This window comes from Adiantum capillus-veneris, chromosome 29, assembly GCF_014529385.1.
Source record: "Adiantum capillus-veneris isolate H3 chromosome 29, ASM1452938v2, whole genome shotgun sequence".
Lineage (NCBI taxonomy): Eukaryota > Viridiplantae > Streptophyta > Polypodiopsida > Polypodiales > Pteridaceae > Adiantum > Adiantum capillus-veneris.
The window spans coordinates 49,524,021-49,668,199 of NC_140959.1; the positions used below are offsets into that span (position 1 = coordinate 49,524,021).

The 144,179-nt window shown below is 43.3% G+C and overlaps 2 protein-coding genes across 2 annotated transcripts; one reads left to right on the forward strand and one right to left on the reverse strand.

Moving 5' to 3' along the window:
• Positions 1–17,475: 17,475 nt before the first annotated feature.
• LOC147419170 (uncharacterized) lies at positions 17,476–19,300 on the forward strand. Its single transcript, XM_086505266.1, has one exon. It carries the CDS (start codon positions 17,693–17,695, stop codon positions 19,031–19,033), a length of 1,341 nt encoding a protein of 446 aa, XP_086361392.1. The 5' UTR covers positions 17,476–17,692; the 3' UTR covers positions 19,034–19,300.
• A 2,955-nt stretch (positions 19,301–22,255) lies between these two features.
• Positions 22,256–75,359, reverse strand: LOC147419171 (RNA demethylase ALKBH10B-like). The gene is made up of 7 exons (XM_086505265.1): positions 73,599–75,359; positions 30,606–30,733; positions 24,962–25,079; positions 24,127–24,207; positions 23,933–24,051; positions 23,683–23,837; positions 22,256–23,375 (listed from the first exon to the last, which is right to left on the reverse strand). The coding sequence occupies exons 1-7, from the start codon at positions 74,389–74,391 to the stop codon at positions 22,472–22,474; spliced, it is 2,298 nt and encodes a 765-aa protein (XP_086361391.1). The 5' UTR covers positions 74,392–75,359; the 3' UTR covers positions 22,256–22,471.
• Between the last annotated feature and the right edge of the window lie 68,820 nt (positions 75,360–144,179).

Below are 144,179 nucleotides of genomic sequence, written 5' to 3' on the forward strand. Positions count from 1 at the left end.
AGTAAGATACCTGTGTTACTTGAGCTGCGAGCTCCATGTTGGCAAGATCAGACAGTAACAAAAAAAACAGAAAGAAATACCTACTCCAGAGCTAAGTGAGGGGCAAGGTGCGCCCTCACCTTATTTATAGAGTTTGAGCTTCATTTCCTGAGCGTGATCGGTGAGAGAGGCAAGTCGCCCTCCTGTTAAGCGTCTTCAAGTGATGCACAGAAACTTTGCAAGGGGAGATCTCAGCCCAGGATACGCAGGCCGCCTCATGAGAGCCCAATGTTTTTACTCACATTTAACTTTAGGAGAGTTTTTTTATGCAAGGGCCTAGTCTAACCGGCCATGAGTGGCATGTTATGAGTCAGTGTCCCATGAGTGCTTCAGAAGAGGGGGGGGGGGGGGAGGGGGGGAAGGAGGGTGAAAATAAAGCATTTAGTAATACCACTGTGTGTGTGTGTGTGTGTGTGTGTGTGTGTGTGTGTGTGTGTGTGTGTGTGTGTGTGTGTGTGTGTGTGTGTGTGTGTGTGCGCGCGCGCACACACAGACAACCACACAATATCAAGCTTGTGGCTTTTACTTTCGGCGCTGAAAATTTCCTCCTACAACGAGCACACTTGCTAGATTTTAAGAGCCTTCCAATATTCAAGCTTTGCTACCTTTTAAGATCCCTGCTCGACTTGTTGCAGCAAGCTCTACAAAAGTTGTGAGCTCACGCTACATGTGCGTGCGTGTGTGTGTGTGTGTGTGTGTGTGTGTGTGTGTGTGTGTGTGTGTGTGTGTGTGTGTGTGTGTGTGTGTGTGTGTGTGTGTGTGTGTGTGTGTGTGTGTGTGTGTGTGTGTGTGTGTGTGTGTGTGCGCGCACTGCCTTGGTTTTGATTTCCTACCTATGCCCACCTTGCTTACTTGCTCAAGCTCTCCAAATCCTCTATAGACTTTTCCCTCGATTCCTCTCCAGATTCTCTCCCCAAGCTGTATCGGGAGTCCTCACCTTCTCTTTGTCGCATCCAGGCCAAGCTCGATCCTCAAGATCCTATGGCCATTGCCATAGCTGACCAGCTCATCGCGAGGTTGTCCATGGCCGAGCCTATCGTTGGAGCTCTAATACCACTTGTGACTGCACTCGTGCACGGATACATGTGTGCATAGTTCAGTGTGGTGCGTACGGGGAAGGGGAGAAGCAAGAGAATCACTGTGTGGGTGGAGTAGGCCTCAAGAATGAAAGGAGCTCCTTATTCTTTGGTATACTAAAGAATAAGGTAAGCCTAGGATATACACAGAGTGGGTGGCCAAACACTATACGCTCAGCCCCGGGCAAAAGTCATAGTGCCTTTACCCCAACACTTCCTCTCATACTTCTCCCACAACAAGTAACCCGGTGTTGACCCGGTTCAACTTGCAAACATATATCCCTTGGCAGCATGCTATTGTAACACAAAATTGTTAGGCCATACAAGTAGCACTGGAATTGGACCTCTTTGTAGCTCTTGCAAGCACAGCACTTCTTCAACAACAAATGACATTGTATGGGAGAGAAAGAGAGTAATTCTCTCTTGAGCTCGTTAGTACACAAGTAGCTCTCAATTTCAGCCATGCTCCAATTCAAAGGCAAAGTTTGTGGTCTCAATTGAGAGCAGGAGTTGATTCCTAAGCAGAAATGAGCTTAGATGCAACTTATGTACAATAGGAGAGATCTTGGAGATGATTTGTGAGCTCATGGGCTAATTTAAATAGCAAGGAGAGATCAATCTATAGCATGGGCCGATTTGAAGGCACTAGATTTGAGCTTGAGGAAGTGATAGTGAGCTGAGGAAGCTTGTGTGAGTTTGGCAGAGAATGTGTGGAGCAATGGGATCTTGAGAAGAGCTCAATGGGCTTGCATTAGCGAGATTGGAGGCGGCATATCAGCCTTCCAAATCAGCCCACACACACCGGCGGATTTTTTGAGAGAGTTTTTTTTAGAGAGAGAGAGAGAGAGAGAGAGAGAGAGAGAGAGAGAGAGAGAGAGAGAGAGAGAGAGAGAGAGAGAGAGAGAGAGAGAGAGAGAGAGAGAGAGAGAGAGAGAGAATTGGACTCTCTGCATGTCTATTGGATTTGTGAGCTCGTGGGCTAATTCAAATAGCAAGGAGAGATCAATTTATAACATGGGCCAATTTGAAGGCACTAGATTTGAGCTCGAGCAGGTGACATTGGACTGAAGAAGCTCGTGTGAGTTTGGCAAAGAACATGTGGAGCAATGGAAGCTTGAGAAGAGCTCAATGGGCTTGCATTAGCCAAATTGGAGGCGAGATATCTGCCTCCCAAATCAGCCCAACACATCGGCGGTTTGTGTGTGTGTGTGTGTGTGTGTGTGTGTGTGTGTGTGTGTGTGAGAGAGAGAGAGAGAGAGAGAGAGAGAGAGAGAGAGAGAGAGAAGATTGGACTCTCTTTGTATCTCTTGGCTTTGGCATTGAGATTCTGCACTTCATCTAGTCGTGGAAGACATCATTGACATCACATCGATCTCAATGGCATCCTCAAAATTGGCACCCATAGAGAGAGAGAGAGAGAGAGAGAGAGAGAGAGAATTGGACACATCACATTTTACAAATAACACATCTTATCTTATCAATCTACCTATTTTGTGTTATTTTGTACTTTGATTGCTTACATCACTTTTCAATTAGCACACTAGCTTAATGTCCTAATTATGAATGCAACTAATCATTATCTGCCTTAGCCAAGACTTGCAAGTGGTATTAGAGCGTTGGTGAGGCTCATTACACTTATTATTAGCATTATTACTCATTGTAAATATCTTACTTTTGAGGTGTCCATTTTAGAAATAACTTAGATGTCCTTTTGCATGCATGTTGAGTGTAAAGGCTATGCCTAACATGTAACCATGAAATTTTAATAAGACTAAAATCCACTTATTAGTCTTAACATTCTTTTTTGTTTTTTTTCTTATTCAACGCATCTTTTTGCAAGCTCATGGCCAACTCGTGCTCCTCCTTTGTACACTATCTTCAAACACTCGGTGCCTTGCTCACCTCCCCTTCGGCGCACAAAGTTGTGCCTCTTCATGTCAACATCTAATTATCTGGCACTGTCACAGCCCATTTACTCCATTCTGGTAGTATCTTATTGCCCCACTAAGCTACGATCTTCTCAACGGTCTAAGCAACACAAATCACTTGCTCACCGCCCTCGAGCCTTGTCTCATCAACAGCAAGGCCTGCATAAACTGGCACTACCCCAACATTGCACCATCAACCTTCTCTTTGAGGTTTGAATCTCACACTATCTCTATAGCATGGGTCATGTCACACTCTCAAAAATATCTCCTTGCAAGTGGTAGCTGGAGGTTGCAAGAGAATAGACCCATAAAACGGCAAGATTCAATAGTAGCAGCTGATGCAAAGCAGATTGGCTACACAAGGCACTTGTAGTTTGGTCTCACCAATTGCAAGGTGGCAGAAAGGGTATGGCAAGGTGAAGCAAAAGATGTAAAGTGGTGACAAGTTTTTTTATGCGTTTAAGAAAACACCTAAAGATTTTATGGATGCTTGCCAACTTGTTGTGGCATCATGATTTTCTACAATTCCTTGTACATGATGTAATTATGCTTTTGAGACTCAATAAAACAAGTGTAAGTATAGAGAATGCTCTCTCATGCACAAAAATGTTATCTCTGTAGTCGCACGTGCACCTCCTCTATATCCTTGTAGCGAGGTCGCTATTGCCCCCCCCTAGGGTTTTTCATTTTTTATTTCTTCTTTATCTTTTTACCCCTTTGGGGGGGCTATCTTGCACTGCTCCTTTAACTTTCCCTTGGACTATCTTCGTCCAGCTCCCATCAGTCCTCCTACCCTCTCTTTGGTCCTACCATGCCCGGCCTTGGAAAGGCTTGCTTGATTTTGCACCTGGCTAGCTTGCACTTGCCTTTGCTTTGTCGGTCTTTGCTTGCCTGGCCTTGAAATGGGCCCGCCCTTTGTACTTGCCCCAGCTTGGGCGCCTTTTGACCACACCCTCTCTTATTCTTCTCGGACCCCGTGGGGCTCTTTCTCCTTGCATTTGGCCCGTGGCTCGGGCATCCGGCCACACTTTCCCTCCCTTGCTTGAATCCCATGGAACGCTCGTCTATCTCACGCCAGGTAGGCATTAGCGATGTCACAAATGCCCTCCCCCTTTGCCTTCAATAAATGCCGACCGCCCGTGTGAGCTCGGCCTCTAGTCGGTGGCTTGCCATGTCATCAACGCCGCTTCCGCCCCTAAGTCGTCTCCCATCCGCTGTTCATCGTCGGCATTGCGCCTTGTGCGCCATCTAGCACCTCCAACGCGGAGCCAGAGCAGCGCCCCATAGGGACGCCATCGCCATGCACTTGGAGAGCTTACTCTCTCGTATGCTTTCCCATTAGGTCCCACCCCATGGAGATGGCGCCCCACAGGGCCGCCATCACCATGCACTTGGAGAGCTTACTCTCTCGTATGCTTTCCCATTAGGCCCCACCCCAGGTCATATACCCTACGATCTTGATCCCTTATTGTGCATACAAGACTAACCCGTGCCATGTGGTGCATTGTGACGGTTTTCCCTTGGAGACCCCCTTTATTCTCACAAAACTTGCTCAAAAGTCTTTTAGAAGGCCCAAATTTTGTCCTCTTTAGAGTTCCACCATGCGCTCCTTGAGAATCCAATGCCCGTAGTAAAAAAATTTCATGATCATCCTGGCTCTTGGTTTTAACTTTCCTCGTGCTCGCCGCATTTTAATCTTTTTGCCCCCCCCTTTCCGAGGTGACCAAAACTCTAAAAAATCATCTGCCCCCGCTCACTCCCAACTACTTCAAGCTTCCCCAGGCCATAGCTTGGTGCTCGGGGCTCCGATTCATGAGCCGTCAATCCCTGTTGGCTCTACATGAGCCGCTCTATCTGGTTGAACCCTATTGAAGCCTCAAAGATGCCAGATGGCACATCCTCCAATGCGGGCAAGTGGGCACAGACCGAGCCCCTCGAAAATCTTCTGATGACCATAATTTAATATCCAAAGCTCCAATTGGCAAACCGAGAAGACAGACGTGCTCCATAATTTGATCTCTACGTACCTATCCACTGACATTTTCCTGGGCCACCTGTCCCCAGCTGCTCTACTGTCGGGGATCTAGTAAACCTTCTAACTTTGCACTGTAATATCTTGCACACCGGGGATTCGTTTGACAAGCCGTTTGCACCGGCTTCTAGAACACATCGAACGCTACATTTCAGAGACTAACTCGGTACTTTGGACACCTTCACCCCATCTGGACCATCCCTTAGCTCTTTTGGCCTAAAAAACCGCTTTAGACATACATTTTTGCTACCCTTTAGCTGCCAAAGACCTTGGTATCTGCCCTAGCCTTCTGCACTGCACCTGCCTGCAGTCTTTTCCTGGCATAGACCCCTTTCTAGCTCGGACCAAATTTAGCTGCACCAACGTCATCTGCGAGAGAGTGAGATTGAGCGGGTGTATGTGTGTGTAAGGGTGGAGACAGACCGTGGCAGTAGGTGTGCATAGTGTGGTGGATTTGTGGAGAGTGTAAGCAAGGGAAATTGAGCACGCGGTAGTCTGCTAGGGTGTAGTGTTTCTTTGAAGGTGTTTTTCGAGAGTATATGGGTGTTGTGGATACCCTGAGCTATGGAGACGCCCTTGTGTTTGTGTTGGGTATGTTCACCCATTCCCCCTCTCCATCTTCTGGTGCCCCCACGGAGGAGCACACTGATTGCTCCGAGTTGATCGAAAAGAAGCAGTTTTTCATGTTGGAAGTCATGGCAGCAAGAAGCTATGGACCGATTTTCACAGGCGAGGAGAGCCCTAACGAGTGGATGTCGGATTTCAAGCTGTATATGCTATCGTTGCGAATGCCAAACAAGGATAGAAAAATACAGACCTTTCCTTTGGTGATGCATGGCAAAGCTAAAGTATGGTATGAAGCTTTGGAAGGTGAGCCAAGGCAAGCGTGGCCAGCTCTACGGGTGAGGTTTCTTCACGACTTTTGCAATGAGGCGTCCCGGTCGAGATGGATGCGAAGCTGAAGGCGCTTAAGCAAGATGTAAGTGAAGAGTTCAATCTGTTTTTAGGTCATTTTGAAGAGTGTTGGACAAAATTAGCGACAACCACACAATTGGCTAATGGAAACTACTTTAGGCCGGACAAATTCATGGCGTGTCTGCGCCCCAAGGTGTGAGAGAAAGTCGATTTTGAAAGCCCGAAAATTTACAATGGTGTGGTAGCAATTGTACGGTTGAAGAGCAGAAAGATAAAGAAGAAGATAAAGCAGGGTGTGTTTGGCTACAAAGACAATGGCCCCTGTTCAACCGCAGAGGGAGGCTATGCATGAAGAAAATCACGGAACCAAGGTGTAGCTATTGTGCCGCAAAATTGGGTACGCATGGTGCAAGATTTGTCCAAGAAAATGTTGCGGCTAAGTGTTATGGATAGAGGACAGCCAAGAGGAGGAAGGACAGGGCAAGGCCGCTGTCAGGTAGGTACTACAATTGTGGAGAAGAGGGGCACTCTTCACTTGATGGTCCTCAACCAGAGAGAGAGAGAGAGAGAGAGAGAGAGAGAGAGAGAGAGGAGGCATTTACCCGCTATTTGGTAGAGGGCAAGGCCAAGGGCAATTCAATGGTCCAAGAGAGCAAGGAGTGGAAAATCCTGTGCAGCCAGCTCCACCAAATGGAGGTGAGGTCCCAAGAATGAATATTATCGAGGTGGATAAGCAGGATATCGAGATCTTGGCTAATAAGAGAGCAAGAGTTGAGAGAGAGACGGAAACAGAGCGCGAGACCAATACTCGCAAGGGTAAAGACAAGGTGTATGAAGGTAGAGAGCAACCTGAGCCTAGCAAAAGAAGAAGACGTCGCAAAATCAAGCTAGCAGATTTTCAATTAGGGTGTGGCCATCCCGAATACAACCTGGTAGTTGATGTTCAAAATCCAAAAGCAAACATTACTTTTGGTCAATTTTTAGCTTTAAATCCAAAATTGAGGAGGCAATGGTCCACAAGTGTTAGCACCAGCTGCCAAGAGCTAAGGGGAATGTGAAAGCGGTGCAAAACATGGCTTTGAGGGTAGGTAACCCCACTGATGTTCTTCCGTTGGTGGATGTTGTTATAGAAAAGAGAATGCAGGTACATGCCTACATAGACGGTGGAACGCAGGTTTGTGTCATGACAGAAGCATCCATGAAAGAGACGGGGGTCAAGGCAGTAGTCAAGTCGAATGTGTGCATGAGGATGGCCAACAATACTAAAGCCAGGTGTTTGGGTGTGGCTCACGATGTGAAGGTCAAGGTGATGGGCATAGAGTGCATGATAGACTTTTTTGTGGTGAAGGCAGGAGATAATGCTTATCCAATCATTTTGGGTAGGCCATGGCTTTTGGTGATAGGTGCTAAGCAAGATTGGGAGAGCAAAGTGTTCACCTTGCCTGACAAGGAGAAAGGAAGACAGATTGTGCTTGATTTGAAGACCAAGAAGAGCAATTCTTGTCCTATGGCAGTTAAAGATGAGGGCGACACGACGAGCTATGAGTACGAGACAGAGACAGGCTATAATGAAGGCTACACTAGCACAGAGGAAGAGAAAAGCAAGGAGGATTTTCTAAACATTAATACAGATCTGTTTGGAGTCACTATAGAGGATTTTGGTGCAGATGAGCAAAGCAATGCTGACCTTGATAAAGACGAAGTGTGGAGTGAATTTTTGTCTTGCTTGCTCAATGATGTGACGGTAGAGCAGGTGTTAGAAGGGAAAATGGAGTTAGATTGTGAAAGTGAGGTGGCAATTCCAAAGCTAGGAGATGATCAGCTTGGCCCAGTCTATGGTGAACAGGTTGAAGACTTGGCAGAGTAGGTTCTTGAAGCTAAAGAGCAGGGTATGGAGCCAGTGAGAGAGTCTTCAACTACCAGTTTACATAAAGAGTTATGCTTAGCCATGCGGTTGGTGGATGCAGATGACCAGGTGCAGGAGCTTGATGTTGTACTGTTGGTAAGTATGTTGTTAAAGGTTGCTTTGGAGATATCTTTACATCGACCGCAAGGCCTACTTGACGTGGGTTATGCTACAAAGTCTTTTCTGCCAGGCGGTTCAAATATGGTTAATGAAGAATCATGCTATGGAGGGCTTCATGAGAGGCTCATTCCATGGTCTACGGATGAGGTCAAAATGTGTATGCATGTTTTGCAGTTAGGTGGAAAGTAGCAGAGGATCATGATATAAAGCAACAGGAGGAGCAAATGGGGAAGACCAAACCAAGTTTTCCGGGTAGGGAGATGCAAAAAGGGAGTTGGTTGATGAAGTATGAGTATTTCAAATCTAGAAAGAAGTGGATGGGCCCGTACAAAGTACAAAAAGCCTTTTCAAACGGGACCTATCAGCTAGTAAGAGCAAATGGAAAGCTTCTTAGGAACAGGGTGAACGGTGTGTGGCTCAAGTTGTATTTTGAGAGGAATCTAGTGCCCAAGGTGCATCAAATTGTAGTCAAGGGGGGTGGGAAACCCACCTAAAGCATGCAATGTGTGAAAGAAAAAAAAGAGATTTTGTACATAGCCTGTACATAGGGTTCCGGTTTTTGCAAGTGCTTTCAGTTGTCAGTTTGGTGTGCCAGTTTTAAAGTTTTGTACATATGCTTTTGGTCGAACATAAATGTTCGATGAGGCGGTTGGGCAATGATGGTGCATCCAAAGTTGGTCCGAGGTAGAAAGGGTTCTATGCCAGGCAAAGGCTGCAGGCAGGTGCAGTGCAGAGGGCTAGGACAGATACCAAGGTCCTGGGCAGCCAAAGGGTAGCAGGAATGTATGTCTAAAGCAGTTTTTTAGGCCGAAAGAGCTAAGCGATGGTCCAGATGGGATAGCAGGCGAAGGGGTTCAAAGTGCCGAGACAATGCTCTGAAATGTAGCGTTCGATGTTTTCTAGAAGTCGATCTAAACGGCTTGTCAAAAGGAGCCCCGGTGTGCAAGATATTGCAGTGCAAAGTTAGAAGGTTTAGTAGATCCCCGACGGGCAAAGCAGCTCGGGACAGGTGGCCCAGGTTAATGTCAACAGATAGATATGTCGAGCTCGAATTATGTAGCACGCCTGTCTTCTCGGATTGCCAATCAAAGCTCTGGATAGTAAGTTATGGTCATCAAAAGATTTTCCAGGGGCCGGGAGCTTGCCCACTTGCCCGCATTGGAGGATGTGCACTCTGGCATCTTTAGGGCTTCGATAGGGTACATGCAGATAGAGTGGCTCATGTGGAGCCAACAGGGATTGACGGCTCATGAATTTGAGCCCCGAGCACCAAGCTACGGCCTGGGGAAGCCTAAAGCAGTTGGGAGTGAAGCGGGGGCGGATGATTTTTTAGAGTTTTGGTCGCCTCAGAAAGGGGGCCCGAGAAGATTAAAATGCGGCAAGCACGAGGAAAGTCAAAACCAAGAGCCAGGATGATCAGGAAATTTTTTTACTCCGGGCATTGGATTCTCAAGCAGCATAGGTGGAACTCTAAAGAGGACAAAATTTGGGCCTTCTAAAAGACTTTTGAGCAAGTTTTGTGAGAATAAAGGGAGTCTCCAAGGGAAAACCGTCGCAATGCACCACGTGGCATGGGTTAGTCCCGTATGCGCAAGACGGGCTCAAGATCGCGTGGTATATGACCTGGGGCGGGACCTAACGGGAAAACATGTGAGAGAGTAAGCTCTCCAAGTGCATGGCGATGGCGGCCCTGTGGGGCACTGCTTCGGCTCCGCGTTGGAGGTGCTAGATGGTGCACAGGGTGGCGGTTGGCGACTTTTGGCCAATACCGACGGCGAACGACGGATGGAAGACGGCTCAGGGGCGGAAGCGGTGTTGATGATGTGGCAAGGCACCGATTGGAGGCCGAGCTCACACGGGCGGCCGCACTGAGAGGCATTTTGAAGGCAAAGGGGGAGGGCATTAGCGACATCGCTAATGCCTCCCTGGCGTGAGATAGAGACGCGGCCCATTTCAAGGCCAAGCAAGCAAACACCGACAAAGCAAAGGCAAGGGCAAGCAAGCCTAAAGGGGCACCAGGTGCAAAATCAAGCAAGCCTTTCCAAGGCCGAGCATGGTAGGACCAAAGAGAGGGTAGGAGGACTGGTGGGAGCCGGACAAAGATAGTCCAAGGGAAAGCTAAAGAAGCAGTGCAAGATAGCCCCCCCAAAGGGGTAAAAAAATAAAGAAGAGATACAAAGGGGTAAAAAAATAAAGAAGAAATAAAAAATAAAAAACCCTAGGGGGCAATAGCGACCTCGCTAATGCCCCCCCCCCCCCCCCCCCCCCCCCCCCCCCCCCCCAAGTGCAAAGAGAGCAAGAGAAAGCAGAGGGAAGCAAGGCGGCTACTTCCTCCCAGAGATGCCAAATGTGAATGCCAGATGGGCCAATAAGCGGGTAGTTTTAAAAGCCCCCACCTATAAAAGTTAAATTTTAATCAAATTAGGGGCTTTTTTGTGCCATTTGAAGCCTGCAAAGTGGATTTCTCTGACAAAACTATCCCTTTGTACTTTTTTCTTGAAAATGGCTATGGTGATGGTAGTGCAAGCCTTTGTACATGCCTTTTGAAGTGCAATCAAGCCATTGTTGCCCCGTCTTGCTGTCGTTTGCCCTTCCCCCCTTCTCTTTCTCCTGCTCTCATGTTTCCATTCGGTACCGGCATTGTGGATGTGTGTGCCGCCCCCCCCCCCCCGGGACCAATGCTGTTTTGTGCGAGAGAGTGAAATTGAGTGGCTGTATGTGCGTGTAAGGGTGGAGACAGACCGTGGCAGTAGGTGTGCATAGTGTGGTGGATTTGTGGACCGTGTAAGCAGAGGAAATTGAGCAGGCGGTGGTCTGCTAGGGTGTAGTGTTTCTTTGAAGGTGTTTTTTTAGAGGATAGGGGTGTTGTGGATACCCTGAGCTATAGAGAGGCCCCTTGTGTTTGTGCCAGGCGTGTTCCCCCATTCCCCCTCTCCAACGTGCATCGTGTATAGAAAGTAATGGATTCTGAAATGGAGTGCTTTGAGATGATTTGAGGAATCACTGTGACAAATTTTGTGATTTTTGGTAACCTTTTGTCCCAATCCCCATCGAATATGGATTTGTATAAGCAAAAATGGGTTAAAAATGACTCAAAATTGTTAAAAAAGTGGTCAAATTTGGTCCAAATTGGTCAATTTTTGACACATCAGCTCACATGCCGTGGAAAAAAAAGGGGGGGGTGCTTGCTGAAGTGAAAAAATAGAGATTTCAATTCTTTGAGAGAGGGAGCCAAGAGGATTCATGGTGGTGTGTGTGTGCAGTCCCACACCCGTTTGTCGCATGGTTTCTCTTCTTCCCTACCTTTGAAGAGTGAGATACACCTTTCTCTTAAAGAACTCATGTTACATACTGGTGGGTTCTTGTTTTATAAGCAGAATCTTAGCCGATACCTTAATCCTATTGCGCGCTCTAAAATCCCATCTGCACATTCCAAAATCAGTGATCGAACACAGGCAGGCAGAACGAAGACGCCGAGTGCAGCTTCCCTAGCCACCACACTTTCCTGCAACGTTGATACCAAGGCCGTATTTAAAAAAACAAAACACAAACACCACAGTCCCTCCTCGCATGTCGCCATCCCGTGCTCACTCTTGTTGCGACTTACTCTCCAAACCTTGCTGCGTCTGACTCCAACCCCTGTTGCTCCTGCCGCCATCGCCATTCCTTGCTCTTGTCGCACTTGGCCTCATTCTTCCTCTTTCGCAACCTGCAGTCTCAAAGGATCTCCTAAGATTCGTATCAATAGGCATTTTTTTTAAATCGTTAGCACATACTCTTGTCAATTTTATGTTTATGGATCATCTTGGGTGCTCTATGATTGAGCTTTTTTCCATGGTCATGGTGTTTTGGTGAAGAAGATAGAGGCGTTTTCTACATAGTCTGTGGGTGTGAGTGTGCCATTGGGGTTGACTGTGTAAGGCAGAGTAGGAGAGATTTGGGAATTGAGTTGAGTGTGAGAGGATATGAGTATGTATCTTTGTTGGCTAAACTTTTGATTACCTTGGGAGGACCTTCACACGGCTTGGTTGGCGTCTGTTGTGGTCCCAAGCCTGATCGTCACCGACTCTCTACACGCATCATATTGGGTTGGCGGGAGCTTGAAATCCCCAGAAGTTGCCTCTTGATTTGAGTGAAGAAGGAATTATTTGGGTGAGTTTCCTCTACCATTTGGGTGTGTGAGTATCCATTCCAAGCTGCAAGTAGGCTATGCTATAGAGGTGATATGCTTTCGGCCCTCCTTGTCACTTTTTGGTGTCCCCACCCAGAGGAGGGCAAGAACTCTATGCATACTTTTGAATTGTAGTTATTGGAGTTGATTATGTATATGGTTGGTGGGTCCTTTGGGACAACTGCCTATGTATGTGCAAATTGTGGACAGTAATTGAGGTGGTAATTGAATTGGATTGCAGCCTTTGTTGAGGGTTGTGAGGTTTTGTGAAGCTAAGCACTGGGGGCCGGGTTACCTAGTGTGAGGTGAATTTGGTATTGAACCAATTTATCGACATCCCTTACCCTATCGACGTCACATGTAAGTGATTTTGTGGTGGACAAAGATGGCGCAAAGCTTTCCTGAATTTCATGGATTGCCACGTGAAGATGCTAATGCATTTGTGGAAAATATTGAAGTGGAATCTTTACTACATGGCATACAAGATTCTATTGTTATGCTGTGTCTTTTTTGTTACACCTTGCAAGGTGATGCAAGGGGGTGGTGCAAGATTTTGAGGCCCAAGCTCAAGCACAAAATCCACCAATTGTGCTTGATTACAAGCTAGTTAAGCAAGCTTTTTTGAGTCACTTTAGAGAAGGAGAGGAGTCAGATACTATCTGGCATGAGATTCTAAATCATATGAAAAAGGAGAATCAAATGTGATGATTACTTGAATCAGGTTACACGTGTTTGGGATCGTTGGTGTGTATCTCTTGGAGATGAGACTCCACCAACCATATTAAAGAAGAACTGTTTTATTGCCAACCTCAAAGGGAGTTTAAAGCTCAAAGTGGAGTTAAGGAGACCAGTCACTTTTGAAGAATCGATAACCATAGCCAGACAAAAGGAGTGGAAGACACAACGATTAAGTGAATATGGAATAATTATGGATCATGCAGTGGAAAGAAGGGGAGATGAGAGAGAAGTTCAAGCGAATGGAGGCCAGGGTGAACAAGGAGCCCATAGGAAAATGGTTACGGAACAAATGCAATGAAATATGGAAAACATAATAAATAAGATGCAATAATTGCGCCTAAATGTTGTTGGAGGTGGATGTGGTAGAGGTGGTTATGCTAGAGGTGCTCCACCACAAGGGGGAAGAGGGGGACCTCAAAAATATAAAGCTCAACCACCTATTGGAAATCTTGGATGTGGACGTGGACGTGGTGTATCTTGGTAGAACATTTATTGCAACATGCTACAATTGTGAAGAGCTTGGACATATTAGCACTCATTGTGGGCTTCCCCAGAACTTACCAAATAGAGCCATTGATTTTTCTTTGGACATAAGGCTAGTGGTTAAGCAAGTTCTGGAGTGTGGAGAAACAAAATTTCAAAATTGAAGGGCCTTTGTTTGCAAGTGAAGCAATTGCTTTGGAGCATCATGCATGTTAATCGGTCCCAAATCCAAGACAAGCATCTTGAGGAACTACCCCTTAAATTCCAATTTGCAAAATCATACTACATACCTTTATCTTCTACACAGCACACATACTTATTAGACTGCAATCGTTTTTTGCAAGTATTTACTTGGTGAAATGAAGGCCCTTTTTTTCAAATTAGGTAGCACATTCGTCCACGTAAAGCAATTGTTCAACGTTGGATTACTGTCATGATCATACGGCTTGATTGCCGCCATGATCATAGCTTTTCAATCTACGATGTTCATAGTTTACTTGGCACATCGCATCCTTGAAATGCATTGATTGCAGGATATGCCCAACAATGGCATGCAAGGCCATCAAGCTTTTCAATCTGTGCAACTCTCAATTTACTGGTGCATCCCAATTTTTCAATCTGCGTTGCTCTCAATTTACGGGTACATTGCATCCTTGGAACACACTGATTGCAAGATATGGCCAACAGGGGATGACAGGACGGCTTGGAAGCTTTGAGGTGTTTTCAACGTGTGAGAAGAGAGACCATCTCTCAAGATGCAATCACCTATGCTTTCGTGCTTGATACTACCTTGGTTGATTGTTTGACATGTATGCCAAACGTGGTATCACAAAGCTTGCTTCAAGAGCTTCTTGTCCGGAATGTTGTCTCTTAGAGTGCATTTTTTGTGCAATTTTCCCAAACGTGACAGGGCCAGGAAGCTCTGGGCTATTTTCAAAAGATTCAAAGAGACGGGATGGCATCTCTCCATATGCAATCACCTACGTACACTTGCATCTTAAAGGTATGTGGTCCAAACCATAAGCAATCATTGTGGCAACGGGTTCATTGATGATACTCAACACATTCAAGTCGGTAATGACACCAGCATCCTTGGTGACATGCCTCTGGGAATCATTGAAATATGTAGACATCATAATCATGGCATTCTTAATTGTGGCACCCAAAAATAGCTCAACAATTTCTTTTATCTTGATCAACACCATAGAAGATATTTTCTCTATAGAAAACTACTTTTCTTCACTTTGTAGTGCACTTTAATCAATGGCTTGTCACCAGGCATAGCAATTATCTTGAAAGGCCACAACTTCGCATCACTCTGCACACAAGGATCTATCGTCATCCAATGAGACACTTGGCATCTATGAAAGAAACCAATAGAAAGAGCAAGTCAGCTACATTTTTCCCCAGCAAAGAGTGTCGATACAGAGCTAGCACAAGAGTTACAAGACGTACAATAGCCTCCGACAAGTAACTACTTGCCACACATACATACATAGACACAACAAAACACACAAGTGTCCATGGTCCATGCAGAGCACCAGCCTTACATCGCTGCCCCAAGTAAAAGAAAGCACCACCATCAGCCTTGATGTCGTTGAAAAAAGAAAATAATCTGATCTTTCCCCTTTGGCAGGGTCTCGTCTCGTCTTCACAGGAGTTGTCATGGTGGCTGACGAACTTCCATGGTGGATCAAAGACTCAACTGAGAAGCTCTTGCGATTACGGGCTACGAGGAGGCTAAGTCAACCTCAGTCTAGTGCACAACAGCTAGTGGTGTGCACTAGATTTTGTGTTTCTGAGTTGCAAACTGGAGTAGGCAGTGCTTGTCTCTCTCTCAAGGGAGGAGGTTGCAAGTGATTTGGAAGAGACTTACCAGCAGTGCCAAGCAAATCCAGGCTATTGTTTCACCCCCCTGTATCCACGCCATGGCCATCTGATAGCTCTCCACACGATTTGGCTGCCAACAAGCGGAAATTGGTGCAATATATTAAAGCCATGTGCCACATATCCTTTGTCGGACGTACAAGAAGCGCACTCTACTGAATGGTACCACTGACATCTGAGAGATCCCCTTACCAGAGCTGCCTCGATTCTATTGAATGATGGCACCAACATCTGTGGCATCCCCTTACCACGTGCTGCTGGGGTCTATAGGACCCACCTCTAGTACATTGTGTTTTCAAATACACACGACATTGCACAAGTAGATGACATTGCTTTAAACCTTGGTCCATAGCTGGTTGAAAGGAGACGATGAGCATGGTGGAGGTGCTACCACAACGCTCAAAACCACTGCACTCGCCTACCTAATTTGGACAGGCCTGACACCCGTCACCTCTTCGGTAGAAGCTACCTTTTCAACCGAAGACAGTTGCTGATGATCGAGATATCTAAACTGCAATTTATAAGATGGCTCATGGCAACCACGTGCTTCACTAGGTTCCAGTGGGGCTTTTAAACTAAGAACTCATCATTACAATAAACCCGACACCGTCTATGCCGTACAATATAAAGTTCCCTTCGCTTCTATTTAAGCTTAATGAATAACCTGCATCTTTTGTATTTGTCTTGACTCTTGTTTTGTGTCTGACAGAGAGGACATATATTCAGAAAAGTGGGCATTTCGATTGCACAAGCACAACTCGACAACATTGCAAGGTATGTTATCTGTATCCAATTTCCTATGCCTATACGTTTGCTTGAGGCAACACATAAATGCTACGGGGCAGGGTACGAGTTCCATTTCTTATAATTTTGAAAGAGACCAGAGTGCCAACTCTCCACCATACTTTTGTATGGCACTTCTGCATGACGTGCATTGTATATTTAGCATTTTCACTTTGTGTCTAATTGCAAAAGGAAATGTTTAATTATTCACATTTCTTTTACATAGCTTAACTTTAAAATGTCCTCTGCCTTGCACAATTGGACGAGACCCGTACACGATTACCAGGTCGGTAGTGCATTTCAATTTTTAGTCTATCGATGCTTTCTGTATTTTTTGAGTGTGTCAATGTTTCCTTGAGTTTAGTTTAGCCACATGTTTCCCTCACTAGTGCATGCTCAATCTCGATCATTGAATCTATGTATCAAGTAGACACGCACTTATTTTCTCACAGTTTGGCAATTCAAGTTATGTATTACAGTACTCAATGCACTCTGCTCATATTTACTTTATTCCGAGGTGGTTGATGTGAATCTATGTACATCCTTGTTTAGCAATGTATTTTATATATTGCAGCCCAACATTCTCCTTTGCATAACCGTTTTGTAGTATGAGGAGAACCCTTTATCCTAGCATTTTCCTCCTCAAATATGTTTTGCACTAGATTGTGTGATCGATAGCCAAGACTCCTCGCAACTGCGACATCTCTTAGGCTCTATGAGAACCAAGTAAATAAGAGAAAATTGACTACGCTTGATTTGGAGAATAAATACACATGCATTTCATTTATAAAAGTTCATCAATGTCATGAAATTGGATCATTTTAAAGACAACTAGAGAGCTGATTGGTCATCATATACGCAATTCTTTTTAAATAATTCATCAATGCGCTTTGTAATTCGTTTACGTCATTGTTAGATGCTTGGTGTCAATCTCTGTATGTTTTGTTTTTTTGTTTTGTTTTTGGAATCGGATAGGACACGCCCGGCCGCTCCCCCTCATACACCAAAAAAGGTATACAAGAAGAATGACCAGGACTATGCACCCAGAAATAGAAGGCAGACGCTTTTGTCACTAGTTTCCTTTGGACTACGAGAGTTCAAAATTATCTACACTCTTAGGGCCATGACTAATCCCTTGAGAGACCCACTCGCCACTTGGATTTGAGCGTGACAACGATCAAGTACCTCCGTTCAGAGGCCCAGGTACTGTATGTATGTTCTCTTAGGTTCTATAGCAACACGCACCAAGCAAGACTAGTTGGATGGGTATGGATGGTAAAATTGCAATTTTGCAATTAATGTAAAGGAACCACGCAAAAAAGACACGGGCCAAGGTACGTTTTAAAGGTGGCTGTACATTCGTCATGCCTTTCAAAACTACATTGTCTGAAAGGAGAGGCAGACCCAGAGTACTTTGTGACTTCTTTGCTGTTACATTATACAGCAATGTAGCTTGCATGTGAGAGACAGAGAGAGAGAGAGAGAGAGAGAGGGGGGGGCGACAGCTGATCATCTAGAGGACTCTGATAAAATGAAGGCTAGAGGGTAGCTCTGTGAGTGTGCACGAGAGAGAGAGAGAGAGGGAGAGTGTGTGTGTGGAGCAGGCACCCAGATATGTGGAAAATTAGCTCATGGCTCCTGCTCCTGCTCCTGCTTGTGGCCGCAACGAGCCCTCGGTACATTGAGGCCGCCGGCAGCAGCCTCCGCAAATCCTCAAACTCCCACCCGCCGAAGCCGCGATGCCCAGACCCAGACTCAGCGACTTCAGCGACGTGGAAGTCGCGCTGGGAGTCTGTCTCCAAGATCCCAAAGCTCAAAGGCCTGGAATTCACAGAGGCAACAGGCTATCTTCTTCAGATGTGCTCAAATGCTTATGAATATGATTATTATCAAGCAACACCAGGTCATGCCCTCCCTGCCATCCCAGGATGGCACCTCTCAGAAAAAGTCCCACCCCTCGCTCCTTCCCGTGCCGGCGCCGCCGGGCTCCGTGCCCTCCTGTACGAAGAGGATGCCAAGCCCCTCAACCAACCCCGTGTCATCCTTGTCTTCCGTGGCTGGAAAACCACCTCCACTTCCCGTGATGAGCTCGCCGATCTCTGCGCCGGTAAGTCCCTATTCCCCAAATATGTCGACTTCCTCTCCCCCCCTTCCTTTCTCTGCTCCAGCTTCTTTGATGACTGCAACCTCGACTACCTCACTCAAGCCATCGCGTATACGCGCCTTGTTCTAACCAGCTACGACGCCTCCTCCCTCCTCCTCACTGGCCATAGCTTCGGCAGTGGGCTCGCCATCCTCGTCTCTGCCGCCTTGCAACTGGATTTCTATGCCTGCTCTACTCATGGAAATGTGAGTGTCTTAACATCCACCATGCAAAATGCCTCAACCTCAACTGACCAGGAGATCACAAAGAAGCATAAATGTCGTGTTGCCTTGCCCGTCGTCTCCTTCTCGGGCCCCGGCGTCCATCGTTATCTGAATAAGAATGATTTGAAACTGTACAACATGCGCTACATCATCACCATCTCTCATAAGTGGGATTTTTTCTCTGTGCGTGCAAAATGGAAAGATTATCGCGGGTGGATCTGCAAGTATTGTGCGAGTGAGCCGGATCCATGCAGTGCTTGTTTCTCTGATGATCTCCGTGCTACTTCTGAGCTAGCAATGCTCAAGGTAAGAAAACCAGCCTTGCACAAAATTGTGGAAGGCAAGGTGGACGAGAAAGTAGTTCGTGACGACGACGACGACGACGACGATGATGATGATGATGATGATGATGACGATGACGATGACGATGACGATGACGACGACGACGACGATGACGATGATGATGAGTGCCCATGTGTACATGAGGATGAACCATGTTGGGATTGCTTGGCACAGACACATTCTCCGGAATCGTTAACAAGTGCATCTGTTGAGTCGCCAACGCCCTCATGTAAGTTCCATGATTGACCATGCATGAAAGCTTCTTGCGTATGTAGATCATGCATCAAACTTGGCATTCCACATAAGATCATATGCATTCTAGATGGCCCATCGACAACCATTGTCTTCTTGTCGTTGGAAATGAGAAGCTCAAACCTTGGACTTGTTTGTAGTGTCTATAAGAAATCTTAGCTTCATATTTTGTAAGTGGCTCACTCTATTAGAGCCCATATTATAGAGTTTGTATGAACAATTCTATTTAACTTTACATAAGATGATCCGGTCTTGGGAAGATATTTTAATTCATCTATATTGAAGTATTTTACGTATAGAAAGGGTTTTGCAGTTAGAAATTAGAAATTAACAAGAAAAAGGGATCATTTTATTGCCTCACAATATGTGAGTACAGGGTTGTTTTTAATACCATTTGAACGCATGTCATATGGATGGTTTCTTATAAGTGCATCCATTTTTAATACCATTTGAACGCATGTCATATAGATGGTTTCTTATAAGTGCATCCCTCGATCTTTCACCTTTCAATGCTTGGTACTTCATGTTTGTCTTTGCAAGAGCTAAATTAAAAGTTTGTTTTCTTAAAATCTCTTGCCTTGCATTCTTTCTAGAGTTTGTATGAACAATTCTATTTAACTTTACATAAGATGATCCGGTCTTGGGAAGATATTTTAATTCATCTATATTGAAGTATTTTACGTATAGAAAGGGTTTTGCAGTTAGAAATTAGAAATTAACAAGAAAAAGGGATCATTTTATTGCCTCACAATATGTGAGTACAGGGTTGTTTTTAATACCATTTGAACGCATGTCATATGGATGGTTTCTTATAAGTGCATCCATTTTTAATACCATTTGAACGCATGTCATATAGATGGTTTCTTATAAGTGCATCCCTCGATCTTTCACCTTTCAATGCTTGGTACTTCATGTTTGTCTTTGCAAGAGCTAAATTAAAAGTTTGTTTTCTTAAAATCTCTTGCCTTGCATTCTTTCTGATTCTACAAAGAAAGTAAAAGCATTAGCTTGCAAAATTATAAGGATTTGTTTGTTCATAACTCTTTCTAGGTTCTTGCCTCTTTACCATTCTTCTCTAGTAAATTTTATTTGTTAGGAGTTTGGTTTATGTTTATTGCATGATAAGAGGCACACCAACTCTCTCTATCTGTTACTTCACTAACCTAGATCGTGCGAGCTAATTTATGACACGTTTTAAATCATGTTCACATGTCTGATAAAACATGCTCTAGGAAAAGTCTATTAGATTATATGCAAGCATGTGTTTAGCACTATTCTCCTTGGTTTATTACCATTTGCAATAGCTTACTGCATTTGATGTTGTATAATACTTACTAGCATGTATATTTTAAAATGAGGTCATGTTTTTTATTAAACATTCACATTGGTTAGTCACTTATAGATCTTTTGCACTTTTATTGCATGTGTAACAAGTGATTAGGATCACAAGACTTGCTTAGTGGAAGAAGTTAATGCTATCTCAAGTCGCATCTCTTACTTTCAAGAATACGAAGAAAGCATCTTTAATTGTGAAAAGACCTTCGTATTCATCTTGAATCTTCACAAAAGGGATAAGTCATAAAAATCATCTCTCGCTAAAAGAAATAACTAGAAGGATTATATAGGCTCATTAGTGACATTTTCATTTCTCCACCAATAGTAACTTTTTTGAAATAGCATTGAAATTTTACTTTTCTGGTGCATGAGGAGAGCGGCCGGGAGTGCCCTACCTGACTACTAAAACAAAACAGTGAAATTTTAGATTTTTACTTAAGCCATTAAGGCTAAGCAATGTCGTGGCATTGCCCTTTAACCAAGCAAAACAGCACGTAGTAGTTCATTGAAATGCTTCTTTTTTGTGCATACCCACGGTTAAGTAGCACATTGCCTTCAACAACTTGTTCAGAAAAAAGCACATACTAGTTCAACGACTTTTTTGTATAACTAAGAAAAAAAGTTATGACACATCACAATCACTTATTGCAAATTATGGAGACAAGGCTTGTAGTTGTGATCCTTGGACCTATGAGTTATCAATACAAGCGACAACCCAACTGATACTACATGTGACTTTGAAAGTGGGCAAGGCTTGTAGTTGTCATTCTTCCACCTACGATTTATTAATCCAAGGAACAACCCAACTGATCTGACATGCGACTTTGAAAGTGCACCTTCAATTTCCAAGCCAACTTGTCAGGCAATGTTTGATCTCCGGATGCTAAGACGGGCATGACACTAGCTAAAACAAGTTGAAGTCTCACTTGGGCATTTTAAAGCAAAAAGTTAAAAAGAGAGTCATGACGCTTTTGAATGAAGGACCTATTTGAAAGGTAAGAAAAACATTTTATAGCAAGAAGGGCTCAAGGCCCTTATGAGGGGGACCAATTTTTAACTAAAAAAAGGCATTCAAAAATGTGTACGCTCCTCTATGCCTCTATGTCGTGTTTCGACATGCCAACCATTAAAAAACCTTTGTATCAGAAGTATGGTAAATCTGGCTCTAATCATTCCAAAGAATTTTGGAATGGGAATGGCCTTTGGGAAGCAAACACCACCACGACTTGCTTCACAATTACAAAGATGAATACCTAGAGTCCTATCACTCACAATGTATTTCACTAGTCATTGTATGAAATCATACGTATGTAGGCAAAGCAAATACAGAAGTGCTAGTTTGAATGTGCAAATTGCACTTGCTAAGTATTTGGATTCAAACCAAAGCCTTATGTGAGATTGAAATAAGTCCATTAAGTATTGCACATAACATCACGGCATCGCGCTCTCAATAGACAAGCGGACAATTTCTGTAGGCTTCAAGCTTAGGTCCCAAAAGGACCATAAGATGTGTATTCTGGCATCGGGACAAAAAAAGTAGCGTCTACGACTTCATATGAAATCACCCAAAAATAAAAGTCAGTACTTGAGAAAGAAGCTGAATTATTATTATTTTTAAATATAAAACTTAAATTTACTGTGAAAAAGATTAATGCTTGAAAGGGAAAAAATGTACTAAATTAGCTTGCTTTCACCCATTCACAGATACCATGATGGAGATTTTTGCCCGTTTTCTATAGGTGAAAACGTGAGCTACCCTTCAAAACATACACTAAAATGTCTATAAAAATCATAAAATCTTGGAAATTTAAAGGGCAAGGGTGCCCGTCAAAAATCAACCCTGATTGGAAATAGACATAAAACTTCAAATTGAAGGCAGCATGATCAATCTATCCATTTCTGTTTAGGCTAATTAAAGCTCAAACAATGAATTAATCTTAATCTGAGTGTAGAAAAATTTGGAAAAGAATGAAAGCTTACAAAGGCAACAGAAAACTGCAAGCCTGGTGGGAAGACAAATTTTGTCTTCTACTCAACTCATTTAACCCTCACCAAACAATGCCTTTCAGCTGAAGGGAAGAAAAAAATAAAACGAATTTAATTTTTGCTTCCACCTGCTTTGTTGGGGCGGTGGTGGAAACCTCTCTGTTGCTGCTCCTCTTTGACAATGGAGTTACCATTGACCCCTGGCTTGAGGCCAGGATGCGCAGACTCTTTCCTTGTGGCTTTCCTTGGAAGAATAGGCTCACCACCAGACCCTGCGGATGGATGCCATGAACCTAGAGAGTCCCCTCTTTCTACCAGGTGATCACCTTGTTCAATTGCTCCTGCTGGCCGTTGGGTCCTATTGGACTGAAGTTCTGACACAGGTATTGGTGCGAATGGTACCAAAGGTTCGGACTTCTGTAAGAGAGGTGACATCATGACCACTCCTGGCTGCATTTGAAGAGGTCTTCCTACATTACCACTTCCACCCGAGCCGCTTGAGGGAAAGAAGACGCCAGTGCCCAAGTTTGGAGGTCGTGGAGGAGCTCGGGGAGGGACTGCCGGCCACCCAGCAGGGCTCAAGACACCCATCGGTGGAAATGTCCGGGCGGGGCCGCCTGGGACAACAACCGGCACGTTTCCAGGTGCTGTCACTAAATGTTGAGGGATTGGGTGAGGACCGTGTGCGAACGGCCTGAGCGGTGGAGGTATGGGAAGCACCCCTGAAGCATTGGCCATACCAATATGCTTCATCATGGCCGGCACCAACCCATGGACCCCAGGTGACCCCCCTCCTGGCAAACCAACTGGTGGCCACGCTGCTGCCGCCGATGATGGGAGAACAGAATTTGGCGGTGCTGGGTGTGTGGATGGTATTTTTCCACCTGATGAGAGCATGTCCATGACCTTGCCACTAAGGAGCTTTGCAAAAGTGACCATAATTCGCTTCCCTGGCGATGGAATTACCGCTCGACTTGCAGCCTCAGCACTGTTTCCTTGTATGACTAGGGCAGATCTGTTCATAAACCACAACTTAAATTGTGAAGTAACAGAAGCTTAGTTAAATCAATGAAAACAATCAACTAGCTAAATCCAAGCAAAGCCCAAAATCATCGATGCAAGTCGTAAACATCCACCAAACAAAGTAAAGCATTCATAGTCACCATCTATATCATCCGCAATATTGACTAACTACTAGAGCATCCCTACTATGTCATTAGTGCCCCCTGCACACACACCCCCCCTATAGTGCTTTCCACTATAGCATGCTCTCACCCAATTGCCAAACTGTCCTAGAAGAAAAAGTTTACAGTAGAACGTACCCAGAAGGAAGTAAAAGTTTAAATCGACTTTTATGATCCCCACCATCCAAGGGTAATTTATGTCCAAAAACAATGGTACTCTCTGCCATCAGAAACAAGCAGCAAAAGTACTGATCCACATGTTGGTAGCTTAGAAAAGGAGGACAATCTTCACCCTGTTGTTACATAAAAGACTTGTCAAAACTTGTTTAAGTGGTAAAACACAAAGCATAAAAGCTCACAAAAAAGTGGCTTGTAGAATACACAATACCTCTTCCAAGACCTCAATGCTGCAATAATCAGGCCTCTTGCTTGCAGGTAGAATGTGCCACAAGATCAGACGATCGATAAGAGAATTGAAAACCAGCGGCATAGGATCTAACAATTCTCCTGCACCAATCAAATTTTTTTGGACTTTTAAGTCAGTTACCTTGTACAACTAGAGTGAAGCACCTAATCAAATACCTGAGCCTTTGTTGTTATCTCCAAACTGAATTACTTCCTTGGAACTCCCGTTCATTCTTTTCTCAACTACGAATGTCTTTCCTGAAAGAACCACAAAATTCTTTTGAAATTTTTTCAAGAGCAGTAGTAACAGGTAAGCAAAATGCTGACTCCTTTGTCCAATCTCTAATACCAGACAAAGAGGTAGAAGCTAAAGCTATAGGCATCTGTAACAGTTTTTACACAAGCCCACCCAAACAAGTAACTAGAAAAGGAAAAAACATGGTCAATACACAAGCTGTTGTATCCCACAATTGCGACCATATAGCAAGAAAGGGACACCGTGGCACTGCAGACAACCTGACGGATCAATGATGATTTTATCTATGCTCAAAAGTACAAGGTGCCAAATGATGGAAGTCTTTTATTGTGTATAAAACAAACTGACATTATATACCTCGATGAATCCAGGATAAGCCTAGATTCAAGTGCAAGGTATAGACCCATGGTAGTCACCCACAAGACAATATAACCATCAGCTCCATCATGCATAGTATTGACTAAATACGACGACTATTTAAGCCAGTTCTTCATGCTGAGCCTCAAAGTAAGCTGAGCTCTTTCCTAGATAAAATCACTAGACCCCATCATGCTAGAATGATGCAGATCTGCTCCACAATATCTTTCATTCCCATTTTATCTCATCAAGAATCTTAGCCTAAGAACTGTTTATGGTACAGCCTATGACAAAAGAGCTATTGGATTCTTAGAAATGCATGAAAAGTTTGCAGTCCAATATGAAGTTAAGTGCTCTTGTGCATGTTAAATTGCATGACGGGAATTTATCTCTGTATACCACCAAATTCTCCTCGCCTTCCTGAAGACTGCAATTCCGTTATAAGAGAAGCAACTTGTGAAGCCTCATATGTGTTCAGCACATTTTCGTAAAGTTCCAACCCTTCAGCCACATTTACCTGCAAAATTCTCTCTCTCTCTCTCTCTCTCTCTCTCTCTCTCTCTCTCTCAAACAAAAGAGGCTGATTTCTATTACTTGCCCTCAAAGAATGTAATAAAAATAAATATTCACATAGTTGTATATTGTTTACATGGGTTTGGTTTAATTGATGGTGCATTGCTATAATCGCATGGCCTGGTGGTGATTAGCACATTAGTGAGTAGGTAGGTGCAGGATACATTGGCAATGGCTTCGATTTAACAATTGTGCCGCCGTATTTTAAACGCGGTTGGCGAGCACGCCTCTCACATATTTTATGGCATTAGATGATGTAGCATTTCTGACAAATGAGTTATTATTTACCTGCGATATGACCTCTCTCTCTCTCTCTCTCTCTCTCTCTCTCTCTCTCTCTCTCTCTCTCTCTCAAACAAAAGAGGCTGATTTCTATTACTTGCCCTCAAAGAATGTAATAAAAATAAATATTCACATAGTTGTATATTGTTTACATGGGTTTGGTTTTATTAATGGTGCATTGAGGATTGATATAATTACTATAATCGCATGACCTGGTGGTGTTGATTAGCACATTAAGGAGTAGCTAGGTGCAGGACACATTGGCAATGGCTTCTATTTAACAATTGTGTCGTCACATTTTAAATGCGGTTGGCGAGCATGCCTCTCACATATTTTATGGCATTAGAGGATGTAGCATTTCTGAAAAACGAGTTATTTTTTACCTGCGATATGACACCTCTCTCTCTCTCTCTCTCTCTCTCTCTCTCTCTCTCTCTCTCTCTCTCTCTCTCTCAGATATGACCGAGCACTGGAGCTACGGAGATCCAGACGGCCACGATTGAGGAGAGGGTCTACATAGCATCGACGGAGACTATAGCAAAGGATTCGAGCCATACTCTCTCAACATCTAGAGTGCAGATGAGGATGGATTCTAGTAGTAGTATCTTTGTTCTAATTCTTTTGTACCCAGACATGGTATTAGATTCACCATTTTGTAACAGATTGGTCTCATAGGTCATTTTGGCCTTTTGAAAACGTTAATATTTCATTTCATCTCTCTCTCTCTCTCTCTCTCTCTCTCTCTCTCTCTCTCTCTCTCTCTCTCTCTCTCTCTCTCTCTCTCTGGTATATTGTTTATTTGGATTCGGTTTTATTGATGGTGCACTTAGGATTGATACGATTATCATGGTCACATGGTATGGTGGTGTTGTTGGCAATGGCTTCTATTTTACAATCGTGCCGCCACATTTTGGATGCAGCTCGCAAGCACGTCTCTCATATATTTTACGCCATGAGAGATGTTGCTAAATTGACTATTTTTCTTATTTTTAGAGTAAATTCTATTTAATGAAATTAGGATATTTCAAAATGTGCACTTGAACTGTTAAGTTAGGAACTCTAGATCTACAAGAACTGATAAAATCCATCAGGAACGGACATCTCTGATGTGTCATATGATGGGTGACTAAGCTTCACGAAGGAGTTGTTCCGTAAGTTCGGTGTGAGTGACCGAGTAACAAATATTCTTGATGCGTTACAGGATGGGTGACGGATGGGTGATGGGAGCATCATAAAGGGCATATTTGTGAGTGCACAAATGTGGTGCGTATACGGAAGGAGATGAGAGAGAGTACACCGTGTGTGAACCTCTGGAACTAGTGAGTGAGGTGCTCCTTATTCATATGTATATAATGAATAAGGGCATGTACACACATGGGTGGGCCGTCGGACATCCGAGCAAAAGGCGTAGCGCCTTTACCCCAACAAACTCCCACTTAAAGGCGATGCGCCAATAAGTGAGACCTACTAGTTAAACTACTAGTATGTACAAGAAACTAGGTGAGAGACTCTCTCACCCTATGCCCACTGGCTCACTCAGTCGATAACATGCAGTCGTATCGGCTGTGGTGGTAAGCGAGCATGCATACCCACGCTAGAGCCTGCATGTAAATCCCGCAGACTACTCTGTATGGTCTGCAAAACTCCACTATGCATCATGCTAGTGTCAGCCATCGCACGACTGACAATCCGTATTGCAAATGCTCCCACTGCAGATGCTAGGTCGGGCCTCGGCACTAGTAGGTCGTACATGAGACGCCCGAACGCTGACGAAATCTGCGCAAACATGGATGTACTCGCCTCCCCTACTCTATTTGCATGTATTGTATCATCAGGACTATTGATCGCGCATGGATGTGTCAACACCAACACTACGTCCCTCTCACCCATAGGCAAAATTGTGCGTCCTAGCACCAACTCATCAACCTCTAACATGAGCATATCAAAGAACTCCATGTCTCTCTAGGTCTCTAGAGAGCAGACCTGCTCTACCTCTGCCTGCACAAACTCTAACAGCACCTGCTGTGTCTCACTACAGCACTGCCGCTCTATCTCTATAGAGTCCACTAGCAGGTCCTGCACAGCTAAATGCTCTATCTCGTGAGCATGGCGGAGCTCACCCGCGAAGGAGACACGTCTCATTTCTCGCTCAAAGCATGCTAGCAACAAAACCGAGACTATGCCGTCTCGAACCTTAGATACATGCATACGGTAAAGCGCACAAACTCTGACAACACCTGTTGTCTCACTAGAGCACTCCCACTCTATCTCTGTCTCTATAGAGTCCACTAGCACGTCCTGCACAGCTAAATGCTCTGTCTCGTGAGCATGGGGGGCTCACCCACGAAGGAGACACGTCTTGTTTCTCGCTCAACGCATGCTAGCAACAAAACCGAGACTATGTCGTCTCGAACCTCAGATACATGCATATGGTAAAGCAAGCCACTACAGGCTCCCCTAGCAATCACTAGTGATCCGCAATGCATCTGGAAAGACTGCTCTCTAAGCAGTATCTGACAACCAAAATCTGCTAACTGTCTCACTGAGATCAAGCCCTGTCTCAGCTGAGGAACGTAGCACACAGGTCGTAGCGTGTATGATGCACCACTGGCCGATGACAAACAAACGTCTTCTGCACCCTCTATGTCACATGCTGAACCATCAGCAAGTCGCACGCAACCAAGTCTCCCACTAGAAAGCAAGTGTCACGCAAACAAGTCTCCCACTAGAAAATATGTTGAACCACTCACGACATGGTGTGACGTAGAAAGCAGCATCACTATCTAGTAACCACTGTGGAGAAAGTGTATTATCCATAGATATATCTGCAAGAGGTACACTCGAGGCAAGCATGACATCGGGACGTAACACTTCCCCCCTTATTTTTAATCGTTGTCCTCAGCAATATCCTCCGTTATAAAACCGTGAAAATGATTCCTTAATGATCTAACTGACTCTCAAGTGGCTTGGGATTCAGGACGATGTTTCCACTTGATCAAATATTAGGAGTACAAAGACTTGCGAGACGGAGCCTTTGATCGAGAACCGATTCGGGTTCAAGTGGAATGTAATTGGTGGTGTCTTGCAAGGTTGGGACTTCCTCGGGAGGAATCACTGGGTCATCCTGCTCCAGCAGTTCCTTCATGTGGAACACGAGATGAACAGCAATGTCTAGAGGCAAGTCCAGCTTGTAAGAACTCGCACTTATCTTTTTTGTGATATGAAACGGACCACAACAATGAGAAAATAATTTAAAACATGGACCAGGTCGTATCGTTTCGGACTATTTCGGTACCCTAAGGTACACCCACATGCCCTCCATCGCCGGATCCATCTTGCACACATGACATGACACAAGCCAAACTCACATCTAGACACACGTAGTGAGCGGACATCAGCTCACCTCCCAGCCATAGAGCCAATACGGGCTCACCCCGAGCCTGCAACCAAGGGGCAAGCCAGTACCACAAGGGCCTAGGGCCGGTGTCCCATACCACCAAGCCCACACCAATAAGGGTGCTCTCTCTCTCTCTCTCTCTCTCTCTCTCTCTCTCTCTCTCTCTCTCTCTCTCTCTCTCTCTCTCTCTCTCTCTCTCTCTCTCCAATTGTGTTTGAAGTGCTAAAGTCTGTCCTAGTTTTGTTCTTTTTGTGCCCGTTGGATACAGTGATATAAGAGCATCAGCTGTTTAATTTTTTGACAACCTACAACTGGAAGCTATAGTCTTGGAAAAGTGATGATGTGGCTGCTGGTCTGCAAAGTGCGTCGCAAATCACGGGCACTAACATGGTAATTGACCCGCTAATCACAGAACCTATTTTTGGCACAAGCTTTTTGTATCTCGTGCTTTTAGGCCTAGGGCCTTTATATAAGAGCCTTGGGGTTTTGGGAGTCTTGCAGTTGCAGAGTTGTAAAGCCTTTTCCCCAGGCAGTTGTACCTCGTACAGATCAATATAAAAGAAATATTGAAAGGGGCACCATAGTTTTGGGGCCAGTGCATCCAGGAGTGGAACTCCGCCACTCCGTGTCTGTTGTGTGGAATCTTCCTCTTTCAATTCTGTTGAAGTGCTAAAGTCTGTTCCAAGTCTGTTCTTTTCGTGCCCGTGGTTACAGCGGTGGTATCAGAGCTGACACGATCTTGGGAGTACAATGGTCATAACTACAAAGAGAGTCGTGACGGTAAACTCCTAAAGCTAAGTCTCCTTATTTCTTCAATATTCATAAGATGACACATTGCTGAAAACTGCTGAAATCACACTCTGGCCCCAGGAATGCCTAGGAACAGTGGTCCCGCCTCATGCCGGCCTACCAGGTGGGCACATGCGTGGCTTGTACCATCGGAGAAGGTACGTTGACCTCAAAATACAGCCTTGCACAGCCACAAAACAGCCCTCGGTCCCTAATCTGCTCCTCAGAGATACTGGAGCCAATGGCAGACAGAAGATGAAACCCTAACCAGCACACACCCTATATAGGGGGCCAGGAAATCTGCCCAACGCACATCCATAAAACCCAGGACTGATAATCTGGGAAAAAATAGAAAACAAGGCAAGTGGCTAGCTGGACAAAAACTGCAAAATTCCCCCCATCTGCCTAGAGCCTTATAAAAAACTCCCAAGGTCGGGCACAGCCACAAAGAAGCCCTCACTCACAAGATTTAGACGCAAAAACCCAAGAGATGCCTCCAACCCGCCCTCCCCCCCCCCCCCCCCCCCCCCCCGGGACAGTCCAAGAAAAGACTAGCAAATATAGCACACCCACCCCAACACACACAAACACACATGCATGCCCACATACAAGTTGGGATGCGCCATTGATTACCAACAAGGTAGTAACGGGAAAATACTACAAGCCACGGTAAATCTCCTCTGAACATATGCAAAATTCTATAAATCTGCCTCTCTGCTTAATCACATATAACCAAAGCATGCACTGATGATCAAGTTGCGCTCCCTATTTTTCTATTTTCAAACTGGTCTGCCTATAACTGCTAGAATCAAGTCCATCTGTTGTTAATTACACATCAGTTTGCATAAAAAGCAACTCTATATACAAGAATATGTGTGTATGTGCCCGCACATCTCAGACTGTACATCTTGTGCAAGATGTAATATGTTTATCATAGTATCTGGGCATTGATTATAGTAATACCCATGTAGTTTGTCCAAAAACAAAGACATTTGAGCTTACCAAACTTCCATCGACATGCTCCCAGCACTGAAAATGTTTTGAGACTTTAATCATGGGAAGGCGTGCATCTTGTTCTTCCTTAGAAAGAGCAGTAAAATCTGTACTGAATAGCTTTCCCCCAAAAGATCCTGCAGCCGATATCAAATATTAGAAAAATGGTGGACTTCAAACACAGCATGTGACTCAAAGGCAAATAAAACCTTGTGATGTAAATGCAGAAAAGGATTACAGTATTGCTAGCAAAGATTATACATACTAGGAAAAAAACGGAAATAGCACGTACAGCACTTGTCCGCTCTCATAATAAGTGAGATAACAGGTTACCAGCCCAAGGACAATTATAAGCCACTGAGATCCATGCAAGCTAAAGAAAAAGGAGTTCATTTCAATAATTTAAAATGTTATGTATTGAATGTAGGGATTAGGAAGGATTAGTGAGTATAGCGTTCATTTGGGTGATCAAAGAGAGTAGAGATACACAATGTAGACTCTAAAATAGATCTTGATTATGCATTAGAAAAGAGAGATTATACTCTTATATAAGCATCATAAAGGGTGACATCATGGGTACATCATGGGGTTAAACCTCACCATATACATCATCCTCATCCTAAGTGGAAAGTAACCACATGCTATCACATGTTGAATCACATGACTCATGCCACATTGGCATCCTAGTAGACAAGAGAAGGTATACAAGAGGTACAAAGCACAAGACAAAGCCCACAAACCTCAACAATCCTCCGCTTGGGGTTTGGACTATGACTAGTGACAAATTGACATAGTATGACACACTCCAATCTTGGAGTTCCAAGTAGATAAATCTGACATCCAGAAACCACAATACCATCCCAATCCAGGAGACAAACTGCTACACAATTCCAATGCAGGAGAAATAACATCTCTAGTCCAAGAGACAAATCTGTACATCTCTAATCCAAGAGACACACTGAAAACACCTCCCTCAAACAAATGTATAAAGACCAAGACCTCGCTAATCCAAGCAATCTCCAACAAGAAACACTGAGAGGTAAACACAAAAATAAATCTATAGAAATCACTTCCATAGTCACATAGTGGTTGTTGTTAACTTCTCTTTTTTGTCTACTCTATACAGAACTTTTCTATGACAATGCACATCGCTAGCTGCTTCGATTCCTCCCCTCGACGATAATCCTTTAAGGATTTTGGCTCGAGGGTGATGCCCTAGCTTGTGAGTGTGTGAATACTCTCTTGATTCACAAATGTGTGTGAAAAGACTTCTTGATGGGAGCTCAATGTGAACAAGTATACCTAGATGAATCCAGGATAAGCCCAGATTCACCCTTAAAGGAAAGTGCAAGGTATAGACCCATGATAGTCACCCACAAGACAATATAACCATCAGCTCCATCATGCATAGTATTGACTAAATACCACGACATCCCCACTAACGTCATCAGTGCCCAATAGTGGGTGTAGAACTAGGTACTAACATATGCTCCCAAACACAATACTTACTCAATAGGAACAAGTGCTTATTTTCCAAGTTATTTTTCTCTCTTAAAATTTACTGCAGCCACCAACAAGGCGAGTCAGTGGGACCGTGTAGCCGTTGATGACGAGGGATACTAGTAGTGGCTGTCGAGCCGTGCTGTTGCACGCTGAAGTCGTAACCTAGTGAGATGACAGGTGCAGCAGTTATTTCCAAGCATACCTTAAAATAGGTTTTGATTACGTTGTTCGCAGCTTCTTAAGCAGGTGAAGCCACACTCAGCAAGCGATGGCAATGATAGCTTACTATCGATATGTAAGGAAGGCGCACCTGCCAACTAATAATGAGCACCGGATGCTAAAGATTTGCAATTGTGGGCCTGTTAGATGCCAAGAACACCGTAAAGGTAACGCCGCCGTTTTTTTTGCTCTTTCGCTGCTGCTCCCAAGTTTCTTTAAGAATGTGTTGGCTCGTTGATGCACGGAGGTTGATGAGCAGAGCCACTTGATGGCAAATATCAAGTATGATGGCTGTGCAGATCCTAAATGCTTCCAAGCTTGCCACCAAGCGGTGTTGTTGAATACGCGTTGAGTGGGTGAAGCCAGGTTCTAGGTGCCGCCTGTGCTGTTGCAATTTAATGCTAACAAAAGATACACTAGACTTGCTCGCAAGCTAGCTACCAAGAAGCCTTTGAAAAGTAATGAGCTAAGAAATTGGGCCGAATATGCTCCAGGCGGTGGATTTCCCACTGCTGCTTCCAAAAAAGCGGGCGCCAAGCACGTGGAAGCTCTCTTGTTGATGTGCTGGCTTTAGGTTTCCAACTCCGAGTGAGGAAGGGTTCAAACTTCCCAGGAAGGAAAGCTTATTTGAGACTTTTACAAACACCTTCTGACTTTGCAACCTAAAGATTCCTCACGCACACACCCAATAATAGACTTGCTCACTAACTCTCACACACAACACACAACACTGTGAGCAAATATTTGGCTTTACAATTGAGTGCTCCAATAAAGCTTCATCTTAAGGCTTTTGAGCTCAAATGAAGGCTAAATGATGGAGCTTCATGCACACAAAAAGATGGCAAAAGTCAATGGTAATTAAGCAGCTCAAAATGAAAATGTTGACACCTTGCGTAAGTAAAAGAAGGTGTACACACACTGATGGTGGAGGATTATCACATGCTATTGAGAGTAGAGAATGCAAGTGAAAAATCTCTACACACACCTAATCTCAAGTACTCTTAATGAAGATTCTTTATTAGAGAACAATGATACACTAATTACTCACTTAATTAGTCTCACAACGAGGGTAGTGGCTCTAATGAACATTGCCCTTCTACTCATGAGATAATCAAGGAATAGATTAGTGTAGAGAGAGATAATCCTAGCTGATTAGAAATTAGTTGATTAAGAGGAATTAATATCCTTCACCCTCTTATACCAATTGTAGGGATTAGGGAGGATTAGGGAGTGTAGACTCTAAAATAACTCTTGATTATGCATTAGAAAAGAGAGATTACAAGCCTCTTAAATAGGCATCGTAAAGAGGTGACATCATGGTACGTCATGGGGTGAAACCTCAACATATAGATCATCATCTTAAGTGGAAAGTATCCACATGCTATCACATAGAGTCAATCACATACTGATGCCACATTGGCATCATCCTAGTAGACTAAAGAAGGTACACACCAAGGTGGATAAGTACGATAAATACAGTACAAGAAAAATGTTAAAAAACATTGTACACTATGGGTAATCAGTACCAGTACAAAAAATTCGTTAGGTATCAAATACAAATATAGGGGAGGAGGGTGTCCCCCATTTCGATAGATTGTGGTGTGCCTTGTGTACTTTCTTGTTCAATAGAGTTTTCCTGCATGGCACTTTCTTTATCCATCTATCTTTTCTCTCTCTCTCTCTCTCTCTCTCTCTCTCTCTCTCTCTCTCTCTCTCTCTCTCTCTCTCAAAGACAAATGACAAAGAGTGAGGCCTGTTTTGTGGTTGTGCCACGTAGAAGTGAGGTAGTTTTTTCATGTCAAGATATTTCTAGTCATGTGTAGCTCAGATTCTAGCTCTTTCTCTGGCCACTTAGGCTCCTGGTGGCTCGGACTATTTTCCCCCAACCTTGGCCTATGTTTCCCTGGGCCCTAGTTTCATTTGTTGCCCTGTAAACCGTGTTTCTATACTTTGGCCCTTATTCTCCTTCTCCCGTATTTCCATACTTTAGCCCTTATTCTTTATGTCATGGGGCATTGTGTATGGATCAAGCACCTTCCCTGGAGTCGTATATATGAGAGGATAAGGGCAGGCCCTTCGGTGTATTGTGCTTAGATTGTAGGGCACCCCTCTTGAGGCAACCCTAGCATGAGGGAGTGAGCGGCATATAGGGAGGGCAGGCTGCAGCCCTAGCGTTTTTGGGCAGCCCAACGGCCTCCCTCCAGCAGTAACTATCGACGAGTACGAGTTTGGCAACGTCATCCAGGTGGCATTCCCGCAAATATCCTTCCTCACGGCAACCCACACATGGGCGACCACTTACACGCAGAGCACCATAAGTGCCTGCCTAGGAGACAAAGGGCTCCCATACCGGAGCAGCCTTGAGACATGTACACTGTATTCTCTCTCCAAATCCACCTTGTTGCGAGGACGAGGTGCGGTTTTCCTAGTTCCCAGTTCAAATTGGCATAGTTGCTCATGTTGAGGCCGAGTGAGAGGTCTCATGTGCAGGAGCAGGTGGCACTAGCATTAGTAGCTGTGTGTACCAAGGGTCTAGACTCTATCCATCGAAGGCATGTCACATCTATGCCATACCACCCTTGGGGCTTAATCACTTGTATGTGCAACTTTGTATTAGCATGAAGAGCCCCCCTCTCTCTCTCTCTCTCTCTCTCTCTCTCTCTCTCTCTCTCTCTCTCTCTCTCTCTCTCTCTCTCTCTATATATATATATATATATATATATATATATATATATATATATATATATATATATATATATATATATATATATATATATATATATATATATATGTGTGTGTGTGTGTGTGTGTGTGTGTGTGTCGCGCTGACAGGAATCGCTAACGCAAGGAAAAGAAGTGAAGGATTTGTGGAAGTGTAAAACCTAGATCTTCACCATTTCAATTCCGCTGCACCTAATATTGGTATTAGTGCTTTGAAGATTTTGCACTAATCCGCTAATCCCCAGAAAGTTTTCTTTCTCTCGTGTTTTTGCTTGTGTTGGCTGTAACTGGCTCGAACACCCCAAGTCGGAAATCTAGCACGACACATGAGATAATCACTTAAAACACTTCACAAATTTAATCACAGTCAAATAGAGTCGACACGGCCCGGCATAGTAGTTCCGAGCACAAAGGTATTGGCTCCAAAGTCTGACGCCCCTTTCGGTATTTATTTTTATATTAATGCAAAATTGCAGAGTCCGAGGGTCCTCTGTGCTCAGCTGCTTGTCAACCAACTCTAAGAGAGAGAGTACCCCTGAGTACATATTTATAGGCCCATGGCCTTCAAACTCAAAAGCAAGTACATGAAAAGCTTCTGGCTCAAAAGGTGTCAGCGAAAAACGTGGAAATCCGTACAGCTTGCCACGTCAATACCTGTCAGCGCAAAAACGCCTAAATCCGTACCGTTGTCACATCAACAACCCAATTTGCGGGATTTCCGTACTGCTCTGCCATGTCAACATAACAGTGTAAAATCCGGGTTTCCGTACTGCCATGTCATCATTTTGTGACATATCCCCCTCTTGAAAGAATTGAAATCGCTCTCGATTACGCCTGCAAAATCAAACATAAGCCATAAACCAATTCAGCAGACACTGACTCTAAGTACCAACGCACTAGAAGACACAAATCCAACACTTGCACAAAGACAACAGCCACTGAACATCAAATCACATTCAAACCAAATCACATAGAATCCATCGAGATCTAGGACCATGATTCCTGGCAACATGTTTAGCAATCGCATCTAGATCCACACCGGACCTCACTATTGTCGGATTAACTAATTCTTATTGCAATCATGTCCATAGAATCTCAAGATCGAAATGCTGCAGTCATTTCATCTTTCAAACCTGCACTCAAACACAATCACACGAGTGAGTACTCAAATTAGACTCATTTCCGGGAATTCCAGTTCACAAACCACACACTTCGTTCATACTGAACACAGTGTTCCAATCATTCTGTCTAGTCATCTCATCCGTTCAAAAGTCTTGATACACCTAGATCTCTGTGTAGCCATCGCATCCCTCGAGAACTCTTGATGCGCTCACCACAGTATCCAGTCATCTCATTCATATGGGAATCATTTGTCATCATCATCATTCAAAATTCATGATTTTTATCTTGAAGCGTGATCAGGTTCATTCTTGAGCCATCATTGCTCCCAGTTGCATTCATATGCAAATTCCTCACCTATTATCTATACACAAATAACAAGATTTTAAAAAAAAAAACATTAATTTGACACATAAATCACAGTCATCTTCGTGAATCCCCATTTCAAAGTTCTTCGTTCATAAAGTCATAACGCAGAATACTGTCAGCACATCAATATACCTTTCAATTTCCTTTCCAGTATCTGTTGTGGAGCTAGTATTCTCTCACCCAATTCTATTTCAGTTTGTCAATCATTCTCATTCTTGTGCCTTTTTGGGGCACCGCGTAGATATATGTCCTTGTTCCCCACAATCAAAGCACTTCCCCGTTTTGAGGTACTCGTCTTTCTGTTCCTCTGTCAGTGGGGGACGTGTATCTTTCTTTCCTCTTCTTCTGTCATCATCTGTTGAAAGTTGATCTGTTGGATAAGTCAAGTTACTTGAATGCATAGCAAACCCTTGCTCAGCATGTCCCACCAGTTGCTATATATACTCAGATGTAATAAGCAATAATTTTCGCTCGATTTGCTGCTTAAAACTGATCTTTTTAAAAGATGAGGCGGGTAGAAAAACATCCCAAAATCTCTCGCAAAAAATGTCCAAAGTATATGCGTTGGTCATCCGAAGATGATTCCAAGCAGTAATCACATCACGTTCATACTCCTAAGTGAGCCACGAGGAAATAAAAAGTCGATTGAACTTTAGCCACTTTGTCGGTGCTTCTTTTCGTAATAGAAGAGTGGACCACCATGTGCGTAATTTCCTTTCAAGTAGGATGCTGCCCTCCTGATCTTGAAGTGCTCTGAGTAGCGGCCTCCAGAAAAAGCTATGTCAAACTCTTGAATAAAAGCGAGGGCCTTGGGTATCAAATTTTAGTGCTTGTCCACCCTCCTTAAATTCTTTGGTCTTCTTGCTCTTATCCTCGAGAAAGTCGTATTGATTGGCTCTATGAAAGTGATTCCTCTTAGAATGAAACATCTGATCATCAGAGTCCGAACTCTCAAAAGAGGATGAATCCTCCTCGGAACTGTCAGAAAATTTCCGAGATCTTTAATGAAATTTGTTTTTATAGCCTTTTTCTTGTCCTTTCAATGTTTTTGGATCTTTCGTCGCTTCTTGCCCTTTCTGTTCTCCTCATTGGAATCAGAAGAGGAAGAGTTATCGAAATTATTAGAAGAGGATGAGGACAAACTGGACACACCCTCAAAGCGTACACACTTCTTGGCTTTTTGTGCATTTGCAAAAGAAGACTCACGACCCAAATAACCAAGGTAGTCTGCTCCTCGGCTGCGTTTCTTTGAATGCTTCGTGGTCCTCAATATTTGATTGACTCGTCATTCTATGCAGTTGTCAAGTTCATCTTCAGTGTACATTCGTGGGGCAAGTGGTTTCTTCAATGCCGACTTTAAAGGTGAGTTGATGGTTGTACACCACCGAGTATGCACTTCGTCGATCGGATGCTTGGTCAAAAAATTTGCATACTGGGGATCCTTCAAATATTGGAGCATCTGCTTACCACGAGCGTCAACCTGCTGTTAACGTTGCATCTCCATTCGTTCATACTTCGTAGGCCGTGGTGGCCCGTATTCTTGTCCTAAATCATCAAGATCCCATCCTCGTACATTAGAATTTTATGTACTTTGTCCGATCCGGAGTTATCGGGTGGATTCTTCTAATTCTTGCGGGATTTGTCACCTGAATCCATGTGTTTCGCGGTAAAAGGATCGGATTTCCCAATGGAAGGAAAATCGGCTGAGCTCTGATACCACTGTAACGGACTCGAAACACCCCAAGTCGGAAATCTAGCACGACACACGAGATAATTGCTTTCACAAATTTAATCACAGTTAAATAGAGTCGATACGACCCGGCATAGTTCCGTCCCCAGAGGTACGTATTGGCCCCAACGTCTGGCACCCCTTTCAGTATTTATTTTTGTATTAATGCTTGAGCAAAATTACACAGTCCGGGGGTCCTCTTTGCTCAGCTGCTCGTCAACCAACTCTAGAGAAAGAGTACCCCCGAGTACATATTTATAGGCCCATGGCCTTCAAACTCAAAAGCAACTACATGAAAAGCTTCAAACTCAAAAGCTTCTGGCTCAAAAGCTGCCAGCAAAAAACGCGGAAATCCGTACAATCAGGTTTCAGCACTTGCCAACACAAAACGTGGAAATCCATATTGCTGCCACGTCAACATACCAGCGCAATTTGCGATATTTTCGTACTGCCCTGCCACGTCAGCATGCTGCATAATAGCTAAAATCCGGGTTTCCGTACTGCCATGTCATCATTTCTAAGCGGACTTGTCTTCTCAAGGGTGGCCACACATGGGGGCATGCAGCCCTTCGGTATATACTCCTCCCTCGCTTGGAACAACAGGCCTACCATTGCACGTAGGACCGTGAGCCTTGAGCGTCGGAAAATAGCAACCAATTGTGTACCGGGTGCTCCATGCGGGGTGCACCAACGAGGGGGTTGATAGTCTCTCGAAGATATGTCTACGACTGCGAAGAGAACTTTGTTATTATTAGACTTTTTAACAACCGCAAAATAGGATGTAATTGATGCAACTAAGAAAAAATGACAATAGCATCCATCTTACCGTCATACTTATTGAACGTGATCTTCTCCGGAATTGGTTCATTGGCCGTCCGTGTAGCATTGGTCGCCTCCGTGATGGTCTTGGCAACCCGCTCATAATCCAGCTCCAAAGAAGAAGCATTGGATCACACTGCCAAAGTGGTGATGAGATCACACATGGATTCCCTTTCTTGCCTACGAGTCTCGACGTCTTCCTCGCGCTCCCCTCTACGAGCCTCGGCTTCAGCTGCCCATCAATGTTCCTCTCGCTCCGCTGCATCGTTCGTTCTAGTCGACGTGCTTCTTCTTGCCGCACCATCATCTCTATCATCATCTACATCATAGCATCCATGGGATTTGGTGGCAAAGAGGGAGGGGGAGGACTAATGGGAGGATCCGTAGGTGGAACTAGCTCACCTTCTTGATTGATGGGGGTCTCCATACCGCTACGTGTCTTGACCATGCAAGGATTTCCGCTCTTGGTTCTGCATCTCACGGGTGATGCCATCACTTGGAAGAATGGAGGAGGAGGAGGAAGCCCACAAGGCGGCCCACTCCGCGTCCTCTCTTCGCTTCCATGCATCTCACGGGTGATGCCATCTGTCACGTGCACATCTAACCCTATGTGCATGTGGACAAGTTGTTCCTACTTCTAGGATTTAGGTAGCCTAGGAAGTGTTATTGCACCCTTGTGAGCCTGTAGGCGGGCTGTGCATGTCTAGGCAGAGTAACTGCATACCCTCTGATTGCACAACCCAGGACCATGAGCATGTTCCACCGCATGGATCCACTTTCCGACCACGTGGGAACCACCTCTTATTGGCACTTATTTTTGCAACTTTATCACATTTATTAATTTCCAGAACCGTGGAGTCTTCCTCTAGCATTGCTCGACCCACTTGTTGATAGCTATAAAGGGAGACCCAACGTGCCAGTAAAGAGCAGAAGAAGCAGAACGCAAGGAGGTACCGCCGCCATAGCACCTTAGGTTACCAAGGTTTTCTCAAGAAGCACCAAGCCTAGCGTTTTTGCAACCATCTGCATCAGTGTTTTGCATCTGAAGGAACAGTATTTTCAGCCCATTAAACCAGCATTTTCAGATCAGCCTTAGCCTCGCCGTACCGCACCCATCAGGTCGCAGATCCTCGCCGCAATTCACAGATTGTTGCAGATCTGCCAGCACTCAGTTTTCAGCCCATAACAGCCAGCGTTTATGCAGATTCAAACTTGCTCACATTGGCGGTTGCAGATCAGCCCCGTAGGACCGCCACAGTTGCAAATCCACAGCAGTAGACATAGCGTTTTCAGATTTCAGCCCTTGACAACGTCGCCATCGTCGTTGTCGACATCGTCATCGTCAACGACATCGCCATCGTCGTCGTCGTCAAGTACCACAGCCTCTAGAAGCATTGTACCATATCTTTGTGCAATCTAAAGCAAATACCTCTCTGGGCCTTGGAGGGGGGTTTAAGACCCCATCTGGTGTCATCTCCTCTCTCTCTCTCTCTCTCTCTCTCTCTCTCTCTCTCTCTCTCTCTCTCTCTCTCTCTCTCTCTAGCACTCTCATTCACAGTTTGCACTCCACTCTCTACTTTTGGTCATTGCACATTCTCTCATCAAGTCAAGGAAGGCTCTCCCTCCCCGTCAGTAAAAGGAACCTTGAGCACCCAGTGATCACTTATCCTGAGCCATACACCATCATTCACTTCCGTTGCACATTAGATTGGTATCAGAGCTCTTTGGCAGTGTTCAGTATCATCACTCAAGGAAAGAAGCACAAAGAACCACTGAAGGGCGTGTCAATCCCTAATCTGTGTTTTTGAAGAGTAGCAGGTAACCCAAGAAAGAAGGGTTTGTCCAGTCTCCCCTCGTTCCTCTTTTCCACTCGTTGAGAGCGGACCTTGCACTTAGCGGCATGCCAATCGACGTAAGGTGGGAAAAAGCAACCTTGGTTTGAGCACAAGGCCACCAAGGGGTGCACCCACAGGAAGGAGTTGAGCTTGGGTAAGAGAGAAGCCTTCTTAAACACATGTTGCAAGCCGAGAACCCCGAGTAATCAAGAAACTCAAGCATCTCACGACCCTCAAGGACTCATAAACTTAAGAACCACAAGTACCCAAGAACTCAACGCATGGTCATCACCCGAAGCGGAATGGATACTTTGCGTGAAGGTCATGAGAGTGGAGTTGGAGAAGACGAAGTTTCTACACCGAGAGGATTGTTCCCTAATCCTCCCCCATCCCCATCTACGCCACAGATTGCACCAAACCCTATGGAGGCTTTGGTCAAGTCGATGATGGAGATGATGCTACAATAAGAGGCGCAATGCGCCACCATGGATCGCGACCATGAAAAAAGAAGGGCAGCTATGGAGCTTGAGCGTGAGCAAGCACGCGAAGCTCAACGCTTAGCGACGAAGAAAGAAGGGCAGCTATGGAGCTCGAGTGTGAGCAAGCACGTGAGGCTCAACGCATAGTGGCCGAAGAGAAGCGAGCGGCTATGGAGTTAAGAGCGAGAGGCACAACGAGACCAACCCATGCAGGAGTTGGTCCTACAGGTACTCTCCTCGAAGACAGAGCCACTCAAGGTCGTCGACGAGTCATCCCATAGCACAGGTAGAGACAAAGATTCCGACAATCCAATCACTAAGAAGTTGACATTTAGTAAGTATGATGGTAAGATGGATGCATCTATGATTCATTCTTGGTTGCATCAATTTAATGCTTACTTTGCGACTAACAAGAAAACAAGCAGCAATAAAGTGTTGATTGCTGCCATGTATCTAGCAAGTGAGTTTTCTTGTGTGAACTTGTCCGATTTATTGGGGATTTGTTGTCACAATTTGCTTACGTGTCAAAGCCCTGAAGAAGGGAGCCGACTTGCAGATGCCAGCCGAGGGGCCTAAACCCTAAGAAGAACAAGTAACAGAAGAAGAAGTCCTACCAACTTATGGGGACCCTGTCCGATGGGGCCCCAAGTGACATAAAGCATTAAAATAAAGCAGGACTCTCACACACACAAAAAAGAGACTTGCGGCAGATTTCCGAAAATTGCGCTGGCATGATGATGTGGCAAGCTGTACAGAATTCCGCGTTTTGCATTGGCTGATGACGTGGCAGGCTGTACGGATTTCCTTAAATTACGCTGGCAGCTTTTTGGCTTTGCTTTTGGACCAGATGCTTTTGAGTTTGAAGGCTTTTTACTATAAACTGCTTTTGGGACCTAGGGCCTTTAAATATGAGGTTAGGGCACATTCTCTGGCATGCTTCCTGGAGAAGGTGCAGAGTCTGGAGTACCGGCTTGTACTGTGTTGATACAATATAAAGAAATACCGAAGGGGGCGCCAAGGTTTGGGGCCAATACTTCTGGGGTGGAATTCCGCCGCTCCGTGTCGCGTGTCGTCTCTCTCTCTCAATTCTGTTTTTATTGAAGTGATAAAAGTCTGTTCAGTTTGTTCTTTTCTATTGGCACGTGGTGCCCGTCTTGTGACATTTGTCCATTGCGTGCGGGAGCGTCTGACACACGCGTAGGCGTGTTCACTCCGCCCAAAACAATCCAAAACAGAAAATTACAACCTGCTGTGTTTTTCTGCAGGTTTAGGGATTCGCACCTAAACTGCAGAACATTGCCAATTGAGCCTCAGGAAAGCTGTGGGATGCTTAAACAGGGCTTTGGCCACCTGACGGTGACAAAACACGGAATTAAAGCATGTTGAAATTGACCTGCCGCTCACTAGAAAGTTTCCATACAAGTGTCCTTGACGTGTACTATTGACCTGCAAGGATTTTTGCGTCGTTATGCTGGTGAAATTGGGTCAAAAACCTGCAACTACAGCCATGGACAGGTTTGGACAGCTTGGTGAGGGTTAGGTGGAAGCGTTCGGATCGTTTTTTTGCTAGGGGAGCCTCGGGAAAGCATCGGGTGCTTGTACAAGACAATTTAGAGAGATTTCCCGCGAGGAATCTCGTCTAATTCAAGGGGCAAGTGACCCTACAATTGCGAGAGCTTGAGGGCTATCCACAGGAGTGATCAACACGCGAATTGAAGCACAGAACAGAGAATTCAGCGTGCTGTAATTTCTCGCCATGTTTTGTAAAGTGCTCTAAAGTGCGTGGAAAGTCACCATGTACTTGGGATTTTGTATGTGGAGACTTCTACTGTGGTTATGTTGCCGAAATCGGGTAAGAGTAGAGGAATTTCAGCTCAATAAAAGTGGGACAGCTTGTAGAAGTTTACAGGTTTTTCTCAAGTTTAAAAAGAATAAAGAAATACCGAAAGGGGCGCCAATCTTTGGGGTCTACAGGGTGTCGTTGTCTGCTTGGTAGCGCTCTAGCTACCAAGTCGTGAAATGTCTTCAAGTGTTGAATTCCAATCACAAGTTTATTCGTGAAGTTTCTTTGTGTCTTAAAGTTCAAGTAAAGTTTTGGGTGAAAGCCAAATTCCATCGCCCTACGGGCCAGTTTCAGTTAAAACTTAAAACTCAGGAAACCCCTAAGTTGACACCTGATAAAAAGTCTGCTCAAGGAATTTCAGGAGGTAGGTTAACTCTTGAAGAGTGAGCCGAATATGCACGAGACAAAAGATGTTTTAAGTCACACTAAAGGTCACATTAAACGAGATTGTCCTAAGGAAGCACCTAAAGAACCCACACAAGAATCCACGTCATCTGTGAATGCACTCAGTGAGAGCACTAATGTGTTCAAAGTTTCTCATGATCATGTAGATGAGTCTCTCATGCAGTGTTATGGTCATGTGAACAGTACACGCATTGTGATCTTGTTTGATTTGGGTAGTATGCATGATGTGATTAGTGACTCTCTCGTGAAGAGTGCACGTTTAGAAGCTCTTCCAATAAGTCCCATTGTGATCTCTGGAATTTCTCCTAGCATGTACTCTTCTTTCACGCATGAATGTCCAAATGTGACAGTGTTAGTTCAAAATGTCGGTTTTCGTCGTAGATTTGTGGTTTCTCCTCTCAAAGGATGTGATTTGATTTTGGCATCAAGTGGTTTAATGGTTATAATCCACCCATTTATTGGAAAGAGAACACTCTCTCTCTCACACAGTTGAAGGAGCACCTTCCGTGGTGCTTCGCTATGACAAGAACATTCCATCTTTGCCATTTATCTCTCATTCTCATGTTTTGAAAGAGGTTAAAACATGTTGTATGATTGTTTCTCTCAGTACACATTCCCACGGTCTAGAAAAGCATGAGTCAATGCATGAAAAGAACTCTCATGCTGTCATGTCTTCTCCAAAGCACGACACGCATTTTTTGCATGATAGAGATGTGATTGTTCTTCAGGATCATCAAGCCTTCACGTTGCTCCAGTCTGTATCGAGTACACCTTGGGGTGACCATCTAGCTAGATGGTTCCAGTCTTGTGAGCAATTTGGTGGTTTGGATGATGATATTTCTAGTGAAGCTAACCTCATTGCAGCAATGATCAGTCACACAGGAACAATTTTGGCTCTCGAATCGAGATCCAAAGACCCCATTCAAGAAGTATCTTTTCTTCGCATGATTAGTCAGTACGTATTGTTCAAGTTTCTCACTCATGACGGTCTCTTGTATGCAGATCACTCTAGAAAAGATAAAGATTTTGAATTCAAGGATGTCACGATTGTGACTAGTTACACTCTTCTTGATTCATTACAAATGCAGATGCGAAGTGTGACTAACCTAGGAGGGAGGACTCCTATTCTCGAATGGTCACACCCCTTCGCCCAAAAGACATACCTCTTCGCCAAAAGCCACACTCCTTCGACGACTGGTCACACCCCTTCACCTTACGGATGCGACTCTTCACCCAATGGTTACAGCTCTTCGCCGAAAGGATGTGTCTTTTCGCCTAAAGTCATGTCTCTTCACAAAGAGACATGCCTCTTCACTGATGACTATTCAATTCCTATAAAAGAAACCCTTGTATCACACTTTCAATCAATCAAACACAGAGTCTTCTAAGTCTTGTTCTGAGTTCAGTTTCAGTTTCTTAAGTCTTAATCATGAGTTTAAGTACTTAATTACGGATTAGCGACTAGAATCCTTAACAGTGGTATCAGAGCAAATTTTTCCCGAGACCCGAAGGTTGTGAGCCTCTCACCCTCACCGCTACTCTCCCCCTTCCCGGAGTTGTATGGAAGCAGAAGAAAGATGGTCAGGACCCATGTCAGCATGAGGTAACTTTTTTCTCAAACACATACACAAAGCTAAGCAGAAGATGGCAGAAAGCGTGAGTGTTGCGGCATACCAGTTGCACTTCTGGAGTAAGAATCTCCAACAGTAGGTGACACTTCGCGTGGTTCTCCCTTGCGCATCAGCCACGAGCCCAAGCCTCCAGGCCGACCCTTCACCCGGCAACTTGCTCACGGCAGCCTACACAAGGAAGCGCTGGCTGTTTACGAAGAGGCATCAGCTTACGTTTTTTAAAACCTGCAGCGCAGCGTTTCATTTTAAAAAAACCAGCGCTTAGGCCGGCCGCCCAACTTAATTGTAAGTGGGCACCCTTGGGCACCCCTTTGTGGAAAAAAAAAGTTTGAAAAAAATGCCAAGAGGCCAGCGGCAGCCAGCACAAATGGCAAGGCATCGCCATGAGGAGAAAAATTCAGCGCACCCTCTTCTGCTAACTTCCCGCGCCACCAATTTTCGCCATCAACAGACGTGCACGCGGGCTTGTTCAGAGTCATGGACGACGATGCCTTCAATGTTCCCGTCAATTTTCTCTCGTACATAGACGATGTACCCGAAGAAATATTGCCAGAAAATCCTCCTCTGGCTCCCGAAGTGATAATTATACCAGATACCGCCGAAGCAGAACCCGTACCCGAACCGGAATCCGCATTCGAACAGAAAGTCATTCTCATTTCGGATTCCCCGTCTCCAATTCCAGTTCCAGAGGAAAGACAGGTTCCCGACTTCATTCCGGCACCCGAGCCTGCTCCTATACCTGCATTACAGCCAGCAGTGTTGCCCCAAAATTACCTGGTTTATGTCACTCATCGGCATGTCTCGCGCTCACAGGGCTGGGTGGTGTGGCATATCATCGTTACATGCGAGCCTCTTCATTTGCCACACTACGAGCACATACTAAGCCGGTACCCCCACTTGGCTTATTCTCTGACGGAGTGTCATGTGGATTCAGTAAACGACATCATTTCCCAGCAGCCTTTAGTTCGGGTTCACAGCGAGTTACAGCTTCTGGACTACACGCCTTTGACGCCAGACGACACACCTCCTATCGACGAGGTGGAAGATATCGAGGATTCGGATCTTGGACCAGACTTCTTAGAGGAGTGGGACGCAGCATCAGCAGCAGCTTCACCTTTTTACGGCAACCACACCTCTCCAGCTTCTCCGAGATATTCCCTCTGAGCCGTCAGAACGTCAGAGGCAGGCAGTGCTGCACCAGACGATCCGATAGCCATACTCAGAGAACAGATGTCCGTCCTCCAGGAGGCCCTCTCCACCGGTCTTGCATCGATGACCGCACGTTTGGATGTCCTGCAGGCCTTTCCTTCTTCGAGGACGCAGCCAACCACCCATTCAGTTTCTTCGGTAGCAGAGTCAATTCCTGAACAAGTCGACGCTTCGGAACCAGAGGTAGACAATCCTGAATTGAAATATCTTTTTAAGATGATAAACACAGCACAAAAAAAGAAGATAGATGCAAAGTTGCTCGAGCCATACAACGGTCGCCGCGATAAGCGCGTGCTGGACCATTGGCTTTTCAAAATGGAGGTTTACTTTTCAAATACTAATCTCATTGAAAGCAAGAAAGTTGCTTTGGCTAGTTCTCTACTGAAGGATACTGCATTCCTTTGGTGGCGTCGCCGCATCAAAGATGGAAAAATCACCGCTACTTGGGACAAATTCCGGTGCGTTCTTTGCAAGGCTTTTGAGCCTGCAAATGCCGATTTCCACGCCCGGTCTTCTCTCCGCCGCCTGAGCCAAACTGGCTCCTTGGCCGCGTACATCTCAGAGTTTCAAAAATTAACTCTTGAGATAGAGACACTCAGTCCTTCCGACAAACTCCACAGTTTTGTTGACGGACTTGAGCCTTCCCTGCGAGATGATGTCCATAAATTTAACCCTCTCACACTGGATGCTGCAATCGCTTATGTTGAGCGTCTTGGTGACAATCGGCGCCCACTCAGAAGTTTCCTTCCTGGTGATCGAGTTTCCAATTCTGAAAGCTCTTCACAACGTAATTCCCAAGGACAAGGTGGTCAAAATCAGCGTTCTTTCTCAGGAGCTCACTCTTCGAGACAATACTCTGCTGGACAAACTTCTTTCCGACCCCAATCTTCTGGATAAGCAGCCATTTCCAGAGCCTCCTCTTCGGCAAATAATCAGAATCGACGAAACAATCGTCCCAATCAGAGAAGGAATGGTCGTCATGATTTTCGGCCGAATACGTCCTCTGGACAGCAATCCTCTTCCTCAGCTCCTTCAACCTCCAACTCCAACCTTACAGGATTATGTACAATTTGTCATGGAGATCACAGATGGTATGAATGCCCCAAGAAGCCAAATCCTTCAAATCCTCGCCAGAATTCTCACATGGAGACCACAATTGCAGAACCTATCCACAGCCAACCTCCTGTCCCAGACAAAGGCAAACAGGCAGTACGGTGTGTTCGAGTTTCCAAGGTTGTAAGTGCCTTAATGATGAATGCTCGGAATCACGTTACTGCTCCAGTGGATCTTTCGAATCAGGTTCTCAGCCTCCTTGGCTTTGTTGGCAAGCAGCCAATCAATGTTCTTGTGGACAGTGGTTGTGGACAGTGAGTGTTCTACTAATTTCGTCAGCACATCTTTGATTACTAAATTGCGCCTTCAAACTCAACCTAGTGAGGCAGCTTACCAAGTAGAACTTGCTGATGGTTCCTTCCTCGAGTGCAACAAAAGAATTGAAGAGCTAGATTTTCAGATACAGGATTACCAAGATCAGCTTGGTTTTTCAATTATGCCCTTCTCACATTACGACTTGATCCTTGGTCAATCTTGGTTATTTCAGTATGATCCAATAATCAGCTTCAGAGATCACTCAATTCGGCTCTTTCACAAGCAACAGGAAATAGAGCTTCGTGGTCTTTTCAGTGCCAAACCCATTATATTGGTTTCTGCTTTACAAGTCAAACGGCTGGTTCGAAAACGTGATTGTGCTACTGCCTTAATCATGTTAAGAGATGTTAAACCCGGTGCAGAAGAAGCAGAAGTTAAATCCTCCTCAAAAATTGCCTATTTGCAACAACCCTTCTTTCAACCACATTTGGACTTGTTTCCCGACGAGCTACCAACAACTTTGCCTCCTCGGCGTCCCGTGGATCATCCCATTGATTTGATCCCCGGCCAACCTCCACCAATTCGAGCCCCTTATCGAGTTTCATACTCAGAGTCTCAAGAGATACAACGGCAGCTAGAAGATTTGTTGGATAAAGGTCATATTCGCCCAAGCAAAAGTCCCTTTGGAGCTCCTGTTCTGTTGGTCAAAAAGAAGGATGGATCTATGCATCTTTGCATCGACTATCGTGCTTTGAATAAGTTGACGATTAAAAACAAGTTTCCCCTGCCTCACATTGACGAGTTATTTGATCAGTTATTGGGAGCAAAAATCTACTCCAAAATTGATCTAAAATCAGGGTATCACCAAATTCGCATTCGCATTGGTGATGAGTACAAAACAGCTTTTCGCACAAAATATGGTCACTATGAATTTCTGGTATTACCATTCGGGTTAACCAATGCCCCAGCCTCTTTCATGACGCTGATGAACGAAATATTCGGACCATACTTGGACAAGTTCGCGATCGTGTATTTGGGCGACATTTTAGTTTTCAGTCGAACAATGGCTGATCACAAGGAACATTTGAAGCTTGTCTTCCAAGTTTTGCGAACCAATGTGCTATACATCAATAAGAAGAAAAGTGATTTCTTCAAGAATCAGGTGGAATACCTTGGTCACATTATTTCTGCCAGTGGCGTTGCAGTCGATCCCAAGAAAATACAGGTCATAGTGGATTGGCCTTTACCGCTCACCATCTCAGATGTGCGCTCCTTTTTGGGACTTGCAAACTTTTATCATACCAAGGTCCACAAATTCTCCGACATTGTAGCTCCTTTGACTGAGCTTACCAAGCAGGATAAACTTCAATGGACTGAAGAAGCAGAACAGTCATTCAAAGCCCTTAAACATGCCTTGACGACAACTCCAGTTTTGGCTATTGCAGATCCTACTCAACCTTTTCAGGTCATGACCGATGCGTCAGATCGTGCTTCTCGAGGTGTTCTTATGCAGAATGAGCGTGTCATTGCTTTTGACAGCCGCAAATTTTCAGCCATACAAATGAGATACCCAGTTTATGACAAGGAATTTTTAGCCATTGTTCATACTTACCGCACTTGGAAACATTATCTTCTTGGTGCAGATTCCGTGGTGCAGACAGATCATCAATCATTGACATACATTTTTACTCAACCGGTGATGAATCCTCGTCAAGGACAATGGGTTGAGTTCTTAGCAAATTTTCATATGATTATTCAATACGTGCCAGGCCTCACAAATGCAGTTGCAGATGCCTTAAGCCGTCTTCCTCGAGCCATCAACTTTGCCATTTCCGGTGTGCAGATGGAAATACCTGCTTGTTTCAAGCATGAGTATTTGACAGATCGAGATTTTGGGGATGCATTTCAAGCCCTTAAATCCTCTACTCCGACTCCTGCAGAGATGAATATGTTCGCAGCTTACACCATTGTCAATGACTTGCTGTATTACATTGATCGCATTTGTGTTCCACACAATACACCATTGCGGAAAATTTTGATCCAAGAACATCATGAAGTCCCTTTTCCTGCTCATCCAGGCATCAACAAGACATACAGATTGTTATCTACAACATATTTTTGGCCACAAATGCAGCAAGATGTTATTAAGTTTGCCAAAGCTTGTCATTCCTGTCAAACAATGAAGGCCTCTCGACAACTTCCTCAAGGGTTACTTCATCCTTTGCCCGTACCTCAAGAAAGATGGAAAAGTGTCAGCATGGATTTTATCACTACATTGCCTCGTTCTCAAAAAGGCAATGCACAGATTCTCGTAGTGGTGGATCGGTTTTCAAAGATGGCACACTTTATTCCTTGCAAGAAAGCTGCCTTGGCACCAGACGTTGCGCAATTATTTGTGCAACACATTTTCAAATTACATGGATTACCAAAGTCTATTGTTTCAGACAGAGATCCAAAATTCACAGGACATTTTTGGACATCCCTTTTCAAATCCCTTGGTACAAATTTGTTATTCAGCTCAGCATACCATCCTCAAACTGATGGGCAGACAGAAAGAGTGAATCAAATTTTGGAAGAAATGCTTCGGCATTACATACAAATTCGATTGGGATCATGGGAAGAGTATTTGCCACTTGTAGAGTTCGCATACAATAACTCTATCCATTCAGTAACTGGCATGACTCCATTCCAAGCAGCTTATGGGCATACTCCTCTTATACCGACAAACTTTGTTCTTCAACACAAAGTAGCTCTAGCAGATCAGTTGGTTCAAGAAATGCAAGATGTACTTATTCAAGTACGTGACAAGTTGGTTCATGTCCAACAAAAGTACCAGAAACAAGCCAATAAGCATCGACGACATGCAGATTTCCAAGAGGGAGATTTGGTTTTATTATATGTAGCACCTCATCGCTACAAAACGGTGAAATCGGTCTTTCCAAAGTTGCGCCCTCGCTTCTATGGACCTTTCAAAATAATCAAGAAGTACTCAGTTGTCAGTTACAAGTTGGAACTTCCACTCTCATGGCGAAAACTTCATCCAACTTTCCACATTTCTTGGCTCAAACAATACATACAAGGAGATTCGCCAATTCCAGACTTTATCTTCTTATGTGCCAGAAATTGAAGATGAACACATAATTCTTGTTCCAGAAAAGATTCTTGATGGAAGACAAAAAGAAACAAGACGAAAGATCACAACAGAATGTCTTGTCAAGTGGATGGATCTTGATGAGTCAGACTCAACTTGGCAAACGGATGAAGATATGCAGCAGTACCCAAACCTCCTTCAAGAATTCTTTGAAAAGCGGAAGACTTTCATCTGAACACGGGGTTTTAATGTAAATGGGAGGGAATGTCACGATTGTGACTAGTGACACTCTTCTTGATTCATTACAGATGCAGATACAAAGTGTGACTAACCTAGGAGGGAGGACTCCTGTTCTCGAATGGTCACACCCCTTCGCCCAAAAGACATACCTCTTCGCCAAAAGCCACACTCCTTCGACGACTAGTCACACCCCTTCACCTTACGGATGCGACTCTTCACCCAATGGTTACAGCTCTTCGCCGAAAGGATGTGTCTTTTTGCCTAAAGTCATGTCTCTTCACAAAGAGACGTGCCTCTTCACTGATGACTATTCAATTCCTACAAAAGGAACCCTTGTATCACACTTTCAATCAATCAAACACAGAGTCTTCTAAGTCTTGTTCTGAGTTCAGTTTCAGTTTCTTAAGTCTTAATCATGAGTTTAAGTACTTAATTACGGATTAGCGACTAGAATCCTTACAAAAGAATTCACAATGTCTCACGATTGTCCGTTTTGTCAGTCGCTTTTGCATGTTCATTCCTTGGCATGACACAGTCGCACGAAAAGCAAAGCACGATTGTCCATCAAGCATTGGCATTTTTGTTGTGATTTGCCACATTTGATAGGTTTAGGACGAAAAGTCAAGTTTCAATCTCATTTTTGGCATGTGTTTGGGGAACGGTTTGGCACTTCGTCACTTTGTGAGGAATCCAACCAACCATTCCACGTATCGATCGGACTCTCAAGTGGGCAGATGTGCGTCGTCGCACCTGACATTGGTATCAGAGCTTTGAGGATTTTGCACTAATCCACTGATCTTTGAAGATTTTTTGTCTCGCTAGTGTTTATGAGTGTGTTGTATCTTTTCACCCAAGGACGCTTCTCTCACTAAGGGAACTGCAAGACCTGCCATTGCACGTAGGACCGTGCGCCTTGAGTGTAGGAAATGCAAACACTATATATCGGCATTTGCAGTTGTGGTGCGCCTACGAGAGAGTAGTTGACTTGGCGTGCGCACTCTACCACCTCGACATAAAGAAATCCTAGCATGGATATTTTCAATCATGTTGAACAATATTTGCAATCATAAATTCTTCGACATGACAGATCTCATCATTGAAGACATGCACTAGAAACATGAAGATGTTGATTGCGAGTATCAGAATTTGTTAGAAACCTATGACGACAAAGGAAGGCGCCATCCAAATCAGCCTATTAGCTTTGGAGTTTGGGCATTGATTGAACAACCATCTCTCCCATCTGCTTAGAGAATTCCATCATTCCAAAAGAGGCATTGCATCGTCATCAATCTGTACACCTCTTTGGCTTAGCAATCAGTGGCCATCAATCCGGAGTCAAAAGGTTCCAATCCGAGGCAACCACCGCAGGAGTTCACAAGCATCATGAGCCTACATTCGCAACCACATCCGTTGCAGAGACGAGGATTCATCTAGAGCTTCCATAATACAGCAACCTAGTAGAAGCCCCAAGAAGAGCCTCTAGCTTTAAGGAATTATTTGGTAGTTTCACGAGACATCCTACAGAGGAATTGCCATGGTTCGTGGGAATTCCAAAGAACGTATCCATCTCATCTCACATTCGGCGTTGCTCTCGCCAATCTTCCCGTGTAGGGACAACATAGGCTGGCTGGTAACCTTCGTGGGCATCAACGTTTGCATACCCTGACATTCTCTCTACGTGCATCCATCTGGTTTGCAATTTGGTTCACACCATCCAAGTTAGGGCAACAAAGGCATGGCTAGTAACCAACAAGGGAATTGTTGATATCCATGAAGCAGTCCATTGGTTGCGAGGAGGTGTATCATCACCATCCCTTTCTTTTGGACATTTCCACATCATCTAGGAGAGCCTCTCTCAAAAGTAGGCGTGGAAAACATCATCTAGAAGGACATTCATTCGAGATCATCTTATGGCCTGCATGGAGTTCGGTACCAGTACCTCACCTATGGCAGGAGGGGACGTCACGTGCACATGGCTCTGTGTGCCACATGGACAAGCTTCATCGACTTTCAGAGCCAATTTTGCACCTATCCCTAGATAGGAGTGTCTAGAATCCTAAGAGGATTAGTACCCACAGTTTTGTGAGCCTGTTCGCAGGACCTGCATGTCCGAAAGTGTCCATTAGATTAGGTTTTCCAATTTTGGAACCTTCTTGCACAACTAGATTGTACAAGCGTTTCGACAGATGTTACACAGCAATGGACATCTGACATGAATTGCATGAAGTTTTAGGCTAGAGAAATCCAACGAATCGTTTCCCTCGTCAATCGGATTCCTGAGTTGGCAAATGTGCGACAATTTCACCCAGAAACTTAGTTGGGACAAGCTTATTAATAAATCATTTCAAATAATTTATTTTTTAACTTTGTCTTCCAAATTTGCCCTACCTAAGTCCTAAAAAGTTCTTAAGCAGAATTTTCACCTACAAAGAGAGCAGGATACCTAGCGTTTGTAGTCAGAGGAGCCAGCGCCAAATCCAGCCCAGCATTTTTGCATCTGCATGCCTGGCATTTTCTTGCTCCACTTTGCAGATCAGCCCCACCGTTTCTATAGTAGCAAATCAGCCCAGTGTTTTCAGTTTTCAGCCCTCTTACTCGCCAGAGATTGTGTGGATTTGTCGACGCTATCTTCCCTGTTGCAGCCCAAACTTATGGTAGCCCATTGTGTGGATCTACGGACGCTATCTTCCTTGTTGTAGCCCGGACTTTCGGTAGCCCATTGTGTGGATCTGCGGACGCTATCTTCCCTGTTGCAGACCAGACTTTCAGTAGCCCATTGAGCCTCTTCTCGGCCATTCCCTCGCCACATCAAGTCCTCCCATTGCTATCCGTCATCGGCTCCATCATCATCTACGTTTTCAGCACTAATGCATGTGTGCACGTTCCATTCACACAATCAAAAGCAAATATCACATTGGCAATGGTGTGGGGGCCCTTGAGAGGGTCGGGGGTCATTCATTCGTGCTAAGTACCACACGTCAAGCAAGAAAAGAAGCGAAGATTTGTGGAAGTGTAAAGTGTCACCAGGAGGTGTATTTTTCCTGTTGCCTTCCGTAAATAAGTATTAGATATATTTATTTTATTTTTACTTGTTTGTTCCGGAACCCTTGAAAAGGTGCAAGTGGACATTGCATGGCCAGTGTGAAACGGCTGCAGCCAAATGGGTTTCTCACATCGGGGATCTAGGTCGGTCAGACAGGGACTGCCCGGGCCAGTTAGCACTGAATTCCGATGAGTATGGAAGCTCGTGTGCTCCAAACTAGAATTTGGGCCACTCGTCAAGTCACTGCAACTTTATAAGTTGAAAGGGGCCAGTAAATTAACCCACATTGTAGATGGTCAAATGGTAGTCTTCAATGATGGTCAGGAGACCGATAGGGACGCCATGGAAGCATCTCCTAAAATTTAGGGAACTGCTATTTTTTACCAGAAAATGTGTTCGCGTCATTAGCTCTGGAATGACAAGGGGAACATTTTATTGCTCTGCTGCCAAGTCAACTGACGCACCAGTTGAGATATTTTTAGCAGGGAAAGCCCAAACTCGGAAACTGGGCGACGTGTCAGCCTGTGAGCGATTCTGCCACTCTGGGAGGCAAAAACGAGCTGCATATCAACAAAGGGGGCGCCATTTTCAGCCTCAGGTGGATTGTAGCAGGTACAGAAGCTATGGAATGCTTACCTTGCCCTCTATGCACAGTATGGTGATGGGAGTGATGCCCCGCACGCTACATACTGCTCTCTTTCTCCCCTACGTACAGTATGTTATGCCCCACTAGTGGGCTTCTCATTTGACCTATGTACAATTCTGGGGGTTTATGCGCGTTTGCCAAGGCAAGAGCCTTCTGAACAGGAACCGGATTAGCTAATTGCTAATCCCCCACAGGTACGCACAGTTCCATCACGAAAGATTGCGAGTTTGGAGAGTTTTCTCGCGTGAAAACTCGTCCAATTCACAGGGGAACTGTCCCATTGCGTGCGGGAGCCCTTGGGACACGCGTAGGCGTGTTCGCTCTACTAAAAACGATCCGAAACAGGGAATTACAGCCTGCTGTGTTTTTCTGCAGGTTTAGGGTTTCGCACCTAAACTGCAAGGGAACATCGGGGGAGCCTCGTGAGAGCCTTGGGATGCGTGTACAAGCTTTTGGGCTCCCGGCAGTGAAAAACAAAGAATTACAGCCCGCTGAATTTCTGTGACAGCTCACCAGAAAGCTTCCAGATATCGAGGGAATCCGTCCTAGACAGGTGTTTTTGCGCCGTTATGCTGTCGAAATCCGGTCAAAAACCTGCATCTTCAGCCCTCGACAGGTTTGGACAGCTTTGTGAAAGCTTGTGCGAAGTGGTCGGATCGTCTACTTTAATTTGAATAAAGAAATACCGAAAGGGGCGCCAGTCTTTGGGGCCTACAGGGTGTCGGTCTCGTGTGCGCAGTGACATTCTAGTCGTTGGACGCAACTGTGTTCTCTTCCCTTCTCAGTGCTCTGTGTAAAGTTAACAGGTAATTGAAATAGTACCGCCCTCTACGTTGTATAGGCCGGTTATATGGTTCCATCGACGCGATAGTCACTTTTTCTTCAAAAAGTGCAGCGTGGATTGTTGTGGGTGAAAGCAACACAGAGCTTGTCGATATGGCAGAGAAGAGAGACCAAGTACCTGAAGAGGGATCTTCCTCACATGGCACAGAGAAAATTCCTTCAACTCTTCAAGAAGAGGACAGGTTGTTTAGAACTCAACTACGTTGTTGCATGGACATGTTTCAGCAGTTGGCTAACAACCCAAGGATGCAGGAATTCTTACAGGCTCCGACACAGGGTTTTCAGCCTCCTACACGGGGCATGACTGAGCCGTTGCAGGAAAAGGAGATTTCCAATGCGCAGAGGACTCATGATGCTCGAGGGAAAGCCCATGTGATTGAGCAACTAGCGGTGTCCAATGATCCAAAGCAACTTGCTTTAGCTGGACAGGAACCGTTTGTGAATGGTCAAGGGAGCAATGAACAGGCTATGCGTCAGACCCTTCCATTACCTAATACTTATCCTGGTTATTTTGGAGGTGGTTTAGTGTTTCAAGCTATGGCTGGACCTTCCACAGGTTATATGCCAGGGAATGTGTTCGGGACAATGCAAACAGGCATGGGTAACCCTATGTACGCGAACATGGGTGTCCAACCTGGTTTTCAGGGTGCCTATGGCCAGTTTCGAGTGCCTGGAACACAATTTGGTATGGCTGGTTTTTTGCAGCCGTACAAAATGCAGATATGACAGGGAAAACAGTTGATGCGAGTGCTGGAATGAACACTCATGGAGCACCACTGCTACAGGCACATGTTTATGATAATGTGGCTCCTTTGAGTCAGCCTAAGGATTACAAGGAAGGTGGGCAGGGAGTGAAGTTTGAAACTTTCAGAGGAACTGAGGACCAATTAAAGGCTTTGACCTTTATACAGCAGTTCGATGCAGCTTATGCTGGAGGCAACTTCACAGAATCTTCAAAGATACGCAAGGCTGCCACTTTCTTGAAAGGGAATGCGCTTCAATGGTGGACCGCATTGTTGAACCAAGGTCAAGCCCCAACAACGTGGGTCCAATTCAAACAACTTTTTGCGCCTGCATGGTTGACAAACACTTTTGAAGTGGATGTAATGACGGAATGGCACGAGTTGAATGCTAAACAATGTGCGGATCTGGAAGAGTACAATAAACGGTTTTGGGCCGCACTGTTGCCAGTCACCTCTTACAGGTTTGTGCCTTTGTCAGAACAAATTGAGAAGTACTGTTGCGGATTGCCCAAGAAAATCAGGGACTACTGCACAAAGACTACTGTCATGAATATGTTTCAATTGATAGAGAATGCAAGAGTGGCCAACAATCTGTCGAAGGGAGATTCCGATGGATTTAATAGCCACAAGAAAGGGGCCCAGGGCAAACAGTTTTCAGCCAAGGGCAATGTTGCAGCAAAGCCTTCCGAGTCTCCTGCAAAGAAGCCCTCCACTCAAGAAGCTGATACGTCCAAGAAGCAGTCTAAATCTTCTTCGGAACGAGGACAAGGACAAAAAAGGCATTTTTCTGGCAAAACTTTTCAAGAAAGGAAAGCTCTTAGGGAGGCCAAGAAATGCTACATTTGTGAACAGGAAGGACACTTTGCAAATGAGTGCCCACAGAAGAAGTCACACGATAAGGATGACAAGTCAGACCATAAAGGGAAGAAGCCAAAGCCGAGTGCACGACTTGTTCCAGATTTGGTTGGAGATCAGCCAAACACAGATGCCACGGAGCTGTGCAGAGCTTGGGGCAAAGTTAAAGACCAGACAGTGCTGGTTTTCTTTGATCCAGGAGCCCGTGCAAATTTCATATCACCAGACTTGGCATCAAAGTTGGGCATTCGTGCAGAGGAGATGGGTATGACAGGCGAAGCAGGTTTGGCATGCCCAAGACATTCAGAGCCTGTTACTCCCATTCTGGGAAAGCTTCGTCTGCACATTCAGAGCTATGTGGATGCGGAAGAATTTCATATTATGCCGCTTGAGGGATGTGATGTGTTATTGGGTATCCCATGGTGTTACAGGTTGCATGCTATGGTGGATACTTACAACAAAAATATTACCCTTGTACATAGAGGAAAGACTCATGTCCTTGATGTAAAGCTTAAAGGCAAGTCTGTTCCAGTTGTTTCGGCTTCTGCTATTTCATCTGTAATAAAGAATCATCTTTCTGCGTACTTGATCTTTGCAAAAGAAGTACCTCAAGTTGTATCTAATTTGTCTACCTTAGATAAAGACAGGTCAACTTTTTTGAGTGGTTTCAGTGATAGTTTTTCGGACTCTTTGCCAGGGGAGTTACCTCCTGAGAGACCTGAGGATCATACTATAGATCTTGTGCCAGGTTCTAGTCCACCGAATAGACCACCATACAGGGTTAGTGCAGCCCAGGAGAAAGAGATTATGGGTCAGGTCAACGAGCTTTTAGAGAAGGGGCTGATTCAGCCCAGTTCATCCCCTTTTTGTTCGCCTGTACTCTTAGTGCAGAAGAAGGATGGTTCATGGCGCATGTGCATTGACTATCGCGCCTTGAATAAGAATACTATCAAGAACAGGTTCCCCATACCGAGGATAGATGACATTCTTGATCGGCTTGAGGGAGCGTCATTGTTTACAAGAATAGACCTAAAGAGCGGGTATCATGAGATACGCATTAGGCCAGAAGATGTCCATAAGACTGCGTTCAGAACAACATTTGGTCTCTATGAGTTTCTTGTCATGCCATTTGGTCTCACAAATGCTCCTGCCACATTTAATAGAATGATGGACAGAATTTTTAGACCACATAGAAACTTCGTGGGTACCTTCTTTGATGACATGATTGTCTACTCAAAGTCTGAAGAGGAGCATAGGGATCACTTGACTGCCGTTTTAAATGAGCTACACAAGAATAGGCTACTCATTAATGCGAAGAAAAGTGAGTTCTTTTTGCAAGAAATTCACTTCCTTGGGCACATTGTTTCAAAGGATGGGGTACGCATGGATCCCGCTAAAGTGGAAGCAATTAGGTCATGGCCAGACTTGAAGTCCGTACATGACATTCGAAGCTTTCTAGGCTTATGTTCCTATTACAGGAGGTTCATCCGAAATTTTGCTGAGATTGCTTCTCCACTCCATGCACTGCAAGGAAAAGGAGTTACTTTCAAGTGGACAGCCAAGGAAATTTTAGCGTTCAAACACTTGAAAGAGAAGCTGACTTCAGATCCGGTAATTATTTTGCCAGATCTTTCTAAACCTTTTGTGGTTCAATGTGATGCGTGTGGCCATAGTCTTGGTGCAGTTTTAATGCAGAATGACCGAGTAGTCGCATATGAGAGCAAAATTCTTTTGAAGACTCAAAGGAACTTGCAAGTCTATGAGAAAGAATTGCTGGCAGTAATTCATGCTCTCACTAGTTGGAAACACTATTTGCTAGGGGCTGATTTTGTTGTCCAAACGGATCATCAAACCTTGCGATATTTTCTTACACAGACGAAGTTGTCTGAGAAGCACATGCGATGGGCAAACATCTTGTCAATGTTCCATTTTCAGATTGTGCATGTGCAAGGGAAAAAGAACGTGGTGGCTGATGCGTTGTCACGAAAGCCCCAAATTTCAGCAATGTCAATTCCGTACCATTGTGAACTAGACGAAATGAAGACACAATATGCTGAAGATTCAGATTTTGCAAGGATCTATGACCAGCTTGTTGATGGGCAACATCATGAGCACTATATGCTTAAGAATGACTTTCTCATGATGCATGGAAAGTTATGCGTTACTAAACAGTTACGGCCAAAGATTTTGATGGAAAGTCATGCTCCACCTTATGCTGGGTATCGTGGAATTGATGCGACAGTGAAAGGGGTTGAGGCATTCTTCTTGTAACAGACTTGGACACTCCAAGTCAAGAATCAACCGCGACAGCACCAAATAACCACTTCCAAACAATTCACAGATCACAATAGATTTGCATTGGCCCGGCGGAGTTCCGTGCCTAGAGATATTGGCCCCAAAGACTGGCGCCCCTTTCGGTATTTCTTTTTGTATTAATCAATCATCAAAGTACAAGAGAGCAGTTAGGGTTTCACTCTCAGACTCTGCGTCCAGATGCCCTGAGAAGTGAGGCCCTCACCACTAATTTAAAGGTTACAAGGGATGCCCAAAAGCAGAGCCCCAAAAGCTTTTAAAATCAAAAGCATCAGTTCTCTCTCTCTCTTAGAGAGTCTTTTCTCTTTTTTTTATTAAAAAAAAAAAAGCAAAAGCAAAATTCGCGTCGCTCATCATTTTCCAAAAAAAAAAAATTTAATAATCTGCCTCCGCGATTTCCGGAATGTAGGGTTTTTGGCAAAAATTAGGGTTTGCAAGAATTTTAGGGTTTCTGTTGTCCGCCACGTCATCACTTTGTGACATACCCCCCTCTTAAAAGCATTGTAATCGACCGCGATTACGCCTGCAAAACCGACAAAAGCCATAAACCGTCTTAGCAGACACTGACTGTTAGTACCTACGTACTAGGAACACACATCTAGCACATGTACAAAATCAACAGTCACATCACACGACATCACAGGACATCACCAGACATCACAGGACATCACATGACATTCAACATTCATTCGGATCTTAGACCATGATTTATCGGCAATGTAGCTAGCAATCACATCTAGGTCCAATCGGGACCTCATCGATGTCCGATTGACACATCTAGCACATGTACAAAATCGACAGTCACATCACACGACATCACCGGACATCACAGGACATCACATGACATTCAACATTCATTCGGATCTTAGACCATGATTTATCGGCAATGTAGCTAGCAATCACATCTAGGTCCAATCGGGACCTCATCGATGTCCGATTGACTAACCCCTATTGCAACCATGTCTATTCGAGATCAATCAGACCAAAATGCTGCAGTCATTTCGGCTATCAGTTCCTACACTCACAAGAAGTCAAGAACAAATCAGTATCATAATCAGGAATTCCATTTCATAAAGTCATCCAGCAGAATACTGTCAGCTCTCAGTATCCCTGAAGCTCAAAGAGACATCAGTGACTTTAGTATCAAAATCGAGGCATCTGTTGACAAAGGAGTGGAGTGACTCCCCTCTTGTGCATCCCACTGCACCAGATCTCCGGCCAAGCTGAATTCTGGGTTCCGTTTGGAGTAGACTATGCTAAACCAAAACATCGAGGTAAAGTTTCACAATCCGAGGAGTATCTGCTAGGTCCTCCTCCTCCATCCACTTCACATCAAATGCAGGACAGTTCTTGAACTTAACCAAGAACCGCCTTCGGACTTTACCTTTCTTCGTATCATTATGTGCCAAAATCTGTTCAGGAACAAGGATCTCCTCGTTTTCTTCCACTTTGGGTTGCTCGTCAGGCTCCCCATCATCAGGCACATCACCCTTAATAGGTTTCAAGAGACTCACATGCAATGCATTGTGAATCCTCCAAGTATCTGGCAGTTTCAATCGGAAGGAGACATCATTTATCTTGTCAGTAATCTGGAAAGGTCCGTAGTATCACATACTAAGCTTTGGAAAAAGCCTCTCCTTTCCCTTTTTCTTTCTTAGGCGTGCCTTCTCAAAAGTAAGAGCACCCAATCATCCTCCTTCAGTTTCCAGTCGCGACGATGGCGATCCGCTGCCTTTTTCTGTCGTTCTTGAGACTCCTGCAAAGTCTCGCGAACCTTGGCAAAAGCTGTATCCAAATCTCGCGAATATTCATCCGCTTCAAATTTCTAATCTTTCGTGCTCAGGAAGGATGGAACCTTCGCAGCACTTTCAACAATCTCACATGGCGTCTTCCCCGTCGAAGAGTGTATCGTGTTATTGTAGGCAAATTCCACCAAAGGTAAGTTCTTTTCCCATTGAGTCTTCTGATGCGAGATACAAGACTTCAATAAATCTAAAATCACTGAATTGGCAATCTCAGATTGCCCGTCAGTCTGCAAGTGGAACGATGACGAGAACTGCAACCGCGTGCCAATGTTCTCCCAAATTGCCTTCCAAAACAAACTCATAAATCTGGGGTCTCTGTCGGAGACAACGTCTCAAGCGTGCCATGTAATCGGAAAATCATCGTGATCATTCTGTATTCTCGGGAGATCAAAAAAAATGAAATCCATTTCAATATTTTCCCAGGGGCGGGTGGGTATGGGTAAAGGCTGTAACAATCCCTGTGCCTTATGCCTGTCAAACTTGACCTTCTGGCATACCAAGCAACTGCGCACAAACTCTTCCACATCCTTCTTCAGTCTCCACCAAAAGAAATCTCTCTCTACCCTTTTCATGGTGGTAGCAATGCCGCGGTGACCCGTAAAAGGTGGACAGTGGCAATCAGTCATATAACCTTTTCCCTCAACGACTGTGTAACGCACAACATAGTCTTTTTCATCAAGTAGCCTTCCCGAAGGGAGTATCCCGCTATTGTCTCCCCATCTCATATCCGTGTGAAATTATCTGCAAAATCTGTATCTGTGGCATACTGATCGACCATATCCTCGAAGCTCCTATGATGTATCGCGGAAATAGCCAGAACCAACGGTTTTCGAGACAAAGCATCTGCCACCACATTCTTCTGTCCCTGCACATGGACAATCTGGAAGTGGAACTATGACAAGATGTTCGTCCACCACATCTGCTTTTCCGAAAGCTGCTTCTATGACAAGAATTAGTAGCGCCAACTCTGATGGTCTGTAAAGACAGTGAAATCCGCTCCGAGTAGGTAATGCCGCCACTGAGCAAGAGCGTGGATAACCGCCAAAAGCTCTTTCCCATAGATCTGTGCTGTCATCTCCGGCCTAGAGAACAAACGGCTCTCGTAAGCTATGACATGGCCTTCTTGCATCAAGACCGCACCCAGACTACGACCACAAGCATCACAATATACTTCAAATGACTTCTGCAAGTCTGGCAAAGTCAAAATAGGTCCCGTAGTCAATTTCTCTTTCAATGTCCGAAAGGCAGTCACCTCTGTGGGTCCCCACGAAAAAGGTACTCCTTTCTGTGTCAAGGTATGCAAAGGGGAAGCAACCTCTGCAAACTTTCGTATGAACCGCCTGTAGTACGAACACAGTCCCAAGAAGCTTCCAACTTTATGGACATTCCTCAAATCGGGCCAATCACGGATAGTCTCTATCTTGGCCGGGTCCATTTGCACTCCTGCTACTGACACAATGTGTCCCAAAAAGTGTATCTCTGGTAGGAAAAAATTCACTTTTTTTTTTTGCATTAATCACTAGCGTGTGATCTCGTAATGCCTGAAAGACTTGAAGCAGATGATCTCTGTGTTCTGCCTCATTCTTCGAGAAAACAATGATGTTGTCAAAGAAAGTGCCAACAAATAGCCTGTACTCTCGAAAAATCCTATCCATCATCCGGTTAAATGTCGCAGGAGCATTGGTTAAGCCAAAAGGCATCACCAAAAACTCAAATAACCCAAAAGTCGTCCGAAAAGCTGTCTTGTAGACATCTCCTGGCGCTATCCTAATTTGATGATATCCACTCTTCAAGTCAATCCTGCTAAAGCACGAGGATCCCTGTAACCTGTCGAGTATATCATCGATCCTAGGAATCGGAAATCTGTTCTTGATGGTGATTTCGTTGAGAGTGCTATAATCGATGCGCATTCTCCAAGATCCGTCTTTCTTCAAAACCAACAACACTGGAGAGCAATACGGTGAAGTACTAGGCTGGACAAGACCCTTTTCCAAGAGGTCTTTCATTGGGTTCATAATCTTTTCATTCTGTACTTGGCTCACACGATAAGGTGGCCGATTCGGTGGCGTGCTTCCAGATATCAGATCAATGGTATGATCTTCAGGCCCTCTCAAAAGCAATCGGCATGAGCGCGGAGAAAAAAAATCTTGGCGTTCTTTTCTTCAGGTCAAAACATATTCAACCTTTATCCATCGTTCAGTTCTCCCAAAAGAATGAGTAAGAAAACTGAAGTTCATCAAGTACAATCTCTAATCCCTTCATTTATCAAAGTCGCTTTCTCGGCTCGGTAGTCAACCACGGCGTAGTTCTTGTGGTACCAAGGGATCCCGAGTAGAACGTCACTCGCGTGCCTTGAACACCCCTGTCATTGCAAACGAAGTTTGCCAATGCTCGGTGTAATGGCAACATCCCATCCGGGTGCCAGTTGAACTACCTCCGCCTGTGGCGTCAGTCTGTCGGACGTAGTTCCAAATCGAGCCGCCAATTCCAAGTGAAAAGAAGTTGGCCTTGGCTCCTTCAAAAGAGCTTCCTGATCCTTCACTTTGCCACGAAAGCGGCAAAGTTTGTACTTTCATTCATTAGATTCGGTGCAGGTCCCACGCCATGTGGTACCAGTTCTGCTTTTCTATCTGCCTTTTCTGCCACATTCCTCAGCTGCTCTCGAACTCTCAGACCTGTCGTCGTCTTTATCATTCTGTTCTTTCTGTGACTTATCGGGGCACTTCGCAGAAATATGTTCATGTTCCCTGCATCCAAAGCACTTCCCCTCTCTGATGAAGCGAGCTCTCTCCTCAGGAGTAAGCTTGGGTCGTGCATCCTTTTTTTTCTCTGGGTTGCTCTTTTTCATTCTACTTTCATTCCCAGAAGTCTGTTCGGCTCGTTGTGTCATGGCCTCATCTGTGGGGTAGGTCAGACTGCCAGAGTGAATGGCAAAGCCCCGCTTCGCATGACTCATCAACTCCTGAACAGAAGCTGACTTCTGTTCCAAGCAGTGATTTCGGATCTCTGTAAGTAAACCCAAGGTAAACCGCTCAATCTGTTCTCTGAACGAGATCTTCTTGAATGAAGAGGCGGGTAGAAAAGAGCTCCAGAATCTTTCACAATAAGAATTCACTGTATCTTTCTTGGTCATCCGAAGATGGTTCCAAGCAGCTCGTACATCTCGTTCGTATTCTTGCGTCAACCAAGAAGAAATAAAAAGCTTCTTAAATTTCAGCCATTTAACTGGCGCAGTCTTGCTTAATAGAAGCGTGGACCACCAAGTACGAGCATTCCCCTTAAAGTAAGAGGCAGCTCTCCGAATCTTGGAGTGCTCTTAATAGCGTCCTCCCGCGAAAGTGATGTCAAACTGCTGAAAAAAGACAGCCTTCGAAGCATCCGAGTATCCTGAAAAAGTATCAAACTTGATCGAGTGGCCACCTTCCTTAAACTCTCGGACTTTCTTGCTTTTATCTTCGAGAAAGTCATACTGGTTGGCTTTGTAAAAATTCTTCTTGTTCGCATAAAACTTTCCGTCATCGGAATCTGAGCTGTCTGTAGACGAGTCCTTAGTAGAACTGCCAGTCTCTGGGCGAGATGTAGCCTTCTTTGCCTTTTTCGTGCCCTTTCCAAAGCGTTGCTTCTTGCTTCGCTTTTTACCTTTTCTGTCTTCTTCGCTCGAATCCGAGGAGCTAGAAGAACTGTTAGAAGAAGAAGAAGAAGAACTGGGTAGGTCTTCAAACTTGACGCGCTTCTTCAATTTCTTTGCCTTGTCAAATGTCGATCGACGACCCAAATATCCCGGGAAGTCAGTGCCTTTCTTCTGCTTTTTGCCGTGCTTTTTGGCTTTCTTTTGCGTGTCAAAAAGCTGAGCAATCCGTGCATCAACCACGTTCTCCAGTTCCTTCTCCGTATATTTCTTGGAGGCAAAAGGTTTCTTGAGAGCGGGTTTCGCGAGTGGTGTTGTGGTTCTCTGCCACTCCATCTGTACCTCTTCCAAAGAGGTCTGGTTCATATATTTTGCCATCTTCGGGTCCTTGGCAAAATTGAGCATCATCTTTGTTGCATCGCTGATCAACTGGCGACGCTCTATCTCTCGCCGCTCTGCCTAAGTAGGCCAAGGCGGGCCATACTCTTTGCTTGAATCTTCGTTGTGATCCCAGCCCGCATCTCCAGATGCAGAGGGAGTCGACTGATCATTGCCTGAAGCCATAGGTGCCGCGGAAAAAAAATTCGAGGATCGGATTGCCCGTAAAAGAGAAATCGGCCGTGCTCTGATACCACTGTAACAGACTTGGACACTCCAAGTCAAGAATCAACCGCGACAGCACCAAATAACCACTTCCAAACAATTCACAGATCACAATAGATTTGCATTGGCCCGGCGGAGTTCCGTGCCTAGAGATATTGACCCCAAAGACTGGCGCCCCTTTCGGTATTTCTTTTTGTATTAATCAATCATCAAAGTACAAGAGAGCGGTTAGGGTTTCACTCTCAGACTCTGCGTCCAGATGCCCTGAGAAGTGAGGCCCTCACCACTAATTTAAAGGTTACAAGGGATGCCCAAAAGCAGAGCCCCAAAAGCTTTTAAAATCAAAAGCATCAGTTCTCTCTCTCTCTTAGAGAGTCTTTTCTCTTTTTTAAATAAAGCAAAAGCAAAAGCAAAATTCGCGTCGCTCATCATTTTCCCAAAAATAATAATAATAATAATAATCCGCCTCCGCGATTTCCGGAATTTAGGGTTTCTGGCAAAAATTAGGGTTTGCAAGAATTTTAGGGTTTTTGGCAGAAATTAGGGTTTCTGTTGTCCGCCACGTCATCACTTTGTGACACTTCTATTGGCCAGCTTTGCGTCAAGATGTGGACACATTTGTAAGATCATGCTTAGTATGCCAAAAAGTCAAATTTGACAGACAAAAGCAACCGGGATTGTTGCAGCCATTGCCGATCCCTGATAGGCCATGGGAAAGTATAGCAATGGACTTTATCTTTGATCTTCCAAGGACGCAAACAGGAAATGATGGGATTTGGACTATCATTTGTAGGTTCAGTAAGCAGGCCCATTTCATTCCTGTTAGGAAGAAGATAAAGCCAGAACACATGGTCAAGATATTCATGAGCAATATCTTTAAATATCATGGGATGCCTCAGTCAATTGTCAGTGACAGGGATCCACGTATGACGAGTCTTTTCTAGAAGGCATTGTTTGAGAACATGGGCACTACGCTCAAGTTCTCTTCTTCGTTTCATCCGCAAACTGATGGACAATCAGAAGAGGCAAATTCTACTGTCTTGGACCTACTCAAATGTTATGTCTCAGAGCACAAGGCAACTTGGGAACACCATCTCCCATTGGTTGAATATGCTTACAATAACACTGTGCATACATCAACAGGTAAGGCACCATTTGAGATAGTGGAAGGAGGAAAGAAAGTCCCACCCATTTTGCAGACTAAGGACAAGATATTTGAGGCAGACAAGTATGTGCAAGATATGGATGAAACATACAGGAAGATAAAGATTGCTCTTGAGAAAACTCAGGCTAAGCAAAAGAAAGCTGCTGATCGTCACCGTCGTGAACTTGTATTTTCACTTGGTGATTGGGTACTTTTGCGCTTTGAAAAGGCCAGGTTAAGGAAAAGGAAAGGCAAGGAACACTTGTTTCCTAAGCTCAGTATGCGATATTATGGTCCTTTTCATATTTCAAAAAAGATCAGCGATGTAGCTTACAGGTTAAAGCTACCAGAAGGCTGGAAAATACATAATGCTTTTCATGTCAGCCTTCTAAGGCCCTTTGTTGGTGATGTGCCAGAGAATATGCTTGATGAGGAACAACCCAAAGTGGAAGAATTGGATGAAATCCTTGTTCCTGAACAGATATTGGCACATAAAGAAAGAAAGGTTAGAGGAAAAGTTGCAAGACGCTATTTGGTGAAGTTCAAAAACTATCCATCATTAGATGCCAAATGGATGGAAGAGTCTCAATTGCTTGATTCACCTCAGCTATTGCAATTGTATCTTGAAGCCTTTCAAATGGAACCCACAGTGACTTGATGCAACCTTTTTGGAGCAAGGCAAGAGCATGGTTCATGATGCTCAAGAGAGTAGTTAAGCAATTGTATCTGCTCTTTCCATACAGAATTTAGCTAGAGAAGTTTGTGCTCAAGAGTACACTAGAAGACTTCTATGCTTGATATATGTGTCGTAGCTAGGTTGGTGGGATTGTTTAATCGTCCAACGCTACATTTCCGGAAGCATGTATATCTTGGATTCCCATCATAGAATATATGTGATATCAGGAGATATCTGCATGTATTATTGGCATGCAAGCGAAGTCGCTTGCAGTATTTCAAGGGTGGGGTGTGTCACCAGGAGGTGTATTTTTCTTGTTGCCTTTCGTAAATAAGTATTAGATATATTTATTTTATTTTTACTTGTTTGTTCTGGAACCCTTGAAAAGGTGCAAGTGGACATTGCATGGCCAGTGTGAAATGGCTGTAGCCAAATGGGTTTCTCACATCGGGGATCTAGGTCGGTCAGACAGGGACTGCCCGGGCCAGTTAGCACTGAATTCCGATGAGTATGGAAGCTCGTGTGCTCCAAACTGGAATTTGGGCCACTCGTCAAGTCACTGCAACTTTATAAGTTGAAAGGGGCCAGTAAATTAACCCACATTGTAGATGGTCAAATGGTAGTCTTCAATGATGGTCAGGAGACCGATAGGGACGCCATGGAAGCATCTCCTAAAATTTAGGGAACTGCTATTTTTTACCAGAAAATGTGTTCGCGTCATTAGCTCTGGAATGACAAGGGGAACATTTTATTGCTCTGCTGCCAAGTCAACTGACGCACCAGTTGAGATATTTTTAGCAGGGAAAGCCCAAACTCGGAAACTGGGCGACGTGTCAGCCTGTGAGCGATTCTGCCACTCTGGGAGGCAAAAACGAGCTGCATATCAACAAAGGGGGCGCCATTTTCAGCCTCAGGTGGATTGTAGCAGGTACAAAAGCTATGGAATGCTTACCTTGCCCTTTATGCACAGTATGGTGATGGGAGTGATGCCCCGCACGCTACATACTGCTCTCTTTCTCCCCTACGTACAGTATGTTATGCCCCACTAGTGGGCTTCTCATTTGACCTATGTACAATTCTGGGGGTTTATGCGCGTTTGCCAAGGCAAGAGCCTTCTGAACAGGAACCGGATTAGCTAATTGCTAATCCCCCACAGGTACGCACAGTTCCATCACGAAAGATTGCGAGTTTGGAGAGTTTTCTCGCGTGAAAACTCGTCCAATTCACAGGGGAACTGTCCCATTGCGTGCGGGAGCCCTTGGGACACGCGTAGGCGTGTTCGCTCTGCTAAAAACGATCCGAAACAGGGAATTACAGCCTGCTGTGTTTTTCTGCAGGTTTAGGGTTTCGCACCTAAACTGCAAGGGAACATCGGGGGAGCCTCGTGAGAGCCTTGGGATGCGTGTACAGGCATCGGGGGAGCCTCGTGAGAGCCTTGGGATGCGTGTACAAGCTTTTGGGCTCCCAGCAGTGAAAAACAGAGAATTACAGCCCGCTGAATTTCTGTGACAGCTCACCAGAAAGCTTCCAGATATCGAGGGAATCTGTCCTAGACAGGTGTTTTTGCGCCGTTATGCTGTCGAAATCCGGTCAAAAACCTGCGTCTTCAGCCCTCGACAGGTTTGGACAGCTTTGTGAAAGCTTGTGCGAAGTGGTCGGATCGTCTACTTTAATTTGAATAAAGAAATACCGAAAGGGGCGCCAGTCTTTGGGGCCTACAGGGTGTCGGTCTCGTGTGCGCAGTGACATTCTAGTCATTGGACGCAACTGTGTTCTCTTCCCTTCTCAGTGCTCTGTGTAAAGTTAACAGGTAATTGAAATAGTACCGCCCTCCACGTTGTATAGGCCGGTTATATAAAGTCTAGATTTTCTCACGATTTCAATTCTGTTGCACCTGACAGTTCAATTGTTTTGAAGTGTTGAAAGCTTGTTCGAGTATGTCCTTTCAGTTGGCACATGGTGCCCTCCCATTACACTTCCTAATAACGAGTTCTCTATCTAAAACTGAATTTACAATAGCATTAAAAAAAAAGCGCTTTTCTTCTTTCTTTTTGGGAAGAACCAAAGGGGGGGACTTTTTTTGGAGAACCCCTGCTTTTTGGGACCTACTATTGTTGCATGTCCTCTACGCCTATAAAAACAACCCTTTGGGGCATCACTTGCACACAGAAATCAATTGCAGATTGACGCCGTGTGATTGCATCAGCACCAACTCTCAGATTTCAGCCCTCGGATCCTTGTACAGCAAGAGTTCAATCTGATAAAGAAATACCCAAGCAGGGGCGCTGAGTTTTGGCATCTCCAGTGAACTGCCCAATATGAACCCATTATTTAGTTTGGCTTTTAGGTATTTATTTTACTTATTTGTCAAAGTCTGGGTAGGGCAATTCATTGAGGTTGCTATATAAGCAACCCTCAGCCCCCATTGTATATTATCATTTCATTGCCAAGGTTGGTTGGTTCACAGTATCTCCCTCTTTCTTTCTCTCTCTCATGCTTTCTCCCCTTGATCTCTAACTTCTACATCGTCCACTTTGACATGGTATCAAAGCAATTGTGTCCGTGACCTTGGCTAAGCAAGGCGGCCCGAAGAGGAGATTCACTGTGAGAAAGCCCCATGAAGATTGGCTCCCCCTCCCCCCCTCTGTCGAGACACTCTGCCCCTAGCGTTTTAAAACGTTGAGCAAAGGCAAGTGTTTTTATTGTGGCGAGCTTGGCACCAATAGCAAGTGTCTCACAAGCAGCGCAGCAGTCCCCGTCAGTCTTGCGCACTGTGAGCGTTTCAAAACACTTGTCGTGCAAGCCCCGACGGCAACGTGCTTCCCCTACCCTGCTAGCCTTTTAGAACGCTCTCGGTAGAGCCCCTGAGGCTTGAAGACAATGCGGCGCACCCTCTCCCTACCGACAGCATTTCCCCACCTTTCCCTTTCTCTCCTTGCAATGCCTTGGCTACAGCCAACGTTTTGAAACGCTGTGGGCAATTCCTTGGTGATTTGAAGCCCAAAAGAAGGTTGTTTTTTTCATTGGCTTGGTGCAGTGGAAAGGCAGACATGAGCAATGTGGATCTGTTGAGAAGGCGACTTGGAAGAGCCCATGAAGGGGCCGTGCTGACCCTTTTTGGAGCGACTTGGAAAGTGGAGATTGGAGCTCGAGAGAGGGCAAATCTGGCGGAGCGGCTTGGGAATTGTATGGCCCTTGGAGTGCGAGAAGGAGCACACGTATCCAAATCTTGCAACTTCAACATGGCCTCCCCTTGCTCGAGTGCCCGCGAGAACGACCAAAACCAACAAGTGGCTATGGATGGCAGATCAACCATCCAGTTAGCGGCCTATGCATCGACACAATTCTCAAGAAATCGGCAAATTGTTTGGCCGAGATTGTGAAGTCAAAGCAAATGCACGACTTCCCTAGAGAACAACGGCAAAGGCAAGCTTGACAAGGATAGCAGTACCAGTACTCAGTTAGCTGCCTCAGTACCCACAAGGTACGACCAAAGTTGTTGCGAATGTGACTCGACGCTTTTGGCTCAGGAGTTTGAAGCCAAAGGCAAAAGCAGGAACTCAAAAATAGATAAAGTAAAAGGCAAGCTAGACAAAGATTACAGTAATAAAGATTTGACAGAGGAGATCGGCAATGGCACACATGGCGGCAGCCACAGTGGCCTCGACATCAAATTTCTAGTCAAAGTGCAAGTGTCGCCACTAGCTTCAGCCAGGAGAGGCTTGTGAGTGGCAAAGAGGGGCAAACATTGCTCTGTATAATTAATTTGGACCCTTGTGTTGGAGTTCAAGTTATTGGTGTTTGGACCCGTACATCGGAGTTCAATGCACATGCACCTGGCAGGGAACCAATCCAGATGCACGGAACTAATCAGACGTATGTAAAACACTATGGATGAGTGCACTAATCCATTGTTGTTGGTCGAATTATGGACAAGATGTGTTTCAAAATTCATTATCTAGAAAGTATTTAGGATGTGATGTGTTCATATTCCACGAATGGGGATTCTTGGACGTAATGTGGTCTACAATTCAAATTTTCTAAAAGCCAACTGATGCTCAAGATGGCATTCTTCTAAGGAGCAAAGTTGGGGGAAGAAAATGTGGAGTGTACAGAAGTTGGGGTGACTATGGTAGCTTCTTCATTGACTTGGTCTCATTATTGATGTCCAGTATGAGCTACAAAGAGGGTGAGAGTTTTGGCATCTCAAGTGAACTGCTCAATGTGATCCCATTACTTAGTTTGGCTTTTAGGTATTTATTTTACTTATTTGTCAAAGTCTGGGTAGGGTGAGGTTGCTATATAAGCAACCCTCAACCCCCATTGTATATTATCATTTCATTGCCAAGGCTGGTTGGTTCACAGTATCTCTCTCTTTCTTTCTCTCTCTCTCATGCTCTCTCTCCTTGGTCTCTACGCTTCCGCATCGTCGACTGACATGAGAGTGGTAGGTCAGGGCCACCAACTGTGTATAGGGCCATCCCACTCCGATGTCTCCTCTATCTCACTTCACTCTGTTTACAGCTCAATTGTTTCAAGTTGTTTGAAGTGAGTGTTCTACGGTTTTGCAGATTGTAGTTGTCTCTGTGTTTCCATCAGATCTCTTGCCGGAAGTGATTACAAAACATGCAGGTTTCCAATTACTTGGCACATTGACAAGGATTTTATAAGTTAAAGACATATTTGATGGCATTGATCGACTTAGAGTCACTATCCTATGTAAGAACCCTAGGGGGGTCATCAAAGGGGGGAAGTAGCAGAAGGAACCCTCAAGTCTCGCGTGCTCTCGAGTCTTAGCTGCATCCCCACTGCATCAAGCCATCAATTTTTAGTGCAATGTCTCAGCCTCCCTAAGCAACCCTTGCCTGGGTGATCCTCTTGGCAGCCATGTGAAGCGGAAGGTTACTCCCAAACCTCAGATACTCTTAGCATTTTTGTTTGGGCTGACCTCGACACATCGAGGGGCACCATTTAAAGTAGGAAATTGTCACGAGGTCGTCGAATCTAGCCCTAAATCTGGGTTCTTTGCAGTCAGCCTGGGTGATCCTATCCCTTGGGAGTTTGGTTCAAGAGAATGGCCAGATCAGCCCTCTAGCTCAGTCATTTAGCAAGCCTAATGCATCCTAAGATCTCATCGATTGAGGCCAAAAGCAGTAATCTACAAGCCCCAAATCATATCCGTCCTATAAAATTGGTTTTCAAGTAGCTCAATATAATGCAATGCTACAAAAGCAACACCATGTCAGTAGTGTCACTACCTCCTTACAGTGCGGGCCACTGCATTTAGCTCTTCCTAATTTGTTCGAGTGACGTGTTTCTAGCTTTTCGACCACGAGAGGACGATCATCCTGATATAGCACCGCACCAATCACAGTCATAGCATCCATCTCAACAACAAATGGTTTGCCAAGCTCTACAAAATGAAAAATAGTGCAATAATTACCAAGTGTTTCAATTCTTAAAGCTCTCATTCAGGTGTTCATTCCAAACAAAAAGAGGTCCCAAACTCAACAAATTCCTCCATCTAACCATATAATGTATACATCAAAAACGGCACACCTCAGAATGTCTTTTACTATGGTGAGACATTGGTAGCTAAGAATTGTCAGACACCAACCTGAAGTACTGATGAAATCGTAATTTAGCGTGTTCCACCTTTAAGGTTTCTTTCAAAATTGTTTCAAGACTTCAGGAATCTCAAAGATGAAAGACACCAGCCATGAATAATGAATAATTCCATGCTGCATAACTGCTCTGAGCATAAACAAATGCCTCAACTTGCACATGAATTTAGAGGAAGCCAGGAAATCCTAAAGTCAGCATTGGAAAGTGCAAGCTATAGTCTCAAGGTAGACATCAAGCACAAGACAATAAAAGCATCGGCTCCATCATGCACAGTAATGACTAAATATAACAACGTCCCCACTGACACCTCGACTAGCAGATGCCTGCTACGAAATGTGGAACCATGTAAACAGTAAAGCTCCAACCCCTCGAGCATCTATATCTAATACAAAAATCTAGTTGTATAAGACACATTAAACACCAAACAAAAACAATTCATGATATGCCTTCAATATACAACCTCTTACTCTTTGGAATGCATGCAAAACCTGTTACTACCTGCAGGCTTTGGTGGCACATTGGAAGCCTTGCTCTCAGGATCAACAATAATTTCTTGTCCCTCTGGAGACTTCGTCATTGTCCTATTTGGGGAGACCTGACTTGAAGACTGTTCAGTGGGATCAAGGGCAGGTTTTGAACGGCTCTGTGAGGCCTCAAGGTCGTTCAATCTTGCCACCGGCGACTGCATTCTTTTGCCATGGAAAATCTCTGTAGACAAGGAAAGATCACTAATTGATAGATCTCGGTTCATTCCGGCAGTCATATCTGCAACTGAGACCTCTGTCTGGGGTATCACATTAGGAACCTCCCCTTTCAAGCCTCTGAGTAAATTGAGAGCTCTAGGATCCTTGAGATCCTCCATGCTACGATGCGGCATGAGGGGTTGACTTAAGTTTCGTGCCTGTTGTCTGCGCCAGGTTGCTTGCTGCAAGGCATAAATAACTTCGGCCACAGAGAAAAATTGCTGCATGTGGAGGACTAAGGTCCAATTGTATCGCCGTTGTTGTATGCATGTGAAGAGAAAGTCATATTCTGAGGGTTCACCTATCATGCGAAGATGATGACACATGGCATCAATTATGGCATTTGCAGCTGCAAACTCTCCACGAAGCCAGGAGATAAATGCATCTCTCTCATCAGGTATAATGTGCCTAGGATGAATCTCAGGCGGTGCAGCAGCAGTTCCCCTGCTGTCCAGCAATCCTGCATTGTTATGTCCGAGGGAATCCTTGCCAAGATGTGCCAGAAAAGCAGCTGGTAGTGGCTGGTGAGGCAAGCCTCCAGAGGCCATCTCCACATGCAAGTTTCAAAAGCATACAGCCAATACGCAAAAAGCTTCAGTAATCGAGTATGATACCAGCAAAGAGGTAGAAGAGCACCTGGAAATGGATGCGAATTTGCTAATTCTAAGTAGCAAATTCTAAGTGAAGAAAATGCAACAAGCCAATAGCAACGGCAGACAGATCCTTGACAGACAGTAATAATAATAAACAGATCTGGGTCCTTGAGAAGAAAATGAAGCCAAAGCAAATGTCAATTTTTGCTTGATGCTGCCAATTCCTTATCCTGTCAAAAACCCTTGCAGCAGGCAGATCTGGATTTGCTCAAAGCTTGATTTTCTCTGCAAAATTGAATAGCCAGTGTCAAGATATCTTGCTGCCGTTGGGATCTGGATCAGCAAGGCTTGCTTGCGAGCAAATTTTAGCGACTAACAATCTGCTGCTACTACTGCTGCTGCTTCTGAAGACCTCACTCTTGCAAAAGACCATGGCTTTCTACTTCTTCCCTTTCCTCCTCCTCTTCCTCTTCTTCCTCCTCTTGTTCTGAGAGAGGAAGTGGGTCACAGAGAGGAAATCTGAGGAAGCGGTGAAAAAGGAGGAGAAAAAAATTGGAGAAAGAAGAGGAAAGCCAGGCTTGTAGACGTGCAAAGAGAACGTGAAAGGGGAGCTCTGCGTTGTAGCTAAAGGCCACCCACCAACCATTAACGGCTATTGCATCTGATAAAGGCTACCAATTAAGTCAACACCTTCGTCATCATCAACTCACCATTAAAGAGTCAAAATGTGTGTGCTGTGTGTGGATACCACATCGGCATGTAGGGGCCGGGCCGGTAGGGCCTGTGTGTGAGATAGAGAGATCGCCCATTGCCCAGGCTCCCATGTGTGAGAGTGTGTGCGCTCGCGTGCGTGTTGCAAATCGCCATTGCCGGCAATCTAAGTGGGCCTTCGGGGTGGGTGTGGGTGTGTGAGAGGGAAACAATAACCCACATTGGCTATAAATAATAATAAATATTTTGTATGTGTTTGCAATGCAATGTGTTTATGTATATCGCCCATCAAAGTAGGGGGTACCCGGCTGGGAAAAATGAAAAAACAAAATCGAATCAAGCCAAATCCGGTGTCGGGCGTCGAAGTAGACAGAGAGCAGAAGAGAAGTAAAGCTCGAGCGACTGAGTAGAGAGAAGCCAGCGCAGGCGCACAGGGTATGGCGATTGCGACCTCGGCAAGGGCAACGACAACCGCGCTTAGGGAAGCCGGTAACTGTGGGCGCTTATTTTTTTATAAGTAAGGGTTACTATCTTGACAGCATTAAGTCGATGTTGGGTTGGCTACGTTAGTACCTCCCCAAAGTGTTTAACGCAGCTTGCTTGTGTTCGGCTCCCATGCATCCTTCTTTTTGTAGGGATGAGACCCATGAGAGAGATCTCAGGTCGGAGCGATTGCATTCCGCTAGCATTCGGAGCGGATCTCGAGGAGGTATCGCAACAATGAATGAATAAAGGGAAAATTACCAAAATACCCCTCTAATTTGAGGAAATTCCCAAAATACCCCTCAAATTTCAAAAATTCCAAAAATACCCTTGTATCTATTTTGGTTGGAATGTTCAAGATTTTTCTAATCTTCATTCGTTTTTGACAATTGAGATCCGTTTTTGAGTGCTCAACATGTAATTTGTCACCAGTTACCACCGTTACCACTGCAAAAAAGGCAATTATGTCTAAAAATAATGAAGCAATTCATCTCCAAAGCCTACGTAACCAACTCAAATAGTAGTTTTAGCATCTTGTACGATAGACAATCACTCTTCTTGTGAAGACCTACAGAAAGATTTATTTTTCGAGAAATTTAGTCTCACAACCAGGGGTATTTTGGGAATTTTGGAAAATTTAAAGGGCATTTTGGGAATTTTTGAAATTTGAGGGGTATTTTGGGAATTTCCTCAAATTAGAGGGGTATTTTGGTAAGAGGAGCACATAGTATACTCGAGAAAGGAGCAAGGCAGGTCACAGTTGGGAAGGCCACATCATCTGGTTTTCTAAAAATTTATTTAGAGACGCGCAAGTCATACATGACACTTGCCCAATTGGTTTACAGCAGCTCCAGTACATACCGAACTAAGATCTTTCTGTGATCAAGTCTTATGACAATGCACCCTTCTATTAGGGGAGGAGAATCCTTCTTGAAAATAGAGGAGATGGTGCGCAAGTAGATGGAATATTCCTAATGATTGAATAAATTGCAGAACCTACCAGTAGTAGAGGGTACCCAATCTTATTAAATCACCTACTACTACTACTACCAGTAGTAGTAGGGCCATACGCAGTGATCACCCAATTTTCCTTCCTTTTCCAAACGAATCTTTCCATTGTACATTCTTTGCAATTTTCACATGAAATGCCTAGGGTTGTGGCATCATCCACCTGTCCTTCCCTCCAAGTGGTGAGCCGGTTTGGGGACAACTATTGTAAACGTCAAGATGTGCTTGCCTTCTGTAAAGATTTAGGGCAAGGCCCTCACATTTTTTTGCTTCAAACTTTTCTTTTTTTTTGCCAAACTCACATTATGTGAGTGAATGTATTAATCACCACCAGAAAAAATTACAATAACTCCCTGCACAAACCGTGCCAAGGAGCAACATCAAACCACAATACTACATAACACTCATCATCTGAGCCAAAACGTTCCAAGTTACAAAATGCCGCCAACCAAACCGACCCAGGCCGAAACAAGGGAGGCCAGCCCTGACACCCAACCATACTACATACCATAAATCCGAGAGGAGGGACCAATGTCCCCATCACCAAAAGTCAACTCTAGGGTGCCACCATGCCATCGCCCCTACCCGCAGGTTGATGGCATGCCCGAGAGTAGCTTCAAACCATGATGCACAACAACGAGAACCTCGAGTGAACCACACGACCACCACGCAAGAAGAACGAATATCAACCAAACCACAGAACTGCCAAGCCATCCCACCACGAAAAGATGGAACAAAGCATAAAGTCCCCATGTTACACTGGCCCGATGAAGCACCATAACACAAGTATTTTTTGCTTCAAACTTAAAAGTTAGTGAGCAAAGCTATGTTCATGGTTCCCATCATGTTGTTTAAACATGTTAGTTAGGGGGTGTGAAGACCCTAGATAGACTTATATGTCACCTTAAATTGTTTCCTAAAATAAGTTTCGGATTGTGCAGCCTTAGTCTTGTGTCAAAGTGGTAACATGTCTCTACGTAGTTGCCTTTTAAGAATCAACACTTTCTTACTATGCTCCCACCATGAGCTAAAAAATAGGACCACATGTTATATGGACAAGTTCCATCCTAGTGCCAACAGAACTTGACAAAGGAGAGAAAGTGACCATTCTAGAATATGGCGAGTGAAATTCACTAGCGCATGCAAGCAACTTATTGAACATATGATTGCATTCCATTGCATCAAATTGTGGTCCTTTCAATCTTTAAAGTCACTCTCACCAGGGGTTTACACTCAACATTGTCATAGAATTTCAACATTGTCATAGAATTTGACTCTTCTTTTTTATGATTGTTTTTTCTATAATTTCATTTTTTAATCACGATGAACTCGAGTAAGGGCTACAAGTAGATCAACATGCATTGGAATCGTACCTGTGCATTGCTATCTTTATTATAGTGGAAGGTGTGAGATCCCATATTAGTATCAAGCTCTTTTATCTACAAGATAGATAGAGCTCTTCTTCCATGACCCACAAAATGAAGGGTCAACATCGACTTAGATGTATCTCTGAATCAAAGAAAAGATACGATTTTGCCTCGATAAGATATATAGGGTAAAGGGGCCGATAGAAAACCGGGTCCATGTCATGGGACCCGTCCGTAGCCTTTATTAAATTGGTTTCGCTCCAGTGAAGGGACACACTGAACCGGGTGGTGGACTGGTTAGAGTAGTTTGCGATGCTATGTTGGCCGTCCGATCTTGAGTTCGAGACGCGTTCGTTCGATGGCTTATGTTACACCCCCCGTTGTCTTCCTACTGGTGACCGTTTTTGTTACACATAAAATTTTGTAACGCGTTCTATAGCCTGCGCGCCTCATCGCTTACGACGCCGCGATTACCCTAGACAGGCCTTGCTTCTAGCTCTTGAATGTGCCCTTCACAAGTGAAAACTATGCAGAGCAGTCGCTGCAATTTGTCGACTCTCTTAGGTGGCCTTAACTTGGGGGTTTTACCCTAAGGGGTTTTTTTTAGCAAATGTCATTTTCGATTGTCTTCTCACCGTTTTCTCTTTTCATCCCCCACTTAACTTTTTCAATCTTTGAAAGGAAGCTTTTACCAATGTTGATGTAAGTACATGCCTTAGTGTAGGTGATAGGACCAGTATGTCCCTCTAAAATTCGTAAGCACGGCAAATTACAGGGTATGTCAAGAGATACCCTCCAAAAAGGGGAGTAAAACGAAAGTGCGCTGACGTGTGTCAGTAGGTGTGTGTGGTGGAGTGGAGCCGACGCAGGGGCGACATCCGTCTCTCTCTCTCTCTGTCGATCTGCAGGGGTGGCGATTGGTGAGGGCGAAGGGGGTGACAGAGGAGATTTCTGTGTCGTCCGTGATTTGCAGGGGAGGGCGTGAGTGAGGGCCAAAGGGGTTGGCAGAGAAGCGCAGCGAGCAGGGAGGTGTTTGAGCGCTGTCTGGTTTGTCGGAGTTGAACCAGAGCCCTTAGCGTCTCCAGATACACCTCTTGCGAGCAGGAGTTGCTCGGGCAGTTTGGATTTCAGCATCAGCTGAGGTTGGAGTGCCGCAAACCTGCAATGGGGCCGAGGCAGGGGCAAAGGCAGGCTGCGTTCGTGCCTGCAAGGGTGGAGCTGGGGCAGATGCAGGCTGCAAAGCAACCGCGCATGCAAGCGTGCAGCTGGGCCCTTTTCCTTTTCGATTTGGAAGATTCGGGCGGAATCTCTATGGTTAATTAATTAATGTGTTGTCAATTCGACCTAGTATGCAGTAGCCATCAAGAATCACGGATTAGGACCATTATGTTTGCTTCTATTAGTTTCAATCATAGCTCTTGATTCCTAGCAAGAAGAATTCTTTCTTTTTTCTCTTAAGAAGAAGGGTATGTGCCACTACGCTCCTTGCACGTTTCAAGTTTACATGCTTTTGTGATGTTGTTCACCTTCCATGGCCAAGTTCAGCTATCATCACCTTTGTGAAGTGCGCGAGCGAGAGCGTGTGTGAGTGTGTGCAACAATGGAGAAGAGAGGAGAAGAGGAGACCTTGTGTTTGCAGGGGCTAAAACTCACTCTCTACATGTGAGCCCCCTTATTCTATTATGTACATAATGAATAAGTATAGTGGGCGGGCACTTGGCCTAACTGGCCACATGGGGCTTTACCCCAACAATTTCCCACGTAAAGTCCAATGTGGTCGTGAGAGAGAAAAGAAAACCGTACAAACCCTGTACAAGGCCATCACAAGTATGACCTCAGCCAATGCCCACTGGCTCACTGAATCTGTGCGCATCCAGCTCTAATCATAGAGAAAGTATAGAGCGATCAACACCATACTCCTCACCAAAGCTGCACACATCCTGCAGGTATCTCACCATACACTGCAAAGTACCCCTATGCTCAAGGCCAACGTAAGTCATTGCACGACTAACTGCTCCCACTGCAAATGCACCTAGTGCAAATGCAATCTCGGGTCTCGAGATCGGTATCTCGTACATGAGACTCCCAAATGCTGATGTAATCCTAGCAATATCTGCCAATTTGACCATCTCAGTCAAATCTGGTTCAGAACTCCACTCATGGTAATAACCCTGACACTTGAAATCCGAGCCCTGGAAGCCATCCTTGTGTCCATCACATGTCACATGCGCACCAAGAGCATCTGTCTGTCTTGAACCCTCTGTGATAAGAGCAATGCCTAGCTCTAACTCACACGCATCAGCCTCTGCCCTAAGCATATCCATGAATGAATGAATCATGGCTAAATCCTCAACACTCAAGTCATCCATATCTGTCATCGTATCCACGCATGACATGCCCTGTTGCACAACTGGCTCAATATGCTCACAAACTGGAGCATCATGCAACCTATCCGCAAAGGAAACATGCCTCGTCTCTCTGCATGGCTGCGTACTCACGAAAAATATGTCGTCTCGTACGTGACATACTCGCATCGCATGAATCGTGCCGACACTAGCACCTTTCGCTATGACTAGTTTTCCACGATGCAATCTAAAAGTGTGCTCATTCAGCACTACCTGGCTTCCGCTGTCTCGTAGGTGACTCACAGAGATCAAGGTGTGCGTCAAACGTGGCACATGGCGTACATCTTGCAACACATATGATGCACCACTCGGCAACAATAGTCTGACATCTCTTGCACCAACTATGCCATGCACTGAACCATCGGCTAGACACACACGTCCAAGCATACCACTAGCATATGTGCTAAACCACTCACGACTTGGCGTGACATGAAATCTAGCACTCACATCTAGTATCCAATGCGAAGGTAATGTGTCGTCAAAAACCGACATAAGAAAGTGAAGAGTAAATATGGAAGCAAAGGAGACATCTCCATCATGTGTAGCCACATACACTACATCTGCTCCCACGACATCCAAAGTGATAGCATCCCTCTTGTGTTGTCTTCTGCGCTGTCTCATCCGCCGAAAACAACGCCTACGTACATGCCCTGTATAACCACAATGCCAACACACAACATCTCTATGTCTGCAAGATCGTCCTTTGACTGTAGGCATCTCTCTAGACCCATTTGTGCCAAAAGCATTGCACAATCTTTGCCATAACTCTCTAGTTGTACATGCATCCAAACCAATGCAATAGACAGACTTACCAAGGTGTAACATGATCGTCGAACGTGCAAGCTCATCCAAGTCCTCCCACTCATCGTCAATCATAGACTCTGGCCTAGCATCCATGCCCTGTAGTGGCAACACTTGGCCCAATTGAGTCAATGCATCATGCATACCTTCTTTCCAATGCTCAAAGTTTGAACCATCAAACTTTGTATGGAAAAGCATAAACCCTGACAATGATGTGCATGCCAAATCCATGGCAATAACCTGTGACAAGATCAAACACAAATCGATCAACTGACAATAGCCAAAGCCTGGCTAACTCATACACCAAGTACTGTCAAAATACAACATAAGCTGGCATAAGCTGTCTAAGAGAAGTGTCAGCAAATATGGTGATCAATGTAAGGAACAAGTGAGCGAAACCGCTCAAATGATGCCAAAACACCCGCTCTAATCCAAGAGCACTATGTGATAATCAATGAAACTAGCATCAACAATCTCCCTCCTGAAGAGATTACCACATGTATGTCAAATGATATAATCCGGTGAGCAAACACTCTCACAATGCGATGCCAAAACACTATGGCAAAGCAACCATTGAGTGCCAAATGCAATCAAAGAACGATTGCAAACCATGCACATAAACAAATAAACTTGCAAGAAAAATCCGGCAGATTTTCGGCAGTATTTGGCTATCTAACCAAAATAACCATACATGCCATAAACATGCTCAAAACCATAAGCAAATCATGCGCAAAATCCGCACTCAAGCATACATGAGCTGCCCCAAAGTCTCAACTCCGTAAACTTGGAAAACAATCATGTAATCCGAAACACAAAGTGCATCGATCGCAGTCTACAAGTGAGGCATATACTAGCATAAACGTAGATGCAAACCAACCAAAATATGGCACAAATTGATGCTCAAAATAGCTGAAAATCAGCCCATATATGCCATTGCAAGGCGAAAAATACCATGCACCGAAAAATGCACATCATGTGCATCCACATGGCAATATAAACGAGCATCAAGCATGTACCAAATGTGTAGCAAATGAGCATCCAAATCAGCTGAAAATTCAGCTCACAATCATGCCAGAAATGCTTACAAAACTCTCTACAAATCTGTGCACCACACTTTCTGAAATTTTCTCAATTGCATAAGTCAATGCAAATAATCTGTGATGAAGCCACTCTCGAATCCTGAGAGTCCACAAGAATGCATACATCCACAAAGTGTTCTCAAGGTATGTGCATAAATGTGTTCAAAATATCAACCCACACTCTCTTCACTGAGAGAAAAACATCAATGCGCAAAACAAGAGCATGACAAAAGCTCAATCCGAGCTCTCTGAATGTAGCAAATCACCACAATAGGCATACATAATCTTCAACTTTTCAAATACCCTGCAGCCTGTCAACCTATATCTTCCAAACCGTTATTTGCAAAAACTTCCTTCTGTAAAGTTGTAAACCACGCAAAAACGATTGGGAATGGCGGGAATGGACCTGAAATGTGATGTTTTTGCAGGTTGAAACAGATCTGTAAAAGTCAGCACCTGTATACCGTAGATGTGCAGGCAGTCTGAGTGACGTATCTCAAAATTGGTAAAGATTTTGAGAAAACTTTCTTCTGCAAAGTTGAAGAGAACCAAAAACCGGTCAACACAAATCTGCAAAAACGTGCTACAGTTTTTGCTTCTTCTCTGCCTGCTTTCCCGCTGAGCTCCAATGGTGCTCTGATACTAGTTGAAGTGCAGGAGCGAGAGCGTGTGTAAGTGTGTGTAGCAATGGAGAAGAGGAGACCTTGTGTTTGCACGGGCTAAAACTCACTCTCTACATGTGAGCCCCCTTATTCTATTATGTACATAATGAATAGGTATAGTGGGCGGGCATCTGGCCTAACCGGCCACATGGGGGTTTACCCCAACACTTTGTTGCTATAATACAGAGCAGAATAGATGTTTAGGCACAAGAAGGCCATGTTTTCTGGCTATGGTCAATGGTGTCCTAAACATGGAGTAGGAGCACATACTCGAAGAGATGCATTATTTTATCTCCCTCCAATGTGGTACAACATTGTGCACGTGTCTGTTACAAGGCAAGTAATACGATTAGGGTGGGTGATTGCCCATGGGCACCCCACAAAAGATCTCACGAGTTGTTGTGTGCCCTCTCATCCAAGAACGTGTGTGTCAATGTGGGTGTGTGACATGTGATATGGAGTATGTGCAAGCCCTCTATCCTTTTGATGGTGTACCTATGTATTTTAACGCAAATACAACCAAACTGATCATTGTGCTCCAAGGCAAGTGCAACAAGCAATGGCCTCTACTTAGAGGTGTGTGAAAGGTCTCTCATAACTTTGCGGGCTCTTCTTGCATGTTTGTGTGTTGCATGCAAATCCAAAGGGGATGAATTGCAAGAGCAAGAATGGTGTTGGACACATACTTCAAAGGACTTTTTGCTTTTAACACAATGATGTAGTGCTCACATAGTGTTACACTCAACAAGGTTGGATGAGAGGGTATTTAGTAGCTCGATGGCATAGCTAATTGCGGTAAGTGTGTGCATGCATATGTGATCAAGTGTCTAATTGCGTAATTCCTGAAGTGATGAATTTGTTATTATGCTTATGATCAAGATGGACAATTGAATGATCAAATCGCTAGTTGTGTATATGCTTCAAAGTGTGAGTGCGCGAATGAGGTGAGTGTGTGGAGAGAGAGAGAGAGAGAGAGAGAGAGAGAGAGAGAGAGAGAGAGAGAGAGAGAGAGAGAGAGAGAGAGAGAGAACACACAATGTGGGTGGAGCATCTCAACACCATGTGTGTGAGAGAGCCCCTTATTCTTCACTTCTAACTAGTAAAGAATGAGGTGTGAGTGCGCGAATGAGGTGAGTGTGTGGAGAGAGAGAGAGAGAGAGAGAGAGAGAGAGAGAGAGAGAGAGAGAGAGAGAGAGAGAACACACGATGTGGGTGGAGCATCTCAACACCATGTGTGTGAGAGAGCCCCTTATTCTTCACTTCTAACTAGTAAAGAATAAGGTGTGAACAAGTAATGGGCGATTGGACGTCTCTGGCATGTCCGACCGAGGTAAGAGGCACACCGCCTTTACCCCAAAAATCTCCCACTAAAAGGCGAATGTGCCTACAAGTGGTACTACTATAAGACCTAGTAGTATATACAGTAGGTAAGTGAGGAAAGTCGTCTCAATCTATGCCCACATGCTCTCTTGAAGCCAATGCATTCCATCGTGTAGGCTCTAGCAGTGTGAGAAAGCGTATAACCATGCTAGAATCAGCATGCATATCTTGCAGGTATTCTGTAATGACTTGCACCGCTCCATGGTGCATCATTCTAGTGGCATTCATCGCACGACTAACAACCCCAACTACAAACTCTCCCACTACAGCTGCTATCTTGGGTCTTGACACTAAGAGGTCTTACATGAAAGTCTCAAAAGCTGATGAAATCCGTGCAACCTCGACTAACCTATCCCTGTCAACCACCTCTGCACTATGTGCAATCCCTACACTATCATGACTGGAAACAAATGCATGTGATGAATCATGGGTACTCAACACTGCGACCGTCCCTGTATCCATTGTACCATGCTCTACTTGTCTTGGCATCACCATATCAGCCTCTATCATGAGCATATCAAAGAACTCCATATCACTCATCTCTGTGGTAGGAGGCATCTTTGTCCTAAGAGGATCAATCCATTGTGTCTCGCTAGAGCATGGCCGCTCTAACTCCACATCTACAGACATTTCGTGCACAACACTCTAGAGCTCATCTACAAAGGTACATGTCTGTCAAGTCACTAAGATTGCATCGTCTCGTACATGTGACTCACTGCTTTGCTCCCTGATTGACAAAGCCTCAAAATCTATCACCACCACCGATGACTACTCTAATCATGCACTCAAAGAGGTGTCATGTTCTGCATGTTTGTCCTCAGACCCTGCATGCACAATAAGCAAAGTGTCACACTGCTCATCAGCAAAGTGTACTCGCCTAGACTACGAACGTCTCCATGGCAATGGACTCACAGAGACTATGGAGTCTCTGACACCAAGAACATAGAGAAGAGTCGAACGAGCACCACGATGGCCTTGTGTTATACAAGCGAACCTCTCCTCATCAAGTAATACTCATCAGTCAGTTGAACATGACACCCATGATCTCTAAGCTACAAGATGGAGATCAAACTCCTACAAGCATTAGGAACATATTGAACATCATGGAGCACAAGCATACTCCCACTGGCAAAACGCAAATGAATGTCACCCACACCATGAACACCATCTTGTCTCATAGCAGAAAACGTGCTAAACCACTCCCTGTGAGGAGTAACATGGCATAAAGCACTCTTGTCCATCTGCTAATCGTGAGACAAAGTCCACGCATGCCTAGGTGAACCTACTGAAGCAGGAGTGTCTACCACACTCGTACTCTCAGCAATAGCCAATGGAATCATCCACTATCTCCAATGCTTGAAACAATGCCTCCTCATGTGCCTTGGTCTGCCACAATGCCAACAAACCACATGTTTGTGCCTCTGAGATCTACTTGATACAAAAACCTATATATCCAATGACAAACTACCACTGCAAGATGCCATAACTGAGTGCAAAATGAGTCTATAGATTAGTCCACACAATGTGTAAATGCATTGTCCACAAGAGCATAACTGCTCAACACAATGCAAAAGAAAACTATCTAATCAAACACCTGCCAATAAATCTATGGCAAACATCGCATAAAGCGCATATCCCTCTGCCAAACCAAGAACCAATCATGCATAAATCACAATGACAGTGCAAGAAAAAACCATCTGTATAGGCACAAGCCAACACTTGGCTAAAACAGCTCTCTAGCATCTGCCACAAAACGCATAAAAGCTGGTGAAAAACCGGCAGAGTGTCCTCTGTAATTGGAGCAAAATCTCATATGCAAATCTCAACCATAAAACCGCATCCAAGATGCCAAAGTGGGAGAAGCTCTTGACCACTACAAACTGACCAAAAACTCTCAACAAAAGTATGGCAAACTAGGAGTAAACCTTGACCACTACAGTCTCCAAAAAAGGAACTCTAAACCATTAACCATAACACTACTCAATGCCAATGAATAGAAATGCAAAAATGGCTCCACAATTTCACATATGGCAATCTGCACTCAATGTACACCCACGGAGTGACCGTGCATAAACAAGCGCCAAAAGAGTTGCAATCCAAAAATATGATCGATGCAAAAACAATGCTCTGAAGAGGGCTCACCGCACTCAAAAGTGCTCGCCAAATTGCATGTATAATGGGCATCAACCATGCACCATAACCATATGCAAATCCATTCGCAAAGATTATAAACCGAAGCACAAAATCACTACCAAAGTATCCCGTGAAAACCTATGAAAAAATCTCCACCCGTGTGCTAAAAAGACCATGCCTCTCAAGAGACCGCTTTGATGGTGTGTAAACGCCTCTGTGCTTCGTGCCCAAATCTTCCAAAAAACCCTCAAACCAGAAGCTCTACACAAGCTAAATTGCATCTTCATCTCACAATTTATGCACCCAACTTTGAGCACTTGCCATGCTTCCAAAAAGTGCATCAAACTCGCACACTGTGCAAACACTAAAAACCCAAAATTTTTGTATACAATCAGTCTGAGCTGAGTATCAGCAAAACGATGAGGAATTTGCAGAAAGTTTCTTTTGCAAAGTTGTAGACCACGTCGAAGGGAGGGGCATCGCTGGCAGAATATTCAAATCTGCATTCTACAAGTAGAAAAGGAATTTGAAAACATTGTTGCTGTGCACACAGTTTGTAGGGCAGCACCTTCACCTACACACTATCTTCCATATACTTTTTTGAGCTTCCACAAGAGCATACATCACTCTCAGCTGAGCTCACAAGCTCCCATTGCATTTTCTCAAAGCTTTCAAGATTTATTGATCTCTCCACCACCGAGAGAGAGCAAGCTACCACCTCAAAGCTCTCGATACTGCCATGGTCTCTGCGATCACCATGCGCGTTGATGCCAATTGTGAGTGCACAAATGCGATGCGTGTGCACACACACACACACACACACACACACACACACACACACACACACACACAGAGAGAGAGAGAGAGAGAGAGAGAGAGAGAGAGAGAGAGAGAGAGAGAGAGAGAGAGAGAGAGAGAACACATGATGTGGGTGAAGCAGCTCAACACTATGTGTGTGAGAGAACCCCTTATTCTTCTAACTAGTAAAGAATAAGGTGTGTACAAGTAATGCGTGGTCGAACATTTCTGGCATGTGCGACCAGGGTAAGAGGCACATTGCTTTTACCTCAAAACAAAGTCACTGTGTATGAATGATGGTGTATCATGAATGAGAAAGTTGAATTTATCATATGCAAGAGTGTCAAGAGATAAAGAAGGAGAGAGCTTGAGCTCTTGCAAGCACACAGACACACAAAGATGGAGGCAAAAAGACTTTACTTCTTCTTCTTTACAAACTCAAGATAAGAGGTCTATAAAACATAAGGGAAAATACAACATAAAAAGGGGAACTAATACAATAGTCTACTATGAACCGCTAGTGAGTGAGGTGAATAGGCAAGTGTGCCATCACTCTGGTAGGTAGACCAGCTCGGTGTAGTCCAATTGTAGTATCACTGGCAAAGATATGCGTATCCACCAAGGCACGCTGGTGATGATGACTGTCGGTGATAGTCATCCAGGAGTCATACATGTTGAGCTTGACATCTTAACACTCCCCTCATGCTCAACACCATCTCTCGTATGCCAAGCATCGCTTAAAACCGTCCTAGCTTTGCCGCTCCAAGGACCTTCGTGAAGATATCTTCAACCTGCTCATGTGTCGCCACGTATTGTAAGTCGATGTCGCCTGCTAAGATCCTCTCTTTGATGAAGTGGTAGTACACCTCAATGGGCTTTGTCCTGGTATGGAACATTGGGCTTCGTGCCAACTATATGATGTTAAGGTTGTCAGAATAGATGAAAACCGGCCTCTGTACCTGTACTCCAAAGTCGTGAAGTAGCAATCCTAGCCATGCTACTTCACATGTCGCCACTGCATCACCCATGTTGCTTCTTGCTTCTCCATGTGATAGCAGCACTCCCAAGTGAGAACATGAATCCGCTGGTAGATCTGGGATCGTATGTGCTACGAGCCCTGTGTAGCCATAGAGCTGCAACTCCACATTAGCCCTATAAAAGAGTGCATAATCCAAAGTAGCACTCACATAGCGCAAAGTACGCCTCACTGCATCCAACTGTAGTTTCCTGGGAGACTGCATAGACTGACTCATAAATCCAACCATGTAGCTCAAGTATGGACATGAGATAGTCAAGTAGATCAAGCTACCCACAATCTTCCTGTACATGGTAGCATTATCAAGCACTTGACCTCCATCATTTCCAAATTTTGATCTAAGGGCATTGCAATTGGCTTACAATCAGCCATACCATACTTTTTCAACATATCCAAAGCATATTTCCTTTTTGACAACCATTCACCTTCTTTCGTGCGAATAATTTCAATGCCCAAGAAATACCGCAAGTCTCCCAAGTCTTTCATGTCAAACTCCTCCATAAGTAGGGCATGCACGCCCTTTACTTTAGCCACATTATCACTTTCAACAATCAAATCATCCACATAGATACATATCACCACAATTCTTGCCTCATTCTTTTGCACATACAATGAGTGGTTTGCATCAGACATCTCAAAGCCCAATGAAATGAGGAATGCCACAATCCTTTTATACCAAGATCTAAGTGCTTGCTTCAGCCCATACAATGCTTTCTTTAACCTGCATACAAGGTCACGTAGCCTCATATTTGCATTCTGCTCCATATACACAGTTTCCTCCAAGTCTCCATTAAAAAATGCATTCTTTGCATCCATCTATTTCAACACCCATTCTAATGCGGCAGCCACTGCAATAGACACACGAATGGTAGCCATCTTAGCTATGGGGCTGAACGTCTCCTCAGAATTAATCCCATAAGTCTATGCATAACCTTTGGCCACAAGTCTAGCCTTGTACCTGCTCACAATGCCAATAACATTATGCTTTATTTTGTAAACCCACTTACATCCAATTGCCTTCTTATCCTTTGGTAATGGAACCAATTCCCATGTTCCATTTGCACAACCATCTCTTCATCCATAGCTTGCCATCATTTTTCATCCTTGACAGCACCCTTAAATCACGTGGGTTCTACTTCCTCTGTAATCTTTGCCATAAATGCATAATGACGAGCCACATAACTGTCATAAGTCAATCTTTGCACATGATTTCTTGCTCTTTTTGACTTGCGTGGTCCAAGATCACTTCCAGGTGCCCTATTCCCTGCTTGCATTCTTCTTGCACCCGGAGTCTTCACAGAGTATGCCAAACTCCTCATCCAAACTCTGCTCAGAACCATTGTTATTGCCATCATCATAACCAACACTCAAATTTGGCAACTTAGGGGTATTGTCAAGTTTTTCCTTTCCTTTCCTTAATACATTTGAAGAGTTTGCATGAATCAGTCTTACATGTAACCTGACACTCCATGGATTCTCACCATGACTTGCACTAGAGGATCCTTGCGGCCCACTCAAAACTTGTGACTGCACACCTGTATTTTTTGCAGCCACATTCTCTCTTACATCAGCCCCCAAATCATCTTTTACATCATCATACCAACTTTCCATTTCATCAAAAACAAAATCCTTGCTCATCCTCACTTTACCCGTGACAGGATTGTAACACTTATACCCTTTCTGCTTAAGGGAATACCCAATGAACACATATTTTTCTGCTTTCGTATCAAGCGTACTTCTTAGCTCATCCGTCACATGCACCTAAGAAATACATCCGAACAATTTAAAATCTAATACGTCTGGTTTTTCACCACCACTGAACTTTTCTTCAGGTGTGATACATATAACTTTGAAATTCTGGAAATGCATAAACACCTCACTTTTTTGCTTCATGAAGTAGACCCATACCTTCCTCGTATGGTTGTTGTCAGGACAAGGGTCATGTACCCTAAGAACTAGGTTAGTCACGGACTACGGCCAAGGGCCGGGCTAGGCAGTGTGGACAGGGGATCCGTCTAGGGCAAGGGGCTAGGAGCCCGCCTATATAAAGGGAGGTTGGGAGGAGGATCTCAAGGCCTAGTTCCCTAGTTCTTACACTGGTCTCAGAGCTTAGGAGTCTCTCTTCCTCTCTCTCTCTAGGCGTGGTCTCTTTAGGTACCTAAAAGCAAGGACTTTGGGTGAGAACCGTGGCTTTTTTGAAGCTTTTCCAAAAATAGCAGTTTTCCTTGCCAATTTGGGCATAGTTTCTTGTTTTGGAAGCGAAGCTATGGTGCACGAAAGGGGGTGCTCTTGGGCTTGAGGGGAGCGCCTTGGCAAGGAGGGTCTGCTGTCAAGAGGTCGTGGCCAACATCGGACAGGGTAAACCACACACAGTAGACGAAGCCCCTTGTTTTTTCCTACGCGCTGCCTGCGACATTGGCCTTCAAAGGCTTGCTTGATTTCACATGGCCAGGCCAATTAGCCATAAAAATTGAGCTTTGGCCATAGTAGGCGGCCCTTACCACAAGCATGGCGGCATAAGCAAGCGACCGGCAAGTTTACCCTCAGTTCTTGTGCTCTGGGGGAAGGTAAACGACCACAACTTTTGTTGAGCAGGAATAAATCAGCATTCCGAGCCGGCTGCAAACCAGATTTTGCAGTTTCGCACACCACAAATTCCAATCGATTTATCGTTTGCATGAGATGCAAATCCAATTATTGACCACTATGAATTGATCTGTGCTTGCAAATGCATCCTCGGCTGCAAATCAATTGCTGATTTTGCGGTGGCTTGGGATTTACAATCCGACTTCGAATTCGGCGTTCAGTTCAGTTGAAGACATAATATTAATTACCTAGTTAATTATCGCAACCTACTATGAGCTAGTGCTAAGTTCCTCGGTGATTTCACCTCTTCGCCAATTCTACCGGGACTGGAAATTCACCTTCTTTACGACCGGCAAGGTTAGCACGGCTAACTACCTCTGTGCTCGATACGGTTATGAGTTTTTGTTGCACTCCACACAAGTACGTCTTGTACTTGAAGGATGTTCCTTTTCACACATCCTTATATGAGACATATTCCACATGTGGAGAATATGTCTCTCTGGACTGACACTGGCGCCATTATTTCAATTATGTGTCACGACAACATCCCTAGGTGCTAGTCACATTTGTTTTCTGGACCATTTTTAGCACGACGTATCAGGATCAATTTCGTGGCCAAAAATTGTCGGGTACTTAGAATGACTTGTTAAGGTACAAGTATTGCTAAACAACATTACAGATGGTTATTTATACATATAGCAAGGCTATAAGTTATTAATGAAAAAGTTTCATTATCTGTACTTAGAAGTGATCAATGTTTCACCTTCTATTGTCATTCAGACGTTCAGCAAGGCTTGCAAAAGATTCCAACTAAAAGTATTTAGTTTCTTTTCAGAACTATTTACATTCCATTTAATGCGTGCTAGGGGCATCACATTTGCCATAAGTACTGGCAAGGACCATTATGAACATACAAGTTCGGGTTGGTTTTTGCTAAATGCATGCACACGAGGTGTTATGGGCCCTAGTGTTTAGCAAAGGCTGATTTGGAACGGCATGCATATTCCTTAGGTTGTTGCTTATGAAGCATTTTGCACTCTATGTGCACTATCTCTATGCGATTACTTTTTGGTCTACTAATCACCAATAGAGGTCATGAGTCGGTTTGGGCGTTTGTGGATTTTTTCAAGTTAACCATGATGGTTATTTCAGACATTGTTGATTCCTCACCAATGTTAAACACTACTGTGATTCCCCGTTTACCAGTTATCTGGGATGACTCTCTGTAAACCGTGAGGAAAACACACCTCAGTACTGTCAGTTATCCAAGGGGATAGGCACATTACAAAGAGTAATCTTGTGCTAAAGGATCTGCTAAGCGCATACGTTAGCACAACGCATTTCTGAATAGATGATTTTCTCCCTATTCTAGAATTTGCTTAAGTACGATTTTCGACTTTTAACACCTCTTGTGGTGGGGAGTTGGAAATATGGCTCTCAACTTCAGGGACAGTTGCGCCAAGGTTTCCTTGAATTATTCCAGATCTGAACATGGTTATGCCTTTCGGCAACTCTTTGTTATGGTTTCTCCTTTATAGTACTCAAGTGAGTTATAAATGGAGTTACCAATTAGACCCAAGTGACTCTTAGTTGTGGCTACTCCTTTATAGTACTCAAGTGAGTTATAACTGGAGTTACCATTTCGACCCAAGTGGTTGCAAACGGACAACAATGTTGAAAATCAAGATGTTGCTCTTGGTTTCATTGAACCTCCTCACTGCACCAATTATAGGTCATACAGACAACTGGCTCATTTATGGGACGTCAATAAAGACAACATCAATATTCTTAAGAAGATAGTACTACTTGTGTTTTTGAGGACGAAAAATCTTCCTTAAGGGGGAAGTAATGTCAGGACAAGGGTCCTGTACCCTAAGAACTAGGTTAGTCACGGACTATGGCCGAGGGCCGGGTTAGGCAGTGTGGACAGGGGATCCGTCTAGGGCAAGGGGCTAGGAGCCCGCCTATATAAAGGGAGGTTGGGAGGAGGATCTCAAGGCCTAGGTCCCTAGTTCTTACAATTGTCAATGAAACTCACATAGTATCTATATCCACCCATAGATGCAGTCTTTGACGGACCCCATTCATTTGTATGCATTGAATCCAATGCATTCCTACTTACATGCTTATCATGAGGAAAGGATGCTTTTGCTTGCTTTCAAATTGACAAGCTTCACACACTTTTTTGCATTTCAGCAACTCGAAACATTGGTAAACATGTAACCATCTCTTTAGTCTGCATCATTTTCATCCTCTGCAAATTTATAGAACAAATACGTTTGTGCCGAATCTCTATATCTGGAACAACACCTATACCTTGTGCAAACATGGCAGCATTCACCTTGAGAACATTTACATCCAAAGTAGACATTCTGCCCACTTTCTTTCCTTGCGCAACCAGCCTTCCATCCTTCTTATGCTCTTTGACAAAGGGACCATTGGAGTTAAACCTAACCTGTAAACCCTACTCAACCATTTGCCCAACAAAAACCAGGTTCTTTATAATGTTGGGTACATGTAGTACATCAGCCAGGTACTTCACTTTACCATCTGTCATAGACAATAACACATTTCTTGTATCTATAATAGGATGTGAGGTATCATCTCTAGTTTCTACATAAGTAGGACTTTGTAAAGTCTGCATTTCCTTAAACCATTGACCATGATTGGTCATATGATTCGATGCACTAGAATCCATATACCAGACATTATCACTAGATTTTGCCACATTTGCAGGCATAGTATTTAGCATGTGATGCATCACAAATAGCCTCTCGCTCTCATCTACATTTTTGCTAGTAGTTGCATAATTGTTTTGCTGTCTCTTAATCTAGACATTAAAGTGACCATATCTTCCACAGCCCCAACAAACTACATTTCCATGTTGACTTGGATTATTGCCCTCCGCATTTCCACTACCTCTTGGACTCCCCCTGCCTTGAAAGTTTCCTCGACCACAACCTGTGTTCTGACCATGATTGTTATTTTGCTATTGTGCTTGGTGGTTGCTTCCTTTGCCTTGTCCACGACCTGTACCACATCCTCTTCCTCTTCCGTTGTTGAAAAGGACCTGTCAGAATTGTTTCCACTCTACGTAGAGGAGTCTTCCTCAAGTTTCTTCTCTTTCACAATCAATAAGGACACCAAATATGTAAACGATGGAATGTTCTCTTGAAGATGGATACCAATTTTAAATTGTTTGTATTCAGGACCCGCAGACAAACTTCTACTTTATCACCATCATTGACTGTAACAACAATCGATGCAAGTGACTCACGTATGTTCTTTATCTTCAAAAAACAGTCATTGATGGAAATACTTTTCTTCTGCACAATATTCAGCTCAGACTTCAACTGCAGCTTCCTTGCCTTAGTGTTGGTCACATCTAATGACAACAAAGTGTCTTAAGCCTCCTTAGGAGATTGAGCATCCTGTATATGCCCAATCATAGTGTCTTGTACACTGACAGAAAGCCATACATGACCTTCTGAGCTCCCTGGTTCCAATCTTTATATGTCTTAATTTGCACAGCAGTTACACCTTTCTCTAGCAGTAGTGGTGCTACCTCATGCTCTCCATCAATGTAGTCATAATCACCTTTGCCCATAAGAAACTGGTCATTTTGAACTTCCAAGCATGGAAGTTGTTCTTGTCCAGCTTCTCACTGACAACCTGGTTAAGCCCATCATTGTTGGATGACATGTTTCAACCCTTCACACAGTCTTCGAGCAGCCTACTAAAAATAGTCCGTTACATGTTTCACTGTACTAAACAGTGTCCGTGCACACTCCATCCTAACCAAAGATTTCTGCACCACCTATATATAGATATGGAGAATCCCAAACCTTAGCATTTCTGCACGCGAATGCACTCTAACTCCAAAACGAGGTTAAAGCGCCTGAAATGGTAATCCGGCTACACAGGTGTAGTCCAAAGGACTGTATAGAACCCTGAGACGCACATTCCAAGTGAAACCACCTCAATCGAAGATCGTTGAGGATGGATCCCGGGAATACTGAAGCCGCTTTCTAGACTACTCCTGCTTGCTGCTCCAAGCTCCTCAAACACAACCATGCTCTGATACCATGTCAAGAGATAGAGAAGGAGAGAGCTTGAGCTCTTGCAAGAACACACACACACACACACACACACACACACACACACACACACACACGCACACACGCACACAAAGATGGAGGCAAAAAGACTGTACTTCTTATTCTTCACAAACTCAAGATAAGAGGTCTACAAAACGTAAGGGAAAATAAAACATAAAAAGGGGGAACTAATACAACGGTCCATTATGAACCGCTAGTGAGTGAGGTGAGTAGGAAAGTGTGCCATCACTCCAATAGGTACATCAGCTCGATGTAGTCCAGTTGTAGTATCACTGGCAAAAATATGTGTATCCACCAAGGCACACCAGTGATGATGACTATCGGTGATAGTCATCCAGGAGTTGTACATGTTGAGCATGACATCTCAACAAAGAGCTGAATGATGCATGCCACAGTTAGGAGTATCAATCAATACCTTTATCAAAGAGCCTATCGACGGTCTCTTTGTTCCTAGCACGTTACTTTAACAGTTGTTCATTTGTCCCTCTAGCTTCAACTTCTTCATTCTTCATAAGTATCTAGATAGGCCTCTATCTTTATTTTCCATTGTCCCATCAATCATGCCATTGTGAATACAAGTGGAGCCTTGATCTCTTGTTTTTATTTTGAGGGGGGGGGGGGGGGGGGGGGGGGGGGGGGGGGTTGAGGCCAGGTTTACCTTTGCCAGGTTCATGCACCCAACATTATGCTCCCCTTTTTACATTGATTTAGACAAGTAGAGAGAGAACCTTCGATGGAAGGTGGCCAAGCAATATGCAGGAGAGTAGGCCAATGCTTCCTTGATGGTTTAAATCTTCTTTTCTTATGATGTAAATTCTAACTAAATTCTCCTTCATGATGTATTCCTAGATGCAAAAAGAGCATAGAATAAAAAGCATATCAACAAAATTTAAAAAAAGGGCTTGTATATATGTGTGTCGAGCTTTGAGTACCATCTCTTGTTTTGTTCATTGTCAAAAAGCAAGAGAAAGCTCTCCTTTTCTTAGTCAAAGAGGAGCTAAGTATCTCTGTTGATAGGCCTAAGATGGTCTTCCTTGTAGTCACATTTCCTTTTGGTGTTTGACCAGCCATAAAATTGAAACCTTGGCATACACGGTTCATATACCTTCATTTGCAGTCTACAAACAAACTAGTTAGTCAAAACCTAAAATGGAGTATATTTAGATTACTAAAAAGACATCCATAAAGAGAATGAGATCAAGTGTAGCAATAGCATCAAACTTGGGAGCATCATTCTTGCTAACATAAATATCTAACAAAACTCTTAGATTTGGAATGTTAATTAAATATTGAAATATAAAAAAGATTTGTAAATCAGTTCTCTGTGTGTGTGTGTGTGTGTGTGTGTGTGTCTCACCCAATATTTGTTTGCGTATGTGTGCACACACACAATATTTGTTTGTGCATGAATACACACACACAATAAGAATCATGAAAATTAAGAGATCATTAAGTATTAATGAAGGTTTAGGAGTTGTCATAAACTCCATTGTCACCATGTATATGGCAGTGATGTGTGTGAACGCCTTAGGATTATTGAGGCACTTTTATCCCTCACTAGGAGGTTTTTTCCACCCATCACTCTAGGGCTATCTTATTTTCTATTCTCACAAAAGTAATATATGCTCTATTGTGGGCCTTGAGCTTTTTCTCCATCTTCAAGCTGTGTGTGCATTCCTGCAACATTAACTCCAACAATTGGTATCGTAGCAGCTTGTGTGCTCCCGAGTATAGTTGTTAGCACCCTCTTCCTTACTTTCTCCAATTTTGGTGAGCTTTGATGAGCATGATCAGTAGGTTGATATATACTTTGGGTAAACTCATAGAGCTTGGTGTGCTCAAAAGTTTGATTTAGGCTTGTTTTGGGCAAGTACTGCAAATGCAATTTTGTTCCTTTATGCAGAATCTCTTCCACTACAAATTTTTGTATAACAGGTCTTCGACAATTTATTGTGGTTTGTGCTATATAGCAAGTACAATTTCCCTTTATTTTTGACTTAGTTTGGACATATTCTACATCAAGTTCAATCTTTTACTATGGCTAGAGCCATGATGTTTTCAAGATGTTGTTTGTTGATGACAAATTGGATGGAGACAACTATCCATTCTGGACTTACATGATGCAATATGTACTTGTTTCCAAGGGTGTAAGGAGAGGATGTTACCGTTTCTAATTGTTCTTCTCCTAGCGCCAGTCCTAATTTACCTACAGTTGAACAAGCTTGTTGGGATAGTAGAGATACACAAGTGCATGCATTGATTAAACTATTTGTCAAGCACACCATTATCTTCACTCAAAACAACAAAACAAACTTGGAACATTCTAATTGGCTTGTATGCAGGTCGTAATGAGGCAAAAATATCATTTATGTGCAAATTGCTAGAATCAAAGGTCATGCATGAGGAAGATGGAATGGATATTTTTCTTGCTAAAATCAAAGATATCAATGAGCACTCATTGCTACAGGTGAAGTCATTATCGACCATTCACTTGTGCGGACTTTCTTGGATGCATTTCTAGATTTTTATTAAACTTTTTCTTCTACTTGGAGGCTTGTGGCTCAGCTCTTAAGTTTGATTCATTGGTCACTTTGCTACTACAAGAGCGTAAATCAACAAAAAAACAAGGCTAAGCAGCTTGGGGCTAAGTTCGAAGTGTTTATTGACCTCAAATAGTTTATTGTTGTTGATTAAAAATGTATCTTGTTGTATTGGGGGCACCTTCTATTACGATTGAGGGGGGAGTATATGTCAAAAGAAGTTGATGCATTTGTTGGCTAGTGTGGGATAAAATACCAATGTACAATGCCTTACACGTCAACAAAATGGTGTTTTTGAGATGAAAAATAGGTCACTCATGGAGATGGCATGATGTATGGTCGACGATAAGCTTTGCCACATGCTTTCTGGCTAGAGTATGATAAGAATCCATCTATTCATCAATTGCATGCTTTTGGTTGCTTGGTTTATGTGCTAGTTCTACAACAACAATGCATGAAATTGGATAATAAGGCTATCAAATGCATTTTTGTTGGTTACAACATTGAGACCAAGGGCTACAAGTTATATCATCCGCAACTGACATGTATCTTGACTTCTCAAGATGTTGCTTTTGTGGAAGATGTAGTTTAGTCCTTGTTGTCACATACTAAGACAAGTGTAACCTCACATGACAATTTTTGATACCTTCTTGCCTCTTTTCAATGAAGGAATACAAATGTAAGTCCAAATGTGGAAAATATTCAAGTTACACAGGTTTCAAGTGGTTTCATAGATCAACCCATTTCGGATGCATATATAAATGATGTACTTGATGAGGATAGGGCTAAAAATGAGAAAGCTAGAGGTATGCCAAAATGGTTGGTGCATACTTTGAAAGCTAGAGGTATGCCCAAATGGTTGGTGCATACTTTGTGTGATAGTAATTTGGATGCACTTTTGTCTAGTTGTACTCATTTGGGTTCTCATCATGCTTCCATTGCTGCCACATTGCGACTTGCATAATGACGTGCTAGAATATCCCAAGCCTGTTTTGCAGATTTTGCTGAACAAATGTGAGGAGTAATGTAATTCATAGACAACGCAATCAATGCATGAGCCTGTGCATCTTTTACATCCCAACAACAAGACTTGCAACATCCTCAACATCGCCTACATCCTTTGAAAACCAGGATGTACATCAACGCCTTGCACAATATTCCAGACACCCTTTGACACAAGAACATGTTGCATCATGTAAGGCCACATAGGGTAATTGTACCCATCCAATCTGTCCTCAGCAGCAGCAAATATCTTGAACACATATGTGCTATTGTCGGCCATAGAGAATGCCTGCACCTAATGTGAAAACTGCCCGAAAAGAGGAGAAATGGAACAGGAACAGCACGTGCTATATAGCACAAACCATAGAAGACGATAAGGGACATGTTATGCAAAAAATGATACTGACAAAAATTTTGCACAAAATGATGAAATAGCATGTGCAGTACTGCCTGTAGTGAAAACGGAGGCCGAAATGAACCCAAATAAAAAATCTCAGCAAACTAGGCTCTTTGAGCTCACCCAAAATATGGTTAGTTACATCTTCAATGGTAGAATGCTTGCCATCCATGATGGCATTCCACCATCGTTAATTCTGACAAAGTGCATTTTGCATGGGACCACTCATACACAATGTTTTCAAGGCTTCCACATAGTGGATCTCTCTCTCTCTCTCTCTCTCTCTCTCTCTCTCTCTCTCTCTCTCTCTCTCTCTCTCTCTCTCTCTCTCTCTCTCTCATAAGATTCATCGTAGAAGCCTTAGAGGCCACTCAAGATTGTTGCTATGAGGTATAAACTTCTCTTCTATTTCTTCTTCTCTTCTCCCCCCCCCCCCCCCCCCCCCCCCCTTTCTCTCTCTCTCTCTCTCCCCTCATCATTTTTTCTATAGGTAATGAAAATTATATTTTAATAATATTTTTTAATTAAAAATGATGACATAACATTGGTTTTCCACGGTGCAAGAAACCAAAGCCTACAATGCAAGCTTGCCACCAAATGGATAAACTCCACCTGCTTTCCAGAAGCTGGTCACCATTTGTATGCCATCCCTCCCTCTACCTTTTTGCTCTCCCTTTTCCTCCTTGTGAGAATGCATCAAGGTTTGCACACACTTCTTTTCTATCTCATGATCCACAATAACAATGCAAGGGGTTGAGCTTCACAACGACAAGCCCCGCTCTCTTCCTTTTACCTCATGGCCACCGCCGACCAACCGCCTCACCCTCCTTCTCATCACCGATGGTGAGAGGCCTAAAGGGAGGGTGCTCGTTCTAGCCATCCCTATCTATTCATATAGATAGGTCCCCATGCTGGTTCTGGGTTGGTCATGCTCAATCCTTGGCCTCATATTAGCCCCTCCTTGGAGAAGTTTTTTTGTGCTCAAAAACAAAAGTGGGATATTTCTTCTTGAGAACACTAATGTTTTCCCAAGTGGCACCTTCTTCAGGTCCATCTTTCCATTTAACTAATGCTTGGTGATGTGTTAGGTAAAGGTAGTGCGCCTCACCGTGCTTTGCCTATGTTCGTCGCCCATATTTATCTCCTTATTATTTATACATACAAAGAATAAGGAGCTCTCACTCATTCTCACATTGTGCTCATACAGTGAGATTTGGGAGCTCCACCCACATCCTATGTACTCTCTCTCCCTCCCCTTCTCACTCTTTACACATGCACTGCATTCGCGCATTGACAATTGGTATCAGAGTAGGTATTTGTGTACATTATTGCAGATGTTTGCAATGACGTATGCAAAGTGTGGAGATTGATGCATGCATTTGGAGTGCGGTTTGATGTGCTTTGGTTGCTCATGGTTTTGAGCGGTCACTTTGGTTACTATTTTTGTAGCCGTTTTGCTGACAAAACTTTGGTGACATTTTCCCAATAGTTTTACGCGCATCGTTGGTGTGATCGAGATTGCAATTGCTTGTAGCACTCAGGAGTTGCGTGCAGTGTTTTCCCTTTTGGGTGGTGCATCGTGAGCGTGTTTTGCTCTACATTTTTGGTCTTGACTTTGTGAGGTGATTCCGGACGAGTACTTTCCCGGTTTGACCATTTGGACACATAGAAAAAAGGTGTGTAAAGGCTATTAAAAGCCTTGCATGGCGTGCAGCAGGACGCCGACAGTCGCGCGAGCAGAGGAAGGACGAGGGTGACTCGCAGAGGCCGTTTTGGTCGGCGTGCATGCCCAGTAAAACAACCCCAGTGCCAGGGCGATCCTTTCGATGCTGACTGGGTTCGCTTCTGTAGAGGTCGACGGTGATGCTTGTTGTCCAACAAGGGAGGATTCCCACAACACTGCTTTGTTTTAATGGTGTCGTACCTCGTCTTGGCTACAAGGGCTACAAGGTGTTGCATTTAACACAACCTTAAATCCTCGTGTGATGAAAGGCCGTCGGGTGTCACAATCAAATCCTTCTTTCTTTCCTGCAATCTTCCTCTTTAATTAAACTTTCCAATGTCGTCCTTCATGACAAGGCAATTGCTCGCTTGCAAAAAAAAATAAAAATCTTCTGACTCTTTCGAAGTCAAAATCTTCCGACTCTCCAAGCTTTTTCTGCTTTCCTCTTGCCTTCACAATCCGCAATGATTATGCATTAGAATTGAAAGTGGACACTTGACATACCATATTTTGGTTGTTATGAAGCCGAATTGGAAATCAGTTGCCAATTAGCCACCAATTAACAATCGGGTTTTCTTCTGCAAGTTTGATCAAATATACTTCGAATTTCCACGAGTCCTTGAATCCTTGAGTTGTAAGGTCGATGAATTGCAATTGGGATTTTGTCGATTAGAGGAACTCCTTCTTAAAATTGTAATCTAGTGCCGATTTGTACTCGAACCCGAGGCTCTGATACCACTGTTGGGAGAAGAGGGGGAGATCGACCGCTTAAATATTCAACACAAGCTTCCAAGCAATCACCATCAACCTGTCCACCTCTTCTTCCAATTTCCAAGCACACACACTCACACCTAGACTATGACACACACACACACACACACACACACACACACACACACACACACACACACACACACACACACACACACACAGTAAACATAAAATTTACATAGACATGCTTGTAAGAGAGTGTAAGAGATGGAGACTAGATTAGAGAGTACACAGCAAATAACCATAGCTTAAGAGAGTAGAGAAGAGAATCTGCAAGAGAAGGGCCTAAATCTAGTCCCAAAATCCACCGCACCTCTCTTGTGGAGTTGGTATTTAATATATTATTTTGAGTTTAAGGTGCCAAAAATCGAGGCCCCTCTTTTTACAACCACTTCACTTTTGTAAATGAGTGAAGCTCATTAGTTCTTGCATGACCCATAAGGGGAGTTCCCACTACAACTATTTACAGAGCCATAGTGGCTTATTGTAATGATGTTCTAAGATACTGTGCAAATATAAAATGGCCAAGAGTAATTACCGTCGTCTCTTCATCAACTCCCCGCATTCCACTCTACAAAATCATCATCAACTCAATTAGTAAAATAAATAGACAGCACATAATTAACCATTACGCCAACTATCCCAATTGCAGCTAACAACTACAACATGAGGGTGCCCAGTCTCGTAACAGGAGTAAACTTACAAAGTTAACCTATCTACAATCACCCATACCGAGTCATGTATGGAGGTTCGTAAGACCACAATGAAATCCTTAGAGATACTCTCCCATTTACCATTGAGAATCTCCAAAAAATGCAAGATACCTTCTAACTTCAAGTGCTTTGCTTTATTGAACTTTACATTTTTGCAATGTAAGACATTGACTTGAACATACCCATGTAAGCCTCGCTAGTAAAACTGTCATCGCACGAGAGTACGAGTTTTCTTTATGCATGAGTCCCCCACACTTGGACTATCATGACATTCATAAAGAACTTGGCACCGAATGTCTGTGTCCATCGATACAGAAACTCTCCCCTTGTAGAGTAGGTACCCCTCATCAATGGAAAAATTCTTCCATTTAGTTAGCTCTTCACTCGAAAGAGGAGAACCAAGTGTGGAAGAAGTGGACACACTGTTAGTAGTAGAGTGAGAAGAACCCCTCTTTTACATGAATCCACACCTTGGAGTATGCATACTCCACACCTTGAAGTATGCATCATCATGCTCATATGTACCCTTCAGAGACTTCAAAAACTCACTTTTAAGTTTGGTGAACAAAAGAGAGTTGATCTTAAGCATTCTAATGAGTGCATCAATTACCACATGTATCATCCTTTACAATACCAGAGCTTCACAACATACTCTTGAAGAGTCTTAGCCCACCTGGCCTTTCAACCCCTCAAGTCAGATTGCTGTGTAAACCACTTTATACTTTCATGGTCAAATTCTATTCAAATTGATCACCATACAAATAATGTTGCCATATTTTCAAAGTAAACACTATTACATAGAGCTCTCTTTCATAAGGAGAATACTTTTGCTGTGTAGAATCAAGTTTTTTTCTTTCAAATGCAATTAAACTCTGTTCTTGCAAAGGAATTGCTCCAATAGCTCAATTAGTAGCATCGATCTCTAGCACAAAAGGTTTCATTGGATCCACAATAGCTAAGTGGGTGTAATAGCTAGAGTGACTGTAAGTGCATCGAAGCTTTGCTATTGAGCTTCTCCCCAATGAGATGATCTACCCTTGGCTTTCAGTTGGTCTGTCATAGGAACAAATTTTTTGGCTTAACCAACCTATGATAAAAACCTACAAATCCCAAGAAAATATAGAGTTCTTCCATTTTTTTTTTGAGAAGGCCAATTATGGATGGCATCCACTTTGGATTGATCCATATGTAGGCTTGCAACAAAAATTACATGCCACAAATAGTGAGTTTTTGCTTTTAGGAAATCACACTTGGATTCCTTAACATATAATTTATTTTCTCATTGATGGAAATTGAACATTACAATCCTCCACAACTGGCTTGTCATTGGGAATTACCCCTTGGGTAACCTACTCCCTCATGATCGAGGATTGGATGATCGACATTAGACCATCTACTTCTTGCTTAAGAAGACGATACCTGACTGCTAATCGCTTGAAATGATCCTGCAACTTGTCAAACTCAATTTGGCTTACCATGTCCCAAACCTATGGAAAATGACTCGTGTTCTTTAGTATATTATGTATACTTTACTAGGCAAGATGTGAGATCACCCTTAAAGTTGAACACTATGTTCGACTCCTCCTCCATCTGGAGAATATGCTTTATAAGCAATTCACCGCTCTTTATTTCAAATTCAATCTGTGCATGAGATCGCTGAAAAAAACATATAAAATCTATCAAAATTATCACCTTATGCATAAATACTTCAACAATTGCGTATCAATTTATGTAGAGAACAACAAATAAGGAAATTCTAATGTACTTAAAAACCTTGTTGGGAAATCTATCAAAATTATCACCTTATGCATAAATACTTCAACAATTGCGAATCAATTTATGTAGAGAACAACAAATTAGGGACATTCTAATGTACTTACAACCTTGCTGGGACTGAACGCAAGCCATGCTTGCCTTAAATGTTTTAAAAATTTCAAGCATATTGCATTTGTATAATTCATATGTATATGCAATATTAAAATTAACAATCGTTCATGCTTGCAAATCCATGCAAAGTTTGATAACAACCTTGTTGTAACAACAATCAAACCAGGCTTGATAAGCTCATATATATATCCCTTGGGCAGTAATCATAAATTGAAATTGAAACTTGAAAATGAGTACCTGAAATCTTGTCGGATGCGCGTGAAAAGAATCCACCATATTGTTTCTTACACAATCTTTGAAAAAGATTTAAATCCCTCCGCAAATCCTTGCTCAATTTCACTAATTTGTGGCAAGATCTCCATTCTAAGACAACTTGGTTGAGAACCTTGTCAGCTTGCTCCTCGACATTTGTCAATAACTCTATCGACCATGCATGCTGAGCACTTGGTGGTTTTTAACCTGTGCTAGTGGAGATTTGTCTTGAAGGCCATTACCACTGCCAATCTTATATATGCACCTTGTTTTTGGCCATGCCATCACCTAGGCACCTTGTCCTTGGGGTTCGTCGAATTTGGATACCCTTTGTGTGGTCCTTAGTCCAATGGGAGGGATCCTTTGGGTTGCCCCTTGGGCACCCTTGGGTGTCCAAATGAATTTTTCTAATGTGAAAAATAAATAAATAAATAAATCCCAAACCTAGTGATGACAGCAAGCTGCATTGGTGCAGGGTTGAAGAGAGGATTTAGCTCCCCACAGGTCACTCGTCTCACTGCTGTGAAAAAATAATTTTTGATCCTCATGTTGGGGCACCCTTATTGGACTCCACTTGCACTGATTTCTGTGCAATCATGGCGTAGTCCTCTTGTGTGCAAGGAACACTTCCTGCGGCCATCTCTATCAGCCCCAAGCTTTAAAACTTCACAAGTGCCAGTCCCATGCGCCTCCCAAGCTTCCTTAGCCATGAAAACCTGATAGTCCTTGGCTTCCCCTCCAAGACTCCTTGCATGCAGGTTTGCATGGATTCCTTGTTATCTTGCCCAAGATTGTTCCTCTTACCTCCATCTCCATGGAGAGAGAGAGAGAGAGAGAGAGAGAGAGAGAGAGAGAGAGAGAGAGAGAGAGAGAGAGAGAGAGAGAGAGAGAGAGAGAGAGAGAGAGAGAGAGAGAGAGAGAGAGAGAGAGAGACTCCATGATTTCTCTCTCTTGCCATGGAGTACCTCTCCCGCTAGTATGGACATGGCAAAAAGCCCTAATGATGGGGAAAGAGATGGATCATAAGACAGCTACAAAAGCTCAAAATCCAACTCCAGAAGGACACTCAACAATCAAGGAAGCGTGGGGAGCTCAATGGAAACTCTAAAAACCCTCATAACATGAAAAATCTTGAGAAATTAGAGAAGTCCTCACAAGCCCAACATAGCAGTAAAAAAGCCGTCCCTCGCTTTTGATTCTCATTTGCCTCCTAACAAAAAACACCTCCCCCTTGATTCAAAAGATTGTGCTTTCACCTACCTTTAATAAGAAGGACAAAGGATGGAAACATGTCTCCAACATCTCATGCAAGTATTTCAAATCCCAAGCTAGGGTGATTGAACAATATAATGAATTCCCATAGGATAATCCCAAAACCCCCTTTCTGTACGACAACCTATTTGATGTGCTATGGGATACCAATCCTGAAAACCTCATGAAAATAAAGTTGGCAAGCTTGTAGAGCGAGGTTGGGAAAATGCCAATGGAGGAGGACAACGGGGAAGAGAATACTAAGGAAGAGTTCCTTGAGGTGGAGGAGTTTCTTAATGATGGAAGATATGATGAAAGATACAGTTGTCCTGTTGTGGAATGTGAAGGGCTCAAAAACCCAAAAGAATAATGCCCTCTTTTGGGAGGAGATTAGGAAAGACATGGAAGTTAATTTCTGGGACATCTAGGAAAATCCCCTAGATGCTTTCAATAGAAGAAAGCAAGCTGTCATAAAATCTAATATCTAGCTAACCCAAATGATTTTCTCATATTAAACTGATCATTTAATGTGGGAGAATAAACGGGAACATTAGCATAGAGACATGTGCTTCTAGACCTATATACACAGGGGACAAAAAGGAGAGATGGTTGCATCTCAATAGGGGTCCAAAAGGAGATTGTCTACCAAAGAGCAATGTGTAATGAGTGCTTCTAGACTTATCTCAGTAGGGGACCAAGAGGAGAGATGGTTACATCTCAATAAAGGGTCCAAAGGAAGATTGTCTACCAAAGAGCAATGTGTAATAAGTGCTTCTAGACTTATCTCAACAAGGGACCAAGAGGAGAGATGGTTACATCTCAATAGGGTTCAAAAGGAGATAGTCTATCAAAGAGCAATGTGCATCTAATGGAGCTTAAAAGACCTTAGGGTTAGCTTCATTAAAGACCTCCAAAGGTTAGTGTTAAAAGTCCCTAGACCTAGGACCTTAGGCAAGCTAGGGCTGAGCTTGAGGTGGGAACCTGAACCAAGCTTGAGGTGCTTGTCGTGCTTGCTGACTAAGGTGCTTGTGGTGCTTGTCTTGCTTGATGAGTAAGGTGCTTGAGGTGCTTGTCGTGCTGGCTAAGGTGCTTGAGGTGCTTGTCGTGCTTGAGGTGCTTCTCATGCTTGATGACTAAGGTGCTTTATAAGCTTCCCATGCAAGTGTTTGAGTCAAAAAGAGATCCTATAAAGGAGGGGGAAAGCCCCAAAGTTAGAGGAATCTTTGACTTAACCTCCCACTCACCGAAAGGGCACCTCCTTTCTCAAGGAGCACATGGACACATGTCAAGCTCTCCCTACGCTTAGCCACATGGTGTGCTTGAATCCTATTGGCTCGGCTAAAGAGGGGTCCAATGAGCTTCTAGTTCAATTCAAAAACTATATAGATAGTTTTAAGCTCTCTCTCTCAAAGGGGTAAGGAGGACACTTGTCCAAAGGCTACCCATGTTGTTTGAAATGCATTGTGCATGTGATTGGCAAGACCTAGAGGGGTCCAATGAGATTCAAGCTTGAGCTACAAGGAGGGGTCGACCAAGGCAAGCAAGGGGTGTGCTTGGGGGTATACACCCTCTCACACACTCATTTTTCACACATTCTCACTTGGTGAAAGTGGAAGAACTCCATATCCTCCAAGCTTGTTGAGAAGTTGAGAGCCTACAACAACACTCTTGGCTATGGAATGCAAACCCAACCAAGAGCCATGCTTCACTGCTTAAGCTTTCCATCTTCTCCATCTTCATCACTATGCCATTATGCATGCTAGCAAGAAGAGTCATGATAAGTGAGGAACTATTTCTTTCTCCTATGAATGTTTCTTATTCCTCTTCCCTACCCTGAATTCACGCTAGTTGTCTCCACCTTTGAAGGTGTTTGAGGCCTTGGGATTGAGATCGGGGATGGTTAATGCTTTTATAAAGTTTATGTTACGCTCGTGATGAATGAAGCTTTCCATCTTCATAGCATCACCAAGGTCACAAGGAGCATAAAGATTGTATTATACCAAGTCTCTCTTTATGGGAGAATCTATAATACAAAAGCCTATTGGAGGGCTCCACATAAATCCGGTCCTCAATTGTTGTCAAGTTCTTTAATTCTCTCTCTCTCTTGCAAAAGTATCGTTGAAGCTAAGTTAATTAATTATGATGGTTATGCTGCTACCACTAATCAAGTTCACCCTCTATGTTCTCAAAGTAGTCTCATAAAAATGCTCACTCTAATTCTCTTAATTTCGCTATTCTCAAATTTCATGGCCCATTTCCATTACACTGGTATCGGAGCTATTGGTTTCTCTTTTCTTGATTAAGTCCATGAAAGGTTAGGCTTGGTTATTGCAATAGGGTAAGTGGGAACAAGATCTATTATCTTGGTTGAGAAGGACTTAGTTCGAGGTACACCGTTGGGAACTATAGTCTTAATAATGGAGTCTCTCGGGGCTTGCCTTTGGCTTAACCATTATTGATCTACTAGCAAGCTCAACAGGAACTATACTCAACCGAGCAATGTTAGACCCTCTCCACTAGTCTTTGCAATCAACGGTGTCTAAACCACGGGTGTGACTCCTTGAGGACTAATTTTCAAAGGTAAAGAAGAGTAGCAACTAAGGTTTATGAGGGTACCAAAGCACAAAGTAATTCTATACATAAGTTTAATTAGCATGGCTGACAATAATTAAGAGAGTAGAATGAACATTGATAACTTTGATTTTGCACATGAAGATGCTAATGATGATGCCCCCATGTTTGTTAATTATCTTGTTGCTAGGCTGCAAGAGGCTATGGGAAACCCTGCTTTGCAAGCCAAAGCTAACAACTTCGTGCTTATGGGATTTCCTTTCCTCTCCAAGAGAAGAGAGAGCTTATGAGGCCTCTTGATGAGACTCCCAAAAGAAGACTCTCTCCCATAAGAGAGGAGGAATCCAAAGAACGAGAAAAAAGTAAATCCCTTAATTCCTCTGAAGATGTGGCTCCACAAAGACGGCGGTCTAGATGATCTCGGACTCCTCCCAAGAGGAAATGGTCAACCCACAGTCCTTCTCCTCATCACTTCAAAAGGGAAGAGAGGAAAAAAAGGAAGAAAAGGGTAAGAAAGAGGTCACCCTCTTCTCCCTCTTCTTCACCTTCCTCCTCTTCTGGCGAAAGCAATAGCTATTCTCCTAGACAATACAAGAGGGGAGGACATTGCAAATCTTACCTTGCATGGCAAAGGTCCCAAAAGCTCAAGAAGTTCAAAGAGGGAGGAAAGAGTATTTATTTTCTCATCTATGATGACACCTTTGGTGCCACTGACAAAGTATTGGCCTTCATCCAACAATTTGATGCGGCGTTTGGAGATGAGGGCTTCACGGAGTCCTCCAAGCTACATCATGTAGCTATGCACTTCCAGAAATCTGCTCATCAATGGTGGGCTAGCCTTCGTGGCAATGACAAAGCCCCAAAGACATGGAAAACTCTACGAGTTTGCATCATGAGCCAATTCCTTGCAAGCGATGCAAAGGACAAAGTGCTTACCGAATGGTGGAGTTTGAAGCTTCTCTCCCGTGAGTCTATCCACAAATATGTGGACAAGTTTTGGGATTTACATGTCAAGGCTCCTGTCTTTCAAAAAATAGACTTCACCAAGCAAAAGCAACAATTATGTGCGTGTGATTACCTGAAGAAATGGCCGAGTATGTCAACTCCCAACGGCCTGGTTCTATCACGGAAGTAATCCACCACACTATGGTTGATTCACGCATCAATTTCCAATAAGGGGCTAAAAGAAATGCCAAGTCCATGGAAAAAAAAAAGATCAAAATGAAGCAAAGGGGAAGAATAATGCTCAAAATTCTTCCCAAGGCAACTCTATCAACAACAATAAAAGTAAGGAGAAAGGAGTCTACAAAGGCAATAATCGACTTTCTCCCGAGGAGCTAGCATATCACAAAGATAACCGGTGCCTTAAGTGCGGGGAGCAAGGACATGCCTATTGGGCTTGTCCCCAAGGAAATGTGTGCAATAAGCCGCCTAGAGCCTCTATGGTTGAAGCTCCAAAAGAGGATGCTCATTGCCAAGGATTTCTCCTTTCCTATGCTTGGGAAAAGATGTAAGAGCATGATGCCTTTATTTTGTTTGACCCTGGGTCAACTCCCAATTTCATATCCACGGAGTTGACCATCAAGCTAGGCATACAAGCCCACAAGATGGGAGATGCTTTGAAATCCGATGGGGCTATCAAGGGACAAGAGATCTTAGTTACTTCCTTAATTGCAAAATTGAGGCTTCCTGTCCAAAGCTATGTGGACAAGGAGGATTTCTTCATCTCCCCTCTCAAACATGAGGATGTTATCATCATTTGGGTAGCATGGTTCAACTGCATGGCTACCAATATGAAGTTCCTTGAAAGGAGAATCTACTTCACCTACACGAAAAAGAGCATGTATATAGATGCTAATGAGTCGGGGAACACCATATCCTAGGTAAACACGCTTGCTTTTGATAAGTCAATGAAAAGCTCTATTTTTGCGTATATAATTTTTGTTAGAGAATCTGTAAATGATTCTAATGTTTCATAAGTAGCAATAAAGGGAATCAAGAGGAATTAGAGTTGTATAATATCCTTAATGGATTCTAAGATGTTTTCATTGATGGCATCCCTAGTGAGCTACCTCCAAAATGAGGGATGATGACCATACAATTGAGCTCCTATCAGGAAGCTCAGCGCCTAACAAGCCTCCTTATCGAGTTTCCCAAGCTCAACAAGAGGAGATCATGAGGGAAGTGCAAGAATTGGTGGAAAAAGGGATGTGAGGCCTAGCTCCTCTCCATTCTGTTCACCAGTACTTTTAGAGAAAAAGAAAGATGGCACATATCACATGTGTGTCGACTATAGCACACTAAATAGGATCACTATAAACAAAAAGATTTCCCGTGCTAGGGGTAGAAGATCTATTTGATAAGCTACAAGTTTTGGCTTGACAAACGCTCCAGCCGCATTCAAACTTATGATGGACAAAAATCTTCAGGCCACTCAAATTCTCTTGAGGAGTACAAGTGACACCTCTGGGTAATCTTTCAAGTTGTGTGAGAGAGTAAGCTCTTCATTATTCAAAAGAAAAGTGAATTTTTCCTACAAGAGATTCAATGTTTGGGTCACATTATCTCTAAAGATGGTACCCGTATGGATCCAACAAAGTTAGAGGTAATAAAAGGATTCCCTAATCCAAGGAATCTACAGGATCTACAAAGCTTTATACGTATGTGTGCATACTAAAGTTGCTTCATAGAAAAATTATTGCTAACAGCAGGCCCGTTACACAACTTAATAAAAATAAACGTTAAGTATTCATGGATTGCAAAAGAGCAAGAAGCTTTTGAGAAATTTAAATAGAAGCTTATCTCTCAACTTGTGCTCACACTACTAGATCTCTCAAAGCCATTTGAGGGGTAAGGAGGACACTTGTCCAAAGGCTACCCATGTTGTTTGAAATGCCTTGTGCATGTGATTGGCTAGGCCTAGAGGGGTCCAATGAGATTCAAGCTTGAGCTACAAGGAGAGGTCGACCAAGGCAAGCAAGGGGTGTGCTTGGGGGTATACACCCTCTCACACACTCATTTTTCACACATTCTCACTTGGTGAAAGTGGAAGAACTCCATCTCCTTCTCCAAGCTTGTTGAGAAGTTGAGAGCCTACAACAACACTCTTGGCTATGGAATGCAAATCCAACTAAGAGCCATGCTTCAATGCTTAAGCTTTCCATCTTCTCCATCTTCATCACTATGCCATTATGCATGCTAGCAAGAAGAGTCATGATAAGTGAGGAACTATTTCTTTCTCCTATGAATGTTTCTTATTCCTCTTCCCTACCCTGAATTCACGCTAGTTGTCTCCACCTTTGAAGGTGTTTGAGGCCTTGGGACTGAGGTCGGGGATGGTTAATGCTTTTATAAAGTTTATGTTACGCTCGTGATGCATGAAGCTTTACATCTTCATAGCATCACCAAGGTCAAGGAGCATAAAGATTGTATTATACCAAGTCTCTCTTTATGGGAGAATCTATAATACAAAAGCCTATTGGAGGGCTCCACATAAATCCCGTCTTCAACTGTTGTCAAGTTCTTTAATTCTCTCTCTCTCTTGCAAAATTATTGTTGAAGCTAAGTTAATTAATTATGATGGTTATGTTGCTACCACTAATCAAGTTCACCCTCTATGTTCTCAAAGTAGTCTCATAAAAATGCTCACTCTAATTCTCTTAATTTCGCTATTCTCAAATTTCATGGCCCATTTCCATTACACTGGTATCGGAGCTATTAGTTTCTCTTTTCTTGATTAAGTCCATGAAAGGTTAGGCTTGGTTATTGCAATAGGGTAAGTGGGAACAAGATCTATTATCTTGGTTGAGAAGGACTTAGTTCGAGGTACACCGTTGGGAACTATAGTCTCAATAATGGAGTCTCTCGGGGCTTGCCTTTGGCTTAACCATTATTGATCTACTAGCAAGCTCAACAGGAACTATACTCAACCGAGCAATGTTAGACCCTCTCCACTAGTCTTTGCAATCAACGGTGTCTAAACCACGGGTGTGACTCCTTGAGGACTAATTTTCAAAGGTAAAGAAGAGTAGCAACTAAGGTTTATGAGGGTACCAAAGCACAAAGTAATTCTATACATAAGTTTAATTAGCATGGCTGACAATAATTAAGAGAGTAGAATGAACATTGATAACTTTGATTTTTCACATGAAGATGCTAATGATGATGCCCCCATGTTTGTTAATTATCTTGTTGCTAGGCTGCAAGAGGCTATGGGAAACCCTGCTTTGCAAGCCAAAGCTAACAACTTCGTGCTTATGGGATTTCCTTTCCTCTCCAAGAGAAGAGAGAGATTATGAGGCCTCTTGATGAGACTCCCAAAAGAAGACTCTCTCCCATAAGAGAGGAGGAATCCAAAGAACGAGAAAAAAGTAAATCCCTTAATTCCTCTGAAGATGTGGCTCCACAAAGACGGCGGTCTAGATGATCTCGGACTCCTCCCAAGAGGAAATGGTCAACCCACAGTCCTTCTCCTCATCACTTCAAAAGGGAAGAGAGGAAACAAAGGAAGAAAAGGGTAAGAAAGAGGTCACCCTCTTCTCCCTCTTCTTCACCTTCCTCCTCTTCTGGCGAAAGCAATAGCTATTCTCTTAGACAATACAAGAGGGGAGGACATTGCAAATCTTACCTTGCATGGCAAAGGTCCCAAAAGCTCAAGAAGTTCAAAGAGGGAGGAAAGAGTATTTATTTTCTCACCTATGATGGCACCTTTGGTGCCACTGACAATGTATTGGCCTTCATCCAACAATTTGATGCGGCGTTTGGAGATGAGGGCTTCACGGAGTCCTCCAAGCTACATCATGTAGCTATGCACTTCCAGAAATCTGCTCATCAATGGTGGGCTAGCCTTCGTGGCAATGACAAAGCCCCAAAGACATGGAAAACTCTACGAGTTTGCATCATGAGCCAATTCCTTGCAAGCGATGCAAAGGACAAAGTGCTTACCGAGTGGCGGAGTTTGAAGCTTCTCTCCCATGAGTCTATCCACAAATATGTGGACAAGTTTTGGGATTTACATGTCAAGGCTCCTGTCTTTCAAAAAATAGACTTCACCAAGCAAAATCAACAATTATGTACGTGTGATTACCTGAAGAAAGGGCCGAGTATGTCAACTCCCAACGGCCTGGTTCTATCACGGAAGTAATCCACCACACTATGGTTGATTCACGCATCAATTTCCAATAAGGGGCTAAAAGAAATGCCAAGCCCATGGAAAAAAAAAAGATCAAAATGAAGCAAAGGGGAAGAATAATGCTCAAAATTCTTCCTAAGGAAACCCTATCAACAACAATAAAAGTAAGGAGAAAGGAGTCTACAAAGGCAATAATCGACTTTCTCCCGAGGAGTTAGCATATCACAAAGATAACCGGTGCTTCAAGTGTGGGGAGCAAGGACAGGCCTATCGGGCTTGCCCCCAAAGAAATGTGTGCAATAAGCCGCCTAGAGCCTCTATGGTTGAAGCTCCAAAAGAGGATGCTCATTGCCAAGGATTTCTCCTTTCCTATGCTTGGGAAAAGATGTAAGAGCATGATGCCTTTATTTTGTTTGACCCTGGGTCAACTCGCAACTCCATATCCACGGAGTTGACCATCAAGCTAGGCATACAAGCCCACAAGATGGGAGATGCATTGAAATCCGATGGAGCTATCAAGGGACAAGACATCTCGGTTACTTCCTTAATTGCAAAATTCAGGCTTCATGTCCAAAGCTATGTGGACAAAGAGGATTTCTTCATCTCCCCTCTCAAACATGAGGATGTTATCATCATTTGGGTAGCATGGTTCAACTCCATGGCTGCCAATATGAAGTTCCTTGAAAGGAGAATCTGTAAATGATTCTAATGTTTCACAAGTAGCAATAAAGGGAATCAAGAGGAATTAGAGTTGTCTAATATCCTTAATGGATTCTAAGATGTTTTCATTGATGGCATCCCTAGTGAGCTACCTCCAAAATGAGGGATGATGACCATGCAATTGAGCTCCTACCAGGAAGCTCAGCGCCTAACAAGCCTCCTTATTGAGTTTCCCAAGTTCAACAAGAAGAGATCATGAGGAAAGTGCAGGAATTGGTGGAAGAAGGGATGGTGAGGCCTAGCTCCTCTCCATTCTGTTCACCAGTACTTTTAGTGAAAAAGAAAGATGGAACATATCACATGTGTGTCAACTATAGCACACTAAATAGGATCACTATAAACAAAAAGATTTCCTATGCTACGGGTATCTATTTGATAAGCTACAAGTTTTGGCTTGACAAACGCTCCAGCCTCATTCAATTTTATGATGGACAAAAATCTTCAGGCCACTCAAATTCTCTTGAGGGGTACAAGCGACACCTCTGGGTAATCTTTCAAGTTGTGAGAGAGAATAAGCTTTTCATTAATAAAAAGAAAAGTGAATTTTTCCTACAAGAGATTCAATGTTTAGGTCTAAGGATGGTACCCGTATGGATCCAACAAAGTTAGAGGTAATAAAAGGATGGCCTAATCCAAGGAATCTACAGGATCTACAAAGCTTTATAGGTATGTGTGCATACTATAGTTGCTTCATAGAAAAATTATTGCTAACAACAGGCCCATTACACAACTTAATAAAAATGAACGTTAAGTATTCATGGACTGCAAAAGAGCAAGAAGCTTTTGAGAAATTTAAATAGAAGCTTATCTCTCAACTTGTGCTCACACTACTAGATCTCTCAAAGCCATTTGAGGGGTAAGGAGGACACTTGTCCAAAGGCTATCCATGTTGTTTGAAATGCATTGTACGTGTGATTGGCTAGGCTTAGAGGGGTCCAATGAGATTCAAGCTTGAGCTACAAGGAGGGGTCGACCAAGGCAAGCAAGGGGTGTTCTTGGGGATATACACCCTCTCACACACTCATTTTTCACACATTCTCACTTGGTGAAAGTGGAAGAACTCCATCTCCTTCTCCAAGCTTGTTGAGAAGTTGAGAGCCTACAACAACACTCTTCCATATGGAATTCAAATCCAACCAAGAGCCATGCTTCAATGCTTAAGCTTTCCATCTTCTCCATCTTCATCACTATGCTATTATGCATGCTAGCAAGAAGAGTGATGATAAGTGAGGAACTATTTCTTTCTCCTATGAATGTGTCTTATTCCTCTTCCCTACCGAGCCTCAATCCACACTAGCTGTCTCCACCTTTGAAGGTGTTTGAGGCCTTGGGACTGAGGTCAGGGATGATTAATGCTTTTATAAAGTTTATGTTACGCTCGTGATGCATGAAGCTTTCCATCTTCACAGCATCACCAAGGTCACAAGGAACACAAAGATTGTATTATACTAAGTCTCTCTTTATGGGAGAATCTATAATACAAAAGCCTATTGGAGGGGGGACCGGCTCCACATAAATCGGGTCCTCAACTGTTGTCAAGTTCTCTATCTCTCTCTCTCTCTCTCTCTCTCTCTCTCTCTCTCTCTCTTGCAAAAGTATTGTTCATGCCAAGTTAATTAAGTATAATGGTTATGTTGCTACTGCTAATTAAGTTCACCCTCTATGGTCTCAAAGTAGTCTCATAAAAATGCTTACTCCTCTAATTCTCTTAATTCCACTATTATCAAATTTCATGGGCCATTTCCATTACATAAGCAGTGGGCAAGAAGGTGGTACTATAAAAAGAGAGAATAGACGGGTACAATGGCATCCTCACCTTTGTGGATAATGACCTAAACTGTAGGTGGTCCTGAATCATGCCTTTGGGAGATCCCTAGGAGTGAAGGTTAATTGGGAAGGTCAACTGATCACCATTGTCAATATTTATGGCCCCGATACTGCTAAGGATAGAGCTGAATTGTGGATGCATCTCAGAGACACCCCTATAGAAGGGGAATGATTCTTAGTAGAAGACTTTAATATGGTGGAAAAGATAAAGGACATAACTGTTTCCTCAAGTGTGCTGGAAAACTTGGAAAAAACAAAATGGTTGAGCCTTTGTGAGAGAAATGGGCATTGATGGACATGTGGGAGGTTGGTCCTTGGAATAGCACACCAGGATACACTTACACCAGCCTCCAATATTCCCACACAACATCTCAACTCGACAAATGCTACTGCTTCATCAAGCCGCCTAGATTACATTCTTAATTGAAATGAAGGTGGTGACTTTACAAAGCCTATCATCTCACTTGCGATTGTATATGAAACTCAAGAAATCCAAAGGGGAAGGGCACTTGTTGGAATTAGGGTTGCAAGGAAATGCACACAGCTTGGAGAAGACGAAGGAGGCTCAAGGCACACAACAGAGAGTGTAGTACTTAGTGTGCAATCGAAAGATAGATAGCCCTAGAGTGATGGGCGTATATACAATGCAAGGGGGAAAAAACCTCCTAAAGAGGGAAAAATTTCCCAGGCGGTCCTAGTGTGTTCACACACATCTCTACCAAATGTATATGGTAACAAATCCCCCCTGGGAGGGCTGGCCCAAAGAGAAAAGGGAAATGCCATGCCCTAAGGACAGGATCAATCCACAAAGGGGAGCAAGCCCAAAGCTTTGCGGAAAGCTTCTAACTTCTCATGAGACAATGCCTTTGTGAAAAGATCTAGCAAGGTTGTCCTGTGTTGGCACATAAGCCAAGATGCCCTCTCCTGATAAGAGACTCTCCCTGAAATAGTGGTAATGCACCTCAATGTGCTTTGTGCGAGCATGAAAAACTAGGTTTCTTGCAATTGCCAATGCGCTCTGACTGTCAGTGTAGATGATGTTGGCAATGTCTTGTCCAACACCCAAATTAGCCATAACGCGTCCGAGCCATACACACTCAACCGTAGCTGTGAAGGCTGCCTTGTACTCAGCCTCATAACTAGAAGTGGCCACAGTAGGTTGCTTCTTGCTCAACCATGAAATACAGGAATTCCCAAGCATGAAACAAGAACCACTTGTGGACACTCGCGTGTCATAACAACCAGCCCAATTTGAGTCCGAAAAAGCATGTAAATCTGGTGCCAATAATCCCCCCTTGGGGTAGAACAAGCCAAGATGCAAAGTGCCACTCAAGTAGCAAAAAATTCTCTTGACTGCCTGCAAATGCTTAGACCCTCGGCTATGCATAAATCTACTGACTTGTGAGACTGCAAACTGAATATCCGACCTCATGTTGCATACATAAATGAGGCAGCCAACAACAATTTGGTAAAGAGTGACACGAACAGGATCATAAGCATCATGTAGACTCAACTTCAAACACGTTTCCATGGGAGTGGCAATAGGTTTGCAATCCTCAAGTTTAAGCTTACATAGTGATGTCTCTATGTAACTTTTCTGACACAAGGCAATACCACCATCACACTGCTTAAACTGTATACCCAAGTAATGATGCAATAGCCCCAAATCTTTCATCTGGAAAGTAGAATTCAAATTAGACTTAATTCAGCAATATGTGCCTCATTGGGACCAGTGATCAACAAAATCCACGTAAAGAACAACAATGAGAAGTACATCGCCCTCACGCTTGACATACAATGTGCTTTTTGTTGGACTGTTATGAAAGCCTTGTTCAACCAAATGAGTGTCAGCTTTCTCATACCAAGCACGCAAAGATTGCTCCCTCATTGAGTACATCATGTACATTTGCATCAGTTAAAGGTTGATCTGTAACATTTTCAGAAACCCCCATAGGCTGTACATTTACCTCATTTGAATTTACAGTCGAACTTCCACCACTAAAAAGAGGCAATAAACTGTCATAAATGTTCTCTGTGAACTTACATTACTATCTCTAGTACATGACAACAAAGGCCGAACAGAATCTTCCACAAACACAACATCACGTGATACCAAAACATGCTTTTTTTGCAGATGTTACAACCTGTAACCTTTGCTTTCAACACTATAACCAACAAAAATACATTTGACAGCCTTATCATCCAATTTTTTGCGATGCGCTTGTGGCACTGAACCATAAGCCAAATAGCCAAAAACAGGCATGTGCTCAATAGATGGCTTTATATCATGCCATGATTCATATGGAGTCATAGACTACAACGCTTTTGCAGGACACTCATAAGTGGCACACATGACAGCTTCGAGCCAAAACAAATGTGGTAAAGCTTTACTCTTGACCATACATTGTGCCATTTTCGTAAGAAACCTGTTTTTCCTCTTAGTAACACCATCTTACTGATGCATATACGGCACTGTACATGGTGTTTTATCCCACGACTAGCCAAAAATGCATTAAATTCATGAGACATATACTCCGCCCCTCGATCAAAAAGAGGGGTGCCCATAGTACATTTTGAGACATTTTTAGCCATAGCAAGAAATTGCTTGAAGCACATAAACACTTCGGACTTAGCTTTCAACGGATATGCCTCGAGTAGTCATCAATGAAAGTCACAAAGTACAAGAAATTTCCCAAGGACAGAGTTTGCATATATGCCCACAAACATCACTATGCACAAGTTGCAATACGTATGTAGCACGAACTGACCCATCCTTTGGAAAATTAGCACGTTGAATTTTACCCAAAATACAACCTTCACAAACATTTTTGAGAGGTGTTTCAAGAGGCGGCAAAGAAGCAACAATATCAAATTTTTGCAAACGCAGCAAACTGGCAAAATTCAGATGCCCAAAACGTGCATGCCACAATTTTTCATCTGAAATAGCCCTTGAATTTGCAACTGCATTTGCAAAATTTTATCCACACTTGTCATACAAAGTGAGCTTGTGCAACCCACGACACAAAAGGCCAAATGCAACAATTTCATCACCAAAACAGAGATCATGAACTATACATCTGTCATCTACAAATTTGACTACGAGACCAAATCTAGCAAGTGCAGATACATACAAAAGGTTCTTTTTTATCCCAGGTACATACAATGCATCAATAATTGTGAAAGAATTGCCATTTGCAACAATAAGCACAATCTTTCCAACTCCTTGAACATGATAAGAGGCATTGTTGGCACAAGTAACCATATTTCCACAGTACCAAGACATACATCAATGCCCTGGACAATGTTCCAACTCCCTCAATGTTTTGACAGCAGCAACCTTAGCAGCAAAACCTGGAGCATCTTCAACATCGTCTGCATCCACAGTACCAGAACGTACATCAATGCCCTGGACAATGTTCCAAACTCCCTTTGACACAAGTACATGTTGCATCATCTAAGCCCACATAGGGTAATTGTCCCCATCCAATCTGTCCTCATCAGCAAACATCTTGAACACATTTGTGTTGCTGTCAGCCATGGAAAATGCTTGCACTTGATGTGAAAACTACCCGAAATGAGGAGAAACTGAGTGAGACCAGCACATGCTATATAGCACAACCACAGTAGACTATATGGGATCTGTTATGCAATAATTGGCACCGACAAAAATTCTGCACAAAATGACAAAATTGCCTTTGCAGACCTGGCTGTAGTGGAAACAGAGGTCGAAATGAGCTCGAAATGAAATTTTGAGCAACTACAAGCTCTCCCAAATTTTTTGTCGATCGGCTGATGCTCACCAAAGCTCGTTGAATTATAGGACAAAGAGAAAGGGTGTACTGGGGATGCTAGCGACTAAGCTCGAGAGGACGTGACCTTCTCTGATACCAATTGTTGGAAGGGTTGCACGGAAACACACACAGCTTGGAGAAGATGAAGGAAGCTCAAGGAACACAACAGAGAATGTATTACTTAGTGTGCAATGGAAAGATAGATAGCCCTAGAGTGATGGGCCTATATACAATGCACGAGGGGAAAAACCTCATAAAGAGGGAAAAAATGCCCCGACGGTCCTAGTGTGTTCACACACCTCACTACCACATGTATATGGTAACAACAATACCCTAAAAGAACATGCCTAAGAATGAATAAGTCTTGAGAGGAATGCCATAAGCAACTCAAAGATGAAGTAGATCTCCTAGCCACCGAAAAAGGAGAAGGGTCGGCCTTTGAAGCAGAGCACAAGAGGTGGCTTGAAGCAAAAACAGACCTGATTGAGCAACACCTTGAGGAGGTTAGGAAGGCAAAGTTATTATCCAAAGAGATTTTCCTTCAACCGAAGGCTGCCAATCAAGCGTACTTATTTAGGGCCCTTAAAGTTAAGAGGAGATGGGGCCTTATCTGCTCGCTCATAGATGCTGAAGGGAATGCATTGCAAGACCCATATGAAGTGGCTAAGCTGATGCTTGATCACTTATGCCATATCATAGGCCAATTGGAGTCCCAGTCCCTTGAAGCGGATGAAGCCAAAGCATCTCTTCTTAGTAGTGTCATAAGACGGTTTCACAATCGGAAGCAAACCTACTAGGGAAGGTTTTTACTGACGATGAATGCTCACTCATGCTTCAATCATTAGGCAGGGAGAAGTCCCTTGGATGGGACAATTTGACGACTTAGTTTTTCTGAGAGGATCTGAAGTCCCCAATCACACACATGGATAACCAAGCTCTCATTGAAGGGGTACTAGATCCAAGCATAAAAAGGGCCTCATTAAACCTATCCCCAAGTAATTTTGTTGCTTTCAAATGAAATATTGGTGGCCCATCACTATGAAGACGGAGGGATATAAAATGATTGTCAAAACTATCACCCTTAGGCTCTCTCCCCTCCTAGACAAAGCCATTAACCCCCACCAACACAGATTTATCAAAGGAAGGTCAATCTATGACAACCTGGATTTTGGACATTAGTTGTGTCGTTTGGTACACACCCTTGGCAATGGCAGCCAATCTGAGCTCCTATTTGATAAGAGATTTGTGGGCGCATTTGAAGTCAAAAGATTACCCAAGCAAGACTGCCCACTACCCCCATTACTGTTTGACATTGATTCTCATCCCCTAGCTACCATGCTCAAAGCCAATGCTACAAGGGGGGAGACCCAAGGGTTGACCTTACCATATAAAAAATCTTAGCAAAGATATTTGCGGACGACTCCTTACTCTTCTTAAAAGCTAGCCCTCAGATACTCAAGAAGACTCTCGAGATTGTTCAAACATTTTCCATAGCCTCGGGATCATAGTGCAATATCGAGAAATCAAGATTGATCTCACTTCAAAAAAATGACTCATTTGATCCATCTGAATGGACCAGAGAGGTTGTTTCAAAAGGAATGATTATTGACACCTTGGTGCCAAACAAAGAATGTTGAGAATATGGATGTAGAGGAGTTCAAGGAATGGGAGCGACATTCCAAGAACATGCTATTCATGGAATTCTCAGAAATGAAAATTTTTGAAGTCCTTAAATGAAAGGACCTTTTATCCATTCCTCACATCATGGGATCAAACTCGGTCTTTCTACTCTCATTAGACCAAATCTTTGTAGATCCCATTTCAACTTAGCAATTCAAACTCGGCATGTCTCAAATAAACACCACGCAATGAGCGACCTCGACCTCATGACCTCACCAAGCGAGAATGAAATCTTCGGGCTGAGCCACTCCACCTACGAGTTGTTCGTTGCATGCAATGCGAGTGCAAACATATAAAAAAAAGACAATCTCCTTCTCCTACCTCTGTGACACAGCTTCTCTTATCAACCCTCAGGTCATTCTCCCACCTCCAATTGGCTGGTTGCCCACCATTTCCAACCTCCCTCCGACTTTCCTTGTTATTTCCTCCCTTCGACGATATCTCACTTGGATTCTTACTAAAAATTTTAACTCAAAATCGTGTGCACATATTCCTTAAATATATTGTTTAGTTGTTTATTTTCTAAAGTTTTTTCAAGTATACCCAAAAAGTAAATATAAGATTTAGATAATAGCATTTAAAAGGCTAAGACTTTTAATATTCTTAGGAGAGGTGTCTAACAAACAAAATTGAAAGACCTTCACCTTGAAGTGTAAGGCTTAAGGAGGCCAAAAGGTACTATTTTGATTACAATATATTCCAAAATCATAAATTATAGCGATCGAAAAAATACTTGGAAGCATCTTAAGAGATTGAGAAAACAGAAAAGTGAAAGATGGGAAAGATTGCATGCTACCTATTACCCAATGCCTCCCTTTAAAGAGGGAGGTAAACAAATATCAACACTCTCTCACAAGGGCCTACAAAAAATAGTAAGAAAGAAAAGTTATTATCATTAGCTTACCATCTGGCACTAATCAACGAGCGTTATCCAATGGTCCACAATTGCATCCAAAATGGAACGCTTTACTAATGACGTATGTAGCCCAAAAAACTCTATTTGTAGCGGGATGCATATGGACCTCCAATATCCACTGTTCAAATATCACAATTTGTAGTGTAACTTCTTGATTGAAAATGAATCTTGGTTTTAATTTTGACGGTTCTTTAATTTGCAAGAGAAAAAATTGGGTGTCTAGTTAGAAATATTTTGAGACGACACTAGCTAGGTCTATTGTTCAAAATTTAACATTAGGCTATCTTGGTGGCCTCAAACCCCTCTTTCTTAAAAGACGGTAAGATAACCCAATTGTTTGTTTGGGGGGGGGGGGGGGGGGGGGGGGGAGATGTGGTGGTGGCATTTAACCTCCTCCTCAAGTCCATCTTGGGTTTCAAGCTTCCAAATTCACACTAGTACAAGAAATTACACCAAATATGTCATTTAAAATTAATTAGGAATCCTTTTCTCCCCCCCAAACTTACATTATGTGAGTGAATATATTATAAAACAGAAAGATACAATAAATTTCCCTGCATAGATCATGCCAGGGAGTATCAACACACCATCAAGATCATATTGTACCAGGATATACAAATAGCCAAGTACATCGGTTGATGAAGGGCGCCACCATGACATAATAGATACGGGCACAACCATAGCAAAATGAGACCAGCTCAAGGGGTGCACCATGTTGGGTGGTTTGCCACCCCGACCCAACAAGCCCTCCGAGCAAACGACATTTTGAATGCTCCCAAGGACATAGGTAAACTATGCAATCATTTCCTTTTTGTTTTTATGAGTGAAACAGTACGGGTGGTTGCACCAACAACCCCCACCAGCTGGCTAAGGAGGTCGAGCTTTAATACTTGAGAGTCTTCATCGAAGCTGACCTTTGCTAAAGGGTCTCCCACAATGTCTTCTTGCATCTGAAAATCGCCGCTTGGACGCGCCTTAGAATGGCTAGAAGAATCTATCTATGTCACATGAGCATCAACAATGTGGGTGTCATGCAGTGCCTCCTCCTTAAAGAGATGGTCCAATAGGTTTTCTTTGTTCCCCTTGTGACTCCCCAAGTGGTGTGGTATCTATCCCAATCACTCTTATCGCAACTCGGCCTTGCACATCCTCCGTGTCAAAATTAGGGGTGGATGGCACAAGGATTTCACTGGTGTACAGGTCCACCCCTAAGTACGCATTACCACAGCTTCCCCCCCCGCTCTTCCATGGAAGCAAGATGAATATAACCTTCAGTGCTAGCAGCCCCTCCATAGTATCTGCTTGGTTTGGAGCAGGGCAAGAATCCTTGACAGGAGCTCTCTTAGCATTATGATCAATATGCCTCCGCGTGGTTTTGAGCACATGACTCGTGACATACCCAGCTAAAGGGCAATTTCGAGCAAAATGGTCACTTTTGCAACACTTGTAGCATGCATTGGGAAATGACGCAAACGACAACTCTTGCCGAAAAGCACCAAAGCCACTCATATTGAGATCCAAGAATTCGGGAATGGGCTTGTCCATATTCCATAGAATGTAGACCTTGACATCTAGTCCATCTCTCATCCTCTGCTTTTTTGGAAGGAAGAGCAAACACCCTAGCATCAAGGCAATGGACTGAAAATGGTCATGAAGCCACAACGGTAGGCTCTTGAAGGTCTCCCAAACAGGCAAAACCACATAATCTCATCCTCATGGCAAAAATCTGGGGTCCATGGCATAGCATAAGCAAAGAATGAAGCCCCCCACACCCCTCCACGTACTAGCAAATCCGGAACAGTTTTCTCAGAAGTGCATGTCGCAACATAGAAGCCCTTACCAATAGCAATGAAGCGTCGAATCCCGGACCTGTCATCACTCGCTGGGGTAGCTACCCAATCCTATAATCCTTGCAGCATCATTCGTCTACCCATAAAATATAGCTCAACCGATTTGGCACAACATTTCGGTAAACTCATCAAAGCCGTGCTTGGACAGGAGTCAACCTACATTGTGAAGCCGTCTTCACCCTTCCTAGGCTAAGCATATTGACCCCGTGGAGCATATATCTTGTAATTGAACGCTCACTGAACGGGGTCGGCTTTAACACCTTCTCCTAGCCCCGTGCATATAATAACAGGTGTCAACACAAAATCCTCTAGACCATGACAGTGGGCCACATGGGAGTCAGTCGCTTGGCTAGTGAACCAAGGAGGTTTTGGAATTCTTAACCTAGTTGCCCATGTTGAGGCCCTGTGTGCCAAATTTATGGTGTCGCTGGCTAAACAAGACCAAGCTTGGGCTATCATGACCAAGGATATGCTAGAAGAAGCTAAACTTGGTTCGAAAGGTGGTAAGTGGAAAAAGGTAGAGGTTCACGAAAAACTTTTAGCCCCAACATGGTCTAACCTAAGTCTAGGGGGCATCTCAGGGGCACTAGTGAGGAAGTGCAAAAGAGGCTGGGGTATTGGAGTGGGGGGAAGAAACCAAGTACTTCAAGAACTCCATCTTGACCTGGTTCCCCTAGTTGTCTAAAGTTTTAGGACACCACAAAGCCCCTATTGGATAGAAACTGCTAGGAAAGTGAATGATAAGGGGCTGAATTGACTTATACACTTTTGGGATGGTAACAATAAGAGCTAGAAAACCATTGACTTTTTGGCAACCCAATATCAACTAAATGGCTTTGAGATATTGTTAGTCAACAAAATGATAAAAGAGCTTGACAATGCTGTGATGCCAATTTGTGAATCTGGGATTGAGTGGAATGCTTGGAGATGGCCCGGAAGTAGTCTTTTCTAGAAACCCCATTCTAAAGGCATATATCATGCATTGATGCACAAGAATAGTTGCTCTATCCCCCTCAACGAAATATGGAAGAGGCAATGGTTGGAATAACGATGGGAGGAATTCATGGAGAACATCTAGAAGCCAAATTGGCCGCAGTTTATGAAGATAATTTTGTGGAGGGTGATGTGGGTGCTCTACTGACAGGCATTAAGATCCAGGAAAGAGGAATTGGGTCCGATCGATGCTTGGGGTGCAGGATGTCTAGTGACAATCTGGCCCACCTATTCATGGAATGCCAAGCAATCAAAGGCCTAGCAGGGAAAATTTGCAAGTGGGTCTAGAGGACATGGCAGATTAGGTCTTTAAGACCGATCTGTTCCTTGGTGGCAAGAAGATGGGAAGTCTTGCTCCTCTTATTTGCACTCAAATTGTCAGGTACTTCTTCTTTCACCATATATGGCGGGCAAGGAGCTGCCTTGTGTTTGAAGGAGTTCTTGATGTGGAAAGCTTCTTAGAGATTATACAAGAAAGTAGAGTGATGATCTTGACGCTCGGAAGCACGCAAGTCTCGGGAGACTGGTCTAGGGCTACCCATGCCATATTGACAACTGTGATGAGTAAAAGCCTAGAACTTAAAGCCGGATATGTGTAGCCTCGGTGTGAGGTTGTAGACATCCTATTTGTAATCTTATGCACCTCTTGTTTTGTAACTTTTTATGATGTGCTTAATACGATCACTCACAAATTGTGAGTTTTGAAAAAAAAAAGATATTTGCAAGAGTTTGAGTACTTTAATTTGGTCACATCTATACTATATATGAAGCAGCATAAATTTTTCAAGGAAGGAGAGACCCTCCATGTGTCACTCACTGCTTCACTTAAGAGAAAACCTTATAAAATCTCTAATTTATTTGAAGTTTGAAATGTTGGAATGTGTGAACCTTTGCACCTTTCAACTTTTAACCTTTCAAGCAATAAAAAAGGATTGAATCTACTTTTTCACTTTTAACCTTTCAAGCAATAAAAAAGGAATAGTATGTGACCAGCACATTGCTACGGCTAAGAAGAAGGTACACCTCAATCATGGTGACCTTGCTCTCCTTCATTCCACAATGACATGTAAATGCATGTGATTCTCCTTTGACATTCTCAAGCTCTTTGATACATGCACTGTGCATCAGTTACTACTCTAGCTACTTACTCTATGGCAAGGGCTTACCACTGATACATTGTAACTACTCTTCACATTCTAATCAAACCAAGTGTAAATTTTCCTTTTGGATTAGCAGTCTATGTAATTTTTCTTGCGAAAGATCTAACAACTAATAAAAAGTAACTACTCTCCTCCTATCCTCCACATGCTCCTTGATGGACCAAGATACAATAATCCTTTGTGGTTTCTATGCTAGGTACCTAATTTTTTAGGATAGGGCATGTCTATTTGCCCCCCCCCCCCCCCCCCCCCTATTTCCTCCTTCGCCCCCCTTCCAAGAATCATTTTGATTTTGGAGGTCTCCTAGGATTGCTCATACAGTGTTATAATTATCCTTTTTCTTCTTCTTCTCTCCTTTGCCAATGCAACACCCACTTGCATTCTCTCTCTCTCTCTCTCTCTCTCTCTCTCTCTCTCTCTCTCGTGATTGATTCATTATCCCATTTCATACTTGACTATCTAGACTTTGAGATCTTATTGGAGTGTTCCTAATATCTTAGTCTTTAGTTCAAGACTCATGGAAAAGATCTTTAGGTACTTCACTCATATTCCATTAACACTTTGAGATCTTGCTAGAGTGTTCCTAATGTCCTAGCGTTCATTTCAAAACTTGTTGAGCATATCTTTGATGTCTCTTGGGATTGGTCCTATAGCATTAAAAATGTGAGGTCTTAGTGGAGTGTTCTTAATGTCTTAGTCTTCATTTCAAGACTCCTTGACATCTCTTTGGATCTGTCCTATTACATTAAGAAGGTGAGGTCTTGTTGAAGTGTTCTTAGTGTCCTCCTCCTAAGTTTGTGACTCAACGGATAGATCTTAAGGTGTCTTGGCATACTCCTCAATGTCACACATTCCCTTCAGGTTTCATGTGTGTGTGTTGGGGTGGGGGTAGGTAGGTGGGTGGGTGGGTGGGGAGGGAGAATGGGAAAGGGTAAATACCCATCAATCACCCAAGGTCTTTGATTGTGCTTGTGATGGTCCCTACTTTCCTTCATGTCTAGGCCTTACAAGTTGTTTTGTGTTCAAGATAGTGATATCTACCAGTGAAATGATTCTCTGTGTGTGTATGCATGCGTGCATACACACACACACACACACACACACTCTATAGCGTGCACGCACGCTATAGAGAAATATAGGGTATTCAACAGACAATGGTATGGCTTGCATGAATTTTATTGTAGGCAGCTATTGCAATGTAGCATACTCAAATATTTCAACTAGGTCCTCTCTCATCGATCAAATGCATAAGTCAAACACATGCACAATCAGTTGGTCGATGGATAGGTAACCAAGGTGTATGTGCACATTGAAATGGTTTCCAATCGTCCAATTTTCTCCATCGCTTCTACCCACCATTGCAAAGCATGCATGACCTGGCTCTAAGGTCTTTAAGGTGCAAGCATAGGCAATGGCATTTGGTGGAAGGCCTTCCCTTTGCATTTGGTAAAAACAGCCTAGACCTTCTATTCCACAACTGTATTAGGCACATCCTTCAATCAACACATTCCAAGAGATCTTGATGTTCTTTTTGTACCACATGAATGGGACTCTTGTTGCCTCTAGGAACGATGCTACACAAAAGGAAAAGTTTGGGCCAATTCAAAAATCATGCTTCGTTGTCCTTTAGCCTTTGTCTATATGTAGATCGAGTCAAGTGATTTAGAATATGTACAAAGTCATGTTCTCTCACCCTGGAGGTGGGCACTTTGCCCAAATTGGTAGAGTTGAAAGGAATGATAGGGTAGAGGTGACAACACAGTAAGGCAAGAGAGCGACTCGGCATGTGGATGATGATGGTTGATGATGCTACCCCCCCTGCCCCTCTTTCCCCACTTTCCAGTATTTGCTCCTATGTCGGCTTGCCTGAATATGGATTTGTGGTGGATAGTAGGTAGTCCCTTGCGTCATCGTTCCACATCTTTTCTTGCCTTGTCAAACTTCCCATATGACAATTTGAAGTGTGCACCAACAAAATGATGGAGTAGGAACTTCATCATTGGAGAAAATAAAAACATAGGGCACAGACATAGATGCAATAGATAACAAAAGCAAAGCTTAAATTTGGTAGTGATGCTACATTGGCCCAGATTCTTAGGCAAGTGAAAAATTAGAGGGACAGGAATGGAAGAGTGCAGGAGGAACACGGTGGGTAGGAGCAAGAGGCTACAATCAGTGGCCACACATGTTGTACAATACAATAGGCATGGGGCTCTTGGAGACACTTGGGTAATGGCTAAAATGTTGTGCATGTGCTACATCTCTCATAGTGGGTATGATAGAGGTTGGGCAAGAGCAAGTACATTGTTTCTGATGCAAATTGACTATCAACAATCGTATATATAGCACAGATAGAGGTATCACTCCTTCTTGGACACAAGCATAGAAGTAATTGGACATCTTGATTTCCATGCATGAAGCTTGTTCAGATTTCTATGATTTTGGAAGTACACCGCGCTTGGAATGCATGTCAACATTGGCGAGCGTGATAATGTGCTTGCTAACCCATGACTAACAACATCATCCGTATTTGTTGCTCACGTTAGCATTTTGCATAACAACCCAAAGCTTCTTGGGCATACCTTCTAATAAATGTACTCCAAGAAATGACATCCTTACATATCCGACAATCACTACATTCCCAAAAAAAAATTGTGTGTTCAAAAGTACACCACAATTGACATGCATGTTGAGCAAAAAAATTCCGAGCAAAAAATTTTCTTTCTAAGAACTGCGACGAACAATCTCATCATGAAGTTTTTTACAATGCCAACTTCTTTCATAATGTCTTATGCATAATGTAATCATAGTGAGTGCATCTTAAGAGAAGTGTTCACTCTCTACTGGCTTAAACAACCCATTGTTTGCTTGATAGTTCTATCCCTTTCGGGCATATCCAACAACCATTGTATTCTAAGAGACAACGTCTTGGATAGGAAGGTGACGAAGAACTCTTTGTGCTTTCAATAGTATACCATATTTGACATACTTGACAACCACAACATTGCAAGCGCTTCTAGCTAAACATCTTCATCATGATTTTTATACAACAATACACACAGTCGTTGCCCCATGACTTCAGATGCAAGCATAGAGAATTGCATCTGGTCAAAAAGACTTCCATATTAATTTTCTTGCATAATGCACCATGCCTTTAAGATGCAATCATAGGTGATTGCATATGGAAAAGAAACCTTCACTCTCCCTTTGTTGTAAGTAGCCCACCACTTCCTAGTCCTACCTTTATGGGCATATTTAACAATCACTGCATTCCAAGATAATTTTGTGCGTTCAAAATTATACGGCAATTGAGCTACACTTCGAGCAACAATTTCCAGGAGCCTTCGACGAACAATCCCATCATGAAGCCGTTTGATTATGTCCATGGTGCTTCTTGGACCTCCCTAGGTTGCCCCTGTCAACAATTGCTGCATTCCAAGAACCTTTTGTGCATTCAAAAGTACACCACATTTGATATACATGCTAAGCAAAACAATTCCAAGCATGATGTTTGGAATCAGACGAAACAGTCTCATCATGAAGTTGCTTGCCAATGTCCACACTGTAGCATAGGCCACAATGGTCAAATACGTCTCTCTCTCTCTCTCTCTCTCTCTCTCTCTCTCTCTCTCTCTCTCTCTCTCTCTCTCTCTCTCCGGTCGAGATGTCCTTGCCCTTATGTCTCACCGACGGCTTCTTTAAATATGGCTGTGTAATAGGGTAAATAGATTTGGCATTCAGATTGACCAAAAAATTGCCAAGCACATTATGTTTCTCCAACAACCCTCAAAATGTCATGAATTCTCCCACATGTGTGAATGTATTCCATACATCTAAGCATAAATGAGCACATTTGAAGAAAGTCCATCCCTTTGCCTTTATTGAAAATAGCCCAGGGGTTCCTCGCCATAGAGCTCTCTCTCTCTCTCTCTCTCTCTCTCTCTAGGTTCAAACCCTCACCCCATCTTTTGCCATTTGTTAGGGCTAGTGCACATATATCTTTGCCTATTCCTTCACACTGAATTTCAAATTGCAGGACGGCGGGCTCTGATTTTTCTACTATGCACCATTGCTCCAACCCAGCAATAGATGCAACATTACAATGCTCTTTCTCCTCCTCCCTCAAAAAACCGACAACAAAAATTAGGATCACATGGGAGTCTTGACTCCCCATGTATTGGAGTCTGTACGTAATTTAATTTTCGAAGAGTCTCTCTCATGTGAAAACTTCAAAGAACCTCTCATATTTTAAAGAAATATCTTCATACACAAGTGACATGAGGCGCTAATCTTCCCTTTTTTGTTTGCCACCCTCAAAGCTTAATTGTGAGGCACTTACATTGGGGCTCTTCAACTGAGCTCTTGCAACGTGCAGCTAGTTGCAGCAAGCTGACGAAGAAAAATGATGCATAGCCTTCTCATCATGTGATATGCCTTCCATGTCTTTTGACCCCTTATGTACACAACAAAAGGCAAGAAGCAATGCATAAGTCAAACCACGAGCGTTAATAGAGCATGGCCATGTAGCCTTCACGAGTGTCAACCATAGTCACTTAGGCGTTGTCGCTCCATGCTCCGCAATTGTAGCCATCTCTTGCACTCCAAACCGTATACATTCGGCGGTTCATAGAGATTTGGATAGTGTCGACTCTTCATGGCTCATGCTGCTGCAACTCAAGTCAAAGAGCGCATTTGAAGAAAGGCCATCCCTTCACTTCTCTTAAAAACACCCAAGAGCTTCCTCATCACAAAGCTAGCTCTCTCTCTCTCTCTCTCTCTCTCACTCACACACACACACACACACACACACACACACACACACACACACACACACACACACACACACACACACACACACACACAATGTTGGTGCAGCCCAGTGAACACACTTGAATAAAGGCCATCTCTTTGTATTTGTTTGAAAATTAAATATCCGAGAGCTTCTTCGTCACAGATTGCTCTCCCTCCCTCTCTCTCCCCAATCGGCTCTTGTTTGCGCATGGTGTGGGGCCCTGGGGGTGGGAGGTAGTTGTACGCAGTTTGTATCCTACATTCAGCCTTTTTCCAGCCTAGAGCAACGAGGACACAAAGTGAGGGTCTTTGAAGCCGTGCAAGCTCTCCCAGAGTCAACACACATACACATGGGTGCCTATTGCCAATTGTTCCTCTCTCTCTCTCTCTCTCTCACACACACACACACACACACACACACACACACACACACACACACACACACACACACACACACACAAGTCACACAGGCTTGTATATGGGGCAACGGCATGTGTGAGGGAGATTTTCAAGACGAGTGATCTTTTCTCGCTTCTAAGTTGTTAGCTTTTCCAACGTGCTGAGTGGAGTTTGGCTTCCAGTTTTTCGGACTCAAATATAGTTGAAAGTCGAGACTTGAGAGTGGATTTCATGAGCCCCATGCCCTACGGTTGTACGTCTCTCTGCCTCCATCTTTAGATCTCTCTCACATACACTGTTAAACGCTACAAAGAGTTGACGTGTGATAGAAAGACTGCAATCCCTGACACACACACACACACACACACACAAACATGCGGTTTGCAAAGAGTCAACGTAGGACTGAAATCAATGCAAAGCTTGGAGGAGTCACACATGTGGAGGCTCTCTCCTTCCTCAAAATTTTTTAGCTGCATTATATATAGTATAGATTGACTCTACTTTTTCACACTTTCATTTTCTGTTGAAAGCCAGTTGAAGCCATGTGTCATCCACTATAACTTGAGAGAGAGAGAGAGAGAGAGAGAGAGAGAGAGAGAGAGAGAGATGCCTCAAAGAGAGTGCCCAAAAAAAAAATCTTGATTGAAATAATTTTAAAGTAAATCTATACATATATATATTGAGCTTAAATTTTCCAAGTAAGGAGAGGCCTCCCACGTGTCATCTATTGTAACTTGCACAACCGTCCATGTTTGAAACTCCATGAAATAACTACAGCTCAACGACCTCGACGCTTGAAGGTCTCATACCAATCTCCATCTGCAACAGCTACTTGTGTGTGTATTCATGTCCATGTTGTGTGTGTGTGAGTGTGTGTGTGTGTGTGTGTGAGAGTGTGTGTGAGAGAGAGAGAGAGAGAGAGAGAGAGAGAGAGAGAGAGAGAGAGAGAGAGAGAGAGAGAGAGAGAGAAGCAACGCGGTTGGCCGCTGGCTATGTGTGTGTATGAGACTCAAATCTCAACCTACAATGCAATTGTAAGAGAGTCCAATCTAGCTGAGCGAGCCCGTGTGCGCACCTAAGGCTCCGTGTGTGTGTGTGTGTGTGTGTGTGTGTGTGTGTGTGTGTGAGAGAGAGAGAGAGAGAGAGAGAGAGAGAGAGAGAGAGATCACAATTGTCCACAACCTGTGTGTGTGTGTGTGTGTGTGTGTGTGTGTGTGTGAGAGAGAGAGAGAGAGAGAGAGGGAGAGTAGTTGGTCCCATAGCCAATCATGAACAAAGGCGAGTAAGCCCAAGTTGACGAATCCGGAACAAGGAGAAAATCTAGGACGGGTGGCGACCAATTGCAAGTTAACAACAACAAAAGGTGGAGTAAACTGTTGATTTTATTTAAAGGTTTTCGCGCTAAATTTCTCTGAACTTTGTAGGTGTTCTCAATTGTAAATTCAAATTTAAAGGTAAATTTCAAAATTTATGGGTGGGATTACACTAGACCTAGGTTTTTCCCTATTAACTTCATAGGCATTCTCACCTTCAAATTAGAACTTAGAGTTAAATCTTAAAAATTATAGGTGGGATTACACCAAACCTAGGGTTTTTTTAGCACTTGGATACATCGTGCTTTTCTATAAACTTCATGGGTTTGCTCACCTTCAAATCTAGAATTTAAAATTTGTAGGTGGGATTACACTAAACCTAGCCTTTTTCCTAGCACTAGCACTCGGATATATAGTGCTTTGAGAGAATCCGACAAAAAAATTAAAAATTGAAAAACTTACATATAATAAACTTTTAGAGACAAATTTGCTATAATTGAAGGTTGTTATATTTAAATTTTTTAGTTTGTGTATGATGATGATTGTATACCTCCCCTTTGATCTATAGTTCATCCTGCTAATTTCTATGAACTTTGTAGGTTTTCTCACCTTTAAATCTAGAAATTAGAGGTAACCCTCAAAATTTGTAGGTGGGATTACACTTAACGTACGTTTGTTTCTGAGCACTTGAGATAGCGCTTTTTTCCAAATACTTGGAAAACCTCCATATGAGAAATTTTAGAGGAAACTGTGCTATATTTGAAGATTTTTACACGATTTTTCTAAAATTTCTCTCTTAAATCTTGGAGATTTGCATCTAAAATTTGAGGATTTTTACTAAATTTAGAGGTTTCCATCAAGGGCCAATCCTACAAAAAATGATTCTGTATGAGACATTTTAGAAGAAAATTTACTGTATTTGAAGGTTTTCAAGTTTGATTTTCTCAATTTGCATGCATGATGATGATTGAATGCGTGCTTTTTGATTTTTAACTCATCCCTACTAATTGGTCCCAAAGTCATAAAAACTTGCAACTCCTCAAGTTCTCTACCTTGTGGATCCCTCTAGAGTGTGTTTTGTCGGTGTCAATCTTCGGGCTTTCACTAAGGAACTTGAGAAGTCATCACTCATAGTTTCCGTTCTTAGAAACTTACATCCAAGTCACCCGCTTCGCATGCCAACTCAACTAGCTTATTTTCTGCTTATTAAATGGCCTAAATGATGTCATCATTGGCTTGCACCTTGAAGATATGTTAGTATTATCCAATGCCAACATTTAAGAAGTTGACATGAATGAAAGAATTCATGATGAGATTCTTATCAAGGGCTGTTGGAGAAGCCCAGAAAACAGATTATGGTTGAAAATGATGTACTCAACATGTACACACTGTGTGATCATGTACTGAAAAATGCACAACAAGCTCTCGATGGTATTAATGTTTGTAGTTTAGGATGCCACATATGTCTGTAAGGAGAAGGGTGAGGGTAAGGAAGCTCTAAGTAGTGTTCACATGAGGCAAGGTGAGGGCTCGTGTCGAGATACAATTTGGCATGTGGCATCATGAAAGTATTTGGCATAAGCAAACTAAAATGGCTATTGAGGGGCTCTTTAAAAAAACCATCCTGGTTCAAAATGTTTTGGTCGATATGTACACCATATTTAAATGAGCCTCTTGGAATGCACTTATGTGGCCCTTAGCACCCCCATTCTTAGGCGTTCTTAGTTTTTAGGGTCACTTTCAGGCAAATTTACTATATTTACATTAAACTTATATTTTCTTCAAGCACTCAGGTACACAAAGCTTTTTTCAAAAATTAAACAAACCTACCTATGAGAAATTTTAGAGGCAATTTTATTGTATTTGATGGGTTTTACACTAAATTTGTCTAAACTTTGTAGGAGTTCTTACCTTCAAATCTAGAATTTAGAGGTTAATCTCAAAATTTGTAAGTCAAATTACAATAAACATAGGGTTTTTTTAGCATTCAAAGACACAATACTTTCTCCCAAAAACTTGGAAAACCTACACATGAAAATTTTTAAAGGAAAATTTATTATATTTGCAGGTTTTATTTTGTAGGTGGGATCACATTAAAACTAGGTTTCTTTTAGCACTCAAATACACAATATTTTTTCCAAAAAACTTAGAAAATCTACATATGATTATAGTAAGCGTACACTCAAATACATTTCTAAGTGTGATTGCACTAAACCTAGCTCTTTTTCCATCATTTGTTGAAGGTGCCATTGATCTAGTATCTAATGATGATGGTGAAGAGGCAAATTCTCCCTCATCTAGGTTGTAAGCTAACACATTAATGGTTTCTTGAACTATTGGTTTGCTTGAATGTGGGATGGGTATGGAGCTAATTGTTTGAAGGATAGCGGCCCAACAACATGTTTTAATGTCTATAAACCATTCTTCATCTCTTCCTACATCAAGTTAGGGGCCAATCCCATGGACTCGAGAATGTCGAGTGTAATGTATAAGTCATCCAATCAAAAAACATGAGCTATGCTTCTTTTCACCTCTTCTAAATGCTTGGAGTCGTCCATTTTTAGCATATGAGCTCAATGTGAGTGCAACCAAGTGGTGATGGTACTCCTCACAAGATGGCTCATTGGGTGGCGATGGCACTACACATCTTCTGCACGTCCATGGCCAATTGCATCTCTCAGATGTGGTACACAGAGGCATGATCGTCTTCCATGTTGGCCAAAGATGTGCACTAGCTCCTTGGAGAAGCTATTTAAGGTTAAATTATCCTTCATCAGGGAGTTGGAAGGCCCTATGTAGCTCTCTTTTTTCTCAAAAAATTAGACTATGTGTGTGTGTGTGTGTGTGTGTCTACAACAAAAATTAGACTATGTGTGTGTGTGTGTGTGTGTGTGTCTACAACAAACACCCATAAATGTTGGAGATTTCATGACTTGATAGCAAAGATTGAGAAAAAAATGGAATGTCACCTATAAATTTTGAAACGCTACCTCTAAATTATAAATTAGAAGATAATAAATATTAATCTCTCTCTCTCTCTCTCTCTCTCTCTCTCTCTCCAATAGCTATAAAGCACTCCTACATCCATTGAATAAGGGCTAGAAAATCCCCCTTTTTTTTTTCAAAACTCACAATTATGAGTGATTGTATTATATAGTCGCCAACAAATATACAAATCAGCCTCAAGCTCAGGCCGAGCCTTGAGGGATAGAGGTTTACAACCGAACCTACGTAACACGTGAGAACTTGTCAAGCTTGGTATTAAAGGAATATTTGCTACCTCTTGCATGTTTTTTTTTTTTTTGAGAATCCATAGAGAGATGTTGTGAATTACATTTAGAAAAATAGAATCTATATAATTTCCCACCTCCGTAGTCATAAGAATAGAAAACATGCATTTCCTACCCACGGCAATGCACAGGCTACATACTAGTATTTAACAAAGACAAAAGTTACCTCAAACACACTTTACAAGCTCATGAGAAGGCAAGAGAATACCAAGTATTTTCAAGACAAAATGGTCCATCTGCTTGCTTTTATGAGAATCGATGATGGAACTATGAGTTTTTTTTTTTTTTTTTGGCCATACTCACAATTGTGAGGTTTTCTAATCAGCAAGATTCTTTGAGATCAAAGATCATAATATAGCTGAAATTTTTGATGAACTAAACGTTTTCATGGAGTATTATCGACTTTGGATTTCAAATCTAGAAATCAGGTTCTATGTTTGATGACAAAACTTGTATTTTTTGAGCCCTAGATGGATAATAAAGTCTTGAAAAAAATTTAAAAAAGCCGTTCGAAACTTCGAGTTGATTAATTTACGAAATTGTGCCCACTCACCCACACCCTCATGTCTCAAAGGTTGAACCATAGTGGGTGAGCTTAGAGCCCCTCACCTTTACCACTAGAGTCTTACACTAAACTTTGACTTACTAAAAGGAGGCCGTACTACACTATCCTTAGAGTAGGTGTGCCAAATCTTTGTTATGTAGATACGATTTTGGAAGCAATCGTTTAAGTGGAATCAAGGAAGATCCTTTTTGGATGGTAAATCAATGGGAAAAGGGGGGAGGGACAGTGGCATGTGGCGACCCAACACGAAGATGACGATGTATGGATAGTGTACTTGGCAACCGGTTGGTGCACAAAGAAGATAGGGCGGGGGGTTATGCATGCTGCTTTGACAAGGGAGAGCGGTTTCGCAAGTTGCACATGCTCGATTTTTGCTTGTTTTTGGAGTAAAGGTAGTCTTAACGTTTCAACATTAATTTCCTTTGGTCACATGCACTCTTTTGCATTCAAAAGAAGTGATCAAGCACACACTACAGTTTAATACATTTTTCCATTATTCTCAAAAATCTTCTTCAATAAATTTTGTTTCTCCGAATTTTTTAACAAAAAATTCTATTCCTATTTTTTTGTTGTTTTTATTGTTTATAGGGTTCGTTTCCATGGTTGAAAAAAAGCCTCATCTCTCGGCTCTTCAATTTAAAGTCCTAGGATTGGCTTATAGTACAGTTATATGCTTGATCTCATCCTAATCAAGATAGGGTTTATGATTAGGGTTGCTCTTTGACGAGAATTTGACTTGTTTTACAATATTTTGCTCGTTTCAATTGCGAGCAAAAACGTAAGCTGCCCCTCAAAAAATACACTAATTTACCAAAAGAGCCAAAAAATTTTGAAGGGCAAAGGTTCCCATGTGCTTTTGCCTTTACAACATTGCCTTGCACCACCAAATACTTGATAACTCCTCGACAAGGTGCTTAAAGTGAGAACTGACTCTACTTTTTGTGGGCTTCTTTTGTTCTCTTTTGCATATGAGGTGGAGATATTAATATTATTATAGTCATCACTTTTTATGAATCTACAGTAATTTCTACCCTTTGCTTGCCCATGTGCATGTGCACTTTCGTCATTTCTCTATGACATGCCATCTCTACAAGAAGTTGCCTCCTCTTTGGGATACATCATGTTTTTCTCACATGAAGCGCTAAATGGTGTGTGGGGCTTAAGAAAATGCACCTTGGAAGCCTCTCCCACTTGGCATAAGCAGAGGGATTGGAGGGATTGGAGTGGAGGCCAAGACAAAGAAAGGAGGCTTGATGTGGGGAGTCTTGTGCAAGAAAAGGGGCTTTCTCTCTCTTTTGCTCTCCACAAGGGGAGCGGAGTTCCTTCCCTCCCTCGTCCATAAGATGGACCACACACTTGTAATATTAATAAATTCCTTGCTTTTCCACCCTAAAACCATATGTCGACACTATATGCCTAGATTCTCTCACATGTCATCTTAAGCTAAAATAACATTTGTGGGCACTATACCTCAATACTATCTAACATGGGGTATTGAATGAAGTATAAGCGGTGGGATCTAGGGCGTTAAAGTGAAGCATATTTTTTGCGAAGCACGAATGCCGTTTGATTCGTCTTAGTTTACTTTTTTTTGTCCATGTTTACTTTTGCCTCTCTCCAAGTTCGCTTTATGAGAGAGTGGCTTCGCCTTGGGGACAAGCAACCCCACGTGAGCACGTGGTTAGGGCATTAGACTACCAATGAAGACCTCTCGAGTTCGAGTCTCCGATGGGGGGGGGGGGGGGGGGGGGGGGGGGAGGTTCAATACGATGACTTTTTTCTCCTTCCTCTCTCGTCCTTGAGATCCTCGCAGCCCGTCCACGACCGTTGATCCCACCGCCATGGGGTCTTAATGACCCCGTGTTAGATGTGCTGAGGGACACTATTCACATATCAATTGTGACTAGGGGTCATACTAACAATGTTAAAAACAAACAAAACAAGGTGAGAAATCACGATGGCATGTTGAAGGTAAGGAGGGAGGGGAAGATTAATCAAAAGTAGGTCTTAATCACTTGTGCAATTGTATTATTCTAATATAAAATTATATTATCCATATACACACATAATTACAAACTAGCGGTTCCAAACCGGCCTACCGATCGATTTGGTCCCTACCACTACCTTCAACGACGGATTATGGATATGGGAAATGCACTTTCTCTTCATCCTTAGCCCCCCACACACAAATGCGCACACATCTACATAGAGGTGAAATGGTCAATAAATAGTGAGGTCTGTTACGATGGGTACACTTTTTTAAAAAAAAGTGCTCAATTAAGCTGGAATTACATTAATCATGATGGGCCCATTTAAACAACAAGGTGGAAAGTTTACATTGGCATTCTGAGATACAATAAAATAAAAACAATAAAACAAAAACAACAAAATAAAGAGATCCCATTACAAACTAAAAAATAGAGTTAATAAGGATAGATAATAATAAAATACATTCTTAACAAAAGGTAAATTCAATAACAATAAGAAATAATTTTGTCACGAAATGTACTTTTAAGAGGTTTTAAATAAAAAGATTCTTTTACAAAGCAAAATATTGCAAGATTTCACATCATGGGATCACAATTCTATGAATGCACTTCTAATGCTTTGTTCTTTAAGGATTTTTACAGCAGTCCAAATAAACAAAGATAAAATAAAAGAAAAAATCAAAGGAGATGTAAATAAAGGTACTAAATTACAATGATGGAAAGATCCATTTACAATTTAAAAAGAAGATATAATGTTTACAATATTTTTATTTTCAAGCCAAGGGACATGTGTCTACCATCAACAACCTCTACATCAATGGCTCAAAAATTGCACCATTTCTCCACCAACCCCTTAGGGTAAAGGAGCCAGTTTAGAGACACTCAAGAAAAAAAGTGTAATTATGGGTGGGATTTTGCAAATTTGGTCAGATTTGAATTTTGAAATTTGCATGAGATTTCTCATGCAAAAGCGGATCAGGTAATACCAAGATTGATATTTTTTTGATTTAATTTCGGCAGTCAATTTGAGAAAGTTTAAATTTTGAGGTCTTTTAGGGGTTAGAAACACCCAAAGTCCAGTAATGGTACAGTTTTCAGCAAATCACAAGTTGACACATAAGCAAGATTCCTAGCATATTCCAAATTTTTGTCTCTAAATTGGGGCGTGCATGACTTTTAAAAGGCACATGTGTTACGACTGACTCCTTTACCCTATGGCCTTTTTCAAACCTACAAAAACCTTTTTTCAAACTTTATGTTTTACCTTAAAATATTTAACAACCAAGAGTTACTCCAAGCTTGTTAGAGGAATCTTTAGAAGGATAAGCAATTCATTGGGATTTATAAATACCACCTGAATTATAATTAATTGAAATATTAACTCTCATTTCAAACACAGGTGAGCCCTAGAACTTAAAAAATGGCAAATGAGAAAATCGATTCTATTATAGAAGGGGGAGGGATTCCGGTCCCCCTTGACATGTCGAATCTTCCTTCATCCGATTATGTCCGACATTATAGCCTGCAATTGGGCGCTCAAAAAGAGAGAGACAAGGACTGTCTGTGCGAAGAGAGAGAGAGAGAGAGAGAGAGAGAGAGAGAGGCAAGCCGGCAATACTAGTAATATTAAAGCAAGAAGGCCACTTAATGGATTATGACAAAGGCACATGCGCAGGTGCCTAGTGGATGGGGAAAAAACCAATTTTGAAAAATTGACACAAGTATGCAAGTCAAACATGGCTTTATTGTGTTTCTTCTCAACGAGCCAACTCACATGCATCTTGCTTTCTAGCAAGTCCCTTCCCAAACTTTATAATAAACAAGGATCAATTTTATTGTGTTTCTTCTCAACAAGCCAACTCACATGCATCTTCCTTTCTAGCAAGTCCCTTCCCAAACTTTATAATAAACAAGGATCAATGGTTAAGGTGTTCCATCTTTCAACACGTTGATTTTTTGGGTTCCTGCAAGGTCCCTTTAGGAATGATGTATTAGCCTACCAAAGTAGTACACCACAAGAGCATGACTTCCCAACCAAAATTTCCCAGCCATGTCCCTGATTGCCTGGCTAGGTCTCCACTAGCTATTCTACACCCTGAGCAACGATCGGACCCGATGCCTCTTTCTTCCACAAAAATATATTGAGACCACCTTGGCTTCCAGATGTTCTCCATGACTTCCTCCCAACACTTTTCCATAATTTGTTGAGGGGGCTACACCAATTAGCCTCGTGCATTAATGCATGCCTGTTTCAGATTCACAAATTGGCATCACAAATTTGCTATCCACTCACAATTGTGAGTTTTGAAAAAAAAAGAAAAAAAAAAGAGAATGATGTATTAGACCTAAACGTCCACACTATGTCCCCACAAAGAGTCTTCATGCAAGTGCCCTCTAGGGCTGGTCCATAAGTTCCCAACAATTTCACCCTCCCAAAACTCTCTTAACAAACCACTCAATCCACCCAACCCCACATGACTAAAGGACCGAAAAATCTTTAATGAAGACCTCATGATGGGATCCACAACTCATAGACGTATGTACGAATCTCGAGGATGATGAGCATCAAGCAAAAGTGCAATGATCAATGCCCCTTAGATTTGAACTCGCCACTTGGTCTGTGGTAGCACACCAACTAACCACACAAGCACGTGAGTTTTGCTATCCACAAAGCCCAAGCAAAAGCCTATAAAGTAATCCCCTACAGGGGGAAGTAAACCAGGACAAAAAGGATAAATTCGGACATGCCCCTTTAAAATTGGACGATCGAGTCTACCTCACATCTCATGCGTCTAGCTCCCCAGTGTAGATCCCACGATGAGGTCTTCATTAGAGATCCCGTGTTTTTTAGTCCTAAGGCAACCCCACATAAATCAATTTGCAAGTATTTCGCATGTTCTCGTTAACTCTGAAAATGGGGACTGGAACATGCTCATCATCTGCAAAACAGCAAGCCAACCCTTCTCCTTCCCTCCTGAATGGCTTTCCTCTCCCCTAGCTCTGATACTAGTGAAAGGACATGGAGACTAGAACATGCTCATCACAACCCAGCCATGCCCTATATAGGCCCTTGGCCTTCTAAATATAGGAACCCCCTTGACTGCATGTCCGTCCTGGCCCTTGGCCGTGCCTGGTCCTACCATTGTCTTGACAAACTCTATTTTCAGCTTTTATGGTTTAAATCCAATTAATTAATTGTGGTTAATTATGAGGGCCAATATTTATTTTTAGTCCAAGAGGACTTCTGAATAAAGATACCCAAAATTGCTGGCTTGCCTTAGTGGACTTACTACAATTAATGGATGAGGTCTTATTATTGCATCTTTGAAGGCATTTTTAAGTTAAAAGATTGCGATTTCTCACATTTTGGAACTAACTTTAGTGCTAAAAGCATTCTCTTACTTTCCTGTTCATAAACAGTGGGTCCAGACCGGCTTGCCGGCCGATTTGTTCCCCATGGCCAACTTTGACGGTGGGTTGTTGATATATAGAGGGACGCTCAAAATATAGCAAGAGTTGGGTACCCCCCATGCTGCGTGTGCGCGTGCACACACACACACACACACACATAAAAAGACGTCGACATTCTATTTTTTATGAAATTTATATAGCAATCAAATAACGTATGGATTAGAGAGAGAGAGAGAGAGAGAGAGAGAGAGAGCGAGAGAGAGCTTTGACTGCAAATAAGTACAGCGGCAAGGAAAATATTTAAAAGAAAAAGAAAGTTTCTGAATTCGAACATCAAAGGTCACACTACTATTGCAAAAAAAAAAAAAAAAAAACCATCTAGATGTACATTCCACATAACCTTTATAATGATTGAGAATGGGTATGTAGCCTTAGTGGTTTGGGACCGAGGCTTTGTTGTGCTAGCTAATTTTGATTATGTCTTTGCTTCTCTGCAACTATTCATCACACATGTGTCCTCAAAACTTGTTATGGATATTAGCGCTAGAGCTTAGCTCTATTGGCAACATGCATAACGACCATACATATAGCAAAATACCTTTTTTTCAATTCTAAATTTTTTAAGCAACTGTTGGCTCCCTTGTAGTATAGCTCCAATGAATCAAGTGGCAATTGTCAATCAGTGGATGGTAGCAACCTGTCTAGGGCATGGAAGCATCACACATGGGTGAGAGTGTGTGAGATTAATGAGTTGAGAAAGAGTGGGGAAATTATGAGAGTCCATTTATAATGGGAAGAAGAGAGAACTAATGAAAAGGATTAGTGGTTACACACGTTAACCCTTATGGTAATCACACAATGCTCTTCATTGCATTCCCTACTAACCCTTTTAGACACATCCTAGACACGTTAACCCTTATGGTAATCACACAATGCTCTTCATTGCATTCCCTACTAACCCTTTTGGACACATCCTAGACACGAGCTCACCCAAGCTCATTGGATTATGATTAGAGCGATGTATGCACGAATCCTAATATACACACTAATCTAATCATGCACACAACACCATAATCAAACACACAATAAACAATCAAGATGTTAAAGAGCGATTAGTTCTTAATACACACAGATCAAGACACTAATACACAACTTTAATGAGAATTAAGAGATAAGCAAGAGGACTCAACTTCAATGCATGCATTAACTGATTCGTGAAGTGAGTTTATGTGGCTCCAAGCTTCCACCTCCATAGAGTCCTTATTCTCCTTCTCTACTCTACGTTTTCTCAGAAAATGATCTCTCCTCTTTTCACATGACCTACAATTCACTTATATGCTTAGGGTTTTAAAAAGAAACGGCCAAGCACCGAAGTCACATAGCGTAAAATAATAGATACAAATTTGAAGCCCAAAAAAGGCAGTGTGTGAGGATTTTTTTGAAAACGTTCAAGGCCTTTAGAGGCTTGATGGGCCAGTGAACTGCCACGTGGCACATGGCAATCCCATATGCACAATGTGGTGGCGAACACAAGGGGTATTTAGGCCTAAGTGTGACTCCACTACAAGCATCAAAGAGGGGAGAGAGCTCTCGGGGAGCTCAGCGATGGCGGGTTCATTGGCAGGCCGAGCAGGTGCTGCTTGTGGTGTTAGCTGCCGCGGTTTTGGCGCGCAGGGGTGGCGTGAGGGTGGTTATAGGCCGCACCGCCGCTGGCAATGGTCCGACGTGTTAGTGTAGATGATGAGGTGGCAGATCTGCGCCTGATAGGGGTTGTTCCCGCACTGCACCTGTAAGGGCCTCCCTTTTGAAGTATAAGGTGAATCACACCCCCCCCCCCCCCCCCCCCCCCCCCCCCCCCCCCACCTAGCAATATCACTAGTGGTGAGGTAAGGGGAAATTCATGTGGAAAGTGTGGGCCAAAATTAAGAAAGGGCGGCAAAAGCAGGCGGGCTGAATGATCCCAAAGAACTCCAATGTGGAAGGACAAAGTGGACAAGCCAATCAAAGCACTAGCCAGCTGGCCAAAGGAGGACCAAGGGGAAGGAAAGAGGGGACCCAAGATGGTAGGCCAAGGTGGACAAATGGAGTGCATATGAGTCAAAAAGCCCAAAGGGACAAATTCAAAGGTAAAAAAGGGTAAGGTTAAGAGGGAAAAAAGTAAAAAAATAATAAATGCCTAGGGACACTAGCGACATCGCTAGTGCACACACCCCCGGCCTCCCTTTTGAAGTAGGTGAAGCAACC

Bases quoted from the DNA above. Each gene is read 5' to 3' on its own strand.
- LOC147419170 (XM_086505266.1), top strand. From the start codon at position 17,693: ATGTGGAAAATTAGCTCATGGCTCCTGCTCCTGCTCCTGCTTGTGGCC.
- LOC147419171 (XM_086505265.1), bottom strand. From the start codon at position 74,391: ATGGCCTCTGGAGGCTTGCCTCACCAGCCACTACCAGCTGCTTTTCTG. The intron at 30,734-73,598 runs GTAGTAACAGGT...TATCGGCTGCAG, and splicing joins TGTGCCACCAAAGCCTGCAG to GATCTTTTGGGGGAAAGCTA. The intron at 25,080-30,605 runs GTAAGCTCAAAT...AGAATTTTGCAG, and splicing joins AGCATGTCGATGGAAGTTTG to GTAAATGTGGCTGAAGGGTT.